The 144,179-nt window shown below is 43.0% G+C and overlaps 3 protein-coding genes across 8 annotated transcripts; 1 reads left to right on the top strand and 2 right to left on the bottom strand.

Annotated features, from left to right (window-relative positions):
* Window positions 1-2,468: 2,468 nt before the first annotated feature.
* Window positions 2,469-21,177, bottom strand: LOC146352787 (uncharacterized). The gene is made up of 6 exons (XM_084829684.1): window positions 21,109-21,177; window positions 20,928-20,992; window positions 13,588-13,799; window positions 10,298-10,479; window positions 8,184-8,385; window positions 2,469-3,054 (listed from the first exon to the last, which is right to left on the bottom strand). The coding sequence occupies exons 1-6, from the start codon at window positions 21,175-21,177 to the stop codon at window positions 2,873-2,875; spliced, it is 912 nt and encodes a 303-aa protein (XP_084685810.1). The 3' UTR covers window positions 2,469-2,872.
* Window positions 21,178-21,412: 235 nt separating this feature from the next.
* On the top strand, window positions 21,413-111,775 carry DGKQ (diacylglycerol kinase theta). Of its 4 annotated transcripts, XR_014787849.1 has the most exons (24): window positions 21,416-21,918; window positions 39,859-39,938; window positions 57,545-57,644; window positions 58,486-58,571; window positions 58,813-58,938; window positions 64,498-64,651; window positions 69,165-69,233; window positions 74,721-74,821; window positions 75,933-76,156; window positions 77,927-78,017; window positions 79,754-79,808; window positions 80,091-80,152; window positions 82,015-82,165; window positions 83,231-83,269; window positions 84,624-84,739; window positions 95,330-95,481; window positions 99,889-100,037; window positions 100,337-100,518; window positions 102,220-102,320; window positions 102,467-102,562; window positions 104,576-104,722; window positions 108,578-108,689; window positions 109,140-109,292; window positions 110,510-110,975. XR_014787849.1 is itself a non-coding variant. In XM_084834850.1 (23 exons), the coding sequence occupies exons 1-23, from the start codon at window positions 21,627-21,629 to the stop codon at window positions 110,606-110,608; spliced, it is 2,841 nt and encodes a 946-aa protein (XP_084690976.1). In that variant the 5' UTR covers window positions 21,413-21,626; the 3' UTR covers window positions 110,609-111,775. The 4 variants fall into 4 exon arrangements, 2 of the variants coding, with proteins under 2 accessions (XP_084690976.1, XP_084690975.1); XM_084834850.1 differs by lacking the exon at window positions 102,467-102,562 and having other exon boundaries at window positions 21,413-21,918; window positions 110,510-111,775; XM_084834849.1 differs by lacking the exon at window positions 102,467-102,562 and having other exon boundaries at window positions 82,015-82,174; window positions 110,510-111,775.
* Window positions 111,776-119,394: 7,619 nt separating this feature from the next.
* On the bottom strand, window positions 119,395-143,026 carry SLC49A3 (solute carrier family 49 member 3). 3 transcript variants are annotated; one of them, XR_014787850.1, is made up of 11 exons: window positions 142,594-143,026; window positions 135,347-135,505; window positions 132,564-132,783; window positions 129,680-129,756; window positions 129,431-129,568; window positions 128,432-128,548; window positions 127,880-128,032; window positions 126,011-126,168; window positions 124,645-124,757; window positions 121,497-122,193; window positions 120,216-121,304 (listed from the first exon to the last, which is right to left on the bottom strand). XR_014787850.1 is itself a non-coding variant. In XM_084834862.1 (10 exons), exons 1-10 carry the CDS (start codon window positions 142,909-142,911, stop codon window positions 122,042-122,044), a joined length of 1,605 nt encoding a protein of 534 aa, XP_084690988.1. In that variant the 5' UTR covers window positions 142,912-143,026; the 3' UTR covers window positions 119,395-122,041. The 3 variants fall into 3 exon arrangements, 1 of the variants encoding a protein (XP_084690988.1); XR_014787851.1 differs by having other exon boundaries at window positions 120,258-121,304; window positions 121,448-122,193; XM_084834862.1 differs by having other exon boundaries at window positions 119,395-122,193.
* Between the last annotated feature and the right edge of the window lie 1,153 nt (window positions 143,027-144,179).

Consider the following 144,179-nt stretch of genomic DNA (forward strand, 5'->3'; position numbering starts at 1 on the left):
GCGCAATGGAGATTTAGGGCTTCCGGAGGCAACCCAAAATGAGCAGAAACACTAGCCTCTGGAATGGGGAAGGTCAGCAGAGTTCCCATACGGGAGCTCCACCAACCTGCCCCATTCCAGAAACAAGCGTTTCTGCTCACTTTGGGACTTGCCTCCAGAAACGCTAAAACTCCATTGTGCAAGCAGTGCGTGCCACTTGCCCCTGGAAACACTAAATCTCTGTTGCGCAACTGGCGGGTGCTGCTTGCACAATGGAATTGGTGGGGCTGGCTGCTCATGAGACAGAAGCAATGGTGGGCCCTACTTGCGGATGGGCAGTGTTGGATACTGCCCAAGTAGTGCTGAGAAGCTGCCAAAATGGGTGACTTGGTGTTGATATTTCGGGGTGGGGGTAGGTGGGAAGTGCATGAAAACTGAGCAGCTTTAGCTCAGAAATTATCTTCTACCTATAATGCATCCAAACGAAAAGACATAGACAAATTACTTTAATATGGTTTGGAACAGCTGTCAACCCAAATGCTTGCACTGATGTCGACTTCATGGACGCACTTTGAGAAGGCTCATGCCCTTTTCCAACGGCTCCCATCAGGCACGCTCACATAAGGGATGTCCACACGAATGGCCTCGTCGTCCCTGTTTTCAGAGAATCCCTGGTACTTACTCCCCAAGTCTTTCCAAACGAGAACTTGTGCCCTGGTTTTGAATAAGTACAAGAATTAACTGGTATTTGTCTTTTCTGGAACCTCTGACTGATATTCCGGCATGGACGGGTGCATTAATGAACTACCAGCTTGTTTGTATGTATGTACTAACTAACTGCATTTCTATACTGCCTTTCTGTGAAAGCTCTCAAGGTGGTTTAAGGTCTTACAATATTGGTTTACAACAACCTTCACCAACCTGGTGCTCTCCCGGTGTGTTGGACTACATTCCCAACATCCCCAGCCAGCATGGTGGCCATGCTGGCTGAGGAAGGTGCGAGTTGTAGTCCAACACATCTGGAGGGCACCAGGTTGGTGGAGGATGGTTTGCAACCTAAGAGACATGATGCACTAGGAAAAAAGGAGAAGAGGGAGATTTTGTCTCGTGGTGTTCTTGTTCCAGGCCCCCTGACTGCGGCACTCACTCTCCCCCTCGTTTGCCATCAGTGCTAAGCCTTACAAGCTTTCAGCACCAACTAAAGACCAATTTATTCACTCAGGTTTTTGAATGAACTTGTTTTCCTGCATTGTGCAAACTATGATTCATCTGTGTTAATGTTCTCTCCTGTTTGGTTGGTTTTTTGGTCAATGTTGTATGTTTTAGGGTGCAATCCTATGCATGTTTAGACAGGAAAAATGGCCTACTACAACTCCCAGCATGCCCCAGCTAGCATGCCTGGCTACAGAATGCTGGGAAGTGTAGGACTTTTCCCTGTATAAACATGCATAGGATTGTTCCCTTATTTTGTTTTATTAGCTGCACCTTGCTTTGTGATTATTTTATAAGGAAAGGCAGGCAATACATTTCAAAAACACATAAATCAATGTTCCAGATAGAGGCCCTATGCTGGCGGCATTTGATTTGCAATCCACCTACAGCACTGGAGCTTCACCAGGGTGTGACTTTTGTTTTTGCTGTTTCTGCACTGGATCGGACAAACATTCTGAACCTTGTGTTCTAGCAGATGTGCTACTACAAGTCGATCTGAAGAGATCAGAATTTTACAGCCCAACCCTATGCATCTTCACTCAGAGCTAAGTCCTGCCATGCAGAGCCGGCTCCGGCGTTTGGAGGGCCCTTGGGCAAAGCACCCGCAGTGGGACCCTCTCCCTCAGCGAGCCTGCCTGCTCCCCAGCATTGCTGCCAGCTGCTGCTGCTCCTCTTCCTCATTATTGCTACCATTGTGTGCCTGCCAAGCAGAGAAGCAATGCGCAAGCAGGCAGTGGCGTCCACGGCTCCTCCTTTACACTCCCACCATTGTCTGGGCCAGAGCGAGGGCACGTGAATATGCAGGTTGCAAGGGTGGAAGAAGAGGAGGAGCAGCTCTAGCGGGGCTCTTGTCATTGGGCCCCTTGCTGGGGCATGGGCCCTTGGCAGGTGCCCAGCTATGCCTATCCTTGACGCCAGCCCCACTGGTATGTTCAACAGGGCTTACTCCTATGTCACAGTGCACAGGACTGTAGTCTCAGTCAGTTTTATTTGGTTCTACCCCATCTACTCCTTTGACATGTTCTGCTAAAAAGATGCGCTTAGAGTGCTGGGAAAAGGTAACAAGGCTTCAAGAGTGCACTTGTGCTCCTCTAGTGGTGGAAGGTTGCCATGACTGCTTGTGTTTGAAAGCTGCTTCCCTTAGCCCAGAAATGGAGGGGTGCCAGCGCAGGATTTTTTAAAAAAACTTCACCTTGTGGGTTGGATTAGAAGCAGAGCCAGGACAGGTGGAAGAAGCTGGATTGTCAAAGGTGGAGCTTTGAGGAATCTGGAGGGTAAGGGTCCATCTTGATTTATTATTTATTTAAAATATTTATATGGCAGCCTTCGTTCTCAGATCACAGGGTGGTGTACAAAATGCATGAAAACAACAATTAAAATTAAATACAACAATAAGAACAGCCACAAAGAAAATCTACCAGCGAGGTATTAAAATCAGCAAATGCCTCGGTATACAGATAAGTTTCCAACAGGTGCCGAAACACCATCAATGGTGGCACCTGCAAGGGGAGAAAATTCCAAAGGTGCCACAACAGAAAAGGCCCTACCCCCAGTAACTATCAGATGTGCCTGTGCAGGCAAAGGAACAACCAGGAAGCCTTCATCTGTGAATCTCAGTGAAGGTTGATATGGGAGAAGATGCTCCCTCAGCCTGGGTCCAAGTTGTTTAGGGTCTTACATGTCAATAACATCGTATGACTTTGAAAAACAGCCTAGGTAGGAATGGGTGACTCATATGGCTGTATAGAAACTGACAGGATCTGACACGCTGTGGCCAACGCTTGGCAGAATCTGCAGTGGCTGATTTTCTAGACCCCAATACAGGTAACCAGAAGGAACACCGTTTCACTGGCTGGTTGATACCTAGAAGTGCAATATCAATGTAACCAGGTAATTTTCCTGCCTTTTTAAACTATCCAAAGTGTTTACTACTTGGTGGCAAATTTTGACTGTGTTTTAACTTGGGCTTCTACCTCTTGGAGCTCTTAAGATGCAGCAGTTTGAGGCAAAGCTGGTCCCAGGCCTCACAGAGCATCCTCTGTGGTTGTGAGATGGGCCCCTTACTTCCTTTCCTTTGAAATGTCAGCCACTGAGTTGAGATTGCAATCCTTGCCCTGGTATGAGTTTTGTACATAGAGAGCTAAATCTCTAACAGCACAGCTAACAATTTTAGAATGCAAACCAAACCATGCTGTGGTGCTGCTTTACAACAGAGCCTCCCTTTCGTAACTCCTCCTTTTCCCTCTGCATGTGTGAGATTCTTTCTTTCTTTCTTTCTTTCTTTCTTTCTTTCTTTCTTTCTTTCTTATATAAGTCTACCGGCAGGGAACTGTGATTTTAATTACTATTACTGCACCATGTCATTTTGGTTCTTGTTAAAGTATGAAGATATGGCTACATCTGAATCAATGTATTCAATATCAGTTTGGACAAGCTGCCTTAACAAATCAGTGCCTCAGTTCAAAGATCCTAGTTTTTTCTTTCCATTTAAGGGGGGCAGTTTGAGATGTTATCTTGACTAACATTTGCCAAAATGCTGAGTGATTTTGCTATGGTTCTTCGATTTGTTTAAAAAAAGAGGGGGTAGAATATCACTTTGTCACATAGGTTCAGTTCAGACTTGATCCCAGATCATGGTTTGGTGTTGCAAGGATACGAATGGACTGAACCTCAAGCTTAAATTTGGTTTACAATCCTGGTTAACAAGGCAAGTGCAGCTCTTAGATTGCCAATTCAGATACAAACCAGGAAGGGAAGGAATTTGAATGCATGATGAGAGGAGGAGGACTGGGGTGGGTGGGCATGCAAACTCAAGGCTTGTTCCATTCATGCCACACCATGATTTAGAATGTATGTCTGAACCGAGCGTAGGTCAAAAAGTAAAATCTTACGCTTTTTGTAAACCATGGCAAAAATGTACTTGGCTTTTTGGCAAAATATAGCCAAGATAGCTATCACGTTAAGAATCTTACATGGGAAAAGTCTAAGGGGCTTAATTAACCCATGATGTGTCATGCACATTCTGCAGCCATTTTGAATATTCAACCCTCAATCGTAGGTTGCTATGTGACATCTGAACCCAGATACTATGGATTAATTGTGGGTTAAACAACCCACACTTAACCTAACTACTAATAGTAGATTGACTGTAGGTTGTTTAACCCACGATTAACCTATAGTGTCCAAGTTTGGTCATCATGTAAGTTTGCTGTCTGTGAAATGGGCATTTTGTTGTGTTTTGTGGGGGCAAATATATGATTCGGCATTTGGGGCTCAGATTTCACCTCTGCCTTGTACTCAGTTTCTTGGTCAAGTTACTTGTCTTTGAGCCTCAGTTTGCCTTGTGTCAATATGTGTTGGAGAACAAAACTGTGGGTTTGAAATAATGGTTTTGTGTTTTGGAAGTTAGACTCCACCTCTGCCTTGTACTTAGGTTCTTTGGCAAGTTAGTTTTTCTTTTAGCCTTACCAGTTTGCCTTCTGGGAAATGGGTGTTTTGTGTCTGGCCACACCCACCATGGTAGCCATTTTGTGAATAGGAAGCCCCCCTTATGGCAGCCTTTTTTGTGAGTACCCATGACACATTTTCAAAATTCCAAATGTGCTCACCAGACCCAAAAGATTGGTGACACCTGCTCTAGTCTAAGCAACACAACTTTTGTGAACTGCCCAGAGAGCTTAGGCTATTAGGCGGTATAGAAATGAAATGAAAGAAATGTAGCAGTCCCCAACTGGGGGTTGAATATTCAAAATGGCCACAGAACGTATCAGGTACATGCTGTGGCAAACTGTGGATTAATTAACTCATGATTTGGTAGCGTTACACACAAACCGGGTCCTGAGAGCAATCAAGTCTAAATGTCAGGGCTGTAGTCAAGAGTGGGGAGCAGGGGGGCTGACTCCATCAGGAGTATTCCAAGCCCTTTCCCTAATTTTTTTTATCAGCGTAAAGCAGGGGTGGGCAACACATGGCTTGCAGGCTGTATATGCCCTCCTGGTCCTTTTATGCAGTCTTGCTGTCTTGCAATTGCCACTGCCACACTGCTGAATTGCTGCCGAATTTTGGCAGTGTGGCAAAAAAGCCACATTTTCTGTTTAAAATAAGTTGTGCAGAGACTGCACGCCTTGTTTGAGGCAAAAGCGTGCTCCCCAGGCCTTTGGAAAATGTTGGGGGTTTTTTGCTGCTGCCACTGAAAAATTCAGTGGCAGTTCAGCAGTGCAACAATTTCAGCAGCAGGGGGGCTGAGATTCGCCCCCCGTCCTCAGAAATCCCCTCCTTGCTGTAAAGGCTCTGAGATAACCGACAATTGTATTTTATTAATTTTTAATATACAGTTAACCTTCAGCCTATTTTTAGGGTCTGGCTGGGTGGCATTTTTCACAGACACTCTACCCTGTGTATCCTTAGGCTCCGTCCTTCACTGCAACATTTCTGGCTATGGGTCTGCAAATAGTATAACTAGTGCAGATGTGGCTTAAAGCAAAGTATTCCCCCCACCCACCGCCCTAAAATGAAACAGTTGCTTAAGAACACCTAAGAGTCACTGAGGGAAACTTTTATAAAGTCTGTTGCCTAACAAATATTATGAGATCTCTCTTGTCAGCATCTGTGCCTACCATTAGGCAGAGTGAGGCAGCTGCCTCAGGTAGTTGATTTTGGGTGTCATGGAAGGGCAGCAGGAGGTTAGTTACTGAATTTCTTATTGTTGTGTTTTTACTGCCAGGAAAGGGGAGAGGCACTTGTGGGATTTTCTGCCCGAAGTGCCAAAATAATGTGCCCAGCCTTGGATATGATACACCTTGTGTTTGCTGTTCTGCCTCAGGTACAAAAATGTTTTGGGCTGGTCCTGAGTGATGGTGTTTTGAAGGAATGACTGTTTCTGGGGATGCTTGTTGTTGCTGTTACATTTCTATCCCGCACAATAGCTAAAGCTCTCTGCATGCTTTGCAAAAATTAAAAACCTAAAGTACAACATGATAAAAAATATAAAACCTTTAAAAGTTTAAAAGAGAATAAAACCAAAGTAAAAACATTGGGTAAAAACCAGCAGCAGGGCAAAAATCTAAAAACACAGTAACACATCAAAAAACAAAAGGAAAGTTGTATCCTTGGGTTTATTCGCACAAGAGGTCTTACTCTGTCGTTACCCTCTCCCCATCATGAGTAGGCTGACCATATTTCCTTGAGACAAAAACGGGATATTGGGATGACAAAAACGGGACGGGGTTATGTAATATTTAGGCTGTAATTAAAAAAAATAGCTAACAGCCTGTTGAACTGAAATATGAGTCTGAAAAGTCCAAATCAAACTGAATGTAGGGCAGAAAGAATCTCTATGGGCGGAATGATGGTAGAAATAACAGTAAGACTCACCCTCCTGGTTCCCACATGCCAAATGGAGCTTAACGACTGCCTCTTGAATTCCCCACCACTGCAGACAAGCCAGGGGGCTGCGTCTGTTCGTAGCTAGCTCAAGAAGCCTGGCCCTGGCTGGATAAAGTAAATGGAACTTCCTCTTTCGTCACATTAGTAGTTTTACTGCATGCATTGATTAGCATAGAGCCTTATGAGAAACGTGTTCAGTTTTTTACAAAAAATTAAAAATGGGACAAAATTGACGTTTATATTAAAACAACGGGACAGTCAGGAAATATTAAAAAAAACGGTACTGTCCCATTTAAAATGGTACGTATAGACAGCCTATGAGAGAGGTAAAAGGCAGCATGAGAGCCCGGGCCCACTACTGATCTCTCCTTCAGGGGCTGTATGTGTGTGTGTGGGGGGGAAATAACATCTAGGAGCTGATGCAGATCCTTATGATCCCTGCACTAGATTTTAAAAACACGAAGCGCCCCCGTTCCTCTAAATGAATTCCCCTCACTCCTGCTGACCTTAACCATGGTTAAGGATTGGACTGGCATAGTCGTCTACCATGACGCTAACCAGGACACCTTTTAACCAGGATTTGAAACCTGGTTTAGCTTCAAACCCGGTTTTCTGCTTATTTTGTGGATAGGTTTGACATTTATCTTTTTTTTGTCCATCTCCATTTTAAGCTATGAGGCATGTTGTTGACGCTTCTCTTTAGGTGAATGTTTAAAAGATCTGTATAAATAAAAAGTTTTAAAAAGCAAATCCTGGTTAGACTTAATTCTGATGGGGTTAGACCTGGTTAGACTTAATTCTGATCATCACAGCTGATGGGGTGGAGGACATGTAATCCTGTGGATGGCTCTCCTAGTGGTGGTTGTCAGCATGGCGTCTAGGTTGTGAGGCCATATAGAATTCCTTCTGTTTCTGATGCTCAGGCTGTGAGTGCCATGACCTAGGCAGCCAAAACGGTGCCACCCACGAAGCATCAGCAGTCTTGGGGGAACCTCAAGGGTTGCACATTTGCAAGAAATCTTTAGAAAAAAACTCACAGCCTCAGGAGAACTGAGCATGCCCAGCTGCCGTGCTCTGTGACTGACTGTTGTGGGGCGGGGTAACAGAATGGAGTGGAATGGCTGGAATCTTGAACAGGAGCACTCCACTGTTGCAACATTTTGTTGCGGGCCCCACTTGCCTCTAATTTTAGAAGCTGCAGTACTAGGCTACATCTCTCCCTTATAGCTTTGGAGTCTTGTCAGGAAAATTCTTCTGTACAGAAATCATTTGCTTCTGCGTGTGACCCAGCACACAGAAAGGGTAAAGAACGGATTTCTAGAGATTGTGTATCTCCATTTCATTTGTGAACTTACCCTTTATCCTCTTTCCGAAGCACAATTCACTAAGGATTGCATCCCCATATGTACAAGCAACAATTTCACCTTATCTAATAGCTTATAACTGGCATATTAAAGGGGCAAGTGAATTGACTTGAACTAAAAATAGACCTTATTTCCTGTTTTGCTTTTAAGCTTCTCAAGCAAAATAGATTAAGGTTTTTAATGTGGGTGGATTAAAGCAAATGGAATCACAAATTTAGACAGGGGAAGGAAAAAAACACATACCCGGGATGTAGCCAGTGTAATTTGGAAGGAGTCCGCAATCGGTTCTGTATATCAGCTTGTCTTGTCTTTTCTGAACAGCCTCTCTCTTTTGGGGGGCCAAGGTCAAAGTTTGCTCTGGGTTCTGTACTTTGTCTGTCTTGGGGATAATGATATCCGAGATCTTCTTATCAGAGGGCAAACTATGAGTTGCCAGGGAAGAAATCTATCATGACAGAAATAATGCAGAATTAATCCATTACTTACATTTATTTATTTGTTTATATTTGTATTGATAAACCTCTTATATCTACAGTTTTCAAATTGGTATTCACAAATCATAAAAATATAAACATATAAAACCAATACATAGAATATCTTGTATCAACATATTCATAAGACGGCAGGCTAAATTACACAGGGAAAGCTTGCGTAAACAGATGTGTCTTCAACATGAGCCTAAAAATAAAAAGTTTTGGTGCATGTCTAATCTCCAGGGAATGATTATTCCACACAGTGAGCGCTACTTCATTAAATGCCCTGCTCCAAAAAACCACAAAGCAGATCTCAGGAATACGTGGCACCGTATTATATTATCACCAGATAACCTCAAAGATCAAACAGGTCTATAACGGAGAAGGTGGTGCAAATAGCTATTACCACACTGGAATAGCTGTTTGCAACCTGCAAAATGGCCCAGGGAATATTCCATGCAGCCTTACTTTCACATGTTCATAATCAGAGCCAGTGTGGTGTTTGGACAGTTGGAGTCACGAGAGCTGGGTTCTAGTTCCTACTCAGCCATGAAGCTCAGTGGGAGACTTTGGGCCAGTCACTGACTCTCAGCCTAAGCTACCTCACAAGGTTGTTGTGAGGATAAAATGGACAAGAGAAGGGCCATGTAAGCTACCCTGGGTTCCCTGCAAGAGGAAAAAAGATGGGCTATAAATGTAATAATAGAATAACAGCAATTATATTACTTTTGTGAGTTTGATGCTACATTTGAACTGGTGAACTATGGTTTGTTCTTGCCCTATAAACTAAGAATGGAAACCAGGATCAAACACTGGTTTCTAATCCTGCTTTGCTGGGCTCATGAAAACCATTGTTTGCCAGGTCAGATGTAACATCAAACTATGGTTTGCCAAAACCCAGGAAGTCACTAATCAAAAGTGGACAGAGCATGTGAGCGGAAGAGGGAGAGGGAGCTTGCAAGCACAGAATTCGGTCATGTAATGCCAAAGCATGGTTTGGCGTTATATCTGGACTGACCCACTGACTTAAATCAGAGGACTCCTGAAGTTCAATCTGTGCAAAATCAACGGCATATGGCTGTAAAATAGCAATGCTTTCTGGAGTATATGAAAGCCATAATACCAATGGTGCTGCAAACTGTCATGCCCAGACTGGAGGAGTCCTCCTCAGAGGAGGAGCTAGAGGCCCCAAAAGCCCAGGATACCCCAGACCAGGGACTGCCCCCAGACCCACAGGAGCCTGAACCCTCAGGGGAAGTGGCTGCAGGGCCATCCTTGTCAGGAGAGAGGGACTCTGCCTCTGAGGCAGAGGCTGAGCCACCCCCTGATCTTTGGGAGCGTCGTTGCCTCAAGCGACAGGCTAGCAGGGCTCCTCTGCGAAGGAGTGCTCGCCTCCAGAAAGGGACTCCTCAGGAGTAGGGTCTCAAAAGGGGGCTCTGATTGCTACAGCTGAGCTCTGAGTGGGGTCAGGCTGGCTTTGGGCTTAAAAGCCTGCACTGGAAACCCAGCCAGTATTGGCCCATCCAGCCTCTGCCATGTATCTTTCCTCCTGAATGGTGCCCTGTCTGATGCTGTTTTTGACCTTCTGAACTGCTCAAAGACCCTGCTTCTGGACTGCGTAACGTATCTGACTGATTTACTGTGTTTGACCTCTGGCTTGTTATCTTGACCACGACCGCTGCTGCCTGATCCTTGTTGCCTGCCTGCCTGCGTTCTGACCTCTGCCTGGATTTTGACTACTCCTGCCTTAACTTAAACCGCCTTCGATTGAAACCTGTGTGCTTGACCCTTTGCTTGCCAACTTGACTACTCTATTGCCTCGTTCCCTGTACGTGCTTGCAAACAGCCAAGACTTGCTCCAGAGCAGGACAGAAACTGACATACCACAACTGACTCATCTTCTGGCTTGGTTAGGAGGCGCTGTCTTGTCTGGCTCGATTTTGGTGGCGGTTTTAAGTCTGCCTTGAGCTTTTCTATTGACTGAATGGCAGAAGTGGTTGCAGGATCGCAGTCACAGATGAGACTTCGTGCAAAGCGATGTGGATTGGTATTTGACGGTAGGTATTCTGGAAAAAGGAGGAAAGACTGTGCTCACTACAGTTAACGGAGATAAAAACTGAGCATTTGAAAGCAGGAAGGCATTGCTTTAATCCTGGATCGTAAGGCTTAATGTTGGAATGTCATGCTTGGTGGTAGTCTTAAGAGGCTGACAACTCAGAGTATTGACATCTTCTTACTTCCACTTTTATTATGCTCATTAAGATTTTAATTATATATGTGTTTTCCAAGCTGCTTTGCATTGACATTAGAAATGCACTTTGCACTTGATTTGCTCAGTACTGGGGATATGATGATGCATACATTTTCATAGTCTCTCTTTGTTCCAAGGGAAAGTGGAATTGAGCCACTGTACAATTATCTTGATGAGGGTTGGGAGGGAAGAATCTATTTCAACTGCTTTGGAGGAGGTTTTGGCGGGGTAGGTGGCATTGGTCCCTAATGGATTTCTTGCTCGTGAATTCAGGATGGGAAGCAGCCCTTTGCTTTTCCTAAATGCATGCCACAAAGATATAGGAATTTATCATATGGGTGGCTGTGACTAACACAGGCTGACTACTCTCGGTTAGGAACAAGCTGGTATTTACTTTGACCTGCTACTGCTAGCTAAAAGGTGGGGAGAGGGGATAGAAAGCTTTGAAGCCAATTCTCATGCCTTCTTTCAACTCCCCATCCATCTATTTGTGCGCACAAGGCATATCTGGATTGCACAATGGGTTGACTTGACAGGGCACAAGAAGACGGTAGTCAGAAAGCAAGATGGATTCTGTGAATCCTTCTTCAGAATACTTTGGAGAATCCAGAGACATTGCTAGGTCCAGTCCAAATATCATGATCTTGGTCTAATAAACCATGGTTTATCGCAGAAGGTAGATCTGGATCTGTCAGTAGATCTCTGAGTGATTTGCAGTCCATAGGCAGGGATTTCCAACTCCCGACTGTTTGGCAATAGCAACAACAAAATGACTCCTTTGCCCTCCTCCTGAATTATACTGTGAAATGAAGAAAGCTTGGAGTACCCAGAGGTGGATTTTTGTTTGGAAGGACTGTGAAGTACTGTGTTAAGGTCCATGAGAGAAAGGAGGAAGGAAGAGGAGGAAGGCTGCAGGCACAAATCAGACCAAGCTACACCAGTGTGGTGTAGTTGTTGGAGTGCTGGACTGGGACTTGGGATATCCGGGTTTTAGTCTCCTCTTGGCCATGAAGCTCACTGGGTGCCTTTGGGCCAGTCACTGACTCTCAGCCTAACCTGCCTCACAAGGTCGTTGTGAGGATAAAATGGAGAGGAGGAGGAGCATCATGTAAACCACCTTGGGTTCTTTGCAGGAGGAAAAAAGGCGGGATATAAATGTAATAATCATAGTATCTGAACTGGGCCCTAGTTTTCACTCTCACCCCCTTCCTGTCCTTATCCTTGGTTTAATACCTTTCTCAAAGATACATAGCACTTTCAAGGTAGTATAACCTGTGCAGAAATCTAGCTGATTACCAAAACAGACAATATATCTGGATACTGATTTATTTATTTTTTTAGAAGGTCAACCATGAGGGAGATGGAACGGAAGAGAAGCAGCAAGGATTGATTTCAATATTTTACAGTGTTTGATAGTTGATGCATAATGTGAGTTTATATTTTACAGTATCTGATTGTCAAATATTACTTTTCTTGCATGCTATTTTCAAATGCAGTGGTATTTGGTATCTCACAGTATTTGTTAACTGACATAAAATGGCACTTAGCTTGACAGGTTACAGTTTGGGATTTCACAGACACCTACCAACAAACAACCTAACAGATGCCAAGTCTAAAGCACCAAGAGTAGTATCCAATGTTAGTCCTACTTAGAGTAGACCCACTGAAGTGAACTAACTTGAACTTGTCCCATTAATTTCAATGGGCCTGCTATCGCAAGTTCTCCTCTTCAGCTCTTGTAACATGTAGGCTTACTTACCCTATGTTGGGACATCATCACATGGTATGCTTTCCTGCCTGCCAGTGGCAGCCAGTTAAATGGAAAAGGGGTGGAGAAATTCACAACATGCCACACCCATGCTGACTGGGAATTATGGGAGTTGTACTGTAACACATCTAGAGGGCACCAGGTTGGGGAAGACTTAAGTACAGCATAAATGATCCGACACACTGTGACGGAAAACTCAACACAGGAAATACATTTTTTTGGTGGCATCCCTCACTGCATACAATGTGCAATTCCACCCTAAAAAGGCAATATTTGTTTTTTCTTGGGGAAGGAGCATTCTTCATTATTATTTGAAGAGGGTAGAGGCATTCAACCTATTCTGGATGGGGTTGCACTCCCCCTGTAGGAGCAGGTTTGTAGCTTGGGGGTTCTTCTACTGTCATCTTTGTCACTTGAGGCTCTAGTGTCCCCAAAGGCACAGAGTGTCTTCCACCAGCTTTGATTGGTTATCCGTTTACTCTCTGGACAGGGATAATGTGGCCTCAGGTAACCAAGTTAGATTACTGCAATGCACTCTATGGGGGCTGCCCTTGAAGACTGTTCGGAAACTTTTGCTTGTGCAATATGCGGCAGCCCAATTGATTATGGGGACCAGAAGGTCTGAACACATAACACCAATTCTGGCACACTTGTGCTGCCTGCCTGTATTTTTCCAAGCCCAATTCAAGGTGCTGGTTTTGACCTATAAAGTTTTACACAGCTCGGGACCAAAATACCTGATGAAGTGCCACTCCCAGTATGAACCTACCCGTATGTTACGATTGTCATCTGATGCCCTCCTTTAGGTTCCTCTTCTGAAGGAGGTTCGGAGGGTGGCAACAAGGGAGAGGGCCTTCTTAGTGGTATCTCCCCCATTGTGGAACGCTCTCCGCACTGAGGTCTGCCTTATGCCAACATTGTCATCCATTCTACTCCCAGACATTTGACAGCTTATGATAAGGTTTTTAACTGGTCTGGGATATTTGCTGAATGTTTTAAATTGTTTTGTATGTAAATGGTTTTTATATTATATTTTATATGTATTTTAATCTTTTGTAAACCACTCAGAAAGCTTTGGCAGTTGCATGACACAGAAATGTAATAATAATAATTTGAATTCTGAAATGTGCCGAATCACATGAGTGGCAGTCTTACCATGAGCAGTATTTCTGTCGTCTAACAGCTGAGTGTAGTGGTGCCCATATGGCTGTCTAAATGTCTTGTTGAGAAGATACCTGTGCCCAGGTATGCCGACTGCAGTATGGCTTAATTGTAGCAACTTTGCTCGATGGGCAAGCAGTTTTCGCGTAGCATTACCATAAGTTTCTCCAACTACGCTTTCAAAATTTGGAATGAAACCTGTATATCTGGGAGGAAAACAACCAAGCCATAACCGTGAATTTTTGTATGTTATGTGAGCTCTGCACAAACAGACTACTACACACATCAGGGTGGGGGTGGGGGTGATAAAATCCAAATGTTTTTCAGACTCAGATCCTTTCGCTCTCATTACAAATCAATCTTCTTACTAAAGAAAAACTCTAACAGTATGATCAAAAATACATCGTACACATTTAGATGCAGGCCTGTAGTGGGGGGGGGGGGCTTGTCCCCCTACATTTTCTCTGCCCCAAGTATTTTTACAAACAAATAATCAAAAAACGCTTTACAATTTTGCCTTTCAAAGGCCTACCAACCAGATGAACTGCCCCCCTACTTTTTTGGCACCCCCCCAAACTTTTAGGCTGGCTATGGGTGTAGACGCCAGGTTAAGACCTTCCTTTAAAAGCAGGCATTTAATCTTTAATCTGTTGCTTTATATTTTATATTGTATTTTCTGTTGTATTTTTGTGGTTTTAATTTTGTGAACCACCCAGACAGCTTCAGCTGTTGGGTAGTATAAAAATGAAATAAATACATAAATAAATTTACTGGGGCAGTCTGCAAATCTGGTAAGTAAATAAATGAATAGCTATTTCCTTGAGCTCTTTTGCTTTGTCTTGATGCAGGGGTGCAGAGCCTCTTTCGGTCCTATAGCCAAATTCCATTTTGGAAAAGCTCTTGGGGGCCACATTCCAGTGGGGGACGGGGTCAAAGGGACAGGGCCAAAATTGCATATTTTACCTTAAAGTTCTTACTGCCGGTAACTAAGCCTTAGGAGAGGCATTTCAACCTTTCAGGATGAAAGGAAAACTGCACAAAAGCTGGGAAACCACCAAACGGTTGGTGGTCGGAGAGGATACGGGTGGACCCTGTAGGGCTGGACTGGAAACCCAGCAGGGCCAGTTTTGGCCCTCGGGCCTGAGATTTTGTACCTCTCTCTTCATGCCTTGGCTACAAATAAGAGAGTCATGTGTTATTTTCCCAGCACTGCACAGTTAATGCTACCTCTCCTGTTAATATTTGAAAACGTAACATTTATTCTTATTTTAATTCTTAAGGGAAAAGAAAGTGTTATGGAGCTTAGCCCACTTCATACAAGGCTCAGCCCTGGAACCTATTCTGAGATAACATCCTGGTCTATTTCTTACAATCAAGGTCAGTGGTAAATGTTGAAGTGCTTATCACAATAGTCCCAAAGGCGAGCCCAAAATTATAGGCAGCTGCATTGATCCATATCAACAAACCAGTTCTAGCAGTTTTCATCTTTATCAAGAGCAGGTCTTTTGTAAAGCTAAGGGGTTTTAATTGACCCTTCAGGACCAGGAAAGGAAAGGTTCCTCCTGTGCAAGCACTGAGTCATTGCTGACTCCTAGAGGGACACCGCTTGCGCTGGCGTTTTCATGGCAGACTATAGCAGGGTGGTTTGCCATTGCCTTCCCCAGTTGTGACTACCTTTCCCCCAGCAAGCTGGGTACTCATTTTACCGACCTTGGAAGGATGGAAGGCTGAGCCGACCGGAGCCGGCTACCTGGGACCCAGCTTCCGCTGGGATCGAACTCAGGTCATGGGGAGAGTTTCGGTTGCAATACTGCTGCCTACCACTCCGCGCCACACCCCTAAATACTTTGCATTACAAAAGGGATAGCATAAGCAATATATTGTTGCTGGGAAAACCCATTCCCCCTCCCCACAACTACTGTAAGAATTGTAGCTAAGTTCAGAGGGACCAGGGAAGTCTGAGGGGGGTGGCAGATGATGCTGAGTCCCTGCTAATCAAAAAGTGCTGGCACTGTGTCCCTTTGAGCCCTGACTCCAGCACACCACTGATCAAGGTGGCTAAAAGCAGGGTAAAGGAGGAACCTTGCTGTTCTTTTTAGTGCCAGAAAACACCATTATAACTTTCATTCCCATCTTGTCATTGTGGGAGTTCCAATGTGAATGAACATGAACATCAGCCCTCATTCAAGGCCATTGTTTTGAATAAGAAGTTCATGTGTAGCATATTGGAACTAGTAACTTACAAGCAAAGAAGGAAGGTTAACCAACAGGAAACACTATTCTGCCCTTAGGTCCAGGAAAGGAAACGCCCAGCTGCGATGTGAGACCCGTGTGCCCCCTCTCAAGGAGAGTGCATGGGTGCCACAGAAAAGATGGCCGTGAAATCCTCCAGTCCCCCCCACCCCAGCTTTTTATGCAGGTCAGAATGCAAAAAAGAAAGAAAAAGAAATCGGAGGGCTATTTTGAATGTGATGTGCTTCTTAACATTTAACTTGTTTAGCACTTGCTATTTGTTTGTTTCTAAAGCGTATTTTAGTGTTCAGGTCCTTTTTATGTGCACAGCTGATTTTTCTACCGATGAAACAAATGTGTGAATATGAGGTTTTAAATCAGTTTGGCAAATAAGCCCACAGAAGTTACTTTAGCATGTCTGCCCATGGTGTTGCGTGCTCCCCACCTCCCCAAGCAGTGGCGAGTTTTGCCGCCAATTCTAGTATGTATAGTTTTCTTTGATGAGGAGTGCTGTTAGACTGACAGCAGCTTTATAATAACTGCTTTTACTTACAGGTATAGAAGCAGGCAGCAAACAGCTGCTTCTACGAGGCAGAAGATTCCCCCTTCCTCACCCCACCCCACAGCTGCACTGCCAGTTTCAGCTAACTCCAGCTAGGAAATCTAGAACTATCAACCGACCATTCCGAGCTATTAGCCAGGGGTGCCTCCAGACAAGACTTCTATTTTGCCATTGCCCTGCCTCATTCACAGAATTTTCTGGGGGGTGGAGACATCAGATGATTTCATCTTATATTTGTAATCCTCCTTTGTTTTCCCACTGCTTCTTCTGACATTTTTTTTTAATCACAGAAAAACCATTAAGGAAAAAAAAGAGGGAATTGCTGCACAATGACTAGTGATTGATAGTGCTAGGAGCCTTCTGCCTGGAAGCACCAGAGTGGTCTACCTAATACAAGGATGACTTGTCAGCAGCTGTTAAAATATCCATGTTAGTCATCTGTGGCACACTGATGGTATGTGGTGGTGGTGATAGCAATCTACAAAAGCCCCCAGGCCTAGTTGCCTATAGAGCTGATTCTTCCATTGCCGCAGGCAACAAGGCGAATCCTGGTTTAAATGTCAGAAGGGTGGCTGTGACGTTATTCTGCAGGAGCAAAACCAACATGACCTAAGGCACGGTAAAGCCCAAGGCTATGCAGTTTGACACCCCTAAGCTCATTGCAATGTCTGATGAATTAGGTTTGTCTTCTGCAGCAGTTTTAGGTGCTACTTTTGTAAACCTTTGTTCTGTGTGCAAACCTGCAAGAGGAGATATGGTTGTCTATGCATGTGATTTTCAAACATTCACAGTGCTGTCCCATGCATGTCTACTCAGAAGCAAGAACTACCGAGTTCAATGGAACTTACTCCCAGGTAAGTTTGTACAGGATTGCAGCCTCAGTCTGGTTATATTTGGTAGACTCATTTGTATCTATTGATGAGTCGATGTTTGCTCATATTTTTATATCTGTATGATAAATCCCAGGCCACAGCTCTACATCATGCTCTCAGCACATGAACCAATCTTGTACCCTTGTGTAATTTTCACTTTTCAGGAAATAATTCCTGATTTATGCTGGAAGTAGTGGGGCAAGTGAAGGCTATATGATTTTTAAAAAAGGGAATAAAGTGAGCTTGAAAACCAGCATTAAATAAACAGCTGTGCTAAGAACATTTGAGGGTGACATGTCCCTTTGTCTTCTGGCCATCTGGGCCTCTTCTCCCATTAAGTTTATGTGTGGGAGTTACTGTAGCACAACTACCTTGCCAACTTTTAAGGTTCCTTGAGAAGCCCCGGGCCACATGGGAGGAGGCTACGCTGAAGCTCCGTCCTCCATACCAGCATTGACTGTCCCGAAAATTGGTGTACGAAGGAACTGGTGTGTGCTTTTCAAGCTACTCAAGCAGTGCAGGAAGAAGCCATACCGCAGTAGACTCCCCCTCTTCCCATTCAGCAGTGTAATGTGGGAAGGTGCCCTGGTGTCACCGGTCTCACAAATTCTCTAACCAAAGGGTGAATACAGAATACCATTGCCATGGCATGCCTGTACCCACTACGCAAGCAAGCCCTTCTGTAATATCCTGCCAAGTGGCAAGGAGAATTTTACTACACTTCTGCTCCTGGTCAGAAATTTGGGGAAGAAGGGAAGAAGTTAACTTATCACCAACACCGGGCAAAACAATACAATCATCAGCTGACCAACCTCTCATGCACACACCATTTGATTAAATGAGATTATTATTTATTTAACAATATTTATGAATCGCTTACATTAAATAAATTTCTAAGTGATGTACGAAGCTCAAGTCTTTATACAGAGGACAAGAGATTACTTTCCTGGAGATGCCTACTGGAAAAGGTGTTGAAAGGTGTTTCAGTAGGTGTCGAAAATTGAAAAGGGTCGGTAGCTGCCTAATTTGTAGAGGTAGGGAGTTCCAGAAAGCGGGAGCATATTCTGCCTTCCCTTGAAGTCTGGTTTAAAAATAAGGACAACTGGAAAAGATCTGCGGTTAATTGTCCTATTTTCTGACCCACTTGCATGTGTTATTCCTCCAGATTTATCTTCACTCAAGAATTAGACTGCTTTTAGAAGGAACTGACATTTTCAGGCTACAAATAGTAGTGAGTTCAGAGGCTCTATGCTGTCTACGTTGTTTAACTACAGAAGTATTTTCTTTGTAACTGCTGGTGTTTTAAAAGTTCAATTTTAAGCTCTTACCCTGGTATGTAGATAGAACTGTAAGAAAGCATTTTGTCGACTGATTCAGGGAGCTTTGTAAGTATCTCAGAGGTCTGACAGCAATGATTGTTCTCTCACTTCAAGCTCAGTCCAGAAATAAGAAATGTCAAGTGTGTCTTAGACTGACTTTGCTTGTGTAATAGCAACCCTTGGGTACCTAAGTTTGGTCACCATAGGTACTCAAGTCAGGTGGGGGTAGAGTAAATAAAATATGGAAAATGTAACACTACCAATTTATACAATAGATGGTCAACAAAACAATTTATCAGAATGAAAGAGGACTCTTTTTTAAACTAGCATTTGAATGTTCTTATTCAAACCATGGTTACTTTAAGTATATATAAACATATTCATTACTAACAGTGCATGATTTATATCCCTTATAAAGCCTAGTATGCATAATCTGGATGGTTGAGGATTATGTTACTTGAATAATCTCATGGTCACTTTGGGGAGGAAAGGCCAGACCTTGCTGAAAAGAAGCTTGTTTGTGAGTTCTGTGACAAAATATTATCCATTCCAATTTGGTAGGATGCTGAATTTAAAATCTAAATATGACAGGAGACAGGCAGAATTCTCTTTCAGGCAGAAAGAGATGCACTGTTGTCAGTACTTTAAGATTGTCTCTTACATTGCTGCTATGATTACTTACCAGCAGCACTTTGTAACTAGTAATACATACTACAACTTGCTGAGGGGGTAAAAAAGCATATTTTCTCAGTGTTTAGGAGGCCCACAAAACAAGTGTCAGTACCTCTCCAGGCTATGAAATGAGATTAGTGTGAATCAGGCGCCTACATTACATGTGGATGTTCAGCCCTTGCTGCGTGGTGTGAATGATTGTCTCTTCACACACTACGTACATTCATGCATATGTCTGAAGATTTATTTTGAAGTGTATGCCTAAAAATGTGAAGTGTGCCTGTGATAAATACACACTCAAAACATGCACACATATATCATACCCAGGAACACTTATCAGAGCTAGGATTGGCTGTGACCCTCCTGGCTGCATGTCCACACTATGACAAAATCTAGGTTTGTTGTTATATAATGTCTGAAATGTTTCTGAGCTGTCACAGGTAGAACGTTTATATCATGCAATGTCAGCTCAACTGTAATACTTTTCAACAGTCAGTTCACATATTCTGCTATAAGTAACCAAGTGATGTGAAAAACAAGCTGTGTGTGTGTGTGTGTGAGAGAGAGAGAGAACTGCAACAAGTTTCTCTTAAGGAAGGAAGGGTTGGATACATCCAGGACAAGGACTCCATGGGTGCAGTTTCTTGAGCAAGATTTCAGCAGGCACTGCCCTCCTGCTTTCAAACACATTTTCCTCAATCTTAAAAGCTAGAAACTAGAAACACCTATGCCGGACCACCTAAAATGAAAGCTGAGATGCTCAGGAAGTTGAATGATTTTGTGCCCAGATCCCAGAGAACCATAGCATATGGACAGCTGCTTCTAGAAATACCACCATCCATCTTTATATTAACATCATGGGTTTATATTCTCCTCCAATTTATGCAATATATGCAGCTAAGTAAATATATAGACGTTTGACTTTTTTCACCTCCAAATCTATAGGAGATGGGACAACAGTACTTGCAAGAATTATTTTGAAGTTGTGTTATCCCTTTAGTTCCCAGGCAGGGAAGACACCAAATCAGACCTGGGTAGATCTTTTGCCTGCTTCCCCCATTACCCAGTTTACCTAGGGTGACATCAAATCTGTTTTAAACAAGTAAGGGAAAAGTGTTGCAATTTTTACAGAAAAAGAGTAGCAAACAATTGCTAAATGACAATTAAAAATAATTGTTGTACACACTCACCCCTGATCATTTCTGTTGCAATAACATTCTTAAACTATGAAAACTAGGAGCTTGTGAGGATTTTGAACAGGAAATTTCTGTTTCCATGCAGTCCTACATCTGGGGAGTTCCCATGCAGTCCTACATCTGGGGAGTTAACACTATTGCAGTGTCATGAGTTGGTTCCAAGTTCCTATACCTTAATTACTTTTCAGGTTACAATCTTAGCCAGCTGGAGTAAATCTATCATTACAATTAGCCGCGTTAGAGTTCAAAAATTGTGGCAGATCAGCCTGCGTTGTTTGGAGCATGGGCAGACTGCAAGGTACAGCAAAGTAGGCAAGGAGTCCCTGAGCGTACGTGGACTGCCTCCCTGCCCGCCCCCCCCCCCCGCGTCTGTTTCTAAGATGGGAGTCGAGGGTCCAGTGTCACTGAACATGGGTTTAAGTGCCTTCCGTGGCACCAAAGTTTTGGTTCTGAACACATCTATGAGAAAGCAAAGGTCTACCTTAAGTCCTGCTTTATCAGGCTACCACCTGGACGGGGCCCGGGATGAATGGATGGTCTGACTGGCTACCGCACAGTTCGCGCCATTGCCCCCTTTACGCGCGAGTCCCAGGGCATTCGGCGGGGCTTCTTCCAGCGCTTAGGGTTGTTTCCAGTGTTAGAGTAGACCCATCGAAGCGAACGGGACGCGTCCCCCGGGCACAAGGCTTCCCTGGGCGCGAACGGTGCGCGACTGACTTCCGACCAAACATGCCGAAGTCGGTGGGGCTGTTGCGCGGCCCTTCCGCGCCCCCCCCCCGCTTGCGTGAGGGAGTCCTCGTCGCGGGCCCCCAGCCGCGGTCTTCTAGGCCGCCGGAGCCCGACAGGAGGCGGCCTTGAGGCGGCCCGGGCAGGTTGCGGCGCTGCGGCGGTGGCGCCGCTGCTAAGCGCCGCCCTCTGCGTCCCTCCCCCCCATTCCCTGTCTGGTTCCTCCTCCCCGCCGAGGCCGCCGCCGCCGCCTCTGGCTTCCCTGGCAGCGCGGCGGAAGTCTTGCGAGAGGCGCTGCCGTCGTTTGGCTCCTCGCGACGCGCCCCTCGAGGCGGCCCGGAGCGGGAGGGCGAGGGAGAGCCGCCCGCCTGCCGCTCGCTGAGGCGGGAGCGCCGAGCCCGCTGGCGCCGGGGCGGAGAAGCGGCGCTTTCTGAGCCCCGGTCACGCCGGCGGCATGGCAGACGGAGCCCGCTCGCTGCTCGGCGGGAGCCGCGGCTCTAGCCCCGCTTCCAGCCCCCTGATGGGGAGAGGCAGCAAGAGCCGCTCGCTGCCCACGCCGTCGTCTTCCTCGCCTTCGCTGCGGCAGCGGCAGACGCCGCCCGCGTCTCCCAAACAGCCGCCGCCGCAGCCAGCGGCTCGTGGGAACGCGCCCGGGCACGGCTTCAAGAGGGTGACCCTCACCAAGCCCACCTTCTGCCACTACTGCACCGACTTCATCTGGGGGTTGGCGGGATACCTGTGCGAAGGTAATGCCGAGTGGGTGCGTGAGCCTGAATCTCCTCACGACCCGGGGGGGGGGGGGAGATGTCGGTGTGGGAGACGTCAGCATGGGAAGCCTCAAAGGGGGGGGGGCATTTAATTCTTCTCCCTCCTCTGCTTATTTTCGGTGAGTAGTAGCCCGCTCTCATGGTAGTGTTGCCAGTCCCCCTCCCCCATATTTTGCGAGGGTCCTGAAAGTTGCCTACCGACAGAGATAAAATCCGTAGGTAACGTTTCTTTCATCTCTCCGGGTAGTATTCAATGTTAGTCCTACTTAGAGTAGACCCTACTTAGAGTAGAAGTGAATTAAGCTAGGCAGTTTAATTCCCATTAATTTAAATGGGTATGCTCTAAGTAGGACTGTCATTGGATATTACCCAATATTTCTATACCAGGAAAAGCTAGCTGATGCAAACTACTTCCTTTTGCAGGTTTGCCAGCGTTTTCTTCTTGCTGGGATTCCTTTTTGTCCTTTAACAGCTGCCTGTCCCACAGGCAGAAATTCATTGGGGAAACTTTCCTCATTACTTTACCTCTGATTTGGGGAAAGTGCTTCCCGTTGCAGTGGCAGATGCAAACAACTTTGCCTTGTAAGGATGCCAAGGCAGGACTCCTGTTTGTTAAATGACTGCCTGATAGGCTGATATCAATCTGGTGAAGCATTTTACATCACTTATATATAGGAAAAGCATCTTGTGTTGCAATAGAGAGAGGTGCAGAGTCTTTTCCTTGAAGAGTTAGCAGTACTTTTTTTCCCCTGATAAGGCTCCTGTATTTTAACAGTAGCCTGTGTGAAAGGTTGATATTTATCAGGTAAAGCTTTCCTCATAGCTTCATTTCTACCCTGGGAAAAAACCTCCCCTTTGCATTACAGATGTAAAGGACTTTCTCTTGCAGGGTTGCCAGTATTTGTCTCCTGATGAGCTGCTCAGAAACTTAGCAGGCAAAGCTTTTCTTATTGTTGCCTGCCCGTGGCCAGGAAGAAACCACATCTGATTTTTGTTTAGTAGTCATCTAGCTATTAAAGATAGAGAAGCCCTGCCAGAAAAAAAGTTGGCAACTTTATAATGTGAGGAGTTGAACCTGGGCTCCTGGAAATGGATAGGCTTTGGGGACAAATAATTGAATATACCATCCATGCTCTTAATGCTTTCGACTATTGGTGGGCTGTGAGGCAGAAAGAAGGTTTATCTCCGTCCTTTTTCATATATTTGAGGATAGGCCAGTTATGGAAGGAGGGCAGTTTTTTAAAGTCAGCCTTCTGCCTAATCCCATCACCCCAGAGCAAGTAACAGTTCTTTCCAAGAGAACTGGTTATATTAGCCTAGATAACTCATGACTTTGTGTCACCCATAGGTAGATGTGGATGACCAGATCGGTGAGTTGGCTCTATCTCCCCTTAGCTGCCATCAGAATGCTATCACTAGAGGGGAATGAGTGGGACCTTACCTTTTTGGGTTACCTTGGAAGTTGGGGGCAAGGTGACCACATGCCTTTACAGTACAGGGTGTGTTTGTGTGTGTACATTAAAGCCCTTGTTCATGTGAATGTATGGTTTTGGGACTGGCAAGTTATCAGTCCCATTCTTGGATACTTTCACATGGATAGATCACTACTGATGTGAGGATCCTTAATGCCTCTTTTTAACTGTGGCTTTCTGTGGTGAAGGTACCTTGTGTCCTTTCTTTTCCTTGGTCTGCTACTCTCCAACTTTTGTAGGTTGGTAGGTCACTAATGCAAAGGTGTTGGTTTGCTCTGTTTCCCTGAAGGAGAAAAGAGATGGGGTGTTCAAATGAACTGCACTCATGCATTGGGGGATTGTGCCTGCTGTCCATGCACATGCTGATGCACATGCTGCTCATGCTAAGCATTTGACATGCATGCATAGGGGCCCTCCATTTGTACCAAAGTGTGCTCATTGAGCTCCTACACATGAGTGGGATACTGTGCCTGTCAGGATCCCATTTTTTCCTTGCGAGGAAGATCTCATTTTGGTATGCACATAGGGCCCCTTCTCATACGCAGACGGTGAGGGCCACGACTAGCCCACACGGCCCCATGACCCTCTCTCACATTGTTTGAGCAGGTGATAGGGTTCATCCGAACCCCCCTGGTGAAGCAATCTGCCAATGCAAGGGTATGATTGAGACTTGGCCCCCTTTTGAGGCACTTCTGTGTGAAGATCCAGTTTTCTCAAGTAGATCCCATCTCTGCTCTGAATTCTAATGATCATCAGGTGCTATAGTTGAAGAACAGTTTTTCTCATATGAGAGAGACCTACACCTCTCACACAGTACTGGGAAGGTTGGTTGAGTGAGAGTAAGACTGTTTCACTGTACTTTTACCCAAGCTTGTGAAGCAAACTTTGATAACTTGTAAGCAAGATCTGTTAGGTAGGTTTTGAAATGAAATGCATGGCTCCACTGGCCAGTTGTGATGCTTCTGTTGCTTGCCTTCGTCTTGCTTGCCTTCCACTAGGAACTCACATTTTATAGTTGCAATAAATATTGAATTACTTAAGGATCATTCTGAACAAATACTTTAATTCTTCTTTATTCAGAACTTGGATTACTTTCATCATGGCATGCATTCAGTACTGTCTGAAGCATTCTTCCTTTCTGATACATGGATTTGGCATCCTTGTCAGTATAGTTTTCAGGTTAAACTTCTTTTCCTTTATCCAGCTGCTTATGCACACATTGGGCCTATTCAGATGATACTTTGCCACTACGTCTGCTAGGTGGTGGTGTTATTGGGAATTCCCTGGTTTGTTTGATACTTTATGCTTACAGTAAGGGAAGCATCATGGGGCCAAGAGAGGGATTGTTTTGATCTTGAGACTTGCTTTTCTCACTCTCCCTGTTAGAATCCTGGGGGCAAAGTATCTTCTGAACTATTTTGTTATTGGGCACATTGAGCCTTTCTGAAGTTGGATGCTGTGCTTCATTTCTGTATCTTCTTCCATCCCTATTCATATTGCCATTGGAGGAAATAGCTTTCCTCCCTGTTTGTTCTTCATTCATGTATATTAGGGGTATATTAATGTATGTTAGGTATAAGTATATACTCTAATACACCACATTGATCTGTTGTAATTTGCTAAGATACAGACATCTTAAAATGGCCTTGAACAGGAAGGTCAGAAAAAGAAGAACAAGTTACGCTGTTTAAAGATGCATAGTCCTGGCACCATGATTAAGCATTGCTCATATCCATGTTACGTAAAAACTCAAGAGGGCGTGAGCCAGGTATGGAACTTGGGAATATGAGTAACTTGCTATATAGCTGGATGTAGTTGAGCAATAATGTAGCTGCACTGAGGAGTTTTTTTGCATCAACTGCTTTTGAAGAAGTGTTCCCAAGTATTCTCTCTCTCTCTCTCTCTCTCTCTCTCAGTTAAGAAACAGAAGATGACACAAAAATGCTTTAGCATAAATAATGGAGGAACGTCTTAGTGACAGATGGAGATATGCTATTGTTTGCATCAAAGCAAAACAAAATTGTAATGCATGTATTAAAATTTTCAATTAGATCTTGAATAGGTATTTTGCTGCTTTATTCTTCACCTTGTTTTTAGCTGATAACTATTGGAATAGTGCCCCATAGATTAGTAAAGAGATGTTAATATCAGTCTGTTCCATAAAGCATGTCTTACTTCTTGAGACCTTTTACAGTGCAATCCTATGCATGTCTACTCAGACATAAGCCTCATTGAATTCAATGGGACTACTCCCAGGTAAATGTGTTTGCAGCTACAGATCTCTCTCTTCCCTTCACATTCTGTCCCATTTTAACCAATATCCTAGCCTCTCTTCTCATAACTTTGCTACCCTTTTCCTTCACATTCTCAGAGAGCTTCAGCTATTGGGCGGTATAGAAATAAATAAATAAATAAATAAATACTCCTTGATATATCACATACTTTAGGAACTGGTCCCTTGGCTAGAGAAAAAGTCAATGTAGAATTGTTGTTAAATGTGGTTATGCTTTATGCTTTAAACAATGGATACTGGAGATGAACCTTTTGCTGATGAGAATAGGTGATTTGGACTGCATGGTTGAGAGTTCTAGACTGCAATTCTGAGTTCCTTTACTTAGCTTTACTTAGCTTGGTAAAATTTTTGACTTGGAGCAAATTAAAACAAAATGTGAGGTATATTAGAATAGAATACCCCAAATTTTAGAATACCCTAATAAAATATTCAAAAACACTGTTTTAACCGCGAGGTATGTTATATTTAAGAGTGTAATGGCTTACATTTTAACCTAATTTTAGTCCTTTGTACCTCTTTGAAAATTTTACCTATAAACTAGAAAATATTCTTATTATTTATTATTATCCAATGCATGTGTATGGTAATCTGGAGCTTGCTGCTGATGGTTTCCAATCCTACATGCTGTGGGAGCCTCTGTGTGCAGCCTCACTGTGTCCCTGTCACTCTCCTCATTAGCTTCCAAGTTTCTATTTGTTACTTCTAAAGCTCTCCACCTCTGTCCCTTGTTGGCTCCCTTATCTTCCCTTGTATCATCTGTGTCTTCTGCCATGCTCTGCACATAGATTAGCCTCCTTCTTGACTTGTATTCCTTTACCTCTTTAGGTTTTCTAAGACTAACTTCTTCAGTAATGTTTTTTTAGCCTTGCTTTATCTCAGTTACCTGTCACTTTACCCTGACCTAACCCTTCTTTGCTGTTCATTTATCGATGTTTGACCTTGCTCCCATGTCCATCTAAGGTAGATTCATCTAAGGCTTCTTTAGTGAAAGGCTGTGTCCTGTACAATATCAAGCTCACTAGCAGTAAAGAAAGTGGTATTTAAACCATGAAATCATAAGCAGTATTCAATGTGATATTTAAAATTCAGTATCCTTATGTGTGAAAACAGTTCAAAGTTCCTTTGTTATCAGATAATTAGGTTTAAGCATAATTTTATTATTTGAAGAATGCATGCTTTGTGTTCTGGAAAAGCCTTTTCTGGTAAAGGGTTCTCTCTTGCTCTGGTCCTCAGCCCCAACATGACTTTTGAGGAGTTCAAAAGTTTTTGGTCAATATGAAGTTGGCCTATTCCAGGAAATGATGACCTTATTATTTCTTTTTGATAAAAAAAATCCCCCAAACTTTGTCTGCATATGCTTTTGCAAGCTGCATGTTGAAATGTGTTGTGATGAGCTGACAGTTTCTGTAGAAACCAGGGAGCTGAATTCGGAAAAAAGAGCCAATGAGGTGTCCATATTTTATATGTGGATACTGGTCCCTACCTCTGGGGTTAATACATATATCCTGTACATAGTGCTAGGATTGTTTGGTATACTTTCTAAAATGCTTCTGTTTAGATATCATCACTTGCTCTATGGGGCAAACATCTTTTCTCCTTGGTGTCTAACTGAAGATGCAGAACTGGATGCTGGGTTAAGTTAATTCACTAGACTGTTTTCCATGGAAATTCCCCCACCCCTCCACAGACACTGTTGCCTTTTTGGAAAGAAGGGGGAAATTGATGGACTTCATAAAAGCTAATGGTCATTAGAGTGAATCTAGGTTTCCCAAAAAATTGTTAATGTACATTTCTGCTAAATAATATTCCAGACAGAAATTGAAGGGAAAAATGACATCACTAAAACATCTTTGGCTGCAACTTCGTTCTTATTTTAATTGCAGTGCTGCCACAGTGACTTTAAGCAAAAGCATTGCTGCTTCTATTAGTCACTTGTTTCAGGGCTTCTTGGATGTTGGTCTGGTCCAGCTTCTCCTCAGAAACATGTAAGCCTGAGGCTCTGGTGTTGGCTCCACTGAGGTAGAATCTTACTTACTTTTCTTGTCTAGACCATTGTGATTTCAGTTCTGCACTGCCTCCTCTTGATGGCCTGTTTGTCCTTTTGCAGGACTAGCCCCCATTTTTAATTGGGTTTCTCTGACTAGGAGTATGGGCTCCCCCTGTGCCAGAGGTCCTATGGCAGGTCTTTATGGTGTTACATAATTCCTGCACAACATGCTGGGGGACAACTATACATGAGTGATTGGAGCAGTACATTTTCTGACCAGGGGCCAAATTCACTTAAAAGGGAAGATTGGCTACAACCACTGTTCAGAGGTGAAAGCTGGAAACCTGTCTGTTCTGTCACTGCCACTGCATCCTGCAGCAATTATTACTTTCTGGCCTGGCTAAATACCCTCCACCTGCCCGAACATATGCCCAACATTGACTGAAGTAATATTAGTTAAGGAAAAGCTATGTTTACTTCCACTTTCCTAAGAAATTTATAGAAGGACTTTGCTGCATAATCATCCCACAACCTCAACGCCAATATAATACTGTTTTTGATGTCTCTATCCCTATGGTTATTAGAGATGCAGATTCTAGGTATATATATATTTGTTGAACTCTAGCTGCTTCTGAATGACACCAAAAAGGGGTATTTTCCCTCTGTTATATTGTGATGACCTAGTGTTATAAGCAGTAATGGTGAACTCAAAGTGAATGGTGGTTTGGTTTTGCCTTCTGTATTATTTTATAAGATGTTCTCCTCCGTTTGTCTAATGGTGAAAATGGAGGGAAAAAACTGATCTGAGTCTTAATCTTGGTAATAATTTTTTAGGCATTGGTTGCCCACAATCTGCTGCATTCATTACAGCTACTCTCTTTCCCTGTGTTGTGTCTCCCATTCACTCTGCTGTTGCTTCTCTTCCTCCCCATGTGGTTGTCATGATGATGAGCACAGCCTCCTCTAATTTTAAGTCAAAGAGGGAAGGAGACCATGACCCAGTTTGCATGATCACCATGACTTGTTTAAGTGTGCCAGGTGCCATTTGCCATTGGCGGCATGGCTTGATGGAGGGGGAAACAACCCTCAAATAACCCATGGGCTGTTCATTAGGCAATTAATTAGTCAATTACTGGGTGTGTAATTAGGCAAAATGGCGGCATGTGTTGTAGCTTGTTTAAGCCATGGTGATCGTGCCAGCTGGGCCCATGGGTGACCCACATAGGAATGTGCAGGCTGCAACTTGCATGGTTGCCTGGAGGTAGTCATGTCTTATTTTAAGAGAATAGGTGGGTGGCAAATTACAAGGTTTTGTATGGGGCAAACAGTGAAAATTCTCCCCAGCCAGGACACACATATTAGCTGGAAGGAAGGTGCAAAGAAAAGCACACAAAAAGGAAGCTTCAGAGTTTATAAAAGATTGGGGTTTTACCCTGTTGAGTTTGTAAGTATTGTTTAATTAAATGTTGTTAGTGAGTGAAAACAATATTGGAATAATAGTTCTTTGAACTACGTGTTCCCGCCCAAGAGGCAGTTTGGGTATACCAGGCACACTTTTTTCATACCCACTCAATCTGAAAAACTAGAACAAAGTATTAGGTTCTGGAAATTTGCCTCTTAGAAGCAATTCCAGCCTTGATTCAAAAGACAGAAGAGGTTGTGATAACAAGGAGAGGAGAATACACCCACAAGTTGTAATCAGAAGGAGAGAAACAATATCTAGTGGCAGGCACAAATATTTATGATGTAGAACTTGTAAATATTGATTAAAATGCTTTGTGTTAATTGACAATTCCTCTGGAAGTTACATGAATTTCTTGGATTTATTTTAAATTATATGCGAATCAGGCCTCTCAACCTGAGGCCCACCAACCATGTATGATAGCTTACCAGGAGCACAATAAACCTTCTCTTTTGGCTGCATACCTGAGTCTGCAGACACCTGCCAAGCTGTGATACATAGCTGGTGTGGGCTGCATTGAGCTTGTTGCATGCATCAGGTTTGTGCAGGTCTCCTTCAGATCTCTTCCTAAATACCTGAATGTGTGTATGCCTTTTCCTGCAAGCAGCATATCAAATTGTTTTCTCTGATGTATTATCTATTCTAACCATTTTTGGAATGGCACAGTCTGAAAGGTTAATGGTCTTGGAAGTTATGTAAATTGGTGTTCATTTCCATCTTACCTCTAAATGGAGCAAATTCAGTGACATGAAGGAAAGCTCTGTATTAAACAGAGTTTGCTAGCTGCTGCATCTCACTTCTGAATTCCCTAAAGAGCAGAGTTTCTTTTTGAGAGTTATTTAGTGGAGGGCCCATAGTTCAGTGGCAGAACATGAATGCAAAAGGCCCGTAGTTCAGTTCCTGGCATCTCCAGTTTTAAAAGGCCTGGCAGGGCTGGAAAGACCTCGGTCTGAGACTTTGGAGAGCTACTGCCAGTGAGAGTACGCAGTACTCAGCCAGATGGACCAGTGGTCTGTTTCAGAATAAGACAGGTCCTTCTATAGGGTTACTTCTCAGCTCAGAATATCTCTGCTATTTCTGCATGTTCTTGTTTGCAGAAAGTTACACATCAGTTCTTTTCCTTTTGTTGACCATTCCTCAGCAACTGGCCCAGAAATTATATATCATGTTCAAGAATGCTAAATGCATGCTTTTTGTTTTCCCTCTCAATTAAATTTTTTTGATGGACTCTTCATTTTCCCCCTGGTGTATTTCTGGGTAATTTTTTCTCCACCATATGCTCTTCTGTTCTCACTTTTCTTTCCATGAATTTTTCTTTACTGGTTTCCCTCCTTTATTCTTCTGTAGCACACACCTCCAATATGAATTTAAGATGAACATTTCCCTTAAATATCTGGAAGCATGTATTAAAATGCAGTTTGTCATCATTTAAAACTGATTAGTGTGATCCTAACTATGTTTATTCAGAAGTAAGTTTTGTTGTGTTCAATGGAACTTACTCGCAAGTAATTTTGCATGAGATTGCATCTTCTGTCCCATTAAACCGTTTGGGCAGAAGCAATAATCCTATGGAAAACTATTTGGGAATAAGCTCCACTGAACACAACAGTACTTCTGAGTAAACCGGCTTACGATCACTGTGACTTACCTGGGTTGCAGATCTGCGTACCTATGTTGCCTTTATCTTCCACTGTGTTGTGTTTTTCCATAATAAAGCTGTGTTCTGCTCTAACTAGCTGTATGCTCAAATTTCTTTCCTGTTTAGTAGGAGGAAATAAAGGCTGTCAATTAGGCCTTCAGAAATCTGAGATGCTTAATATTTTGCATTTGGCTTATTCTGGGCAGTTTAGGATTAGGAGGAAACATTCCTGTGAGATATGGAGGTATTCATACTAGGCAGGCAGAAGATCTTGTTTTATAATAGGCTAAAAGGTACATAGGATTTAGCTGTAGGTCAATTTGCACAGTTAGAACTGTTTTCATGTCTTTTTCTGTACTGTGACAGGTTTTATTCTAGTTACACTTCTGTATTTTGTGGCTTTACATTTTGTAGTATCCTTTACAATTTATGTTTTAAGCTTTCTTGAGTGCTCATTGCAGAAAGGTAGCATACTTGTTTAAAAATAAACAAATAAGCTCTGTAGCAGTACTGACAGCCTGAAAGAAAAGAGAAACCATTTTTGTAATTTTAAAATGCTTCCCTTCATGGTCGCATGGAACAGATTCATACTCTCCACAGGCAAGTGGCTTTTTTACAAGCTTGGGCTATTGCCTTTGTTTCTGAAGAATACAAACTTGAGCTTCTATGTGTGTGGTATTTAAGTTATGATTTCAAACAAGTTTGCATACAAGACCAGAAGGGAATTACTTGTTTACACTGGGCAGTCTGGAAATGTCACTTCCTTCACTTCAACGTGGTGACTTCTTGGAATGAAACTTGCAAGTAGCTGAAACTTTCAAAAGAACTAAAAGTGGTTTAAAATGCCTAGTTTTATCACTTATCTTATATGGATATTTGCATTTTGGCTGTATCATCTGTCTGCCTGAGTCTGGAGGAGATGGTGTTGTTTCAGGCACTTAGCTGTGGGGCATTTCTTTCCCAGCAGCAGCAGGCGGCTGTAGCAACGTGAGCAGGGAAAGAAAAGCTCTCTTGGGGTGCTTCATTCCCCAATGGGTGGGAATAGCGTTGACAAGGCAGATAACCAATAGTTGTAGGTTATAGTTTTGGGCCAGGACAGGGATACAGTGGAGAGAGGCTTGTAACTCTGTGTCAGCTGCTCTGAAAGTCTTTCGCCTGAAGAACAGGCTGTTAATGTAATAAACATAGTTACATGCTCCCCACTTCTCTCCTCACTTCCTCAAGCGATGAGAGGTTACAGGAGCAACACTTCCCTGGATTTGCTTCCCTTTGGATGAAGGGATGATTGGAGACTTAAGTTGTTTATCTAACATTTGAATTTATTCACAAATAGCTGAGCATTAGCGGAGGCATAGCTTAATCCCAACAGCAGCAAAGCCAACTGGTCCTATATCAGATCCCCAGAGAGAGGTACCTACATCTCAGACTGCTTCCTGAGCCCAAAGCTAGCTCTGTCTGTGCTCTATTAATTACTCTCAAAAAATCTGCAGCTTCTGTTATGGTGTTCCTTTGTACACACACACACCTAACTTGCTCCCCTCCTAACTCCTGCTGGACGGGGAAGGATGAGTCATTCTCTCGAACCATCTCAAAGCCTTTCTGGGCCATTTACCTATAATTTCCATAACAGTAGATGTGGCTGGCTTACTTCTCCACTGACTATTAAGCAGTTCTTCTGGCCCCCTTAACCTTCTCACATCCAAGCCCCCATACTTAAAACAATACATGCAAAACAAATATGCCAGTTTTCAATTTGCTGATATGGTATGGTCATGCCCACATACTTTCAAATGAGAACTTAATTACATTCATATCACTGTGGACCACTTTGTGATGTATCCATGTCTTGGCCCTAGTGCTATCAAATTCTGTTAAAGAGCCATGCACTGAGCCATGCATATAACTTCTGTCAAAGTTGGCTACTTGCACTGTTTCTTATTGTACTGTACTGTATTGTCTCTGTTCAGCCTGCATCATGAGCGTTGTACATTGTACCCTTGTTTGCAGTATATATAGGCTTTCTTCTCCCAGGATAATGGAGCTGTTCTCTGTATTTTGTGCATAGGATTAGGTTGTGTGTGTGAGTGTGTGCGTGTGTGTGAAACACTATACCAAATCTGTACCTGACCAGATGGATTTCTAGTTAATGCACTAAGTTAGGGTGTGCAGAATCTGAAAAGGAGTGTGGGGGAGAGAATTTTAAAAATATGTTGGTATAACGGGTTACAAAATCCAGAGGGGAAAATCTACGATCGATGGGAAAATTGACAAGAAGCCAGTGTGGTGTGGCTAGAGTGCTGGACTGGGACTCTGGAGATCCAGGTTCTAGTCCCCACTCGCCATGAAGCTTAATGGGTGACTTAAGGCCAGTCAACCTAACCTACCTAAGAGGGTCATTGTGAGGATAAAATACAGTTGTTGATCTTGTACTCTGCCTTGGGTGCCTTGGACGAAAAAAGGAGGGATATAAATGTAACGAATGAATGGATTAGTGGGTGTGTGGACACACAAGAAGTAATTAATGTTTGTTTTTTTTTAAGGTGAAGGAAGAGCAATGTTGGGGATAGAATAGACTGTCAAATGCTTATCTAAATAAACATGCATTGCACTAAGGGATGTCCCAGAGAGGATAATACCTCTTCTGTGGTGCTTGAATGTTGATTCTAAAGTCATGGCAAGTGGTAATGTGTGCAGAAAAAGCCCTGTATTCCAAAACAAGAAAACCAAAATACCAAATTGTAACAAAAGTAATGCTGATAATATAAATACATTCTGCTAATTATATGGAAAACCAATATGTTTCATTTGTGCAAATTTTAATGCAACATTTGGCTTTTTAAAAACAAATGGCAGAAGCTATGAGTCTGGTGTTCAAGCCCCGCCTAAATAAGTCTTATTTTTCCTCCATCCCTCCAACCATTAATCTATAGTCCTATATGTCTAAAGTTCCACAGAGAATGACAAGAGAAGAGGGAAGAGGAAGACATAAAGGGAAGTAAGACGAGTCCCCTTTCTCATTTTACCCCCTTTCATCTATCCAGCATGTGCACCCCTCTTTTTATGTTCCCACGCCTTTATGATACAATACTATTGGGTAGGGTTTCCTGGGTGATTATAGAAATAGCATGAAGGCTGAGTAAGAATAATCCTTAAGGACAATCTGGTAGTTATTGTGAAGTATAAAGTAGCATAGATTCATAAATATTTTAATGCTGGATTGCAGTATTTAGTGCTGTGATGTTTAACTTTTATGAACAAAAGTCTAGAGGAATTTTTTTACCATACCTAAAACATTTTCTTTTCTAATTACCTTAAACTGGAGAAGGTGAGTAAAGTAGGAAAGAGGATGCTTCCTTATCCATGAAGAACACTAAAATTGTGGAAGTTAAGGCAATATACTTAAGCACCCTTACTTGAAAGTAGCTTCCATTGTAATCAGTGAGACCTATTTCCATTGAAATGTATACATGGATTGATATTAGGGCTAAAACAGTTAGGGCGCAATCCTATGAATGTTCAGACAGAATAAAGCCCTACAACTCCCAGCATGCCCCAGCCAGCCATACTAGCTGAGGAATCCTGGGAGTTGTAGGACTTTTTTCAGTCTAAATGTGCATAGGATCATGCCCTTAGTATATTAATCAGTTATATTTGTTCATTAAAAATCAATTTAAAAAGTTCCCATGACTAACATAAGAAGACACCATCTTAGATGTGACATTTTTCCTTCTCTTGGAATGACTCTTCCAAAATGGTACCTGCAACATACATTGTTTCATCCATCTAAAAATAGCGGTTATTCAAAGGGCCATGCATGGCGTTTGGTATGCACGCCAACGCTTTAACAACCTCCTTTGTTCCACCCGAAAAGCTGCTTTTTGAGGATTAGGGCTGCTTCTGAGCTATGTGCCATGCTGCATGGGGGAGGCAGCTGGGGCTGGGTGGGCAAACTTGCCATGCCATGTGTGTGTGTGTTGTGTGTAAATGCTTTCTGGTAGCAGGTGGAGCTTTGCAGAGCCTAGCAAAAGAGTGTGTGCTTTTTTCAGTTGTTTATATGTACCTGCAGGTTTAATCAATTAAGGGCACAATCCTATGCATGTTTAGACAGAAAAAGCTCTTACAATTCCTGTCATTTTGGTTGGGAAATGCTGGGAGCTGTAGGAATTTTTTTCTGTCTAAACATGCATAGGATTTCACCCTAAAGTTCATGTGATTAAGTTTTCTTTAATTACGTGACAGCCATAGTTAGTACTTGTTGAATTTTTACTTGTACTTTCCTGAAACTAGATTATGTGTAACTAGCAAAAATTACCAATCACCTCATCTTAGATTAATGGCATAGAAGTTGTGGCTGGATGTGGCACCACGTGAGTTTGTATAGTAAATGATTAGCTCAGGAAACTAATAGGAAAGTCCTATATTTAATTTGAGCGCAGGGTAATATTCAGTTTTTAACAGCAAACTTTCCCCCACTGTTATTCTGGAATTGCTGTTGATTGTTATTCTTCCTCCTTCACCCTTTCCTCCACCCAGTGTGGGTTCCAGTTGTAACTGTGAAAATAGATGTCAAATATGCATAACTTGTAGTCTTCTATTTTAAAAAGTTACATTTAAAATTTATTTTTTAAAAATAGTGTACTTCCCTCAATGTTCTGTCCTCTTTCACTTATTCAAGAAAAATAATTGAAATGTGTCATTTTTTGTGTGTGAGGTATTTTGCCTCTTTTATGATTGGCCACCACAGAAAACAGCCCTATTACAGATAGTCCTTGAATGTGGATCCACCCAGTGCAGAGCCTGGGCTAGTGATCTCAACAGTCATGCTCATATGGAAGAAATCACTTCTTTAGATAAAGCTTTTATATGGCATTGCAAAGCAAATATACCTCCTTGATGGCTCATCATCTTCCCTACAAAGGCTGTGTTTTGATAGGCATCACAGATTTCATAAGTTAGACAAAAATATTATTCTCTATTCTAATATTTATAAAAATCACTTTTTGTATAGCATATTAAATATGCAGATTTTAACCACAGAATTATGCTATCTCATTCCAATAAAAGCCCTTATTATAAAGTTGTTTTTAATATAAATGGCAACAGTACAAAAAGGAGCAAAAATATTGACTTGTGTCTCATGACACAATAAGCCACGATGGGTTGTGACCCTTATTTGTGTCAGTGTGGCTTATCATGACATCTGAACCTGGTGTGGATGATTCAGTGTGGTTTGTTAACTATGCACAAGCCACCCTGAGAACATGGGAATGGGGGGGGGAATGAACCAGTTTTCTCAGTAATTACAGTTATACTCCAGCAGTAATTATACCCACCTGCCCCAACAGCTCCATCCCTTTCAGCTGCTGCTTTCAGGGTCTAGGGAACAACCAAAGTGGGTGAGGAAACTGACAAGTGTCATTTCAAGAGGTAATACAGTGAAAGGGTGAAACTGATGAGCGGGATTTCAACATGTACAGAGGGGATATTGATGTACTGCTGAAGAAAGTAAATAGCGGACAGGTGAATGTAGGCAATTGTGCACTTGCATACAACAGAGGGAAAAACAAAGCCATTTGCATACTTCCAAAGCACTGAAAGAACCCCCAAAGGTTGCAAATGGAAAAATTAGGCAGAAAAGGGGTAGCGACTGGAGGGGGGGTAGGAAGCCAAAAAAGTTTCCCTCTATATGGATGAGGATGCAAGAGGAGTTGTGCCGCAAAGGCCCATGGGATGCAAGCTGCAGAACGCCCAATCATATGTCAGGAGTAACATGGGTTAGCGAGCCAACAACCAACCCCCAATGGCTTATTTTTAGGGTGCGAACTTGTCCATAGTCGTAAGGTTTTAACTTGCTTTCCCCTCATGCTTTTCAGTATGTACACTCCAGCAAGCTCAGGTTATCAGGTTAACATGAAACTTGTAGCACTTAACAGAACTTAATAGGATTCATTCTTTGCATATTAATTTAATATGCTGACAGAGAAGTCAAATCAGGATGACTAAAAACAAATTGGAAGGATAAAGCAACTGCTAAGATGCTTCATCTTAAATGCTGCAAACAATGAAGGCTTATTCTTCTGTATCTAATAGCTGATAGCTTCAAGGTCATCTGTGTTCAGCTTCAGCATGCTGAGGAGGACAATGAAAAGAAATGGGAGCAATTACACTTCAAGCAGAATTAGCCACACATAATGAAAAGATAGCAAGTCCTACAGTGCCCATTTAAAACAGCTGCTTTTTATCATCAGAAAAACAGCCATTTCCTCCTTTAAAATTGGTATTGCCTATTGAAGTATGATTAAGACTAAAAACCTAAGCATACTTACAAGGAAGTTGAGCCTTACTAAGTTCAGTTGGACTTAAGTAAACATGTTTTGGATTTGAGCTACAAGACAACATGGAAAACTTGGGACATCTCTTACTTTGACAGTGTTGATGCCACTTAAGAAAATGTCTAAGCTAAAGAGAAATAGGTTCAAAGTACTGAATGTGATCTTAGGTTTTACATACATGACAATAAAAGTGTTAGAACACCAGCACTGATGCGGCATAGGGACTATGCGACCTGGTTCACTCGACACGACACCCCACAGTTGGTTGTCACCCTTGTTTGTTTCAGATGGCTTGTTGTGTTGTCTGAACCCAGCATGATGTCTTAAGCGTGTCAGGATTGATTCTGAGTGCAGGGAGCTAGTCAGTGGCTCATATTCAGAAGAGGCGCAGCCAGAACTGGGGGAGGCATTTTCACGAGCCAGTTCAGATATGGGTAGGCGTGCTTCTCAGGTGACTAACTCCCAGATGGCCAGGCATGGAGCTTCCTCCTTAACCCCCTCTGTGAGAAGCAGCGAGCAGGAGGAGGAGGGGCTTGAGGACTGTGACCTAAGAGATGCGAGGTGGCAGCACAGAGCTAAGAGGGAAAGTCAGGGGCAGAGCTCAGATGGTTGAACTGGTTAGCGATGCATGAGAGGCTATGCAGGGAAGCATTATGCAAGGGGCGGGGCCTCCCTCCCTAAGTTAGCCTAGCCAGATAGCCTCCCTTTCCAACTGCGGGCAACTTTTGGTGATCCCATTTGAATCCCCTGGAGGTATTCCTTTGTAGCCAGAGAGTCTTCGAAGATTTACATCTGTAATGAACCTGTGAATAATGAATTAAAGGCGTGAGACTGAAGCCTCTCATTTTGTGTGTGTGTGTGTGTGTGTGTGAGAGAGTGCTTAAGGAAAGAGGGGCCCAAGGGATTTGTGACAAGCATGGGTTGTTAACCACGCACAAGCTACCCTGAGAACCCATGCATTGCTGTTAGATTGTTCAAGGTGCCATGTTTTCAGAGTGGCTTGTGGTGATGTGCGAACCTGGCATGATGTCTTTGTGTATGGCTTGTTTGAAAGGGCTACAGAGATGTCTGGCAAAAGCAGTGAAAAACCTGGCTGCTCCTCACAGTGCCTGCATCCCTCCTCCAGCTTGGTGCTTCTTTTGACAGCAACCGGCTTTATTCCCTTGTGAGCTGAGTTAGCCCAGCTATGCATGTATGCATGACTGTTACCTCTGAGTAACCGCACGCAGAGGCCCAATTTGGGTTCATGGCAATTCAGGATAAGGGCAGGTTAAAAAATGAAACCTCATTTTTTTAAACCCACACCCATCCCAGGAATGAATTTCAGCTTGAAAACAGGAGGCAGGGAAGTTAAATCCTCCCTCCCAGATTGCCATGGTCCTGAATTGGGCCTCCGCATGCTCACTCACAGGTAGGTCAATCACACATACTCACATCGCTGTACTAGGAAAGGAAAGCTGAGCAGCAAAGGGGGCTGTTTTTTAGGTGTTAAAGAAAGAAAATAAAACCCTCTGCCACCTTGTCCTAAAAAGTAAACTAAGCCCCCCCACCCCCACTCCAAGGGTATGGCATATATATGTCAATGCAGCTGCTTCGCCAGGCAAGAATTGTGTGTGTGTGTGGGGGGGGAATCTCAAAACAGCAAGAGTGTAGATGAGTTGTGCCCCATGGGATACATGCTGGGAGCGAGCGGGAGGACAAAGGGAGAACAATCCATGGCAAACGTGATCATTTGAGCGCCTGATCATCTGTCAGCAACAGCATGGCTTAGCGAGTGATTAACCAACCCACCATGGCTTGTTTCAGCATGGCTTATCATGATGTGCAAACGGGCCCTGTGAGTAAGGAAGTCCCTCTTTCACAGCTGCCTTGCAATGGGTTAATGTTTTCTTTGAGCTATCTTCCACAACCCCAAGATGTCTTTCATAGTTAGTCACTGCCAGTTCAGACCCCATCAGTGTATATGTGGTGACAGGATGTTTTGTCCCATCCTTTACACTTAAGTTGAATGGTGTTTGCTATTTTGCTTTCCGTTCACTCAGTTTGGAGAGAGTCTTTTGAAGCTGTGTATAATCTGGGTTTTCACCATCCTTAATAACCTTTATTTATATAGCATGGTTCAACATTTCAAACTGCTTCATATACATTATCTCTATATGGTAGGCAATTATTATCTCCATCTTGCAGATGAGAGAGAGGCAAAAGGTAAATGTGAAAATAGGTGAGAAAGGCAAATTCCACACTAGGGATTATTAAGAGAATTGAAAATAAAACTGCCAGTATCATTATGCCCTTATAAAATCTGTGGCATAGTCTTATTTGGAATACTGTATACAATTCTGTTTGCTACGTCACAAAAAGGATTTTGAAGAGCTAGAAAAGGTCCAGAAAGGGCAACCAAAGCTATCATGGGCCTGGGGTATTTTCCCTATGAGGAAATGCTGCAACTTTGGGGCTTTTTAGTTTAGAAAAAAAGCAATAAAGGGGGGACATGTTAGAGATTTATTTCATAATGTATGGTGTGGAAAAAGTGGATAGAGAGAAGCTTTTCTCCCTCTCATATACAAGAATTCATGGCCATGCAATAAAACCGATTGGCAGTAGATTTAGTACAGGGAAAAGTAAGTATTACTTCACACAATGCATAATTGAATCCAGGATAAATTGTGTAATTTGGATTTTAGGAGTGTCTTTTTAAAAAGATAAATTAACACATATACTTTATTTTTCACAGTTTGCAATTTTATGTCTCATGAGAAGTGCCTGAAACATGTGAAGATACCATGCTCATGTGTTGCTCCAAGTCTTGTAAGGGTAAGTGGTCTATGATAAGCTGACTTGCATATACAATTCCTATCAGCCTTGCTCAACCTGGTGCCCCCCAGATGTTCTGAACTACAAGTCCCATCAACCGTGCCCAACTTAGCCAATGATAAGGAAGCTTGGGAGTTGTAGTCCAAAAGATCTGGAAGACACCAGGTTGGGGAAGGCTGCCTTATATGTACACTTCTCATTCTCCAGCATAACCTTGTGTTTCCATCGCTTTCGTCTGGCTGTCTTTTTACTGAAAACAGGATGGTGTAAAATGCTGTTTTAAATGCCATGAAATGTTTATTTAGGAGAAAAGTAGAAATAGACCAAATGACATTTGCTTCTAAACTTGGATGTTAGTAGATCATGCTGAAATGTTAACTAATTCAAATATTGGCTACAAGAAGCGGCATTGAAATGCATAGTAAAATGGATCATGTCCTAAACATCTGAAATACTTCCAGTCTGCTGAAAATGCTACACAGAATGTCGGAAGACCCTACTGAATAGGTTGAGCTGTGATGCAGGTGGGAGGGGGGCAACCCTAAAAATCATGGAGGCACCTTCTGTGAGTGAAGCCCTTCTTTCCACAGAAGACAAATCCTGGATCCAACCCATGGTCAATATTATGCAAGGATGATCAGTAAATAGCTCATATTCTGCAAGAGTTTGAATGTCTTAAAATAAATCTTTAAAAGTATATTTAATTTTCCTGTTATTTTTTGAGATAAAAACTGTTGCTACACAGTATTTACTAGGACACTAATTGGTGGTATGAGAAGCCTTGATATTGGTTCATATAAATATAATCAAAGGGAAGGTGGTTATGGGGGTTCTGTATGTAGGTAACTGAATAAGGTGCAGTTGCTACTGCACATCTTGTGAGGAATAGGTCTTGGTAGTTCTGGGATTTTTATAAATCCCTCCAGATGGAAGTCTTGGGCTGCTTCCACGCAAAAGGCTCCTAGCACCAGCAGTCAAAAGGCATTGTGCCACTATTCTGTTTTCCTTAACGGATTGTTTTCTGGTTAAAAAAAAAATAACTGGGATTATTTATTTATATATTGATTTAAAATATTTATGGGCTGCCTTTCAGGGCAGGAGCCCTCCCAAGATGATGTACAACAACAAAATGTGTGTAATAAAATTCATAATAGAAAAACTGATGTGGTAATAAAAGCAGCAAAAGTTCCACAAAACAACAAACACCAGCAAAAGACAGAGCTTACAACACAATTGCAGCTATAACCCAGTCTAATAAAACATAATCAGGGGAAGGCCAGAGTAAAGAAGTAAGTCTTCTGAGCCTTTTTAAAAGCTTGCAGTGAGGGAGCCTGGCAGATCCCTGATGGCAACTTATTCCAGAGGTGTGGGGCCAATGCGGAAAAGGCTCTCTCTTGTGTATGCATCCACCTAACTGCCCTCACAGGGGGGCAAGTGAGAAGGGCCTCTCTTGCTGATCTTAAAGTGCGGGCAGGCAGATAAGGGTGAAAGCAGTCCTTCAAGTAATTTGGTCCTAAACCGTTTAAGTTTTAAGTTTAAAGGTCAAAACCAGCACTTTAATTTGGGCTCAGAAACACACTGGTAACCAGTGCAGCTGGTGCAGTAGTCGTTATATGATCTAATTGCCTCGCCCCACCAACACTCAGGTGGCCACATTCTGCACTCATTGAAGACTGTCTTCAAAGGCAGCCCCACATACAGCACATTACAGTAATCCAGCCTGGATGTCACTAGAGCATAGGCAACTGAGGCAAGGTTCATCCTCTCCACATAGGGCTGCAGCTAGTGTACCAGTTGAAGCTGGTAAAACACTGCAGCCATCTGGGAAGAAGCAGTGGGAAATCACGAGAGGGCAACAGATGGAAGATGTTGATGTCTGGATTCCCTGTCAGACTTGGTGAATGAACTAGTGCAGTTACATAATAAAAGCCACATCTGGAAGCACCCTCGGTGATCATAGGCTGTGTAAAATATTTGGTGTTCAGAGCCAAATGACAGTCACCATTTGGTGTATATGGGGTCTCAGCAAAGCATTCAGTCTAAATTAGGTATCCATACCAGGGAAGCCAGTACCTGTGAGGCAAGCCAGATTTGGAAGTCACATGCAGAGAAGGAGGAGGCACAAGAGTGGAACAGGCTTAGGTGGGCCAGTGGATCCTCAGTTAGGAATATAAATCATTCGTTCAAAATTAGTTGGTGCTATGTAGACTTGGATTTGTTGGGATTGTTCATATTGAATTGTTATGGCTGGTTGTTCTGCCTCTGCTATAGCCTGCAGCAGGGGTGGACAACTTGTGACCCTCCAAATGTTTTAGCCTACAACTCCCATCAGCCCTAACCAGCATAACCAATGGTGAGGGATCATAGGAGTTGTGGGCGAAAACATCTATAGGGTATCAAGACTACTTCCTGCCAGGATTTGAAACAGACTTCAAAGTGGGTTTGGACACCCTGGTTAAGAGGAAATCTGATAGTAACCATTATTAATGCTAACCAGATATAACACTTAACTTATGGTTAAGGAAAGGGAGAGAGTACTTTGTGAAGGGTAGAGTGTGAGTTTCAGGGGCTGGGTCCTGATCAGCAAACCATAGTTTTCAGGTAGCCAGCATTATATCTGCACTGTTACTGTGTTGCCTCTGTCAAAAGTGTCATGAAAATGAACTGAGGGAAAGGAGGTAAGGAAGGGAGGCTAGTGAAGAGTGGGGTTGTGTTTGGCTCGAGACCCTGAGGCTCCCACCAAATGAATTGACCACTAGGCTTAGAGTAAGGAACTCATAAGCAAGTGGTGCTGCTTTTGCTCTCACTGTATAGGCACAGTGCTCTAGGATTCTGAGGGGCTGGCAGAAGATCATTGACTCCAAGCTTGTGGTCACGTACCCAAAACAGGGAGGCCCATGTTTGTCAACAACAACCACTAAAATAGGAATAAAACCCCAGCTGTAAAAGGTAAAACAAAGACAAAAGGCAGCTGCACCAATGTTTATGGTTCCTGATGCCTTTCGAGAATGTGTTTTTATCAAGGGCAACTGAAAAACATATAATACAAAAGAATATTTAAAAAACAATTTACATGTCTTAAGAAATTAACAGTTTAAATATATACTACAACTTAAAACTTACCAGCAATGATAAAGTAACTCTCACAAATGCATAAAACACCAATCTTTCAAATACCACAAAACAATGTAAAACTCAAAAATGTACTTATTTCATCCAGTACTTCTAAATAACACTTAAAACTCCTTACTTTTATCTTGCACATGGAAGACTAAATACAAGCATCTTCCCAAAGTATATATAAAGGTTTTCCCTTAGCCAGCTGTTTTCTACTAAGTGAATTGTTTGTCTCAGTCTCAGCTGTTAAAGAGACAGATTTTTTTAAACAATCCCATTGTCATTTACTACTTTAGCAGGTAACAATCCAATAATAATATATTTTTGTAGGACCAAAACACCCCCTACACCAAACTATAACCAATATATTCCTAGAATTCAAATTCTAAAACAGTACTGATGTCCCATCACAACCTCCCTAAAGGTTGGGGTAAGTACATATCAGTTAGAATCTAACTTTAAAAAGGAATATAATCAATACCATCATTTAACCCAGAGCTTTCCAAACTTTTCATGTTGGTGACACACTTTTTAGACATGCATCATTTCATGACAGGGTAATTCAGTTTTACTAGCAAACCGGAGGTTAAACTAACCCATTATAAGAGATACAGACACATACATAAATTGTAATAATTAAATGTATGGGGATAGAACATATCTCATGAAAACCTTTCATTTATATTTTTTAAAATATATGATTTGTAAGATAATAACATACCTTGCTGTCACTTATGAGTAACGGTATGTAAATAAGTGCAAGAAAATGTGAAAAATAAACAAAATTAACTAAAGTATTTACAATACATATTAGGACACATAGGCCCGGGTAAGAGCTCAGCTGCAAAAACACATGAAGTAGAGAAGCAAAAGTCCAACAAAAATGGTCTAAATATATATGTCTCACTACGAGGCTATATTGCTGTAAATATTTGCAATGCCTATGTCCAGAGTCCAGTTCCAGCACTCTCCGGTGGTACACTGCCGGTGGGTGGTTAATCCACAATTACAGCAGAGTAAAAATAAAAATAAATGGCAGAAATCAAATTATAAGTGCCACATGGTGGGTGGCTTGCTGTTTGCCACATTGGGTTTGGGAGGGTGGCCTCCCTTCAGCCAGCAGCAGGTGGGTTGACTGGGTGACAGCCGGCAGCTGCGCTCGCCCGGGTGATTGGGAGCACGCTGATTCTGAGGCTTCTGGCCTCCACTGAGCTCCGTTCCAACTGGACAAGATGGCGGACGGCCCGCTTGGTGCAGTCCCAGTCCCAGGTGGCATTTCCACCCACTCGCTACTCTGGCCTGGCCACGCAGGAGCGCGGTGCAGAAGTCCGCGAAGGGCACACTCGAAATCTCGCAGGGCCGGGGGCCGCTGCCACTTCGTGCCGGCGTCGGCCAAGCTCTGCTCCCAGGGCAGCGCCTCCCCTCCCCTCTCCTCTCTTCGCCCTGCGCCTCTACCTTGCCGTACTGCTCCAACACCGCCAATCACGTGCGCCCTATGTCAAGACGCCACATGATCCTAAAGCAGCTAATGTTAAAGCAGCTAAGCCTTAGCTGCTTTAACATTAGCTGCTTTAGGAAGTTCCGGGGGAAGGGCCAAGGGAAGCAAATGCGAGTAAGGGAGCTCCGCGGTGCCCTTCCGCACAATTTTCTGTATTTCGCGCGACGCACCTACACACTGCTGCCGACACACTAATGTGTCACGGCACACAGTTTGGAAAGCTCTGATTTAACCATTTGGGGGTCACAGCATTCAACTGGTCTTCTGATTCTTGCATGCATTCCGAAATGGAGATATGTATTACTTGAAAGTTATGTTTTTCAGTTGCCCTTGACAAAGAGATATTCCCAAGACATGTTGTGAACCTGGCCTGCGAGCTCACAGTGTAATTGGGCTACACCACAAATGGAAGCTGGCTGAGAAGATGCGATGGTGCTTCACCAGGCAGTGAGGCTCTGCCTGGGTATTCAAAGTAATGGGTCTGTCTTTGCATTCAAGGCAGCAAAGTGGTTCAAGCAAAAGGGGCAAGCGGATCTCTAGCCCTGGAACCATGGGCTAGGAACCAAGAGTAGGAGAGGGAGATTGCTAGAAAAGATTACATTACAAGTAATAGGTTAGGAGCCAAGCAAACCCTGGGTGATAGTTGGAGCTGTGCAACAGAGAGTCTGTTCAAACTGAGTCCCACAAATGAGGAGTGTCCTGGGTACTCAAAATCAAGGGCAGTTACCAACTTCAAAGGGGCCAAGATTTTGGATGGAGTCAGGATGGGATGGAACAAAGGGATCAGTTGTTTGACTCTGGGGGGATAATAGGGACCCTCACAGTTGCTAGTCACTTGACTGAATTAAAGCAAGCTAATTATTACAAAAGCCATGCTTCCAAGAGACATTTGGGTAGAGATATATAGAACAAAAGGAGTACCACAATGGGTGCCCAGCTGGTGCTTTAATCTGCTGATCTGTCTTGGGGTGAGGATGCTCCAGGATTGGACCGTGCTTCTCACTAAGCTCTAGATTGGCCAGTGTAAAGATTTCCTTATGGGTTGTCTGGCTGGGGTGGCGACTTGCTAGTTCGGGGCATTTGCAGTTATCCAGAGTTCCATGCTGCAGTAAGGCAGGTCCTTTGATTAAGTTACAGGTCAATAATGACACAAGTAGGCACTAGAGTCAGGACCTTCTTGTCCCTAGCTGCCATGAGTCTCTTGCCCATGCAGCCTTTGTCAGGGCACCAGTACATATTGGGCAAGGTGCTAGGATGATGCCAACAAGAATGCAAACTACATGTGTCTAAACCATCATAGCTGAGCTTCTCACTAACAGCACTGACCCCAACATTCTGAGACACAACATGAAGAGGAGAAGAAATAAGTTCCTTATGGCAAGGTATACTGACAACAGCTGCTCCAGGCAGAAGGACTGGAAGAGGAGAGGAACATAGGAAAACAGGAAGCTGCCTTATACTGAGTCAGACCATTGGTGACCATTGGTTCATCTAGCCCAGTATTACTTACGCTGACTGCCAGTGGCTCTGTGGGGTTTCAGGCAGGAGTTTTTCCAGTCCTACCTGGAGATGCTGGGGATTGAACCTGGGACCTTCTGAATGCAAAGCAGATGCTCTGCCACTGAGCCACAGCCCCTCCCAAGAGGATGTAGACTTGTATGTTTCTGCCTCCCACTTATACTAAAAATACAAATGGCTGTCCTTAGATTTAGTACATCATCCATAATGTCATGCCTGAGCATGGTTGTGATTATGATGTTTGTCGATGTTTGAACAGGTTGAAGTCAGAGGGAAAACCTTTGTATTGATGTTACGTTTGTGGTTTGATACTACCTATTAATCTTAAACTATAGCCATAAACAACATAGTTGCAATAGAGTTTCTTTCACTTGATGCTGTAGGGAATGCTTTTAATTTTTGTGCTTCATCCTTGGAAACGCTTTAGTTTTAGACTAGCATAAGCAACGCCCTCTAGTACATGACTTTGGGGTCTTTGACATTACAAGGTGTCATTAAATGTTTAGTTCCTGCTGTTAATTACAGACTGCCTGATGGGTGTCCAAGTTAATCTTCTGCTGTTCAAAAGCAGCCACATGAGATATTGGTTTTTGTGTGTTGGCTATACAAAATATTCAACTTGGCTCTTAGCTTAAAACATAACAGAAGGCTTAATTGTAGTTTATTTTATGTATGGAAAGCTTTTATTTTTGTCTCCTACCCTCCTTACTGATTATACAAAGTGGCTATTTATGGGATGCTCTAATACAGGGTACTAAAGATTTTTTCCTGCTGGATTCTTAGAGCATAGTAATATTGTAAACCATTAATTACATTTTTTTGGAGAATTGCATTTTGAACGCTGGCGGTGGGGATCTGGCAAAGGGTCAGCTTTGTCTGAATGTTTCTTTTGACGTTACATGAAACTGGATTATCCCCCTGTCTTTCTGAAAATGTAAGTCTTAAACAGGACATGGAATTCAAGGTCACATTAAGGCTCATGAACTCAGAAGGATGGCATGAGTCAGATAAGTTCTGCATCGACAACTTTCAAAGAAGAATTATGGAGTTTGTGTACTATGACTAATCTTTGTTGCTTGGACTTGGTTACAGGCTGTCTATAGTTGACAGTATTTCAGAACCTTTTTGTTGTGTGTGTGAATAGTCTGCATTGTCTAGTTACGGTACCTATTTTTGTTTAAACAAACTTGTGTGTACAGTTTTCCCAGTATTCTGCTGACCTCAAAAGCTTGCTCACTACTTTGTGACATTTTCAGTTGTTCCTCATAAAACTATTGTGGTACTGTTGCTTTTGAGGTTTTTTCTCATGGTCCAACATGGTTATCTGCCATTTTTGTCTGTCGTTCTCCTGCATACCATATTTTTAGGGACTGTCTTTCATCTTTTCCATGATCCTGCCACTAAAGTTTTTTCTCTTGAGGATTCAAGGTTAAGATGGGACTGATTGTGCTCAGAGTACTGTGAAGCCAAAAAGTAACAATAGTTTAAAATAGTCTATTAAAACACAACAGTGAAATTAAATACTAAAAACCTTTGAACTTAAAATGACACAGAGTTGGCTGGGGTGAAGGCACAATTGAATAAGCTCTGCTCTGCTCAGGGGAGCATGATGACCAGAATTCTTCTGGGTGAGCACACTCACTTGTGAACATTGTTTAGTTGGTTATATCATGCTGATAAGGAGAATAGAAGCACGCATCATGCAGATGTGTGGTAGAATGCATGATAAAATGATCATCTGCCCAGGCTCTTAGAGAAAAAAGGCACTTAAAGCAAGTCCCCTCGAGCAGGTCTTAAAACTTGGAGGTGCTCATATGAGAGCACACTAGCAAGGATTCCTCTGGCATTTTGACCATATATTAAGATATGACAACTAAATTTCATAGTCATTTTAAAGCTTCTCGCTGATTGATTGAAATACTTTCTGCTTTTTTATTACTGCAAAAACGTTTCCTGAAAGTTGCGATTACCAGATTAATGGCAGATGTGATAGATCCTCTGTTTCAGAGGATGCTTTAAAATGATTCATATATTAGGGGATTCTTGTTCTTGGGATACCCATGTGCCAGTTTGTCATGCAAGTTTTTTAATTACCTTCAAACCCTAGTACCTCAGGTTTCTGTTTTAGATTCTCAAGTTCACTGAGCTGAAGGGTCACAATCTATGTGTGTGGCTATTTGTACATTGTTTCCGCACACATGAGTGCTCAGCAGAGTGGTGATGAGCAGTGTCTTCTGAAGACAGCCAGTTTTACATAACTGTATCAAAGCATTCCTATTAAAGTCCAAACCTTGGCTTTCTAAGTCAGATGTGTCTGTAAAAATAATGTGGCATTTTTCCAAATGAAAGGGCATTGTAGGAAAGTATAACCCAGTATTTGGCATACAGGGCTGCTGTAGTGATATTTCTTTTTATGTACCAATGGACAGCTTCAGTGGACAAATTTCTGGAAAAGGGATTGTTGATGAGGAAGATCGAAATCTCCCTTTTGAAATAACTACATGTATAGATGAGCAAGATAGGATTGTTTTTGTTTTTTTTAAGATGGATTATGTCTTGCAACTGAATTGGAAAATTTAACGGAATCTTTATAACAGCCAGTTGGTCCATTTCTTGTCACACCTGGAGGACCAAGTGAGATAGCAGTTGACCAAGGGTCTTTAGGGGAAGGTATTGTATCCCTCCCCTCCCACTAGCCCCAGCTGCTGGGAGTGAGGCTGAGGGCTCTCTCCCAGCTTCCTATAGCCCCCCCCATCATATTCTTGCACCATTTTCTCTGCTGTTGCCTTCTCCTTTCTTGCCAAGGAAACAGAGCAGTGGAGATTGGGGTGTGTGTGGTTAGAGTGGGCACTTTACCCTGGGGTGGTACCATCTTGAAAAATCATATGGGCCAGAAATACCAAACGGGCCACATAGGTATATCTGGCCCATTTCTATTGCTTTTTCCCCCTGCCATGTGAAGAGGCAGCAGCTATAGTGGCCTGGGGTTTGGTGATGGAACAAGGAGATGAGGAGGAAAAGGTGATTGGGATGCATTGCATGGAGAATGTTGAACAAAGCCAAAAAGATATGGGGAGAACAGAAAAGAGCAAAGAAAGGTGGAATGGAAGGACGGAAGATGAAAAGGGAATAGGTAAGAGTATTAGAGCTTTCCCTTTACCCACTGCTGCCTGTGAAATTTCATGGCCCTTTTGCTAGAAGTATGCTTACAAAGAACACCACCTGGTATTTCCCTTCCCACCTCTTTTTTCTTTTTCGTATTACAGGAAACTTTCATTCATTTTAGATATTATAATACATTTTGTAGCGGTAAATTGGATGGGATAGTGAGCAAGCTGATTTTCCTCAACTTCATATTTTAGCCCCTTCAAAGCTATAACAACCCCTGCAATATTTGGATTCAGATCATTAAGGTTATCTGGACAGAGTAATGTTTTTCTTTATTATTTGACTCTTCAGCTATGCCACACATAAAGCCATTATTTCTTTTGTTAACTTAACTGTGTGTGTATTAAAACCATGTCATTTAATTTGAGGAGGAATCCTCCCCTGCCAAGGATAATGACACAGTTCATAATAAACCAGAAGAATAGCGGCTAGTTTTCAATTATCATAGTGGTGAAATTATGCAATATTGTAGGTTGTATTTAGTCTCCCCCACCCCCCACCATAGGTTGCAGCTGGTTAGGGGGATGTTTATGTGAGGTGATAGTTTGTGTAAAAAATAGAATTAAATTGTATAAAGACAAGCCCTTATTTGGACATGTATTTTACCTCTTTTGTTTGCTGCTGCTTCTGATTACCTCCACTTTGGGTCTTGATGAACAAATTGTTTTCTGTGTAAACAGCCTGAATACAATCCCCTTTCAAGCCAGATTTGCATTGCTAATGATGCTGACCTCAATGGATTTACTTGTTTTTGTTGATAGTAGAGAAAAGTCCTCCCTTGAAAGTGCTTAATCTCTAAAATGAAGTATGCTAGTGTTCATTCTTTCCTGGAAATTGTGTTCTCTAACCAGGAAGTAGTTACCTAAAATCCCAGATTGTGGGGTGCTGGGTATGATTACTCAATAGTGACCAAAAAGTGCTCTGTATGTTCACAGGCATCTTGATTAATACATCACATGTTCCAGGATTGAGTTGCCAACGCAGAATAGTTTTTTGTGCTGGTGAGTCCTGGGTCAAATTAAGCTATGCATTCGACATTGCTATTCAAGGGTAACAATTTAACGCTTCTCTGGCGACTTCTGTCTCACAGGGAATGCTTTTTCAGCGGGCTTTGGCTAGATATATTGTTGTTGTTTTGCAATTATGCATGTCATTGTTCTAAGCCTATCAGTGCAAACAAGGCTTGCACCGCAGAGGGAAACCCCTACAAAACTTTAAACAGGAAGTGTAACTGCTAAAGATAGCTGAAAATAGAATGGCATCCTTGTGCCACAAATAGCTGTTAATGCTTCCATTCTCTAGAACCAAGCCATATTTTTGTTTTTGCTTTGTGCTTTTTTTTAATGAAGCAAATTCCCCGTCTGCAAAACCTGCTAATCTTAAAAAAAAAAAACCAAACAAACACTGGTGTGGGGTTTTCTTCAGTTCCACGTCTTCAATATTTCCCTGTTGCTCTTGTTAATTAATGTTATTAACCAAAGATGAGAATTCTGATTTTATTGTCCTGCAACGTTTGGCTTTGGGAAATACTGGAAAGCTCGATGGTATGAAATTATCTCCATGAGTAATTCACACTTTTAAGTAGTGAGCGCGTTTGCCTTGTGTGCATGCCATTTGCCATGGGGATAAACACCACGTAGTGTAAAGTGATCATAGGAAGCTGCCTCGTACTGAGTCAGACCTATCTAGTCCAGTATTGTTGACGCTGACTGGCAGTGTGTCTACAGGGTTTCAAGCAGGGTATTTTCCTTGACCTCTCTGGAGATGCTAGGGATTAAACCTGGAACCATCTGCATGCAAAGTATGCGCTCTACCACTAAGCTGTGGCCCCTCCTTCCAATAGCATTGGAGAACTGCAAACTTTTGAGACTCTGATAAGTATCCATCACAGGAGTCTGCTAACAAGAATCTCAGCATCACCCTTCATAGTGTTTAGCACTACAAATGCACTTGCTGAACAAATTTAACTGTGCTTAGTGGGAATAAGCCAGCTTTGTAAACCACAGGTTGAAGTTGACTTGTTCCACTAACCATAGTTAAGATCAACCACTTTTTGTTGCGTTTGAACAGTATGATAAAATGGAACATCAAAAATGGAAGCAGAAACTTCCAAACACCATACAGCTGCATCAGAGGAGGGAATGTGTGAGCCCAAGACTCACTTAGGCTCATTCTCATAATGCTAAACCAGTCTTCCCCAACCTGGTGCCCTCCAGACATTTTGGACTAACTTCCAGCACTCCTGACCATTGGTCATGCGGTTTTGGACCAATTCCCGTCAAACCCAAACATCTGGTGGGCACCAGTTTGGGGGAGGCTGAGCTAAACTGTGGTTTAACAGCCTTTAGAGATGCTTCTCAAAACCATAATAATGTATGCTAAATTCCTAACAGATATAATGGTTGATCCTCCAGAACTGATTGCTGGGATCAAGGCTGTGAAAGAAAGTAAGAAGTAGTTGTGGTTGGAAGTAAACTGATTATTTAAGGGCATTTAGGGAATAGAGGAAAACCCCAGTATTAAATGTTGCTTAGATATATGTCCAGTATATTAAAGGCACTTAGGTGGCTTTAAAAGCATTGCTACGATAAGACTTCTACATCCTCTTTTGCAAATTGATTTTAATGGTTCCCATTTAAAGGGCTTTCAATAATAAATGAGAGTCAAACAGCTTTGTCAGGGTGTCCTGTGACATCACAACACATAAGGCAGCTAGTTGGCCATGGTGACTATTAAGAACAAGAATAATTGAGGCTTTATGTGGTGATGGCAGTATGATCAGTTCCTGTTTCCTAAGTATCCTCTGTGGGGATATGGAGTGTGTGGGGGTGGGGTAGGAGGATGGGATTTGATAGGATCATTAAAACTGCATTCACCCAGTTTCTGAAGCAGAAAATGTATACACAAGCTAGTAATACATCTGCATCTTGACGTAGAGCCACTTTTGGCAATTCACTTAAAGGGAGGCAAGGGAAGTGACTCTTTTGGTTGATGTGTGTTTTTATGAAACCAATCACTAGAAATTGCGTCATTTGATAGTGTAAAGAAGGGAAAACATTCCTTTTGCAATGCTTGTGCAACAGAGAAACTTTTTATGGCTGGGTTACTAGGTCAGAAATGGCTGACACTACCTCATCCTTATCTCTAGTGGAGGAATTTTGCTGCTTGGAACTGGAACACTGACTTTCTTTCTCTGCTGTATTTTACCTTCTTTTCTTCTTGTTTTACTCCTACATAGAATGGGATTGTGTATAGGTATGTGTTTCCTTTCTTGGGTGCAGAGGTATATACTTTGATTGTGAGGGCACAGAAATGGCCTTTGTTCAGAATAAATCAATTTATTTTAAAATAAAGCTTTAAGAAGATATTGCTTTCTTTGCTTGGGTGTATAGGGAATCTTTTATTTCCTTTTGCATAGGGCACCGCTGTTACATTCACTGTTAAAAATAAAATCACCGTTTCACCTTTGCATGAGCAGTAAGGTTTCAGAACTGTTGCTGTGGGCCGATCTACACTTACGGGTTTTTTCGTTTCCAATGAGGTTTCACTGCCTGTCTTTCACACTATGCAGTAGCTGCCTTGAACTGGAACTGGAATTTCCCACTTCCGTGCTCCCGCTTTCAATACCCTGATATCCCGGTATTTCCCCTTAATGTGATCTGAGTTTCTGCCTTCGCTACCGTATCTGGTCGTAGTCCCCTCCCCTGCCTGTCCATATACAGCGGTGTTTGTATTTCCCTCCTGTCCAATCACAGCTCTCGATGGCCCCATGTCGTCTTCTGGCTACTGCTTGCATAGCTTCCTCAGCACTCAATGTTTTCTCAGCAACAAGCAAATCTTTGAATTTTTGAATCTTCGAAGATCATGCCTGAATTAGAAAAAAAAAAAGCATCGCGGAGAAGCCATGATTCTTTGAAGATAACGCCTTAATTAAAAAAAAAATCCGAAGCAGGGGATAGAGGGGGGTAAAACGTAGTCTCATTTGAAGGGACAGAACAACCCCCTGCTCAGTGCAGGAAGCCTGATTCCCAGGCAGTCGCCCATCCAACTACTGACCCGGGCCGACCCTGCTTAGCTTCCGAGATCAGACAAGCACGCACACATCCAGCCCTTTGCTTGTTGCTGAGGAAATTTAGAGTGCTGAGGAAGCTATGCGATCAGTAGCTGGAAGATGACATGGGGCTGTCGAGAGCTGTGAGCATGGTGGGCATGGAATCGGCAGAAACAGGTAGAGTTTCTGATCCTCCAATGAGAGTCTCCATCTTTAAGAGCAGGAAAACAGCACAGCGCTCGAGTGTGAACTGAGCTCGCGCATTTGATGAAGCACCGCAACAGGGAAAATGGTTGAGTATGGATAATCGCGTTTTAATGCGAGAGTGTTTAACCCGATAGGTCACCAAATTCATTGCGATGGCAGGCGCAATGTAGATTGGCCCTGTGTCTAGCAAGCACATCCCTTCTGCAATGTCCTAGCTGATGATACAAAGGAGGAAGGAGGGCTTAGCCCAGATGTTGGACTTCAGGTTCCATAAGACTCAGCCAGCATGCCCAGTGGTCAGGGATGATGGAGGTTGTAGTTCAACAATATCCAGAGAGCTGCAGCTTCCCCAGCCTTGACTGTGGGAAAAAGAGCAGTTGGGATGATCTGAACATCTCCTCCACCCCTCAAGATGGGCAGTTAAAGGCCAACTTATTTACACTGTTTTTGCCTTATTTATCAAAAGAAAAGAAAGTCCCTACTTCTGTCATTTGCATCTACTAGAACGGCTGCCTTTCTCTTACAGTGTCACGCCCAATTGTTACTACCGGTTTTGCTGCTGCCTTGTGCCTTACTGCAGTGGTCTTCAAACTGTTTTAATCATGCATCCCATCAGTAAAAGTTTTTTGGGCACGTGTGCCCAATATATGTATATTTCTAAATGATATACATGTACTACTGTACTAATATATTATGTACATTATAAGACATATACAAAAAATAGAAATTAAAAAGTGTGAGATAAAGATGAAATAAACAATATTTTTAAAATAAATTATTTTATTTATTAACAGTATAAAAACTTTTTGCCCTCACTAAAAAAATATTATTAATAATTTTGTTTTAGTGAGAGCAATGTGAATGAAGATGCTTCATTACTTTTGAAAATCTTGGTTTAACACTTTGTGATACAGTGATTCAAAGGTCTGGTTCTATGTTCAGTTTATTTCGATACTTGGTTTTAATGGCTGTCATAGCTGAAAAAGACACCTCGCAAAGATAGGTAGATTCAAATGGAAGAAGTGCACCATTGGCTGCACTTACTAAATCATGATACTCATTTTTCAGTCCCATCCACCAATTATGCAAAAGTTTTTGCTGAAATTCAGCTAGCAAACTTCCATCTTCCCTGATGTCAATCGGTTGTTCTTGCAAACTAATCGGAAGGTGTTGCATTTTTATATTTTAAACAAAGGGGTTCAAAACCCACTGAAACTCTTCGTTTGGAAGATTTTTAAACAGATTAGAAAATTCCATTTCCACTTTTTTTAAGTGTACAGATAAGAAAGTTTTTATAGGTGACACACTTACATTGTTTTCAGCAACAAATCACATACCGATGGAAAGATTTCCGAACATCCATTTTCAAAATGCTCTCTCCATAGCACGAGTTTTTTTCCGGAAAGGAGTTACTTTCTCACTCATTGTTAAAATGTCACCTTTACCTTGAAGGGACAGATTAAGTGTGTTTATTCTTTCAAAAATGTCGGCTAGGTAGCATACTGTATACTTGTCATCACAGAAAAGGTCAGCAAATTTGGAACAAATTTGCTCTCCTTCAGCAGGATGGCAGCTGCTCTGGTGCCATGGCTGAGCAAGCAACTGTGCCTTCCTCTGCTGTGCCTGGCAGAGACTGGCGCAGTTGCTGTTGGTGGCTGCGGCAGAGGCAGGATAGGACTGGAACTGAGAGAGAAATACCATGGAGCTTCCCTCTCGGCTACCATCCTATCCTGCTCCCTCTTCTGCCACCATCATTGCATGCAGTGGCAGCTTGCCGGGGCAGTGGGAGGCTGCTCAATTATCAGGTGGCTTGTGCACCCCAGTGGATCATCTTGCACATCCCCAGGGGTGTGTGCACCCCACTTTGGAGACCACTGCCCTACAGTGGGTGATTAGTGATGCATATCTGCAGCTGTTCCTAATGCCCCGCTACATGATTGGTGCATTAATGATGATGATGCACTTGTGCTCATTAAGGTCAGCCTACTATTCCTGTGTTATATGAGGTGTAACCGACCTGACTTTCTAAAACGATTAACTAACACAAGGAGAAAATATTTAATAGTGGACTTGGCAGCTGTCCTAACAGCAGAGCTTGGCATTTGTAGAGTAGTTCCAAATCTTCTTAATCACAGCGTACTCAAACGCTACACTAGCGTCTTGTAGTGCAGAGGTAGGCAATTTGTGTCCCTTCAGATGTTATGGCCTACAACTCCCATGAGACCTAACCAGCATAGCCAGTCATGGGGGATGATGAGAGGTGTAGGCCAAAACATCTGGAGGACCACAAGTTTCCCACCCCTGGTGTAGTGGTTAGTGTTGGACTAGGACTGCGGAGACCCAGGTTCAAATCCTGACTCAGCCATGTAACTCACTGGGCCTCACCTACCTCACAGGGTGCTGTGAAGATAAAAATGAGTGGGGGAATCATATAGACTGCTTTGTTCTCTTTGGAAGGAAAGACAGGATATAAATTGAATACGTAAGTAGATAAACAAATACACCATCCTCCCTTCCCTCAGTATAGATACCTATACTAGTAACTTCATCATTTAATCATTATAAAGCGCCTACAATATACTGACAAATGGTAGCTGCAATGTGCAATTTCATTCCACAGTGTTCTGGTTTAGAATGTCCTCTATCCATAAGGGCTCTTCATATGATCTGATGCTTTTCCAGGGTCATGTGTAGACGAAGCTCTCCTCTTCACAAAGTCACCTTCCATGGGTAGAGGACAAAGAGAGCGATGACGAAGGGGTTGGGGCTACCGCACTCCCCCTTCTTGCATGTTTAAGCAACACAGATAGGGAATGCCTGAATAGGGCTTCAGTTCTGAACACTTGTATGCCTGCACGATGCTCCATGCACAGACAAGAAAAGGGATACTTCACCAAGAAGTTAATATAGTCATTTAGGGCGCAATCCTTTGCATGTTTAGACATGCTGGCTGGGGAATGCTGGGAGTTGTAGAACTTTTTTTCCTGTCTAAATATGCATAGGATTGCACCCTTAGAGTGTTTGAAGGTGCATCATATTGTATACATTATCACAATAATCCCCTACTGCTTCTATTTCCTTTTTGAGTGTGTGTGTCTCTTGTGTCTATTGGAGTGTGAGTTTGTTGGCAGCAATTGTCTTGTCTTTTAATATCTGTACAATGGTTAGAAAAGTGTAGGTGCTTTTTAAGTATTAATAATAATAATCATTACAATAGGATAGGATAATATTTTTATCCCCTTATTGCCGATGAGGTCAAGGCTGAGAGAGTAGTGGTTTGTTTAAGAATGGTGTCCACTTTAGCTAAAAGCAGAGCAGAGATTTTGAAATGGGGATTTCCCACTGCTTATCCATTACTTTAGGCCAGCTCTCACTAAACTGTGTGTTTTGACACAGGAGAGAACTTCATGTGTATGAAGTAGGGATGGATAAACCTGTCAAGTCCAATTTCACTCAGTTTCAACTTTTTGAAATATTAAGTTAATTCTGCCCCTTTTGTGATTTCAGTTTGTGATTTTAAAAAAATCTGCACAGAAATTTGTGTACACATATATGTGTCTGCATTTCTCAAAACATACTCACTTTGGACATACTTTTCCAAATATGCACATTTTTTGCAAGTGATATCCCACCCACCCCAGTCATGTGTTTTTGTGCAGTTTTCTATGATATACACATGTTGTGTGCAGTTTTCTGTAATATACACATTTCTGCATGCATTTTGTATTTGTAAACTGCATCACAAAATTCTGAAAAGTGCAAATATTTAGTAAGCACATTAAAATGTGAAGAAGGGTCTTGCCCATCCCTAGTACTAAACAGTTATTTGTGGAAGAAAGTTGTCTTACTGGGATGGAGGCAGCTCATATGTTGGGTTTGTATACTTATGTGAGAATGAAGCCTTGGTTTCTGATTGTGTATTACCAAATACACAAACATTTAAACTCCCTCAAGCTGTTCATTCTTTTTAGCTGCCTATATAAGTCTATGCAATGCTGTAGATTTTCAGCGTGCAATATAAGTACATTTCTTCTTTTTTCTGTGTAGGTTCCAGTTGCACATTGTTTAGGACCTCCAGGACATTACAAGAGAAAATTCTGTGCTGTGTGCAGAAAGCAACTGGAGTCTCCAGCATTTCGGTGTGAAGGTAGGCTGGGTGATAATGGCTCATATTCCTAACAGTACAGCCTAATTCTGATCTTAAATGTCTGCCGTTCTAGTGATGGAGTGAACTTCAGAACAATTTCTAGTATTTCAGAAAAATGTATGATGACTCACTTGGCAGAAGGAAGTCTGTAAACTTGCAGGAAAAAAATGGTTTAAAAAGGAAACCTGTTGGAGAAGCTGCATTTTCCCTCCTTCCCAACAGAATAGACTATCAGTAAAACATTACTGAGGCCAGCTTTCAGAGCATTCATTGTTCTTTGGTGAGGGTATATTGATACTGTATGTGAAGCAGTTTAGAGTTTACTCTCAAGATAAAATTCAAATGTAATTTCATGTAGATAAGAAACAGCCTCATAGTGAGTTAGCTTGTTCCATCTAGCCTAGTATTGGGTGCTTCAACTGATGGTGGCTCTCCCAAGGTCTTGGGCAGAGGTCTTCCCTGGTACTGCCCCCTGAGATTAATCAGCTGGTAATGTTCTCTGCCACTGATGGCCTAACTAGACAGGACACACAAACATTCACACAGTCAGCAAATGAGTGAATATTTTCAAGTTTAAATAGCAGGCTTGCCCCCTCTCGATCTTGATCAGTCCCTCTCCCCTGCTATTTACACTTAAAAAACCATTCACTTAGTTGCTAATTGTGAGAATGGTGTTATGTCTAGTTTGGCTCAAGTTGGATCTTGTCTCGGTGTACTTTTGAACCTTGGTTCAATGACAATCTCTTTTAAGGGTGAAGCAGGAGAAAATAAAATGTAGAAATAAGGCAGTATAAAAGAGATGCAGCGGTGAGCTCTTTTTTCTTTTCCCTCTTATTTCCAGTGTGCGAGCTACATGTGCATACAGATTGTGCCCCATTTGCTTGCAGTGACTGTCGACAATGCCATCAAGATGGTCATCAGGACCACGTAAGCATAATTTCTGTTTAAAGAACATAGGAAGTAGATTTACCAGGAGGCATGCGAAACCTGACTTCTAAGGCTTAACACACAGGCTATTTTTTTGGTATTTGCTTCGAAACCTCTGTCATTAAACGTGTGTGTGTTCTATTTGAAATATTCATATTTCTAATGCAGCTAATGTAAATCCTTTATCTGTGTGCTGTATGGATTTGCAGAATAATTGATTTGTCTGGTGTACTTTTTACAGGATACATACCATCATCACTGGAGGGAGGGAAATCTTCCTTCAGGTGCACGTTGCAAAGTCTGCAAGAAAACATGTGGCTCTTCAGAGGTGCTCTCGGGTATGAGATGCGAATGGTGTGGAATTCTGGTATGTACATAAGGGACATTGTGGCCCACCCAGAATGCTCGCTGCAACTTATAATAAAAATTTATGATGAAAAGACTGTTGTTTAGCCAGAAAGCTGTAACAGTATATTTTATACTGAAATACACATGACGTAATACAACAATGCATATAGCTGGCTGGGGGATGCAGCAAGTTGTAGGACTTTTTTCTGTCTAAACATGCATAGGATTGTGCCCTCAATCACTCAGAAACTTAGAGTTACATTCCTTTAATCTTCAAATACTTTTTTTTGTTTCTAGATGACAGCATTAAACTAAAAATTGGCAGTTCTGTGGAGGGGTTTTTTTTTTTAATAATGTTTCATCCAGTACTCAGTTGTACACTATTCTTTGTCTTTGTTTGCTTAGTATTTCTGTGAAGCAGGTTTTTATATATTTTTTAAAATCATATGAACATATGAAGTCATCCCCTACGCAGTCAGACCATGTCCCTCTAGCCCATTACTTGCTCTGACTCACAGCAGATCTCTAAGGTTTCAGACGAAGGTCTTTTTCCAGTCTTGTTACCTGGACTCCTTTAACCAGAGATGCCACAGGTTGAATCTGGGACCTCCTGCATGGAAAGAATGTGCTCTGTCACACAGCTGTGGCTTCTCCCCATAATGACTAAGGCCTGGTTCACACATAATAACAACCCAGAGTATGGGTTGAGTATGGGTTGTCATTGAATTGTGGTTGTTGAATCATGGGTTGTCGTTACCCAGGAAGAGAGCCCTTGATTTGTTGTTGAGTTGTGAACTCTGGGTTGCTCGTGGTCAACAACCCATAGCTAAACCACAGTGTAGGGTTCACACATAATGAGAACCCACAATTCAACAACCCATGATTCGACGACAACCCATACTCAATGCGTACTCTTGGTTGTTGTTATATGCAAACCAGGTCTATATGTTTCCATCTAAACTGTTTGTGTTCAGCTAGCCTTAGGACTAAACTAGATACCACAGGTGCAGAACTGTCTCTTCAAATGTGGGTCTGTCCCAATCATGTAGCGTGGTGGGGTGTGAGTCCGATGTTAAAAGCAAAAGGGGTGTGTAGGTGGTGTATGGGTGTGTGTAGATCTAAACCCTCTCCGCATCTGTTATAGCCTCCCTCGTTCCTTTGCATTTTTCCCTCAGCTGGGCTGACTTCCAGTATTTGGGTCTAGCTAGGGGAAAATGTCATAGGGAGACAGATTGTGGAGAGGATTCAGCACCCCTCACCCACTTGTCTGATTTTAAAAGCAAAAGGGACCTCGGTGAGCATTTCACCTGAACTAGGTTTGTAAGTATTCTTTGCTTATTTTAGCAAAGTCAGAAATCATCAAGGGAAAAGGTTTTTGCACTGTAGGGACAGGAAGGTCTGAAGGCATCTTGGCTAGTATTATATTATACTTTGCAAAGCAAGAAATACCGAAGGTACTGGCAATCAGTAATAGTGCTTTCAAAATTCCAATACATTACATTTGCTACTTGTTAAATCATTAGTTGAAGAACTGTCTGCTTAGGCAGTTGTTAAAAAAGAGAATAAGGTTAATGAATTTCTAGAGGGAGGTGAAAGGCTGTGATACTTGTACTTTGTGTTTCATTTGAAATAGGGGGAAAAACAAATTAAGACATTTTTTAAAAAAATACCACACTAGGTTGTGATGTCATCAGACCTACGCTACATAGTAGGGGTTTAGATTAAAAGGTAACTGGAAAGCCTCAATCCTATATCTGTGCTACTCCAAACATAATATAATTGCTTATTTTATAAATGACTGGGAAAGTCTCCAGTTTTCTTTAAAGTGGACTGCACGCCCCACCGCTGGCCACTTGAAATGGCTTTCCGATCCATGTCAGAAAGCCATATCCATGTCAATGTGAATCACTGATCCACATGTGCATTTCTATGTGGGTGTGGGTGTCTTCCCTCTGTCAAAATAAATGTGAACTCCTGAGTACAAAGGAAGTCTGTATGAGCATCTGAGCTCACATGGGAGTCTGGATTTTGAGTAAATCTCTTTACTGATAGTGTTTGTCTTCTATGCCAAAGGGGATGCAAAATAACACTGAAATACAAGGGGCAGTATCCAACGTCGTCATTCTACAAACTCAAATAGTGCTAGCAGAGCTCCACCAAATCTTTCTGTTGCACAAGCACTTACGCGTTATGTTTGAGCTACCGCTTGCACAACTGTGCAAATGTAACTTCAGTTGGATTCCTCTCTTGTGCATAATCCAGAATCTAGTTTCTGCTAGCGCAACATCATTTGCTCTAGCAGAATGACACAGTTGGATACTGCCCAAAGTGTTCATAAGTATATGTGGTATGACAGGGCTTTGGAAAGAAGTATTCTTACCAGTCTGCCCTCAGGTCTGGTGGTGCTGCTGCTGAATGCCAGGTCGGCCCAAAATAAAATCTCCCTCATCCATGATTTGATTGTGGATGAGGGGGCTGACCTGGCATGTATTACTGAGACCTGGGTGGGGGAACTGGGAGGGGTCACTCTCTCCCAGCTGTGCCCTCCTCGGTACTCAGTGCAGCACCAGCACCGACTTGAGGGTCGGGGGGGGGGTTGCCGTGGTCTATAGGAATTCAATCTCCCTCTCCAGGCTTCCTGCTCATTCGAGTGCAGATCTTGAGTATTTGTACCTTGTGTTGGGTACCTGGGACAGATTAGGGATTCTGTTGGTGTACCGCCCACCCCGCTGCCCATCACACTCCCTGCCTGAGCTGACGGAGGTGGTCTCGGACTTGGTGTTGAGGACCCCTAGGATGATGGTCCTGGGGGATCTCAACTTCCATGCCGAGGCCGCTGTATCCGGGGCGGCTCACTTCATGGCCGCCATGACAACCATGGGGCTGTCCCAACATGTCATCGGCCCAACGCATATAAAAGGACACACGCTTGATCTGGTTTTCTCGACTGGGCAGGAGGATGGTGATCTGAAAGTGGAGGAATTAACATCTGTCCCTTTGTCATGGTCAGATCACTTCCTGCTGAGGTTTAGACTCCTGGCAGCCTTCCCCCTCTGCAAGGGTGGGGGACCTATTAAAATGGTCCGCCCCCGGAGATTAATGGATTCTGATGGATTCCAGAGGGCTCTGGGGGATTTTCCTGCTGGTATGGCTGGTGCTCCTGTCGAAGCCCAGGTTGCTCTGTGGAACGCAGAGATGACTCGGGCGGTTGACACGATCGCGCCCAAGCGCCCTCTCCCTCTGAGCAGAGCCCGGCCAGCTCCTTGGTATACACCTGAGCTGAGGGCAATGAAGCAAGAGGGGAAACGGCTAGAACGCAGGTGGAGGAAAACTCGTGCTGAGTCTGACCGAACACAGGTAAGAGCCCACTATCGAGCCTACTCTGTGGCGGTGAGGGTGGCAAAGAGACAGTTCTTTTCCACCAGCATCGCATCTTCTCAGTGTCGTCCAGCGGAGCTTTTCCGAGTGGTTCGCGGCCTGTTACATTCTGGGCCAGGGAAAGAGACGGTGGAACCCTCGGTAGCACGCTGTGACACGTTTGCACAGCACTTTGAGGATAAAGTCGCTCAGATTCGTCATGAATTGGACACCACCATTAATGCAGTTCCATTGGTAGAGGCGTTCAGAGCACCGTCTGGTCCAGTTTTATTGGATGAGTTTCAGTTACTGAGGCCTGAGGATGCGGACAAGGTGCGTGGCCAAGTCTGATCGACCACTTGTGTGCTTGACCCTTGCCCTTCATGGCTTATTAAATCAAACAAGGAGGGGATGTCTGGCTGGGTCCAGGAGGTTGTAAATTCCTCCTTGAGAGAGGGAGTGGTGCCTGCCGCTTTAAAAGAAGTGGTAATTAGACCATTCCTGAAAAAGCCTAGCCTGGACCCAGAGGATGTTAACAATTATAGGCCAGTGGCCAACATCAGTGCCTGTTCTGAACAGCAGTGGCTGTTCTGAATCAGTGCCTGGGCATGGTAATGGACTTGATGAGGGCCAATAAACTGAAACTCAATCCAGACAAGATGGAGGTGCTGTTAGTGGGTGGTTCATCTGCCCGGCTAGGTGATATTCAACCTGTTCTGGAGGGGGTTGCACTCCCCCTAAAGGATCAGGTTCGTAGTTTGGGGGTGCTCTTGGATCCAGAACTGTCACTTGAGGCACAGGTGAACTCAGTGGCACGGAGCACTTTTTATCAGCTTAGGCTGATATACCAACTACGCCCTTATCTGGACAGAGATAGCGTTGCTACAGTTATCCATGCTCTGATAACTTCTCGTCTGGATTACTGCAATGTGTTATATGTGGGGCTGCCTTTGAAAACGGTCCGGAAACTTCAGCTGTTCCAAAATAGGGCAGCAAGATTGTTAACAGGGACTGGCCTGCAAGCTCATATCACGCCAGTACTTTTCCAGCTGCACTGGCTGCCAGTCCATTTCCGGGCCCGATTCAAAGTGCTGGTGTTAACATTCAAAGCCCTTAACGGCTTGGGGCCAGGTTACCTGAAGGATCGCCTCCTCCCATATGTGCCTGCCCGGACCTTAAGATCATTGTCAGCGGCCCTTCTCTGTGAGCCCCTGCCAAAGGAAGTGAGGCGGGTTGCTACTAGGAGGAGGGCTTTTTCTGCTGCGGCACCCCGGCTCTGGAATGAGCTCCCTAGAGAGGTTCGCCTGGCATCTACATTGTATTCCTTTCGGCGCCAGGTGAAGACCTTTTTATTTTCCCAGGCATTTTACCATTTTAGCTTTCTAAATTTTTAGCTTTGTTGTTTTAAATCTGTATTTTAAACTCCTGCACTGCTGCTAGGTTTTATTGTGGTTGTATTGTTATATTGTGGTTTTAATGTTCTGTATATTTTAAATTGTTTTATTGTGTGTTGTTTGGTTTTAATTTTTGTGAACCGCCCAGAGAGCTTCGGCTATTGGGTGGTATAGAAATGAAATGAAATAAATAAATATTCACTTTGTCCCAGCTTTTCTCTTGCCTGTCTTTATCACTATCACTATTTTGTGACAGAATATATGGTGCAGAGATATTTACAGAAGATGTGTGTAGATTCATTAAGAGCGCAGTCCTGTGGGTTGCACCCTGGGTACTCATAAGTCCCTGAACTTGGAGGCTTATGAGAATGTACCTCCTGCGCTGCATTTTAGCTACACAGGTGATTTTGCCTGTCTAGCGGAGGCTTCAAGGAGAGGGAGGGAAGGATGCTGGGGCGGCCATAGGAAAGATTGTAGGAATACCACCCTGGTCTCCTCCCCAGGAAGCCCCTTCTTCCCGTCACCGCGCTCTGTTTTACAAGTGTGGAAAAGCAGCCAGCACGGTTCTCTCTGCACCAGCTATGAGTGGGAGGGGCGGAAAGTGCACTTTCCTGCCTCCAAGCTTGGAGCCCTGTCTACGAGCTTGGAGTCAAGAAACTGAGAAATCCTATGTCCCCCAGGTGCTGTCTAGGGGACATAGGATTGCTCCCTCCAATGCTGCAACATTGGGTAACCAGTTGCTGTCATAAATTAAAATTGCAATGCTAAAATATGTGAATGGAAATTAGACATAACTTTACTAGAACTTGATGCTGTGTTTTCCATAGGCTCATGCTGCTTGCTATGTGATTGTACCTCCAGAATGTACATTTGGAAGACTAAGAAATATGATTCTTCCCCCAAACTGTGTGCACTTATTTTCTCGCAACTTCAGTAAAATGCACTGTTTTCGGATAACGGAAAGCTTACAAACTGAACCAGGTAAAGTTCTGAATATATAAATGTTAAACTGTTTCATTAGCAGTGTAGTGGATGATAATGATGATGATGACGACATGATGATTTGAAATGCATTATTGTCAGAGGATTAGTCATTCTTAAAAGGAGAGACAATTGAGAGCAGAGGTATGCAACATATAGCCTGCAGGCCTCATTCAGTTCACTAATGTGTTTTCCCACAGTTCTGGCAACTTGCCAGCAGGCCTGAAGAAAAAGATTTTCTGAGGGCTAGAGGTACCTCTATTAAAGATTTTGTAGGTGAAGAGTTGAAAGGCCACGCCAGATTCAACGTGTCAAGAATCATTTTCATGTTTTGAAAATGTGTTTCCTATAGGGAATATATAGCAGGTAGATAACTTCAAGCTATGCACATTTTTTAAAACAAGAACAAAACATTGTACAAAGTAGGTAACTTTTAATTTAGTGGCTTAACTTGTGAGAGTTGGTTGGTTGCTTTTGCAGGCTGCTTTTACAAGCAGTGGGCAATGATTGCTTACTTTTATTTACTCCTTGCAAATGTATAACAATGGATCATGAGGAAAGAGGACATTTTAGGATGTATCCTTTCCTCAACTTCTTGTCTTTGCATTTACTTTTCAGCTCACCAAATACAAGTAAATGCTTTAATCCTGTATTGGAAAAATCTTTAGAATGATGGCAAACATTAAAGTAAAATAGTAAACTACTTCTTTGTTAATCTGAGGTCTAAACAAGATCCTTTTTTTTAACCTCTAGATATAAACCCTCCTACTTTCCTGTGGTGCACCTACACTAGAGTAAAAAAATATATTTTTGGATCACCTAGATGCTGCACATCTGGTTTAGCCCTGAGAAAACTGTATAGCATTGTAAAATTGAAGAGCTTCAATAGATGGGCAAAATTTGCAAACCCTGTGGTGTTTGGCTTTGCTGAACAGACTTTGTTCAATTTCTAGAGTAATATTTTACTGCCACCTAGAGTACATCATATATATCTCTATCTCTATATCTTCCTTCCTTCCTTCCTTCCTTCCTTCCTTCCTTCCTTCCTCTGGCTTTCAAGAAAGATATACGTGTGTGTGTGTGTGTGTGTGTGTAATCATCTAACTTTCCTGTGAGGATAAGTTCTTATCAGCGGGTATAAGCCATGTGGATAGGTTGTCAATGTCTACTTAAATATGATGGCTGTATAGAACTTTCAACTTCAGAGGCTCTGTTGAGGGCAAAGTGCTGGGGAAAAAGAACAGGAGGTGGCCATCGCTTCTTTGTCCTGCTTGTAAGCTTCCAGAGGTTTCTGCTTGGTCACTGTTGAAAGCAGAATGGTGGACAAGATGGATTTTGGTTTGCCCAGCAAGACAGTTCTTATGTTCTGGAGTTGTTTTGCTGCCTAAAATGTGGTGTGCATTAGATTCTTTACAACCCAATATAAATGTGCTGCTTTAGTAAAGTATGTTTTTATATCAACCCTTCACTAGTCCTGGGTATTGTTATGCTTCAGTGCCTTTGGAGAAGGCAGGTTCATCAGGTTTTCATTAAATGTGAATGTCAGTGGTCATGAAGATAAGCTTGCTCTTACTCCTAGCAACAGTTATTTTAAGCGGATACAGACGCATGAGCCTAGAGCCTCTGAAGACGTGCTTCTAGCTACCTCTTAGCCATGATTTAGGTTGCTGTCCTAAACACAAAAATATTAGGCCCGGGACGGTAGTATTTTTACAGGCACCAGTGAAGAAGCTTGTGACTGGAGTGCTGTGCATGATCCAAAGGTTGCTCCCCAGGTCAGTGAGGAATCACGGAGAACATTTTTCAGGTCATGCGGTAGAGTCGCTTGTGGCCAGAAAATGTCTTACTAGCCCCCCTGCTTCTCGCCCTCCCCTATCATTGTGTCTCATGGAAAACTGGCAAATGTTGCAGTTGCATGGCTGTGTTGTTGATACATGCTGCGGAAGGCAAGTTAACAAAGTAGTCTGTCATTCTGCCTGGTTTCACCTAGCATGCTGTATAGCTTGGAGTCTTTACTTCTGCTATCGGTGCGCGTAAGGGCTGTTTCACACGTTACACAGCAGCAAAGCCAGGTCTGTTAACAAGCGTGAACTCAACAGGGAGTGACAGCCTGGCCTGACTCTGAGTGTACCTGTATGATGCACGTGCCTCAAACACCTGCTTTCACATCCAACTTTTAGGTGTACATCTTAAAAATATAATGTGTGAACAGGCCATTTGGAGAAAGTAATAGCAGAATCATCTCAATGGACAAGTACGGACACTGGAAGAAATGGCAGTTTCATTCTCTTTTCCATTCCCTAGCTGTATGATAAACATAATTTTAGCAAAAGAAATCTCTCCAAACTGTACACAGAAAGCATATGCATTACTATGGCATGGCTGACCTACGAAGGCTTCTGACCAAGTACAGTCATTGTCACTTGAATGACAGAAATTAGGTAAAGTGACCTCTCCATCCATTCAGGATGGCAATTTGGCTTGTTACTACCACCACTCCCCTTTTTTTTTTCTGAGCTACAACCTCCCTTACCAGAATTTGAGGAAGAAGTGCCCAAGTATTTCACTTATCTTTGAAGCAATTGTTACTTGTGAAAAGTATGAAGGGGAAATTATGGGTTTTTTTAGACTTGTTCAATTTCCTTCTTGAATACTGCATATAGTTTGGCAGCCGTGCAGTCCCCCCCCCCCCTTTTGGAAATGTGGTGTGCTTATCACAACTGTTGTTGTTATTAATACAATAATATTAAAACAAATATTTTGTGTTCTTCCTATTTCCGGTGTGCTTATCACAAATATGGACCGCAATCTTCTGCCCACATGTGCCTTAGCTAAGAAACAAACCATTTTGCTCAGTACCATGTTCTATTTAAAGTTTGCTTGATTGCAAAAATTACTTAATAATAACAGCAGCAGCAAAACATCACAAGTACTTATAATGAAAATGTACTACTTTTGTTTCAAAGCCAGGGCAGATAATGGCACACCCCACAGAAATAAATGGATACTATGGGGGATATATATCTACTATGCTGAGAGAATTAAAAAATAGCCATATTTACTGAAAATGGTCCCATAAAATTAATGTTTACAATTAATGTAGTAAAGTACAATGTTCAAGTGGCCTAGATTCAGATATTGCATTACAGTGTGTATAGCATCTGTCCTTTCTCCCCAACTCTTCAAATAGGCACAGAGATTGAGCTGGTTCAACCAATTAGAGGATTATGTCATAAACATACAGACCAAAATTTCATTGTCACCTTTTGGTTCTCAAGGAAGATATTTCATTACATTTTACGTGAATCAAGCTGGGGTATGATGTTCAAATGGGGAAGGATGTCACACCCTAACATCCATTGAAAATGGATGCTGGAGTCTAAACTTGAAACGTATCTTTGTATCCTGAATGTGCATACTGAACTTCATTCTGGTATCTCAGTGTTCAACAGACATAGCCCAGTACCAACATACATAACACGTAGATTGCCAATGGGTGAGTTAAATCAAAGGCCTCACAATGACCATATTGTGGTTTTATTAAAATACCCCCTTTGCATCATTCATATTTGTGAAAGGCTCACCTGAAATATAAATAAAATAGTAAGCTATATTGGCCAGTCCTTCCTGGTTTTGCTCTGCCACCAGGTCAAATTGGAAGTCATCTTGATTTTCAGATTGCTTAATGATGCCAGCGTGGCAACATACAATGTTACTGGCCATTGGCCAAAGCAAATAAAGTGAATTGAACATAATGTTAGGATACAAAATTTATCAAAACGGTTGGGTGTGCGTGGACTGCATCCTAGTTAACTTAAAATATTACAGTTCTGCAACTGAATTAAAAATTGACTGGAAGAAAACCTGTGTATTGGATGGCATAGGATCTCATTGGTGTTACAGTATGACTTATCCTTTTATTTTGACCTTTAAAAATAAAGCTTACGTCCTAGAGCTTGGATATTTTTTATCTGTCTTGCATTAGGAAACAGAACCAAAACTGAAAATATTATGAACATCACATATTCACAGAAGCAAAATTATAAGCTAGTTTTTTTAAAGTGTTGGTAGATGCTATCATTTGAACACACAAGTTATGCTAATACATCACCTGCATAAAAATAAACAGGGAAAGATTTAAAAAAATTGGAACAGTGATATACTAAATGGCTTTTTGGTACAGGGTGTGAAGAATGTGCCATAAATATCATGGGTTTGTTTACATCCCTAACAGTTTCAATTATGTATCTGCTAGAAGAGGAATGTTTGAGAGAGCACCTTTTCCCTAATCAACCTGCCTGGTCAATGAGGTCATTGAATGAAACCTGGTAGTTCTGCATAGCTTGAGGTCTGTTTAGAGTCCATTCAGGGTAGAAAATCTTTCAGATGTAGAGCAGGTTTATAAATGTCGTAAATAAATAAAATATAGTGAATAACTTATTTCAGTGCAACATTTCTTTGAAATAATCATCTATTTTGTGCAGTATACATCTAAAGATTTTTCTTTTCATAGATGATGACGACGATGTTGATAGTTCAACACAATTATCACTGAAAGAATCCCAGTCTTCAACAGACTCAAGTAAGTAGTGTTTGTTACTAAACCGAGAATATCTGTTCAGAGCAGGATTTATGCTATCGACATATTCTGCTTTTTAAAAATTGTGCAAAACATTATACAGTCCAGTTTTTAAGAGCTGGCAGTAAATGTAATAAGGCACAGGCAGCAATATGCTGGCAAATCCTGTTAGCTGTCTCTTGCTATTGTAGCTGAGAAAAATCTCAATCTTCAAACTGGTGAACTGAAGCGAAGGATTTAGAGTGTTTGCAGTACAGCTGTTCTGAAGTATTAACTCTTCACTATTGAATACTTAGGTTCAAATATTACAGAGGGTGTAATATAAAGTGAAATCTCTGCTCCAATTGGACTCAGCAATATTAAGCATAATGGAATTTGTATCAAAACTGAAGCCCACTAGCATCTGTATGGAACAGGACACCTGTATCCAGTGCTAGCCTGTAACCTGCTTTGTGCGTTTCTTTTAATGGAAAGGTGATAAAAATAAATTTTAATTAAAAATCAATAAAAGAATAAATAGCATTGTTTTTGCACTGGCCACAATCCAAGGAGCTGCTTTTTTTTAAAGCATGTTTTATTTATTACATCACACCTTTTAGCCAGGATAGCTCCCAAAGTGGCTTACAATGACAATATAAATTGGGTTATTGTTGGTGTAGGAGGGTGGAAGTTTTTTTCTGGCTTCTCTCTCCAGAGGGAGGAGCACAAGATGTTTAGGCTCTGGCTCATGGCAAATACGTCAGCGCAGAGAAGCAGCCTGTCTGTTGATCTGCAGCAGCCTCCCCCAATGCTGAGAATTGTAGTCCCACACATCTGGAGGGTACCAGGTTGGGGGAGTCTGATCTACCAAGGCTTCTAGTGGAACGGGGCTTATGCACTAGCATTTTTTACTCTTTTCACTCTGAACAGCTGACCCTCCCCCTCAAATATACCATATTTAGAAATTCCCTGAGGTTTCAAAAGCAGTTTGCTCTGTGGCAAGGTGGGAGGACAAAAAGGGGCTGCTGTTCAAGGAAAAACCAGACTAGCAGTGCAATCCTATACATGTCTTCTCAGAGGTAAGTCCCATTGAACTCAGTGTGGCTTGCTCCAAGGTATGTGGATATAGGATTGCAGTCCTAAACACCCTTATTGCAGAGTAAACCTTGTTGGGCACAGTGGGGTTTACTTCTGAATAGACATGTGTAGGATTGCACTGTAAAGCCCCTTTCGGGTCATGGAACAACTTCAACAGTTCTCTGGAGTCTGGCCATTGTGTTTATTTTTATGAAGGTTAAAATTAACTGTAACCCTTCAAGCTGAAATGGAACTCTTTTAAAAAAAATCTTCAGTATGAAGAAAGTCATTGTATTCACCTACAAATCTGTATTCACTTTAACAAAACAAGCGTTTAGCCATCATCATGTTTATTTTTAGGACCTTGGTGATATTTTGTGAATGTAACCTGAAGGATTTAGAAGCAGAAGATAAATAAACAGAACATCACACATAATTGAGTCTTAAGACTTTTCTTTTTTTAAAGCCAGTATTCTAATATTAAGGCTTGGCTCAATTCTTTTATTGCAATTTCTATATTATGGTAACGTTTATATGAATGCTGTAACTCTTCTGGTGCATATGCTTTTGCTTTTAGTTGTTTAATTTGGCTAACTTTGCAATCATGTTTTCCCTTTTTTCAGAGAGTTCTCTAGTACCTAAAAATGTGAAATTGCTTTTTGGAGACTAATTTTGTTTGTACTCATAGTTCTGTTGCCCTGTAAACTCTTTGTTCTGTTCTGTGAGCTATAAAGTAGAGTTCAGAGTAAGGACTGTTGAGGGATCATCTTGGTTTTGTCAAATTTATAGGCACATTAAAAGCTTACAGTGACTTTTTAGCTGCATAAGACTAGGATTGTGCCCTGCATTTCACTAATGTAACAATTCTCTTACTTGCAAGAGGATGGAGGAAAGTTATCAGATAGTCTGCTGTCATTTCCTGCTTACCTAACCATGGATTGAGGGTCAAACTCTGCATTAAAGAAAAACGTGTAACTGGAAAACACATGATGTCGTTACATGAGTTTTTCCCCTCCTCCTCCTTTGTCTCAATGGCTGCCTTTTGCAGGGGCTAGGAATTGTGAATACAATGTCACAACATGACACCTTTTAAAATACACTTTAGAAGGGTGACATGGAGGGAGATGCGGGCCAGTTTTGCTGGCACGTGTCTTCTTGTAATGTGTAGCTTGGTCCTAAGGCAGTCAGGAAGGTATACTACTACAAGAACTGTAAGGTGGTGATTTCATAGGTTTTTCATCTGTTTGTTTTTTTAAATGCTTTATGATTTACTATAGATATTTTATGGAGCTAATGGGCAGGAGGACGGTGATCTGAAAGTGGAGGAATTAACATCTGTCCCTTTGTCATGGTCAGATCACTTCCTGCTGAGGTTTAGACTCCTGGCGGCCTTTCCCCTCTGCAAGGGTGGGGGACCTATTAAAATGGTCCGCCCCCGGAGATTAATGGATTCCGATGGATTCCAGAGGGCTCTGGGGGATTTTCCTGCTGGTATGGCTGGTGCTCCTGTAGAAGCCCAGGTCGCTCTGTGGAATGCAGAGATGACTCGGGCGGTTGACACGGTCGTGCCCAAGCGCCCTCTCCCTCTGAGCAGAGCCCGGCCAGCTCCTTGGTATACACCTGAGCTGAGGGCAATGAAGCAAGAGGGGAGACGGCTAGAATGCAGGTGGAGGAAAACTCGTGCTGAGTCTGACCGAACACAGGTAAGAGCCCACTATCGAGCCTACTCTGTGGCGGTGAGGGTGGCAAAGAGACAGTTCTTTTCCACCAGCATCGCATCTTCTCAGTGTCGTCCAGCGGAGCTTTTCCGAGTGGTTCGCGGCCTGTTACATTCTGGGCCAGGGAGAGAGATGGTGGAACCCTCGGTAGCACACTGTGACAAGTTTGCACGGCACTTTGAGGATAAAGTCGCTCAGATTCGTCATGAATTGGACACCACCATTAATGCAGTTCCATTGGTAGAGGCGTTCAGAGCACCGTCTGGTCCAGTTTTATTGGATGAGTTTCAGTTATTGAGGCCTGAGGATGTGGACAAGGTGCTTGGCCAAGTCCGATCGACCACTTGTGTGCTTGACCCTTGCCCTTCATGGCTTATTAAATCAAACAAGGAGGGGTTGTCCGGCTGGGTCCAGGAGGTTGTAAATTCCTCCTTGAGAGAGGGAGTGGTGCCTGCCGCTTTAAAAGAGGCAGTAATTAGACCACTCCTGAAAAAGCCTAACCTGGACCCAGAGGATGTTAACAATTATAGGCCAGTGGCCAACATTCCCTTCCTGGGGAAGGTGCTTGAGCGGGTGGTTGTAGGACAGCTCCAGGCACTCTTGAATGAAACGGATTATCTAGATCCATTTCAATCGGGCTTCAGGCCTGGTTTTGGAACGGAAACTGCCTTGGTCGCCCTGTGGGATGACCTCTGCCGGGAGAGGGACAGGGGGAGTGCGACCCTGTTGATTCTCCTGGACTTCTCAGCGGCTTTCGATACCATCGACCATGGTATCCTTCTGGATAGGTTGTCTGGGTTAGGAGTTGGAGGCACTGCACTACAGTGGTTCCGCTCCTACTTGGATGGCCGATTCCAGAAGGTGGTGCTGGGGGATTATTGCTCTGTGCCATGGCAATTATGCCATGGGGTTCCACAGGGCTCTGTTTTATCCCCCATGCTGTTTAACATCTACATGAAACCGCTGGGGGAGGTTATCCGGAGGTGTGGGCTGAGGTGCCGTCAATATGCAGATGACACCCAGCTCTACCTCTCTTTCTCATCAAAACCAGGTGAGGCAGTGGCTGTTCTGAATCAGTGCCTGGGCACGGTAATGGACTGGATGAGGGCTAATAAACTGAAACTCAATCCAGAAAAGACGGAGGTACTGTTAGTGGGTGGTTCGTCTGCCCGGCTAGGTGATATTCAACCTGTTCTGGAGGGGGTTGCACTCCCCCTAAAGGATCAGGTTCGTAGTTTGGGGGTGCTCTTGGATCCAGAACTGTCACTTGAGGCACAGGTGAACTCAGTGGCACGGAGCACTTTTTATCAGCTTAGGCTGGTATACCAACTACGCCCTTATCTGGACAGAGATAGCCTAGCTACAGTTATCCATGCTCTGATAACTTCTTGTCTGGATTACTGCAATGCGTTATACGTGGGGCTGCCTTTGAAAACGGTCATTACTTTGTAAATGCACTGGCTGCCAGTCCATTTCCGGGCCCGATTCAAAGTGCTGGTGTTAACATTCAAAGCCCTTAACGGCTTGGGGCCAGGTTACCTGAAGGATCACCTCCTCCCATATGTGCCTGCCCGGACCTTAAGATCATCCTCAGTGGCCCTTCTCCGTGAGCCCCTGCCAAAGGAAGTGAGGCAGGTGGCTACTAGGAGGAGGGCTTTTTCTGCTGTGGCACCCCGGCTCTGGAATGAGCTCCCTAGTGAGGTTCGCCTGGCGCCTACATTGTATTCCTTTCGGCGCCAGGTGAAGACCTTTTTATTTTCCCAGGCATTTTAGCATTTTAGCTTTCTAAATTTTTATCTTTGTTGTTTTAAATCTGTATTTTAAACTCTTGCACTGCTGCTAGGTTTTATTGTGTTTGTATTGTTATATTGTGGTTTTAATGTTCTATATATTTTAAATTGTTTTATTGTGTGTTGTTTGGTTTTAATTTTTGTGAACCGCCCAGAGAGCTTCGGCTATTGGGCGGTATAGAAATGAAATAAATAAATAAAATAAATAATGACCTTTCTAGGCCCTCTAGCTACCTGCTATCATCAGCTTCCTGTTGATAGTTCTACATCCTCAGCCCCAGAAGAAGGGAGCCACTTTGCCCATTCTGGGGAACAAGAAGCTCATATGCTTGCTTTGAGTGCAGAAGCAGCTTGTTCCCTTGTAGGGTACATTTCTTATGCATATCCAGATTTGGGGGAATTTTTTCTAGTATGGGTTTTCAGTAGTGTGGTATTTGTTTTGAAAGTAAAGTCTTATTTCTGATGAGGGTTGCCAAAATGTTGGTCTGAAATGTTGGTAAAGCTATGGTCTCTCAGGTAACCAGTGCTGGGGACTGAAAAACTGATCAACTCCAATACTTGCTCCTAGCCCCCCCAGGAGGCCAGCAGTTTTGGAATCAAAAGCTGACAACCATATTTCTGAGGATGTTGACCTGGTAACACTAAGGAAAAATAAATAAAATTGACAGTAGGGTGAAGGGGGAAATGGTTTTAAATTGCATCTCAGACTTCACTTTCATAGAAATAAAGCAAGGTATGGTTGGAACCTGAGAAACTTTGTTATGTTAAAGTTTCTCCACATCAGTGTAAGGAATGGAAATAGAATCGAGATCTAGAGAAGATGCAACTCAAAACTACCTTAAAATGTCTTCACAGTTTGGATGCACACAGTATTCTATTTTATTTTATTTCTTTTATTAGATGTAAAAACATAATTTTTCTTCTAGGCAAACAAATATTAAAAATATACGATGGGAATGATGCAGTAAAACGCAATCAGTATCGGCTTATTACAGTTCCGAGGATTGCAAAAAATGAAGAAGTTGTGGTAAGAATGTCCATGATCTATGCTGAATTCTATGTATCCCAAAATGGAAATACTGAAAACTGTTAACTGCCTCTGTATATGAGGCTGATCATTTGAACCTAGTTCTATTAATGTTTTATTCCAAAACAATAAGCATTAATGTAATTGAAATAGGACTTACTGTAGTAGCAGTTCGTGCGAACACAAGAATTGCCATGTTGGATCATAACTGTTCTTCTGGAGGACTCTGTCCTTTTTCTTGGACTGAGAGTGAAAGGCCAGGTTCGGACGAGCACAGTGGGCGATGAAGCCATCATGGCTGTTTCCCTCGCCCTGTGTGTGCCACATGCACGGCCACCATTTGCGTTATTCCCCATGCTGCAGCGCTGGTTGGTGTGTCAACTGAAGCCGGCGTGTGGGGATGGGGGGGCGTCGTACCCACCTTACAAGCCACAAGGTGCAATAGAGGTTGTAGGGTGGGTATGATCCCCCCGCTGCACCATGTGCTGGGTTCAGACGACACACCAATCTGTGCTGCAGTGTGAGGAATAATGGAAATGGTGGTCACATGCAGGGCACACACAGGGGTGGGTGGAGCAGCCACGACACCTTCTTCCTCTGCTGTGATCATCTGAACACAGTCAAAGAATGGAACTCATCGTTTCTGGGGCATCTGTGCTATCTTTTTTTCTTAGCTTTAAAGAAATAGTGACTTCTTTAATATCTATTGTTTTGCATAGTAGTACTATTTGTTGTTGTGGGCTTTGACTTGCCCCTGTTCAGGGGTCAGCAGCTGGAGGCCCCCCAGTGCTAAATTCTGAGGGGTTTTGTCTGACCCCCAGTTGCCAGCATAGAGACAAAGGTGATTAGATAAAGTGGTACATGCTAAGTAATATATGGTAACAATACTTGCCAGTAGGTCACGTTTAAGGAGTCGAAGTAGAGCTTTTGGTCTCTCACTCCTCCCTCTTGTCAAAATAGTCCTCCAGGCAAAGGTAATTGCTGACCAGCACCCTGATTGATTATACTGTCCATCGTGTACATCAGGGTCATATCTCCTTTCCAGTAAAGAATATCTATGTGGTCTTTTTAAAAGCAAGGTTACTTACTATTTTTTTATTTGCTCTTGTAGGAGGCTGCACTGAGGGCATACTACATCAATGATGATCAACAAGATTATGAACTTCAGACATTCACTCAACAGGCCTTGTTTTGTGATGACATCATTAATAGGAATGATACAACAGAAGAGACTCACTCTGGGTCTGTATTCCGAGAGGCTGTTCCCGAAGCTTGGATCATCAGAGCGAAATCTAGGGACAGTGAAATCATAAAAATTTATCCAGCTTGGCTGAAGTGAGTGGTGTTTTCTCACTAAATTCCAAATATGTGAAACCATGACATAAATAACAGGAGTAACGTGTACAGCCTTAGGCATATATTAAGAAAATAAGAGGTTATTTATTTTTAACAATCTACCCTGTTTTTCTTTATAAACAAACTCAAAGTAACTTACAAAAGTATTAAAACACATCCAAACTATCACCATGCTGCACCTATGGAGAATTGTGACTAATGGCAGCTTTCAGTTTTACCAGTTTAGGCCATATGAGACTTTAGTCTTTTTCTCAAAGCTTTTGACTCAAATGTTTGGATTTATATTAAATTTCTGAACTTCAGAATGAACTTACTGCAACTTTTATTTGTTGGACAGTTTTAAAGGATATAAAAGCATACAATTTTGGGGGACCACATCCATAACATGTAGTTTATTATGACGTTGGCATATGGTGTTCATCTATGAAGAACTATAACACTTTGGGAAATAGGGCTCCAACCTCGGAGCCAGGAAACCGCATTCCCCACCCCTCTCCCTCATAGCCAGTGTGGAAGGAACTGCGCTTGCTACCTCTCCGCACTTAGAAAACAGAGCGCAGAGATGGGGAAAAGAGGATGTTCCTGGGGGAGGGAAGGGAGGAGACCAGGGCCGCAGCCATACAAGAAATCCTGTGGCTGCCCCAGCCTCCTTCCCTCCCTGTCCTTGAAGCTTCCACTAGCTGGGCAAAAATGCCCGGCTAGCTTAAATGCAGAGCAGGAGGCACAAGGCACTTCCCTCTCTGCATAGGATACTCGTAAGCTGAGTTCAGGGGCTTGTGAGTATCCAAGGCACAACCCATAGGATTGCGCCCTTAAACCAGTGTTGATTCAATCCATTTTCAAATTTAAGTAAAATATTCAGAGTCATGTCTTGGTATTCCGAATCTGTTTGTTTACCAGCTCAGAGGTAGACCAGGGTGGGGTGGAGGTGGAGAATTGTTCTGGCCCCAGGGGCCAGTTTGCCCCCTGGTACCTCCCAGGGAATGGATGATGATAAAGAGTGGACCTCACCCCTGATGTCATCAAAGTCCCTTCATCCGTTATGATAGGCATGGAGGTGATTACTCCCTGCCCCTCCCTGCATGGAGAAAGGGAATGCCTTTCTGTTGTCAGAAAGCCTTTATCTAGGCTGACCACTAGGCGGGATGGGGAGTGAAGTTGGCAGGCTGGATGGGAAATGCCAATGGGCCAGAGGTTCCCCATCTCTGCAGTAGACAATGGAATTGGGACTTTTGTAAAAAGTGTTGTGCTCCTTTTTCCCTTTCATACATGATCAGACAGTGATTCTTACACATTTGACAGTGTCAAGGCAGAGTTTATTAAATGGGGTGTAACCTTAACCTTTAACTTTCTCCTAAATTATTATTATGGTCCAGCTAAAGAACAGGAATTGGCAGGCTAAACTACAGATGATGGTGGCAAATCCATGAGTTTAAACCCAGGTCTGTCCCAACTGCATAGAAAGTGGGAGGGTTGGTGGCTGGGGAGCTCTAATTTTAAGAGCAAAAGGGGTGAAATGGGCACTAAACTCCCTTTGCTCTTGGCTTATCTCCCTGTAGTCGGTCCCCTTGATGTCACTTCTCCTTCAGCTAGGATTTGACACAGGATGTGAGCCTGGTTGGAAGGAAAGTTCCTGTGAAGAAGTGAATGCTGGGTGCTGGAAGGTTCAAGGCCCTTCCTGCCCTGTAGATGTTCCTCTGACCCTACCCTCCTTGCATAAATGATTTATTTCCCCTTTCCCATTTCCAGGGTTGGAATGGCCTGTGTCTCAATAAGAATAAAGAAAGAAAGCACTACCCAGATGGTAATTAAAGAAGTTCTACCACTGCTTGGATGCCAGGTAAATGACATCAAATGGATGATTTTGTTTTCGGTTTTTCCCTGCTTTGGTTTGTATTTAACGATATTATTCAAATCAGAGTACCACAGGCATTCTGTGGTACAAAGGTTAAACAAATGACACAGAAAAGGGGCAAGGGAGTTCTATTGTGGGTCCAACTAGATTTTTCAAATAGGAGTTCATCTGCTTCAAGTACTCCAGTCAGCCCAGCCGGAATGGCTTTTTCCTCTATAGCTGTTGGCTTCTCCTGTTAGAGGAAGTGGAAGAATGGGGAGGAGGAATGGGAACAAGATAAGCAGTAGTCTTCTGGGGGGATTTAACAGGATCAGTGGTCAGTCCCCTACAGCTCCTGTCTCCCCCCCCCCCCAAAGGAAGCTGGGGATGTGCTGGGGATAGGCTCCTATCATGCAGGAGATCTCATAGGATTGGAGCTTGCTCAGTTTCTGCTTTTACATTCTCCTGATGGTTGGCAGGAGGTTGTAAGGGCTGAGCTCCCATTCTGAAAGAGATCAGAATTGGTATCTAGCCCTGCTTTCCTATCTAATTTCTAGCATGGGAGATCAGGATAAGGCACGTGAGGGTCCAGTTTAGGTGGCATATATCTTGAGTCAGCTGTCCTAGACTAAAATGAGGCTGAACTAAATGAGGTAGTGCTGTTCATGCTGTCTTCTTCCACCCACCCACAAATACACATGGAGGATGGGGAGAGTTTGTGCTGTACCGAAGAATCGGGCTAGCAGGAGGGAGTCTTGACACCAATATACACACGTATCCCTTCCTTTGCTGGGATTGACCAGGTTCGCATGATCACGGAGAGAGAATGAGCCATAGTGGCTTATTCTCCCTCACTGCGTGTGCCGGTCACAATCCACCTAATTAGTGTACTTACCCTCTCTGGGTGTGGGTTGCAAACCACCCTGAAACCATAGAACAAACAATGGTTTTCTGGGTGGTTTATAAGCCACTCCAGCCACCCACCCTCAACAGGTTTGGAAGTCATGGCAGCCCACGCCCAGCAAGGGTCATTATGCTAATTAGGTGACTGGCGGCCTGCACAGGGAGGGAGGGAAAGTAAGCCACTGTGGCTTATTTTCTCTCCATGATTGTGTGAACTCACCCATTGTGACATGTGCTGCTCTGAGGGCTCAAGCGAGGATAGCTTACTTAAGAGTAATCAATTCAAGCCTGAAGAAGAGCCTGAGTGGGAGACTGCTCATGCTTCCTCATTTTGCTTCTGGCTTGCTTCTGTATTGTGTTACCTAAATTCAGAATCACCTCTTAACAGATGACGCTTGTGAACTTGTAAATCCATCTTGTTGAAACTAGCCGGGCCAAGGAGATACATTCATGCAAACTAAAACCCACTCCTGTAGGGTAGCTCATTGGTGACTGAACTATGTGCACTGAGCCCCACCCCTTCCCCACAACATAAGCAATATCTTAATATTCCAGCAGTAGTGCAGTAAATGAGGAAACAAGTGCTTCAGCATCTAATTGAACCTCACCATTTGATGTTACTTTACGGGCTGTACAATGTAGGATGTTCAGTGTCTTAGGGTGGGAGAGCTGCAGTGCAACAGGAAGATCAGATATCAAAAGGAAGATCAGATATAAGCTATAGTCTTATTTCTGTTTATTAATACTTCTTTGATTTTTTTAAAAAGACATAAAAGCCTCAAAGTTAAAAAGGTTACAACTTACTAGAAACCTATTTGAATATGTCTATCTTTTGACAGTTGGAATGCTTCCAGAACTTCAGATTGGTGGAGGTACTCATGGGCTCCAAGCAAGGTGAGTCTTCGGTAGTTTCTTTTGCCGCTGGAAGTCACTGCAATTTAATGTTGTTGCTTGTTTTCAGAAGCCTGAATGTTAAGTTTCAGTTTGAAGACCTTGGAGGCTTTAGGCTTAATTCTTTTTAAAGTGTCATTTCTGTGATTTCACTTACTATTTAGTAGATTAAATTTAACTGGATAAAGTAATTATCCATACTGGAAATTCTGAATGTGTTAATAAATTCCATAATAGTTTTTAATTAAAAAAGAACCACGTAAGAATTGTTTTTATTTTCCATAGTTCAGCGGATGGTACTGGATGATCATGAATTGATTCTCAGTAGATTTCAAGACATAAGAAAGGTAAACAAATAAGGAAACACTACAATATACTTTTTCGTACTCCTGAACTTTTTACTGAACGTTGTTTCCACTCATGTCATCACTGGGCTTTTATTAAACTGAAGAGAAGAAATGTTTATACAGTGGCTGTGATTGCATGTAATGATAAGCCAGAATTGTGGAGAATTGGGGCTAATTGTTCACGGACAGCGCGCTAATGCATGTAGCCTGATTTCTCCCACTTGGCTCCTTCCACCAGCAGGAGTGGCTAAACTCACCAGGAAGCAAAAGCTTTGTGTTGCATCTGAACTGGGACTCCTGGCTTGTTGCTCCCTTAACAAGACAGAAATTGGAAACCAACTACAAACCCTGATTTCAAACTTTGACTTGTTAGTGGGGTGACAAACCAAGATCTCCCAGTTCAGATGTAATGCTAAGATTTTGCTTCCTGGTGAGTTTCTAGCTAGTCCAACTGCTCCTGCTAGGGGGATGAGCCAAGCAGGAGCAATTGGGTGGCATGCACCAGCCCACTACTCATGAACAATAAGCTAGAATTCTCTGCTAATTCTAGCTTATTGTTACCAGCAGCTGTAGCAGCCACAAATCCTAAAGCAGCCAAAGGCAGCTGTTTCTCAAGTTTCCTCAGTCCTCTCTTCACCCTATGCTTTGGGCAAGGATAGGGCCAGTGCTGCTCATGATGGCTCAGTACTTCACTTTTCTGTTTTTGTTTATTTATTCTGTTCCTGTCTTGCAAGAGGGGAGAAAAAAAACCTATATCCCAGCTGAATTTCTTTCATTTCTGCTAGCAAAAACTAAAAACAAGTGTTTGTATGTGTGTCTTGCTATGGCATATCCATTCTGGGATGTTGATGATGCTGTGCACCTTCCTATCACACATCCCTCAGCTTCTTTAATTTTTTGTGTTCTGGGGGCCGAGCAAAGCTTGATGTGGGCACATAAGGGGAACTTTCTGAATCCAACCTCTCCAGGAAGCTCATGCCTGGCTCCCATCTCAGCGAAGGTGGTCAGGAAGGATTAGACATGTCTGCTTTACAGGAAGGCTCTGTGGATGTGGGAAGGTGGGAGCCCTCAAGAAAGCAGAGGTGGTGATGGTGGGTGGTATTGTATTATGGACTTCCCATAAGCATCTGTTTGACCCCTGTGCAAACAGGATGCTGTACTATATCGGCCTCTGGTCTGATCCGCACAGCTCTTATGTCCTTAAATGTATGGATGAGGAGGGAGCTCTGGGAACTTTCTTTTTAAAGAATAGTTTCCCCCATGGTTAAAACCTCTCTGTGGACTTACTTTGTGAATGTTATTAGAAAATTCACCATCAGGAGAATGGTAAGTGGCGCATATCCTGGTGGCCATAGGCTTAGGTGGATCTCTATCCTTCCCCCTTGACTGGTAGGATCTTTCGCTCTGCTACAGCCACCCCAAACATCATTTCCCTCTTAACTTCTTCCACTGCACAATCATCCCCACATATTCCACATTATCTGGGGGACAGCATCTTTTAGGAAGCTGACTAAACTGTACAAAATAAAGATATGCATATGTACTTGAACAGTATATTCTTGGCATGGAGTTTGGAATTCCGTGACGCATAATCTAGAATTATTTGGGAGACTACTCATAACCATGGCACTTTGATAGCCCTTTATTTTTACCTCCTCGAGCTTTTGCTAGCATGCAGCACAGAATGAGAACAAATGAGCAATTTCCAAACAAAAGGAACACTCTCTGTATGAGAACTTTGCTTACGTAGGCAGGCTTAGTAACTGTTTCTGGTAGCTGGCAATCGTTTCTGCTTAACCTTCTCTTTGTATGCGGTGCATTTATAATGTGATTAATTTTCAGCTTTCTTTTCTCTTGCACAGACTTCACTACGTCAGATGAATCAAACAAGATTTTACATTGTCGAAAACAATATATCAACTGTACAGGTACATTTGTTTGTTGGTGGTCTGCCACCTCATCTCTCTACTGAAGAGTACACAAACATCCTCAAAGATGAATTAACCATCAAAAGTAAGTCAGGTACTCTCACAGCCTCTACTTGAATCTGTGTCACATGAAAAGCTATTTTATATTTTGAAATGCAGTAAGATGGTGATTGTCATTCTCAAACTAAGCTTTGTGAAGCTTTTATTTCTAAAATATATATATAGTCCATAATTTTTAATACCCTTCCATGTTTATCAAAAGATGGTGCTACTTCTAGGCTGTGTTACAGCAAGAGGTCATTATTTAATTAGAAGTGATGCCCCATACATGCACCTGTTCTGCCCTTCAATTATGTCTTTTACATTTCTTCTTCCTTTGTAATAATTGATAGTCATTATATATTTGGTTTTTAATATTATTTTATATGAAAATATCCTTTTAATAATGATAATTTTCAGGGGGAATTAATTAATAAAACAAAGCAAAAAAAATCCCATTGATGTGGGTTTAAATCTCTTGAAAGAGGTATATGCCTTTATAAATACAGGTTTGATTATCAGCTCAGTGGGGCTGTTTCTGTTTCCAGCAGTGAGGGGGAAGTGGAAATGCATGGGTCTGGTGAACTACCTATAGGGGATCATGTGGGGGGCTCATCATTATACAGAGGATTTGTGTGTCTTGTGTCCCTCCCCCCATTATCACTCTTTAAAAACTGGCCACAGTAGGGGGTGGTCCTCAGAAGCCCTGCTGCACACGTGGAGCTGTGCTTGCAGCCCTTTGGATTCCCACCCATGCAGTGTTTGCTTATAGCAACTTAAATTAAGATTAATAGGTAGCTTATCTGCAATTTGTGTTTATTGCTCTAGTTAATATATTCCATCAGCAGTATTTGGAACTGGCTTTGTTCTGCTATGAACAGTTGATCTTGTTTGCTGCCCTGAAGCGTTTAGTTTAAAATCCATGGGTAATTTGTGTATACTTTTCACACATCTTCAAATAAACAAGACTGTTCTCTTAAAATATGTGTAAAATGAGAACGGTATTAACTTGCTAAGCTTTATTTAGATAATGTACAATTTGTTTTCATTTAGAAAAAATAAACATTTTAAGGTTACATTTGGAAACATTTTGCTTTTTCAACTTTTACAGCAAATTTAGTTTCTGTGAGTCACGTATATTCATCTCAAGGTAAGAATATAATGTTTTAACTGGAGTTTGACTGGATAAACAGTGTTTGGTTATGAAGTACCATCCTTGGGGCTGTTTGGGTGTTATATGTCCTTCTACTCCATGTGTGGTGAGATTGGGGATGGGGTGGGGGGTCTTTTGGCATGTGTGCTTCCTCTAACTTTGTTCACTGTGTGTACAAAGTGAACTCTTAAGCTTGGAGGTTTTGCTTTTGTTTGCGTGCAGACTCTCCTAACTGCCATTATATCTCTAATGGGTTTTAGTATTCAGGGGTAGGGAACATGCCACTTCCAAATAATGGTGAGATCTTACCGTTCAAGTCATTACTCCTGGGGTCTCCAAACTGATGCCCGTGGACACCTCCCTTGATGCTCTCTGAGCTTCCTGTCCCTCCTGATTTTTATTTTATTTTAAAGTTTCTTTTAAATTAAAAAATATATTTAATGCTACAAAGTATCAGCCTCCAGCACCATCTCTAAGTCCAAGAATGCCTCTGGGCCCCACATCTCTGAGCCTCAATGGTTTGCCTTCTGTAAAATGAGTGTTGGAGCAGAAAACGGTGGGTTCAAAATAGTGGTTCTGTGTTTTGAAACTTTGGCCTTGTACCTAGGTTTTGGGGCAAGTTACTTTTTTTTTTTTGCCTTACCACTTGGCCTTCTGGGAAATGCGTGTGTTGTGACTAACCATGCTTATCATGGCAGGCATTTTGTATGATTATTTTACAAAATGAGGAAGTATGCCTACATATTATAGGGGGAGAACATAATATGGGGATGCTGTTTTTGATGGCAGCTCTACGTTGCTTCAGCTGTAAACTAATTGAAATTGCCCTAGTTGCCTCAATAATTTATATTACCACTGTCCTCTCTGGAGGAACATAAATGCTAAATGCATTGTTCAAGTTGCTAAGCACGTGCTCTCCCCTCTCACATTCAGCTTAGTTTGTGACGTTGTTTGAGCTCTCAGATCAGAACATGTTGGTGTGCAGGTCTTTTATCTTTTGCTCAGACAACAAATTGATCTGGAAGATGGTGTACACAAAAAGTGCCAAGTAGTCAAGAGCCTTCTATTTAGAATCTCCTATTAGGAAAGACAGAAGATACCATCAAAAGAGATTTAGCATGGTTGCATCCATGTTGCTGTCCAGATATAATTGTGGCCACCCAGAGACTGTAATGTTAACTTCGACCTATGGGAGAGAACCTTTTTAAACTTTATGAGTTGAGTTACATACAATACAGTTACATTGTATATAATCTTTGGTGTCAGGACAATGGTATCATATTATTATACTTATAAACCTGTGTGTTTCATGTTGAGCAACTGAAGATATTATTGAAACCATTTGTTATAGGTGCTGTCATACTAGAAATCTCATGTTTTTCTGAAGCTGAAAGGCTGTATATGCTAGCTAAAGACACCACTGTTAACGACAAGCCACTAAGTGCAGTTGTCATCCCTGAAGTTCTGGTAAGACCTATTGGCTACATGTTGCTATGTAAGAAATGAACATATCCTCTAATTGTAAATACAGCATGCTTCATATATAGTGTCCATGATAAAAGGGGAAAGTGGGACATATTGGTCAGACATTGAATTCAAACTTTGCAGTCACTAATCTTATAGCATCCTCTTACAATGGATGTAAGAGATCTTATATGCCATCCAGTTTCCAGCCAAAGCCTGCATCGTCTTTCTCAATACACATTTGTTACCATCTAACAAGCTCCAAGTGGTGGCTAAATCCATCCCTGCCCCTATGTTTTTTTTTAGCTCTTCCGTACTGCTGAACTGGACCACTTCTGAACTAGTAGGCACCACACCAAAAATAAAATAAGATGCTCCAGAGGCCTCTGTTGGTGTCCCAGAGCTGCGGGGAGCCTGCTGTGTTCTTCAGCCTGGGATGGAGGTTGCTTCTGGGCCAGGCAGTTTAAAGTTGCACTGATGCTATTGTGTTGTGGGGGAGGGAGAGGTGGTTCTATCCTTTGAGCAGTTTGCCTCCAGAGAATCTGCTACTTAGGGTGAAGACGTAAGTCATCAGCTGGTTTAAAACACACATCACTCCACAATAAAGTTGTAGTCCTCCAATCAACATGCCATTCATGTGCCATTTCACTTTAAAAGAAGTTATCTGTGTGCATTTCTCAGAAATGCAAAATGGTATTTCAAAAATGTTTTCCTAAATGTATTTAGAAAATGTTTTTAGCATGCCATGGGGATAGATATGAACCCAAGCTATGAGTAATTATGCCAAAATGCTGAGTGGCTACTTATAACACAGGGCTGATACACACAAGTGCTTTTTGGATTTCACTTCAATCACTAGTGACATTTTTCTTGGCTGGATTAAACATAGAGGTGGTAGTCATAGGAGAGCTCGAATGACACTTCCAGTCCCCAATGTGGCATGCTACCCCAGATACCTTTGAAACCTGTTTAATGTGGTACTAAATTAGCATCTGGGGAAGCCCATGGACATTTAAGGTAGCTGTAGAATCCAATTTGACTTAGGAAAACCCAGTTCATAACACCTGTAGCAGAGAGGGTGCCACATAAATGGCATAATGCAAAAATGCTTTTTGTGTTCGAGACAGCTTAAAATGTGCATGTCTTCAGCACATTCTCTGTATCTGTGACAGGGGAGGACAACTTCTGGCTCTCCAAATATTTTGGCCTTCGGCTCCCATTAGCCCTAGCCAGGGAGGGATTATGGGAATTATAGGCCAAAACATCTGGAAGGCCACAAGTTGCTGACCCTTGATCTATGAGAACCACAATGTTGTGTGCAGGGAGGGAATGAAGGGCAGTATCCAGGGGGACACAATCGGTATGGTACATTACATTGTGCTGGTGTAAACTACTCTAACACAACATCAATAGAGTTAGCTGGTGCACCAGTTTCCCTGGGAAATCGGCACGCCAGCTAATGCTGTTGGTATTGTGCTAGAATAATTTATGCTAGCGCACCATAATTTATGTTACCAGTTGCTCCCCATTGGATACTGCCCTTCATTCCTAAGAGTTCAATTTGAATTACTGTTGAACATATAGGTCTTGCTTAAAATCACTCTTTCCAGCTTTCTGACTTGCATTAATAATAACCATCTGCATTGTAGAATAAAAATTGATCCTGGTATCACTACTGAAAACATGTTTATACCTATTTCTCTGGACTTTTGAGTTTATTTTATGTTTGGTTCTTAAAATAAAGTAGTTGGCTGATATAAGAGAAAAGAATAAATTGAGTGTTGCTGTGTAAATATTGTACATACCAGATTTTTTGCTCTATGTACACCTGCTCTGACATCCGTTAACTAATGAATCTTCATCATCTTTTCCCAGTACAAATTGCATTAATTAAATTTGTGCCCACTGTTACGAAGGAGTTATACATTTACTCTAACATTCAAAGTAAAATAGCATTCTTTCAATGAGAGTAAGAAATGTAATATTCATAGTAACTCCAAATGAAAATAAGTTAAATTAAATCCAGTCATACTTTGCTTAGCTATTTCACTTTGGCTATGGAGAGGATGGGAGCAATTAACAAATAAGGGAATGGAGCAAAGTTTACTGCCAACAGAAGTATGTGTGGTTATAAACAAAGAACAGTCATGTTTGATTTTGGCCTTTAAAATAATGATCTATTTTTGTTCTACCTAAAAGAAAAACAACTTTAATGTTTATCATCTTGAAGGATACTTAAAATGTGGCCCAGATAACACAGTTGTCCACATGTTGAGAGCATAATATTGGATTATTTTACTCCACTTTAAGGTACCCTTTTAAAAATGAATCCATATCTACTTGCCTCCCTTGAAGTATGTAATGTGAGTTCATAACTAATTTCTGAACTACTTTGCCAAGTTTAAGGGCAGTATCCAATGCTGCCTAAGCGCCAGCGGGACACATCACTTGTGCAATGGGAATTTAACACTTTAGATAAGAACCAGAAACAAGCAGAAACACTCATTTCTGGAATCAGGCAGGGCAGCAGAGCTCACATAACAGAGTTCTGCTGACCTGTCCCAATCTGGAAACTAGTGTTTCTGGTTGTTTTGGAGCTTGCGTTATGAAGTGTTAACTCCCCATTGCGCAATGGAATTGGTGGGAGCACAGCAGCCCTGTTGGATACTACCCCCAGTCTCCTGAAAATATCAGACTGTTGCCTTATTTGCAAGTGCTTCCAGCAGTATGGGAACTGCTTTCCCATGATGCAATTCCCATGACACTCAGGGGAGTGTATGTGTGTGAATGACGCAGCTGTGTGAGTGAGGCCAATCGCAAGGATCTTTCTCACCTGATTGAATATTTAACCACCCACCCCTTAGTCGCCGTATTTGTACACATTTGCACTCCTGAACAGTGCGAGTTTGCACAATGGAGATGCAGCTCCCGTACTGTTGCTACAGTATGGGCTTGTTTATGGGGCCAGAGTGCATGTGTTTTTTCTTATGAAGGGTAAGACGAATAGTATTGTAGGTATAGATGTTGGAGATTGCATGCTGACTAACAGGTACACCTGCAAATAACAATTATTTATAGTGAAACCTTTGGAAAAACTCCACTGTCACTTGAAAATATACAGTGAGAGTGTACAAGACAGTTTACCTATATATCAGGGATGTCAAACCTCTTTCAGCCCAAGGGCTGAATTCAATTTTGGATTAGTTCTTAGGAGCCACGTTCCAGTGGTGGGTGGGGCCAAAGGCAAAAGGGGTAGGGCCAAAATGCCAAAAATCCCGGCATGTTTTAGCATAAAGCTCTCTCTGCCAGTAACTCAGCCTTAGGAGAGGCACTGCAACCTTTTAGAATGGGAAAATACTGCAAAAGCCAGGAAACCACCAAATGATCAGTGGTTGGGGGGAAATGATGGGGCCAAGGGGGCGTAGCCATTTGGGGAACCTGGAGGGCTGGATTGGCACTCAAGGTGTGGCGTATTTGGCCCTCGAACCTGAGGTTCAACACCCCTATATACAGTTAGATCTCTGTATTCTCTCTCCACTTGCAGAGGCTTCTGCAGATATTATTCAAATCCAGAAATGGGGTTAGCACAAATAAAAGACCATGTACACATTATGTTCATCATATGAGAGCAGCCTAGCTTTGCCTGTTGAGAAGTCTGAAGGTCTTCCCCACCTTCAGGCAAAGAAAGTTGGAGGGGATTGCAGTAACACACATGGGGAAGGAGGAGCCTTTTTCCATCTGCTGTTTATCTCTGCATATCTCTCTTCTTAGCAACTAATTTTCCCTAGGATTTGTGAGCGGGAGAAGCAGGGAAAACTAGCTGCTGAGGAGAGAGAGAAAGATTTAGAGACAAACCAACAGATGGAGTGAGTGTCTTCCTGTACTGAGCTTTTCCTTCATGGAGAGCATTTTCATTTAAGAAGAAGCGTGAAGGTCACACATGCAGCTCGTTCAAACCATACTTTTGCATTATAAAAATGAGCCACAGTGAGTCTCAGGTTTGCATGCTCTCACTGGTTGTGAGAAGGAGTTTGGAAACTTTCACTTCTGTTTTAGACTAGCTATAGTTTGCTGTGTTCATCTGAACCTGGACAAACTGTGATTAGCCTTAACTATGATTAGTGGAAACAAGCGAACTTCAAACTTGGCTTGTTTCAATTAGCCATAATTAACTAACCATCTAAAAATGGAAGTGGAGGTTTCTGGTCGCCTTGTGGCTATGTGGGAGGGGGAGTGCGTGATCCCAAAGCTCTCATAAAGCTAAACCATGGTTTATGCAGCGGTTAGTGTTTGCAGTTGGCCACAGCTTCTTTCTGAATGTATGTGGAACAAAATAGGTGTGCGTTATCATGCCAAGTATCTAAAAGAGTCAAAGGGAAGAACTATTCTAGAACATTCTGATGTGAGAAACATAGAATTAGAGGAGTAATATTCCTTGAACAAGATAGTTCAAAAAGTAGAATCATAGAATAGTAGGGTTGGAAAGGGCCTACAAGGCCATCGAGTCCAACCCCCTTCTCAAGGCTAAACATGCCCAGTTCTTTCAGTCTCTCTTCATAGGGCTTTGTTTCTAGTCCCCTGATCATCTTTGTTGCCCTCCTCTGAACCCTCTCCAGTTTGTCTGCATCCTTCTTAAAGTGTGGTGCCCAGAACTGGACACAGTACTCCAGATGAGGTCTAACCAGTGCTGAGTAGAGGGGAACTAGTACTTCCCGGAATTTGGAAGCTATGCTTCTATTAATGCAGCCCAAAATGGCATTTGCCTTTTTTGCAGCCACATCACATTGTTGGCTCATATTCAACTTGTGATTGACAACAATTCCAAGATCCTTCTTGCTTGTAGTGTTGTTGAGCCACGTATCCCCCATCTTGTAACTGTGCATTTGGTTTCTTTTTCCTAGGTGCAGAACTTGGCATTTATCCCTATTAAGTGTCATTCTGTTGTTTTTTTCTGCCCAGCGCTCCAGTCTATCCAGATCACTTTGAATTTTGTTTCTGTCTTCCAAAGTATTAGCTATCCTGCCCAATTTTGTGTCATCCGCAGATTTGATCAGCATTCCCCACACCTCCTCCTCCAAGTCATTAATAAAAATGTGGAAGAGCACTGGGCCCAGGACTGAGCCCTGCGGTACCCCACTCGTTACTTCTCCCCAGTTTGAGAAGATCCCATTGATAATCACTCTTTGAGTCCTATTCTGTAGCCAACTGTGGAACCACCGGATCGTTGTTTCATCTAGCCCACTTTGAGCTAGTTTGCTCATCAGGATATCATGGGGCACTTTGTCAAAAGCTTTGCTGAAGTCGAGATATATGATGTCTACAGCATTCCCATGGTCTACAAGGGAGGTTACTTGATCAAAAAATGAGATCAGATTCGTCTGGCAGGACTTGTTTTTGACAAATCCATGTTGGCTTCGAGTAATCACTGCATTGTTTTCAAGGTGCTTCCAGATGGATTACTTTATCAACTGCTCCAGATTTTTCCCAGGGATTGATGTCAGACTGACTGGTCTGTAGTTCCCAGGTTCCTCCTTTTTACCCTTTTTGAAGATAGGGACAACATTAGCCCTCCTCCAGTCATCTGGCACTTCCCCCGTCCTCCATGATTTCTCAAAGAGAATAGACAGCGGTTCTGAGAGTTCTTCTGCCAGTTCCTTTATGACTCTAGGATGCAGTTCATCTGGCCCTGGAGATTTGAACTCATTCAAAGTAATTAGGTGTTCCTTGACCATATGCCTATCGATCTCAAGCTACAATCCTGCCCCTTCAGCCTGTACTTCACCTTTGCCAGGGGGGTCATAGACTGAGCCAAAGTAGGAATTGGGAGAAGACTGAGCCAAAGTAGGAATTGAGCACCTCTGCCTTTTCTTTGTCATCTGTTATCGTTTTGCATTCCTTATTTAATAGCTGAACAACCATTTCTTTTCTCTGCCTTTTACTATGGACATAGCTGAAGAAAGCCTTTTGTTGTTTTTAGCATCCCTTGCTAACCTCAGTTCGTTCTCAGCTTTAGCCTTCCTGACACCATCCCTGCAATTCTGTGCTACCTGCCTGTACTCTTCCTTTGTTACTTGGCCTTCCTGCCACTTCCTATATGTGTCCTTTTTTGTTTTCAGGTCATCCCTAAGCTTTTTGTGAAGCCACATTGGCTTCTTCTGTTGTCTTCCACCTTTTCTTCTTGTTGAAATTGTTTGTAATTGTGCCTTGAGAATTTCGTTTTTTAAAAGCTCCCACCCATCTTGGACTCCTTTTCTTGTTAGCATCGTTTGCCATGGGGCCTTACTGATCACTGTTCTGAGTTTATTAAAATCAGCTTTCCTAAAATCCAGGGTATGCGTTTGACTACACTCGGCTTTTGCTTCCCTTAGAACCAAGAACTCAAGTACAACATGGTCGCTTTCCCCTAGAGTTCCTGTAACTCCTACTTTATCCACTAAGTCATCTCTGTTGGTTAGGATCAAGTCAGGGATAGCCGATCCTCTAGTTCCTTCCTCTGCTTTCTGTAGGAGGAAGTTATCTGCCACACAAGTCAGGAATTTCCTGGAGGGGCCATGTTTTGCAGAATTCATCTCCCAACAAATATCGGGGACATTGAAGTCCCCCATTACTACTACATCATGCCTCCTTAAAACATTGGCTATTTGCTTTTCAAAAGTTTCATCCTCATCTTCTCCTTGATTGGGTGGCCGGTAGTAGACTCTGACCATCAGGTTCCTTTTATTCTTTGCTCCATTTATTTTGATCCAGATGCTCTCGATGGGGCTACCAAGCTCATCCTCCTGTATTTCTGTGCAGAGATATGTATTTTTCACATACAGTGCAACCCCACCTCCCTTTCTGTTCCTCCTGTTCTTTTTGAACAAGTTATATCCTTCAATTGCTGTATTCCAGTCATGAGAGTCATCCCACCAAGTCTCAGTTATACCTATCAAGTCATAATTTCCCTCTTGTATTAAGAGTTCAAGTTCGTTCTGTTTGTTTCCCATACTCTGGGCATTAGTATATAGACATCAAAGACCATGTGCTTCATAGTCTGGCTTTCTTCCTACATGTGTCTGAAGACTATTATTGGGCGCTATCAGAGCTGTTCTCTCCGTTGCAGTGCATGCACCTACGTCCATTGTTACCCCCAACATTACATCTCCCTTCCCCATAGGATTCAGTTTAAAGCCCTCCTGATGAAGTTCTTCATGCTGTGGCCAAACACATTCTTCCCAGCCTTTGTGAGGTGCAACCCGTCCCTTGCCAACAGCCCATCTTTCAGGAAGTATAGGCCGTGGTCCCAGAATCCAAATCTCTCTCGTCAGCACCACCTACATAGCCAGTCATTCACCCAGAGTATTTTTCGTTCCCTTTCTATCTGTCTTCTAACTACTGGAAGGATGGATGAGAAAACTATCTGGGCCCCAAAGTTCTTCAGTTTCCTTCCCAAAGCTTCAAAGTCTGACGTGATCTCTTCGTAGCTCCGCTTGGCGGTATCATTTGTTCCCACATGGATGAGAAGAAAGGGATACCTGTCAGTGGGCTTTATGAGTGCAGGCAACCTTTCAGTCACGTCTCTAATCTGTCCTCCTGGGAGACAACATACCTGGCGAGTCCACGGGTCTTCGCGACATACTTGGGTCTCGATCCCACACAGCAAAGAGTCTCCCACTACTACCACTCTTCTCTTCTTGTTGTTGTAGGCCTGGGTTTCATCGCCTCTGTTTGACTGACCTTCAGCCTCTTGCTCACTCTCATGTAGGTTCCCCTGTGATTCTTCCTCTGCAGGCTGTCCTCCAGTCTCATCTGCAAGTACCTGGAATCGGTTCCACAGCTCCACTGCTTCCACTGGTGCAGAGTGGCGTCTAGTTCTTCTTCTCCTAACTGTCACCCTTTTCCAAGGAGTATCCTCTACTCCATTTTTCTTCACCTCAGCATTTCCCACTGCCTCATCTTGCTGTTGCTCTTCAAGCTTCTGGTCTTCCCTTTGCTGCTGTAGTTCCCCCATTCTGTCCAAGAACTCTTTGTGTTCTCTTATACCCCGGAGGGTCGACAGTCACCGCTCCAGTCCACTTACTTTTTCTTCCAGCAGCGTGACCAACTTGCACTTGTTGCAGGTGTAGGCCATGTTGTTCTCAGGCAAGAAAACAAACATTGCACACACCTTGCAGGTCACCACCACTGGAGAGTCTTGTCCTTCCATTGCCTCTTTTCCCTTTTTGTGTCTAGCTTTGTGATTGTTCTAGACTAGCCTGTGCCTGCTCCTCTACTTAGGAGAAGTTAAAAGCAGAGTCCCACTGGTGTGGAAGTGTGTGTTACAAGACAAATAAATGAAAAAAAAGTTAGTTAAAAAAAATGAAAATGAAAAAAAAATTAAAAAGGAAAGAAGGGGGGGGAAGGTTAAGGGCCTCCCCCTTGACCTCCCCTGCCGAACTCTCCTGTTTGCTCCCCCTGTCCGCTCACTCTGGTCGCTCGCTCTCTGGTCGCTTGCTTGCTTCTGTAGTCTCTGGACCAGCTGGAGCAGCTTGCTCTGCTCTGCTCTGCTCTGCTTAGCTGGGAGGTGAGAAACAGACTGAAGCTTCCCGCCTACTCAGCTGCTGGGAGTACTCAGGCCACACACACCCCCTATTCAGTTGGAGCTCTCAGAAGCACCTGGTGAGCTCACTGCCACTCAGAAGGATAAAGGGCAGCCCCCTGGGCTTCCTGCAGCCCACTTACCTCTTAGCCTCTGTCTCCTTTGTCTCTTCAACCGCTGCAACTCCCCTGGCCAACTCCTGTTTGCTCCCCCTGTTCGCTCGCTCTGGTCGCTCGCTCTCTGGGAGCCTGCTTGCTTCTGTAGTCTCTGGACCAGCTGGAGCGGCTTGCTCTGCTCTGCTCTGCTCTGCTCTGCTCAGCTGGGAGGCGGGAAACAGACTGAAGCTTCCCGCCCACTCAGCTGCTGGGAGTACTCAGGCCACACACCAAGTGTTGCAAGCTTCTGAGATACTTCTTAGGTATATGTATTTTGAGCAAAAGTAAAGTAAGGATGAAGTACCTATATGAATTGACAAACAATGGTTTATGATTGATTGTCAAACCAGAATTGGAAACCATAGCTTGATGTAAGTTAGCAAATCTTGGGTGTGATGTTTGAATTGAAAAAACAACATAGTTGGCACTGTTGCTCTATCTTTAAAGGCTACTGCACCTAAGACTGGAGTGTTGAGCCGATGGGTAATTAAAGGAGAGGACTTGCTCTAAATCATGGTTTGCCTGTATGCTTCTTGGAAGCTCAGACCATGCTTTCAGTTCTAAACTGTGGTTAGTACAAAACATGTTATCATGTCTGAATGGAGCCTCTGTTGTATCCAGGCATGGGTGGTGCTATAGGAGTCAATGGATGGTCTGGGCATGGTTCTGTCTGTCTGTCCATCTATAATTATTTCTAGGTCACCTTTAAGGGTGGAACGCTCTCATTGATTTGTTGCATCAAGCCATTCAGCCTATCTCTGCTGCTGCCATTTCTGATTTGCCTAAGCCAACAAAAGTTGCTTTCTTCAAGTCAACACTGGCGTAACTGCCTGTAGCCTTTTGAGATAGAGACAAGTTGTTCATCGCTTAAACAGCTGCCTAGAACAATCAATTCCTTATCCTCAATTCAGGTCTCAAAATGAGGATTGTGCAGTCTCGCCTCTGCCATTAACTCACGCTGGTTCCATGCTCTATGCAGTCAGCGTGATTGCTGTGGGTGCACCTGCTGTGGGAGCAAGCAAGAAACATATGAACAACATGTGTATGCCTTGAACCATCTTGTGTATATGTGTTGGATCTCCAGCCCTGTCATTGATCTCAGCACATGTACACAGTTGTTTAAAGAACAAATACGCTGATTATAGTCTAACTGTAGCAAACACATTTGCTGTGTGAATTATGGAGTTGCTCTCACAATGTGCACTGAGGTATACTGCTATGTCCCAGCCCCCATCTGATGATACCGATCTGTCCTGCAAGTTAATTGTAAGCACAATAATTGCTGGGATAGTGCTTGTGAAGACCATTTGAAATGAGCTGTATATATTAAGTTGATGGTTATTGTGTACTTATACACATTTAATAAATGTGTTATTAAATGTGTATAAGTACAAGAATATAGTTCATAACCTGAGTAAATCTTAATTCTAAAGCTAGTAGGGAAAAGTACAGGCTTTATAATGTTCTATATTACAGAATATGGTTTAATTCTTACTTTAGCAGTAAGTGCTAAGCATTCATAGTAATTACATGATGTAGCAGGACAGACAAAAACATATATTATGTTTATAATAGTGTGGAGGGGGGGCTGCTGCAGTGGACCATTGAGTGGAAATTTCTTCTGTGTGAGCTCTTAATTGATATGACTAAGTTGCACAAACACATGGTTCACTTTTGTGCATTTTGGACATAATGCAAAAAGGCTTATGCAGGAGAAATTCCCAGTAGATAGTGGCCTGAGTCTGCTGGGAGACCTTCACTTGTAAAATATGGGCTTCTTCCTTAAGCTTCATTGGATATTTTTGGAATAGTCTGTTGTTGATCACATATCCCATATTGTTTAATTGCTTCTCTTTGCCTTTTTTTTTGTTTTTTTTTTAGCAAACTAAGCTTCAGCAGAACTGCTATCCATTGCTTGTATTTGTGAATCCAAAAAGTGGAGGACTTAAAGGTCGGGATCTGCTGTACAGTTTTAGAAAGCTCTTGAATCCTCATCAAATCTTCGAACTAACAAATGGAGGCCCATTGCCTGGGTAACACTGCATTTCTGTTCAGTACAGATTTCCTGTTTCTTAATGTGTTTTTTCAAGTGGTCTTATTTTATTGCATTCTGTTGGGCTCCTTCCTTCCTTTCTTCTGTTGCCTGGTCTTGGAAGAACATGATGCAGTTCAGCTGCTGAAGCTAAGCAACTTGACCCTGAGCAATGCCTGGATGGGAGTCATATGTAAGCCATTTTGAGGTTCCTGGAGACAGAATGGGGATGTAATATACTAAATAAAATCAATAACCTCTTCCCCCCTTCAAACTGTTGTAGCCATTTCCCACCTCAACTCCTTTTTGTGGCTTGAATCCCTGTTTGTAATTTGGCATTACATACTATGCAGCTTACATTCCAATTCCAAAGAAGGGCAACACCAAAGAGTGTTCAAACTATCGTACAGTTGCGCTCATTTCACATGCCAGCAAGGTTATGCTCAAAATCCTACAAGCTAGGCTTCAGCAGTATGTGAACCGAGAACTACCGGAAGTACAAGCTGGGTTCCGAAGAGGCAGAGGAACTAGAGATCAAATCGCCAACATTAGCTGCATCATGGAGAAAGCAAGAGAATTCCAGAAAAACGTCTATTTCTGCTTCATTGACTACGCTAAAGCCTTTGATTGTGTGTATCACAACAAACTGTGGCAAATTCTTAAAGAGATGGGAGACACCTTACCTGTCTCCTGAGAAACCTGTACGAGGGTCAAGAAGCAACAGTAAGAACCGGACATGGAACAACCGATGGGTTCAAAATTGGGAAAGGAGTACGACAAGGCTGCATATTGTCACCCTGCTTATTTAACTTATATGCAGAGTACATCATGCGAAACGCCGGGTTGGATGAATCACAGGTCGGAATTAAGATTGCCAGGAGAATTATCAACAACCTCAGATACGCAGACGATACCACCCTAATGGCAGAAAGCGAAGAGGATCTCAAGAGCCTCTTGTTGAGGGTGAAAGTGGAGAGTGCAAAAGCTGGTTTGAAACTCAACATTAAAAAAACGAAGATCATGGCATCTGGCCCCATCACTTCCTGGCATATAGAAGGGGAAGAAATGGAAGCAGTGACAGGTTTTATTTTCTTGGGCTCCAAGATCACCGCAGACGGTGACTGTAGCCATGAAATTAAAAGACGCTTGCTCCTTGGGAGAAAAGCTATGGCAAACCTAGACAGCATAGTAAGAAGCAGAGACATCACCTTGCCAACAAAGGTCCATCTATTCAAAGCTATGGTTTTCCCAGTAGTAATGTATGGCTGTGAGAGCTGGACTATAAGGAAGGCTGAGCGCCGAAGAATTGATGCTTTCGAACTGTGGTGCTGGAGAAGACTCTTACGAGTGCCCTGGACTGCAAGGAGGTCCAATCAGTCAATCCTAAAGGAAATCAACCCTGAGTGCTCATTGGAAGGACAGAGACTGAAGCTGAAGCTCCAATATTTTGGCCACCTAATGCGAAGAGAAAACTCCCTGGAAAAGACCCTGATGCTGGGAAAGATTGAAGGCAAAAGGAGAAGGGGACGGCAGAGGATGAGATGGCTAGATAGCATCACTGATGCAATGAATATGAACTTGAGCACACTCGGGGAGAGAGCGGAGGACAGGAAGGCCTGGCGTGCTATGGTCCATGGGGTCACGAAGAGTCGGACACGACTTAACGACTGAACAACAATTATGCAGCTATTTTAAGAACTTCTAGCCACCATATAATTTTTACTTAAAATTGTATTGTCACAATATGCGCAGGAAGGCAACTTTGCTTTCAGTGTTCACCAGCAATAAATACAGTGGTTATCAGAAAAACTGTTGAGGTGCAACTGAGGTCTTAACAGCTACCTAGCGGGATTCATAGATTCATAGGGTTGGAAGGGGCCTACAAGGCCATTGAGTCCAACCCCCTGCTCAGTGCAGGAAGCCTGATTCCTAGGTGGTCGCCCATCCAAGTACTAACCAGGGCTGATCCTGCTTAGCTTCCGAATCAGACGAGATCAGGCACATCCAGCCGTTTGCTCATTGGGATTGTGAGTTTTTTTCTTTGAACAGCAGACTTCTATGCCATATCATAAATTTATTCTTGAAACTTAGCTGAGTTGGGTTAGGGAGTTGTTATTCGTGAAATGCCAATCCAAAGCCTCACTGATGTGCAGGACTAGTTGTCCATGAGGTCTTTGGATCATAGCCACTGGTTTCAAAAACCTTTAGCACAGTAATCGGGCACAACCACAGTGTGAGTAGTAGTGTAGCTGGGGACGAACAGTACTAATGCCAAAAGGCACAAGGGGGAAGGGATGTTTAACCCTACTGTCAAATAATACATCTTTCCGCTATTTTCAACAGCTTTTAATGTCAGCTAACAAAACTGTAGTTTAATAAACGGCATTTCTATTTTTAAATTTGGGATTTGGCAACAGTTAAACAAATGCTACAGTAGCTCATTTGTCAAAGACACAGTGATGTACTAAGTATGAAATGGGAGAGAGGATAGCAAAGTCTAATCGGCTTACTTGTCTTTTATTGAACAGTAGAGTGAACTTTTATTATGTGACTCCAAGAGTCAGTGGGCTTATTTTTTGCTATATCTGTAAATCTGGCTTGAGATGGATCACTGTAAGTTTTTGTTTTTAACTATATAAAGCACAACCACATGCACTGAGTTGTTGTTTTTTAAATAGAAGCATTGGATTTATTTCAGGCTGGTTCATATACTTATTTTTTCTCTTTAAAGTTTTCAGTGTGTCTTAGCTGAATTGTTTTTGGTACAACCAGCAAGTTACTTCCCTCTGTTTCTTATTGGTATATTCAGGGCTATATCTCCTCCATTTGGATGCAACTTGGCATTCTATAGCTGGAAAGTGATATTTAAAAAGTTCTCTCTGCCTTTAGCAGTAGGCCAGGCACAGACGATATACTTTCTGTAACTACTTGGAAAGTGCCATATCAGTGCAGAGGTAAAAGTTGTAGGCCTGGATCCAAAGAACAGCACAAGTTGTTCTCTGTGTCCAAGAGAGCTTTGGACTTGAGAACTCTCAAACTGCCATCTCTCATGCCACATGACAAACATATTTTGAAACTAAGGCTGCAATCCTATACATACCTATGGGAAAGTAAGTCCCATTGAACTCAGTGGGGTTTGCTTCTGAGTGCATAGGATTGCCCAATGCATAGGACTGCACTGTAAGGGGAGTTTCAAAAGCAGCTTGTGATGGGGCCTAGAGATCTGACATTCAAAGGAAAAAAGTGAAATTCCACACTGACATACCAAAGTATTATCTAAAACAGATCTGTGGATCCTGACTATATTGGCCCAGTTTGCATGTAACGACAACTTACGGGTTGTTTAAACCATAGGTTTTTGGGCTCAACAACAGCCCCATTCCTGGGTTGTTAATTGAAAGCAGAAGCAATGAGTGCACCGGAGGTAGCATGCTTTCTTGCTCCCTCTAGATATTGGCAATTCTTAAACAACCTAGGAATTGTGCGAAACAGGTCTGTTGTGTAAAAGTTAATGTCTAAGTACATGTATACATTTTAAACTCCTAATTTGAAATCGAAATGACAGAGTATTATGTGCAAACTAAAACAAGACCTATTCTAAACATTTCTTATAAATGTTCTCCAGTAACTTTCCTTTTCTGCCATTACCCGACAGTATATTTCTGCTTTCAAAAAGTTTGTAATGGTGGAGAATGATGGCAACTGAAAAGCCCAGATTTGAGAATTTAAGAAATGGACATATTGGGATGTATCTGTTACCATAATTGTTGTTCAAACTAAAGCACGAAGAAAAGAAAAACAAAACACTCAACTAGGAATGATGGCTGATGAATATCAAATGGTGTAAAGTTCGGCTGGAAGATTTAATTGATAGATTAATCAACTAAAGCCTATGTTGGGGGCAAACATGTTGAGAGTTAAGGTCTTGGCTTCTTAGTGCTATTTTGGTTCTAATACTTTATGGCATGAACAAGAAAGTATTAAATTCAGCCTTTTCTTCTAGCAAGAAGTAGTCAATCTTTTTATTAATTTGTGAGCAATTTTATACTTCCTTCAATATCTCAAAACTATCTATTCTGAGTAGCACCTAGGCTAGATCCAAAGAGCAACGTCTGGTACACTCATGGGTGTTGGGCATGCCCAGTGAGATTTTTGACTACTTTGGTTTTGACCAACAGACCCCAGTCACAAATCACAAGCTGCTCTTTGAATAACTGAAGCCCAAAGTCCCCTAGGATATGCAGAACTTGTCATACAATTTTTAGATCTTGGCCTCAGTCTGTTAAAAGGCAGATGGATCTATTAATATTTTTGTTTAAATGGCTGAGAGAATTAAAGAGGCCTGAATATATTTTTGGATTTACAGTATTTGTACAATAATGTTGTGTTTACTTTTTTAATATTGAAGATTCCATACCTTCTCTCAAATTCCATATTTCCGAATACTGGTATGTGGTGGTGATGGCACTGTTGGTTGGGTTCTCGGTGCATTGGAAGAGATCAGGCACAAGCTCGTCTGTTCAGAACCATCTGTGGCTATTTTACCCTTGGGAACAGGTGAGTTGACACTGGATTTCAGGAACAAAAATGGCAAATTGCTAAGTGTGCTCATGAATTCACAGATTTTCCCCACCCCTCTTGAAATAGTCTCATTTACTGTTGTAAGCAGAATATTTGCTGTAATGATGTTACCGCGAGGGCAAGTACTGCAAAATTTTTGAAGCATTTTAAATTTGCAAATGACTATTTAGGAGATAAATGGGGAATAGCAGCTGTATTGACTGTCTGATTAATTTGGGGGTAAGGCCTTTTGCTTTTGTAGAAGTTGTTAATGAAAACTTGTCCCATTTGACCAGGTAATGACCTGGGAAGGGTGCTGCGCTGGGGTGCTGGATATAGTGGCGAAGATCCATACTCCATCCTGATATCTGTAGATGAAGCTGACGATGTACTTATGGATCGCTGGACCCTTCTTTTGGATGCTCAAGAGGCTATTGAAAGCTCAGAAAATGGTGTGTTAGAGCCTGAGCCTCCTAAGGTATTTTTCTCAGTCTCCCGCCCCCCCCAAAGAAAGAGGCTAAAAACCTTAAACTCGTTAATGTAATAATTAAATAGTTCAGTAAAGTACTAGGAGCTAGTTTTGGCAAATCCCAGCATCTCTCTTGCATGTGTTCCTGCCCGTCCCGTCTCCCCCACCCCCCAGCTAACCAATCAGGAAACCATGGGAGAATCTTTTTTCTCCCCAGCTACCTGGTCCATTATTTATTTATTGCATTTATATCCCACCTTTTTTCCTCTTGCAAGGAACCCAAGGTGGCTTACATTATCCTCCTCCCCCTCTCCATTTTATCCGCACAACAACACCCCTGTGAGGTAGGTTGGGCTGAGAGTCTGTGACTGGCCCAGAGTCACCCAGTGAGCTTCCATGGTCGAGTGGGGACTAGAACCCAGATCTCCCAGCTCCCAGTCCAACACTCTAGCCACTACGCCACGCTGGCTCTCTCTCGCTATGATGCATATTTTCTCTTGCCATAGTCTCTCCCACTTCTCTTATGCTCATACCTGTCTCTTTTTCTCATGCTTATCAGTCTCTGTCTCACTCTCTGCTCTTCCTTTCTGATGAATATGCTGTTCATGGCGAAGCTTCTCAGCTTCAACAATAATACAGTATTGATAGATGATATAGCTTAAGTACAGCCCATGTATAAAACCTATTTTAAAATATAGAATGCTGAGTCCCTGTGAACATTTCTCCTTTTAAGATATATTCAAATGTGAATTTTTAGAGACATCTAATGTACATCAATTATATATTTTTTCCTTGTCAGAAAGTTTGTTGAGAAGCATTACATGTGCCAGATATTTAGTAAATTGTTATTAGGGTATATGTTTTATTAGGATTAATTGGATCAGTTAATTGTTAGTTTCTATTTTTCAAAATGTCTTGTAAAATCAATATAGTTTGCCTCTTGTTTCCTTTTGTAAATCAGCACCCTAGCATACTGTTCTGTTCTAGGGTAAATAGCGGTAGCAGGAAAATGTTATATCTTTTGCTGCATAAAATGAGACCACTGAAAACTCACCTACCTAGCCTCTTGAAATATATTATAAAAAGAACATACTGGATATATTTAACTTCAGTGTTTATTACAAAATTTATTCTATTTCTTCTTAAGCTCTCTTTTTGAACAAGGAAGTTCTAATTCAAATAATGACAATATTTTTATAGGTGTTTCATATCATTATAGCATATCAATTTTGCGGCTTATCAGTGGGAAACTCAGTTAAGACAAGTCAAGGACAATGTTTCAATTTATTTATTTTATTTATTTCCATCCTTATATCCTGCCCTTCCTCCAAGGAGCTCTGGGTGATATATATGGGGTTACCCCAATTTATCCTTTCAAAAATAGTGTGAGATGTGTTGTGTTGTGTTGTGTTATGTTAGAACTTCATGGCTGAGCAGGGACTGGAGTCCAGGTTTCTTTGCTCCAGGTCCAGCACTCTGTCAAGCATTTTATTTTGTAGCTCCTTTATATTTGAAGGGTAAATAGTGGTAGCAGGAAAATGTTATATCTTTTGCTGCATAAAATGAGACCACTGAAAACTCACCTACCTAGCCTCTTGAAATATATTATAACAAGAACATACTGGATATAATGCGAATATTCCAGTCTATTTGTTGAAAATTAGAAGAAATCAGGACTAAATTGTAGGACTTTAATTCTTTTTTTTCCAGATTGTACAGATGAACAATTACTGTGGTCTTGGAATTGATGCGGAGCTGAGTCTAGGTTTTCATCATGCTAGGGAAGAAGAACCAGACAAGTTCAATAGCAGGTATCTGGGTCTAACAAACACTCTTTCTCATTGGTATTCCTAGAGAACAAAAGTACATGTATTCTTATTGCATTGACACTGCTGGGGATGGATGAGTATTTTGTTCATGCTCTGATATTTTTGGTATATATGTTTACATCCTCCAGGGCATCAGATATGGCTGGAGAGTGGATGTGAGTTTAGAGCTGCCCCATAGGGCAAAAATGGTTTTATTCACACTTAGTTGCAGCAATATGGATCAGGTGGGTGTGGAAACTACTTCTGTGTGTCTTCTTGCCCTGCCATCTGTGAAAACCATGTGGCAGGACCAGTGGTATACTTGGTTTCTGTATGAACATCACTATAACTGATTACCAAAAAGTGTACACTGGCTAGTGGCTGTTCAGAGAAACTTGCTTTCACAATTGCCAACCATAATTAATTGGCCTCAGTTTAATCCGCCACCATAAAATCTGTTTAACAATTTGAGCAGTGTTATGAATTATAATGTTGTTGTGGGTTTGCCTTGAAGCAATGCTAGATCTCAGTTTGGGGTTTGAATAATAGAGTATTATGGGCCAGTTCTTACTGGTCAGCAGGCAAGTTGCCAGCCACATCTTTGGTTATGGAAATTACAGGTAAATAGCCCAGAAAAGCAAGGAAACTCAGAAGAATAGGTGGCACTCTTCCCCCAGCCCCAGCTAAGGATGATGTCATCTAGTTCTCGTTCCCTCTTTCTGTCTCTCTGTGTATGTAGAAACAAAGAAACTTCAGTTAGAGTCAGAGGGTGCTTCCAGATGGAGGGATCCTAGCTGCACAGTGCCTTTTGATTAGTAGTCCTATTCTGTCTTTTCCTCTAACAGATTGTTTTCTTGTAAGAAAAAAAGATGGAAGAAGTAGTGGGAGGATTACAAATGGAAGATGCCAACATCTCTGTCTCTCCTCTTGCCCCCCCAATAAAGCTCGGTATTTTAGGCAGGCTGACTGCATAATAAAAGCCTTGTCTGGAAGTACCCAGAATTAGAGGGAGACAGAGTGAGTTGAAGGAAATAGGCATCATCTGAAGGTGCTGGGTGTCTCTGGAGACAGGATAGGTGGCAGTAGAACTGCTGTTTCTAGGAGTGATAGGCTATGTATCTCCTCCCATGCTCAATTGTATATTTGTAAATAAATGCAAGTATTATATGTATATTAAATACGTATCTCTCCTCCAGAGGAAACCAAACATGGATAAGAGCTGCCCTTGAAACTTCTCACCATGTGGGGAAGAGGGGAGTGTGTAACAATATGTTGCTGAAAGATGCACAATTGTTTATTATCTGTCTTAGTTTAAGCCCCATTGAGAGACAATTGAGCCTTGTTGCTTTAAACAACTCTGTGCATGCTTACTGTGGGATAAGCCCCTTTCAGTGTAGCTTCTAAGTAAACAAACCGTTCTTTTCAGTTTGAATTCTATTTGCAGTTTAGAGCTCTCTGGCCACAGCATTGATATTGCCATTGAGAGATTTATTCTGCTGTTTTGTACTTTGAAACAGCAGCTAACAGACAAGGTCAGTAGGGTCTGGTTTAAGTTGCCCTATTCATGGGAGTCAAAGTATGAAGTTGGGCGTCAGATGGAAGCAAAGGGATTGTGTGAGGGCTCCCCAGTGGGTCCTAATTGTGGCTGATCATGTCAGTCAACCCTCTCTTTGGAAAATGTTCAGTTCATTGCAGTCTGGACCTCTAGCGTGCCTACTTAATTTAAAAAGGAGAAAGTGAAGCCCTCTGCAGGCAATCTTATGAATGTGTGAGGGCTCAAAGTGTGTCGGGGGCCAGGGTGACACGTACTGGCCCCACCCCTCCATTCCTGTGTGTGCCCCCCCCAGCAGCAAAGTCTGCCCCCTCAGCGGCAACGTCTGAAGAGGCATTCTGCCTGTGTTTGCTTGAATGCAAGTAGAACTTTCTGCATGACTGTGGAGCCTAATTTCACTTAGAGTTCTACTTGCCCTCAGGTGGATGAGAGTAGAACTATGCTTCAGACTTCGTTCCTTAGCGCAGCAAGGCCAGGGACTGAGTGGGCAGGGCCCAGCAAGTGCGGGGATGCAGGAGAGCAGGCCAGCACGCGAGGCCCTGCCCCCTTACACGCTTGGAGCCCTCGTGCACTCAGGAGAATGCCTGAAGAGGGCTTTTAAGCCTCCCTTAAAATTTGTCCTGGTGAGGAAAGCAAAACTAGTGATGCAACGTGAAGCTTGCAGTTTGTGTTGAATGAAAAATGAATGAAAAATCTCTCTCTCTAGGTTTCACAACAAAGGTGTCTATGTAAAAGTTGGACTGCAGAAAATGAGTCACACCAGAAATCTTCATAAAGAAATAAAACTTCAAGTGGACCAGCATGAAGTTGAGCTTCCAAATATAGAGGGCCTTATTTTCATTAATATTCCCAGGTAGAAACCATGCATCTGTCTCCACATGCGTGCAGTTTCATCAGAGTTTTTGTTTCTCGGTGCTCATGTTAAAGTTGCATCTTGTCCTGTATTTTAATAGCCAAAATTTGTTCATTAATAGGAGGTTCTTGGGGCTTGTTTGTATTAAGAGTTTGCTGTGAGCCAATATATTGGCCTGGTTTGAATGTAATAATGTATTTTTTTTATTGCTATGGGCATGGGGTTTGTGTGCTCCTCCTCTGGTGTAGCTGTCAGGAGGAGACTGGAAGCTTCTGCTTCAAGTTTAGCTTGCATCCAATCCTTACGCTATGCTTCATCTTAACCCTCATACACTGGATGTAAATCTGGGGCATCTTACTATCCCAATCCATTTTGCAGTGAGCCTGGGGTGATAAAATGCCCCCACAAAAAACGTGTCTGTGCTGTGAGAAGAAGTAACTTATAAGCTCTAAATATTAGAAAAAAATAATAAACTGTCAGGTAAAACTTTATGTAAAACATTTATTACTAAGAACTAACATTTTGGGGTGCTTTGGGGTATTTTTCTACCCCCATAACAAATCTGCCTCTGGCGAGGTAAATGTTCGCCCAATGAAATTTTATGGCTTGTGCCGCCTACTGACACCCGGAGTACTTAAGCCTGCTTCCTTAGACCTGTTTTCTTTGGACAAGCCCCAGGACATTTTTACACCCCAGTACATTGCTTGTGTTCAGGGCTTAAAGACACTGTAATGACGAAATCAGTAGATTATTGGGGTATTTTATGCCTGAGATGCGTTTTTTATTTCCAGAAAGAAAATGATAAATAGTAAGTGGCTGAAAATTGGAGACAGTATGTAGGTGGCAGAATTCAACAATATCACGGGAAGGGTGTGTTGTAGGCCTACATCTATGTAAATTGTGCGGTATAAAGTGCACTTGGGGTAGGTTTGCCACCCCACCCTAATTGATGAGGGTTTTAACTATAGTTAGTTGAAACAAGCACTTTCATATACTGTGATTTGAAATTGACTTCTTTCAACTAACCATAATTAAGACCAACTCTAGTTTGTCTGGGTTTGGACGTAATGCTTATCTCCAGTTAGTCTTAAATAGAAGCAAAAGCTTCCGGACCTCTCCCCTGCTGGAAAAGGAGAGGGGACGTGCCAAGTCCAAGGCTCACTGCATATTGTTCCTGTAATTATAAACCATGGTTTAATATTGTGTCCAAATGAATGAAGCTGATGTGTAGACTTTAGCTTAGCCAGCAGCTCACCTGCAGCACTAATGCACTGCTTTGAAGAGAGGCAACCTTTTTTTTTTTTGCCAAGGTATACAAAATACAAAAACATGTAAAGATACACTTAAGTTAGCTTACACACTCTGTTCTGGCTATTCTATTCATTCTCCCTCCTGCCTTTGTCCATTCAGCTTGGGATATGACCATATGAAGCTGCCTTATACTAGGTCATACCATTGTACTGGTATGACCTATCATTGTACATGATACCATCAGTACTGTTTGTTCCAACCGCAACAGCTTTTCATTGTCTCAGGCAGAGCTCGTTCCTGTCCCTGCTGTCCAAGAGGTTTTCAACTGGAGATGCTAGTGATAGATCCTCAGACTTCCTTAGTGCAAAATATGGCCTCACACCACTGAATGGTGACTCCTCTAATACAGAGTTGTGACATAAAATGATGAATCACATACCTGACAAAACCATCTTCCACATGGAGTTGGAGGGGTGACAAAAAAAAGAAACAAAAACCCTGGTACCAATGTATTGTGGGAAAAAATGGACAAACCTTGGGGACTCAATGCTGCTGCATATGCCCACTTCCGAATAAACTCTAGTTATTTATTTGTAATGGGTCACAAATGGATTTGTAATGGGTTATATTTTTTGAAAGTCACTCTTTGAGGGCCTCTGTGCATATACTGTAATAGTGAGTTTCTGTTTTAGCTAAGCAGTTCGATTAGCCAGTTGATACAGTATGCTTGCTGCTTTAGGCAGTGTTCAGGCGATATCTGTTTTGTTGTGATCTTCATTGTTGAGTGTTAGTAGATTAGTGTAGGGTTCAGCCTCGCCTCCACTTTGTGTAATGTTAATTTTTTTAAAGCCTTCTAAAGTATCCTAAAGTGCCCTCTTCAGGTCATTAAGTCAAAAGCAACGAGTCTACCAGAAAGTTAGCAACTTCCGGGATTATTAAAATAATAAGCTGCACATCTCTGCTCCTGATGCCATCGATGCCAGCATCTGAGTCTGTAGACTACCAATTCCTCCTTAAAGGGTTATGCTCACTCTGATTATGCTGCCTTTATAGCCCATGCTTCTTGGGCTAAATACTCCTATAATTTGGGCACAATTCCAGTCTACTGAGCTAGTGCTGAAAGTAAAATACCCCTGCAGTTGAGGGGGGTCTTTACGTTGGACACAGTCAAATTAATACAATGCCCATCACAATTTTTACTCCCTGTGGTCAGTGGTATCCATCCTGTTTCCAGTCTGATGCAGATTGTAATACTGAGGAAGTAGCATCACACGCATGTTTAATATTGTTGAATTAGGACTGGGGAGACCTGGGCCGTGAAGCTCACTGGGTGACCTGAGGCTGGTTACTATCTTCTGGCCTAACCTATCTCACAGGGTTGTTGTGAGGATAAAGATGGAGGGATATATACACTGCCTTGAGCTCATTAGAGGAAAGGCAAGGTATGAATGTAATAAATTGTTGCCAATGCTAAATTGTGAGGTTGGAAAAGCTCACCTTTAATAGTAGGTTTGAGGACATGGGTATGGCTTCTGAAAGGAAAGTAAGATTGGAGATTGCACTTAATCAGATGAGATGTCCTCTTTGAGCCCCTAAGGCAGACTTCCTCAACCTGGTGTCCTCCATATGTTTTCGATCAGAATTCCCATGAGCCCTGACCACTGGGCATGCTGGTGGGAGCTGTAGTTCAAAACGTATGAAGGGCACCAGGTCAGGGAAGGCTACTGTGAATGAATGGCGCAGGAGTTGCTACTCCTACCTATGTCTGCCTCAGTGCATCACCTTCACTACATCCTCTCCCTTTAATGTGTAGTCACTGTGGATCAGGGCAGTTCATAGGGCTACTTCATACACTGTGGCAACAGAGGAAGAACAAGTTACTCTCACTTCTTCTCCTGTCACATGGTGGATGGGGAGATGGGCATCACACTTCCGTCATTGTTTCTGTCAAACATTCGATGTCTAAGCGCAAAGATGTCTGTCTTCTGAACATTTGTATTAAAACAATATAATTCCTTTGTGTTAGGGATTGGTAACATCTGGCCTGCAGGATTTCCCCATCTGGCCTTCCAGCTCCATGGCCCCACCCAAGAGAATACCTTTCAAGCAAGCTTTCTCTACCGTTGACAAGGAAACCCCCCTATTTGATCAGTAATGTCAGCGAGGCATTCAGGGAAGGACATGGCTGGGGTTCGGAAGGGAGGGCCGCTTCCTGATGTCATCTGGGAGGTGTCCTTGGAGGCAATCTGGCCCCTTGGATCAGAACTGTTCCCCATCCTTCATTTATGGTGTAATCCATTTGGCATAGCATTTTCTTTAGGAGGTTCTTATGGTACACTGAATTTTTTTAAAAAGGCACTTTAAAAAAAAGTTTGTTGTTGTTCAGTCATGTCCGACTCTTCGTGACCCCATGGACCATAGCATGCCAGGCCTTCCTTTTCCTGCGCTCTCTCCTGGAGTGTGCTCAAGTCCATATTCATTGCATTGGTGATGCTATCTAGCCATCTCATCCCTTCTCCTTTTGCCTTCAATCTTTCCCAGCATCAGGGTCTTTTCCAGTGACTTTTAAAGTTACCTATGGTTATCTTGTTGTATTCTCTCCAGTTGGGGATCCGGTGCTGATCTTTGGGGATCTGATAATGATAATCGGTTCGAGAAACCAAGGATTGATGATGGCTTATTAGAAGTTGTTGGTGTCACTGGAGTTGTTCACATGGTAAGTCCAGTGTAACACCAGTTCATTTGACTAAATACATCGGAACCATTAGCACCTAATTTCTAAATATCTCTTGGATTTGATCCATTTGTAAACACAATGAGGTACCAACTTTAATAGTGCTTTTACCCCATTAGACGTGGCACAAAATGATTTAACTTGTAAATCAAATTAAATTGATATTTAAATCAAAAGTTGTAAGAATACACTATGTTGTTGGTCAGACTATTCTCTACACATTAAAAAAATGTTTTGAGGCTGTATTTTGAAATGTTTCATGAGTAAAACTTTTAAAAGATTTCTAAAAGTGTAAACATGCAGTACATGGATATTACGAGTTTTACTAATTCTTGAACTTGTAAAATGTGTTTTTAAATGCTTAGTGGTTTATCGTATCATTAATATTTGTTTTTTTGAAAAGGACTATTCTGACTAGATTGCTCTTAATAGGGTCAAGTGCAGGGTGGCCTACGTTCAGGCATCCGGATAGCTCAAGGCTCCTACTTCCGTGTAACACTTCTGAAGCCAATTCCTGTACAAGTAGATGGAGAGCCCTGGATTCAGCCACCAGGGCAGATAATTATTTCTGTAGCAGGACCAAAGGTATTCATACATGTGTTGTGTCAAATATGCTTTATTTATTAGGAAAAAAAGGAACATCCCATCTTTTAAGATCATTACTCTTAAAATACATGCACCTTATGCCCAATAGTCTGTAAATACTCAGAACAGTTTTCTTGCCAGGTTCAGACATTCAGATTTGCCAAGATACACATGAGCATTGTGCCTACTGCCCCTTCCCTTCTCTCTGCTTGGCATGCTACGCTTTGAAGACTTCCTATGTTAATTAACCAGAGTTTCCCATTATGCACAAACCGGCAAACTATGGAAACTTAAGATCGGTACAAACCAGGATCTCAAACCATCTTCAAATCATGGTTTCCAATAATAATTTATTCTGATCCTGGTAACCAGGATCAGATATAATGGGAATCTCTAGTTAGTTCACCCAGGAAGTCTTCAGTGATGATATGCTAGAAAGGGGAGTGCAGATACAAGGCTCATGTATATCTCAGCTTAATAAATGGGGATATGTTATATTGAAACTGGACTGTTGACTAGGGTCTCATTCTCACTGAAGTGGTAAATCTTTATCTCGGTTGTACCACTTCAGACTGCAGGTGGAGGCTCGCATGACTGAATATTCTTCCATGCAAAAACATTCCTATACATAGAAAACTGGCATATCGGGGGAAGGCTAAGCTAGAACTTTTCTCCCTGACACCCAGTTTTCTGTGTATAGAAATGTTTTTATGTATGGAGGAGCATTGACATGTGAGCCCCCACTAACCATCTAAAGTGATACAGCTTTTTAGGGGCTGCAGTGGGAAGGGGAGCCTGAAAACCCCTAGTATTCACACAGCCCTTTCGATTCTGAACACAGTTCTATAATCTTTAAAGCTGCTTGCTTCATATATTCATAGAAACAAGCACGCGTTAAAGACTGAGTAAATATCCACTTCTTTGCCATTCTGTGTGTGTGCGCGTGCATGCATGTGAGAGACATGTATTTTTTCCCCCCAAGTGTGTATGCTATGGAATGGTGGGGAACCCATGTCAATTATGCTGTCTCCTTTAAATATTAACCCATCTACTATAACATGAGAAACAGCCGTTTACTTTGCATTTTGCTACTACCTGTAGATATAAAAGAAGAAAATTGGATCTACAGCTGCTGTTGACATTTAAATTATTCTGTATTCTTTCAGGTTAAGGATGCTTTTGAATAAATGTTGTCTTTAACATTTTTTTTATTACAGGTTCATATGTTAAAGAAATCGAAACAGAAACAGAAAAAAACTGGAAATGTAAAGGACTCAAGAACTGAGAGCATGTCAATCAGTGAAGTGGGGCGCTGATGGAAGAAAATATCCACAGAGGCAATGCAGCACACCTACTATAGATGATCTATGATGTGGGGTCTTCCTGGTAAAACTGTACTGTACAGTTCAGGCTAAGAAGGGTTGCTTATGAGCCTGCTATTATATTCCATGTTCGCTGTACAGTGCCCATCCTATGGCTGACATGAGATATGTTTATACATCACCAATTGATCAGACATTTGCATTCGATAGCCCTTCTGCAAACCATTAACCAATTTTTGCTTTATGCAAAGAGTGAATAAAGCAGAGATCTCATTATACTGTGCTTTTTATACTATTTTTTTCAACATTTTTTCTCCCTGGGAACCACTTATTTTATAAAAAATAAGATTTTAGCCCTCTTAAAAAAATAAAAAACAATATTCCCTAATTTAAAGGTTTAAGCTAGCCCAGCATTCTCCAGAGTAAAATAACTATAATGAAGACCTTACAAATCTGATCATTTTATGTTGCTGATTCTTTGTGCAATAATCCTTTAAGTAGGATAGGGACAAATGGATTTAACCCAGTGGCAACAATCTATCCTCTGCTCCATTGGGTGTGCTGCCACTGTGCCAGGTTCGCTACCAAGTTCCTGGGAGTTCCCAATTACGGAAGGCCTTTCCAAGCCACACATCGAGGGATCCAGCAGCCTGCTCCTCTCCAGGTTGCCATACACAGGTTACTTGTGTACATTCTCTTGATTGGTGATAGTTGGATGCATTGCAGTGCACTCAGTGGAGAGCTGGCAGAGGGAAATGCTCAGTTGAATGGTAGGGGGATCAATAGCTTCGCATGGAATGTGCCCCATTGTTTAGTTGGTTTTATTTGTGTGCCATGAACACTTCCTTATTCCACACTACTAAATGAAACCCTGGGGGGTGGGGGGAACCTCCTACCATAATTTTAGCTATTTTTATACTGCACAACTTTTTTATATACACTGCAAGCTTCTGGTTTTCTACAGTACTGCATGTGTATTTCTTTTTTCATAATTCTGGTTTGATGTTTCTAATTCATTCCTAAAATCCTTTCTTTAAACTCTGCGAGACAGTTACTGGCAACTCAAATGCCAAATCTAGAACGTGTAATTTATGGCACAATATAGTAAACTAATCTATTTCAGCATTCATTAATACATATAAAGTATTGATACACTAAGTTGAAATATGCATTAGTTTATTCTCTTTTGAAAAATGTTCTAGGTTTTTTTTCATTCACACCTTCTGATTTCTGGTTGTGTCCATAACGGGCATGAAACTTGATCTGGTGTTTCTGTACTGATTGTGCAGAAAAAAGTACTGCACAGAGGGATCCTTGCTGATAAGACTAGTTTTCAGTCTGAAGGTCAGTGATAGCGAGGTATTATTTGCTTACATGTTTTTCATGTTAGTTTCGCTATCGGCATTTCTTAGTGTTTTGAGTTCTAGATGATTTTTCCTAGTTCATGATAGCAATTGACCTTACAAGAAAATGTTACTGTAGGCTGTATTCAGCGGTTAAGAATAAACCATGGTTTATAGTTACGGAAACAAACCATAGTGAGCCTTGGGCTGTCTTGCTCCCCACTGTCTTCCTTCAGTGCATCTGCGAGGAGATCAGAGGCCTTTGCTTCTGCTTTTGATCAACTGCAACTTCCTGTTGCATCTGAACCTAGGCAAACTGTGGTGAATCTTAACTGTGGCTTGTCGAAACAATAGTTAAGGTTAACCATAGTTTAAGGTTTGGATGCAACATTTAACTGTAGTTAATCAAAATCAGAAGTGAACGCCGCAGAACTCCTCATGGTCATGCTGGAGGGGAGGCTGTAGCACATGAACCCAAGGCTCACTGCGGCTCGCACCTGTAATGATAAACCACGTTCAAATGTAGCCAATATTGTTCTGTTGCTGGAAACCACAGAAGGAAAGCCAGGCATGATAGTTGGCTTGAGTTCAGTATTATTTCTCATAGCTCTAATAGTAAAAATAGGGAAATATTTTTGTAGAATACTGTTCTTCAGGGTGGCTGACCTCCTGAATTGTACCACGTTATGGAGAGAATATAATTACTCCTGAATACCAAAGCAGTAGCAGCACTGAACACTGTCATAATCATCATACAGATGCATGATTACACGCTGCAGAGTTTTAAAACGCTCCCCATTACAAAAATGCTGAGGCTGCCTTTCTCCATCTGAAAGTAGCCTGAGAAGGTCCTCTCGGTGGCTATCCCAGAAGCCATTGCACTGTACTAGCCATCTACTGCAATAACCAATCCACGTGTGATTAATAAGAACAGGTCAGCCTTGCCACATGACGATTGCCTTAAAAAAAATGACTGGTGGTGCAAAGCAGTAAAAGGAAATTGGAGCTTGGTGGGAGTGGATACTTCTTCCCTACTGCCAAACATTCCATATGGATAAAGGTAGGCAGAGGAGGGAATTGTGGTGTGCTTCTCATTGGTATCGCATACACTAGCCAGGAAGCGACTAGGACATCTTGCAACCCACAGGATCTGCAATTGCATTGCGTATTCATTCGCAGGGTGGCCTAGTGTGTCATGCTGCCCTGACCAGTAGGTCTGGTTTACAGGAGGTATCTCTATTTGCAGCAAATCTCTCTGTGGATGTGTGACTGCTGCCTAAGCAACTATTCCTTCACAACTGAAGCATGTGCTAGAGTGTTGTTACTTTGCTGCTGCAGTCATCACTGCAAGATCCTCCTGGGAGAACCGAGCTGTCTGGAAAGGACCTTAAATAGACCCACTTAGCAAGACCTTACACAGATCAATGCTTCATGCCTACGTTTCTTCCATCGTCGGTTGTGGATCCATTTCTGATTTGTCCTATGTTTTCACAAAGTTTCCGTTCACCCGTTGCATGCCACGCAGCAAGAACTGCAAACAAAAATGCTGCAGCTTACAGTCAACTAGTTTGTATGCATCCGTCTTCCAGATTATTAGAACACATTGCAGTTTATGCATACTTCCACAGTATACAGAGTGAAACTGGGGAATGGTGCATATATTGTAGAAGATGTCCTTATAATAAAAATTGGAATTGCCTTCTTTTCTTGTAGACATTTTGGGCCTGTTCAGCTTGTTAGATCCTTATGGTTTGCATGCAGATATTTGTTTAAAATGTCTATGAACTAATCTTTTAGAATTAAACATTTTTTCCTCTTTAAGGCATTTATAAGCCACCAGAATCATACACGTATTTTTATTTTATCAAATCTTATTTGTCATGTTTAAAATAAATTAAATAAATAAATAAATAAAAATGTGGCTTGGCCAGGATCCAAAGAGGTACAAAAACTAGTTCCCTAAGCAAACAGGAGATTTAAATTTGTTTTTCTCAAATAGCAATATCCCCACGCCATACTATAGCCTTCCCCAGCCTGGTGCCCAACCATGGCATGCTGGCTGGGAATGATGGGAGTTGCAGTCCAACACGTCTGGAGGGCACTAGCTTGGGAAGGCTGCCATACTACTTTTGAAACTGGCCTACAGTAGCTGTTTGGTTCCCAGCTCTATATTCTTTGTTTCTGTAGTTAGTTATAAATCCACCTTGAAAGCATAACCACTTTTATCTTGGTTTATACAATTGGTAATTTTCACTGCTGATCAATGGAAAAGCACAGTGCAATTCCAGTACAATATATATGAAGTGTGAATGCTTCCCCAAATAGAACCCTTAAGGCTTACATTGATTATGATATAAACTGCAATAGTGTACTCTGTACATTTGTTGGCAGAGGTTTAAATACGCAGCAAGCAATTACTGTTTCTGGATTTGCATAAGTATTGTGCATTTACACAACTACTGGTTAAAGTAACTTTGTGCACTACTAAAAGGACATCTCTGGCAGAGTCTAAATAAAACTCCAGTGAGATTAATTTGCATTTAAGTGGCAGCCCATTTTCTCTGTGGTCCAATTCAATCCTTCATCTGTCAACTCTGCTCCCCAGAACAAACTACAACTGGCATACAAAGGTGTAATTGTGCACCTGTGTGTTTTTTTAATTGGGGAAATGGAACAGGGAAGCAATGCTCTTCCTCAAATGTTTTGCTCTCCATTGCTTTGTACTGTATTCTTCACATACACTTGATTTGTATCCAAGTGACATGTCAACAGAATATAATTGAGTGTGTACAATTTTAAACTCTAAATTAGTCTCTGGACTACTTCAACAACAGGTTAGAGAAATGCTTATGCTAAGACTATTTGTAGATTTCTTTTTTCAATGTGAAGATGTGAGCTGGGATCCAAAGAATAATGATGTAACTTGTTCTGTGCACCTGAGGTGGCTTCAGAGTTCTGTTTCTCTAATAGCAGCCTAGCACCCCCACCTAATCACATGGCAAACTACTTTTCATACTGAAATGATGAGCGTTTCAGTAGCAACTGTAATACAGCATGGATTACTTCCTCTGTTCAGAGGGGAAAAGTAGAAAAAAATCATGCTGTGTGTAATACAAGCCTTTAGAGCATGCCTATAGAGCGTGCTCTCTCACACCTATACACACCCCTGATCCAATCAAAGTTAAGCACTTTTAAGTCCTGTTAGGCTGCATGGATCATACCTATAGTTTTGATTGCATTAATATGTCATTCTGATTTCTCTGGGTAAATGTAAAAAAGAGACATCACTGAAATAATAATACAGAGCACATTTTCCTTAGTCCTTGAGGTTTCTGCTCCAAATCTCTTCAATATCTAAGGAATCTGCAATTATTAGTGAATGTCATTCACTTAAACAAAAAGCACAGCAGTAGACTTGAGCATCTAGTCTGTTCTTAGTCTTGTCTTTGATATTTGTAATGACAGACCTAAGTATATTTTACTACGTTCTTTAAAGATCCCCCATCCCATGCTTCCTAAAATTAAGTTTACATAGAACTGTACATGGAAATGTCTTTTTGATAAGGCTCAAGCTCAAAAATACTTTATAGCTTTTGAGTTTTTTAGATGTATGATATATACAGTATTCCAGATGTTTGTGATGATTATGGAAACATTTAGATTATTAGAGGAGAGTATTACTTTGTGTATTTTCATTTAAAATGTTTTAGTATATTTTCATTACACTATTGCTAATAGTGATTTGGACTGAATAGCAGGGATACTAAAAATTGAACTCCGTAGCTTGTACCTTATGTCCTTTATGTCATAATTGTTTTATCCTTAAACTGTGTGCTTTATTAAAGTACTGTGTTTATGTGCCTGGGCATTAAAGATGATATGTTCATTTGCACTACAAAAAGCTTCCCTCTGTGCAATGTGCCTCTTTAGGGTCTGTGTAGAGATGGAGTGGATTTCCTGCCAGTTTCTGTTTTTTCTCCTGAAACTAATTAAGCCTTTGGTTGTGCTATGCATTAGGACGTGAGTGTATAGACTGGCCTCCTAGTGTGTGAACTGGACACACAAAAATCACCACTAGTGCAGTTTTTCTCACTGTACAAAATACTTGTATCTTCATGTATAAGCCCGGATCAGCACTGATGAAAACGTAATGCTAGAATCAGCCTTCATACAGGGCTCTTTGGAATCTGCTCTCACTGATTTCAGACCATAATTTATTAATGTGATTTTTAATTATTTTTTTACGAAGATCTACATCCATTGTTTACATGCTTCCTTCATTTTGCACTTGAAAATATAAGAGAAATTGTGTTATATTTTGTATAGTTTATTGCAAACTCTTGTTTTGGCATTTTAAGCCCCTATACAAATTACAAGGCATGCATTTTGGGGTTGAGATCCTGTCTGTAATATACAACAGGACATCCTGTTTTGTAATTCTAGTGTATTTGTTAGTGCCTGTTCCCCCTGGTTGCCCATCTAGAGATTCAGGAGGGAAATCTAGTAAGTACATAGTAAGTACATACTATGTAAGTACATATTAATTAACTGAAAGTTCACTTCAAGCTTAAATATAAATTGGCTGTGAAGATGTGTAAAGTAAAACTATCCAACATCGTGGGAGATGAGGCTGACGTGGGCTGTTAATGCTTGCATTGGGCCTGTGCACGCAGAGCCCCATGTGTGTAGGTCTGAATCGCGTAGTCCAGCCTTCCCCAAACTAGTGCCCTCCAGGTGTGCAGCTCCCAGCATGGCCAGTGGAGGGCACCAGGTTGGAGAAGGCTGACATAGGCTGTGCACTCCAGCGTTGTGGTGTACAGCTCTCATGGTTTGGGTCTATGTGGGTTGAACTCCATGTATGTAGGCCTTTTGTAAATGTGATGTCCAATTTATGGACACCACAATGACCGTGTGCAGATAGAACATCAGTGCAAGGATACTGTCTACCATTGAACTGAATAATATTGATATTTTTCCAGATCATTCATGTAAATTCAGTTCCATGGGAATACATGTAATAATTCTGTCTGCTCCTTTAACAGGCTGATCTACATTAAGCTGAAGCACAAAGGGCCGAAGTACACGTTACACTGGAGATCTGTGTTCAGATCTCCTGGCAGTTGTTTTTAATGACTTAAAGCAGCTGCATTGGGTCTGGGTTGTGCTGAGGAGGGTGGAATTAATCTTTCCTCTGCACTGTTTGTTCACTTTGCCCCCAAAGCTACTATTTACCTCCAAGCTACTATTAGCTCACACCTAATATAAGCTTCGGGACGTGATTCAAAGTGTGGAAGCAGCACGGGGAAAAGTTTTTTTCTTAAAACCTTCCCCCGGCACCACAGCCTAGAGCCACTTGTGGACAACCTGCGGCTACTAAGTTTGTAAAATAAAAAAATTAAAAAGCTGAGGAGGTCCGATTACAGATCTCCAGCAGATTTTATATCCAGTGGGACTACATCATCTTGGAACTATTTACTTCAGACTGGCTAGGTTAGATTGTGAATCAGGTTATACTGGAACAGGTGCTGCATTCATTGTGGTTCTTGCCATCTATAGCTTTGCGCTGAATGTAAACCAATTATTTGCATTGCTTACAGTAGCACAACTTAATATGGTTTGACTAGCAATTTTGATGTTTACAAGGTAGTGACTGTTGATTGTAAACTTCCATATCAGTGCACTGTTTCCATTGGAAGGCTCTGCTATTTGCTTAAGACAATTAATGGAATAATTGCCTTTCTTGACCCTCCTAAGTACAACCCTTCAAATCCATAAGTGTGGCTTTTGACACTCTGGGAGATTCAGAAAGAGCAGAGTTTGTACTGACATAAATACTGAATAGAATATTTCTAACCAGAAGGTTTATATTTTCTGAAGATGATTTATAAGAAGGTTTTATATACAACTGTAGTGTTGATGTAAATGCGAATTCAAATATTCATTATTAATCAAAAGCGATAATTAAGAACCTATTTTCAAGGGTTCACCCCATCAGACTTAGTAAAAGGTGTGTTTATAGTTCCTATTACGTTGCATTTTTATTTCTTGCAATTTTTCAGAGCACAAGTGCTGCACATGCCAAATTTCGCACTCAGATATTGCTTCCATGCAGGAAATGTGCATCTCCCACATACATGCAATTGCATATGTTGAGCACACATGCATCTTTGTCTGTGTACACACACCTGGTTGGAAGCCCTGATTGGTTGAGGTTTGTTGTGGTGCATACCCATAGTGAAATACATATGTGTTGGCCACAGTGACTGTATGTTCTCAGTGCTTACACTATTTCCCACATGGAAGAGAAATTTGGCATGTGTAAAGTGGCCCTTTTCAGGAAGGATGAAAATGTGTTTGTGGAATATGTGGGTTTAATTGCATGTAATAATTTTATGTTAACCTTGCTTTGCCTTTTGAATGTCTCTACAAAATATGAACAGGTGCTTAGCTTTAAATTTCCATATATGTGTCTATTTAGCAAGGCTCATTCCTTTCAGTCAGCAATTTTCAAACTGACCAGGCCTGTTGAACTTCAATGTTGCTCTGGGTGAACAGAGAACGTGCCCTAGAACTCACCATACAGACAACTAAGCATTGCACAGTGATGCAATGTGGTGGGGAAAGCTGTTTTTCAGGGTTGTTTATCTGCCATCACATACCTCATTGAGGGGAACCCAAGGAATCTCAGGGTTTCCCAAAACACAGTTTGAAAACTACCGCTCTGAGTTACTGGGCCAATTCTTATTATTTGATCACGACATTCTGTCATTTTTTGTTGCAGTCTTTTAAAGATGCACTTGAACCAAATTGGTCTTAAATGGCCTTGCTGGAATTTATTCACTCCTTACAAATCCTGACTAATTCTATACACGTAAGGGACAAATACCTTTCAGTGTTCCGGAAACCAAGGATTGCTCCATTTCTGAAATTAGAAGGATTGTATAAACAAATGCTTAAGAAATGAGTGCGTATCCGAATTTGGTGTGTGAATTATTAGAAGAAAAATTTAAAATCAGTCATACAAGTGTTTTTGTTCTCTTTGTAACTAATAAAAGAACTCTAGAAGCATTCTAGCTTCTACTAGGTGAAGGGTAAATAGGAACCTTTACAAACTAGTGAAATTGCAGGCTGCAGGCCATTATCTACACTACAAATATGTTTTATGCCAATTTAACTGTTCTGGCTTCCCTTGGAACTGTGATTTGGTGAAGGTGCTGAGGATTCTCTGCCCTCTCACACACAACTGTAGTTCCCAGGGTTTCTTGAGAAGGGTGACTGTTAAGCCAGTTTGTCTATGAATATAGCTGACTTTGGGGAAAGGGAGAATGTGATACGAGATCTAATACTAAAAGTCCAATATATTCTGTACACAAATGTTCACTACCACAGCTAATCTTGATTTTAACCAGACTGTAAATCATTTACTCTTTTCTTTTTGTACCTCATGCAGTGGTTCTCATACTGGGGGGGAGGAGATGGGGGGGAGGCATGTGTGCAGGGGAAGAAGTTCCAGAGAGGGATTAGCTCTTGAAGCAAACAAAAGCCATGGGCGCTTCCCTCCTAGAAGCAGAGGTTGAGCTTTGCACCCATCAAAACTGCCCTGCTAACCCTGAAAGCTGGGGGAACATATGAGAGCTTCTGGCCGCAGCAGCTTCTCCCCTTCCTGCCTTCTCCCCTTCCTGCCTTCTCCCCTGGCTGGCCTATTGTAGGAGAGAGCCTGTGGTAGCCCTTTTCTAATACTGGTGTGGGATTAGTGGCCCAATCCATAGATCCTGCAGTGGTCTGCATACATACAGCTATAGGTGAGGAGTCTATGTGTTCACATACCAAAGAGATGACTTAGAAGGGGGCCTGTATTTGAAAAAAATCAGAAACACCCGGTTAATGCATTGCTTTGTACTAGACCTTTTCAATAAGCTGAGCAATCTTTGTTAGCAAATACCTTGAAAAGCATCCTTGATTATTCCACAATATAAGACAAAGCTGGCCATCTGGAATAGTTTGCCTCTTGTGTAGTACTTGCTGTTTGCAATATGTGTGCTAAACAATTCACTGAAGTCATTGCGATATTATAACCATTAGGTGAACACTGTTTCCACACTGTGTGCCTAAACAGAAGCTAGAAATGCACATACTTGTTTACTTGTTCTGTCTTAAACAGGGTTTTGTTGCGTATCGTTTTCCAGTTGTTTGCCTTGCAAGCCACTTTGTCTCTCTGAATGATCAGTCCTGAAATGCAATGTCAGTAAAAAGTATTTATATCGCATGCTTTCTTTTTTATTTAAATATGAGTTTTCCTTCAGAGTATATTCTTAGAAAGATTCTGTATATATTTTTGCTATGTATTTGTGTTTGGTTTCATTTTGATTGTATATTTTGCACTGATTTAAAATTCTGTATCAATTCTGTATCAAGTGCTTTGTGAGTATTGGACATCTTTGTGAGTATTTGACATAGAATTTGTCTGTGACAAATATAACAGCTAATTTTTGTTGTACCCTGGATACATTTGTCCATTGTGTTTTGTTGCGGCAGGAAGTCTTGTAAACAGGCATTCGCCTAGTCACCTGTAGCAAGTCTGCTCCAATTTTTAGGTCAAAAATAACCACCATGGGAATGTGTGAGCAGGAGAGTGAGTGGGTGTCAAATACTATATGGACTAATAACTATTTATTTATTTATTTAATTTCATTTCTATACCGCCCAATAGCCGAAGCTCTCTGGGTGGTTTTCAACTTTTCATGTGAATTTATTTGCAAGACTGTTTGTAGAGACTTCTTACATCTGCCTTGCCTATTCTATGCAACTTACTAATTGAAATTACTTAAGTAAGAAGTGGGACCTGCGACAAAATGTTGCAGTGTGGAGTGCACCTTGTTCAGGATTCTAGCCACTCCACTCCATTCCCCTTCCCTACAGTTTTCCATCCCCTTTAACAGTCAGTGAGCAAGCATTCCATGAGCTGTTTGGTGGGTTCCTTAGTTTTTTTCCTAAATATGTTTTTGTACTTCTGCAAACCTTGGGGTTCCTCCAAACCTGCTGCTACCTCCCTCTTGCCATGCTGTGTTTGTTGGTTACATAAGCAACGGCCCTCACAGCAGAATCATTTCCTCTAAAGTAGAAACTACTGAAAGCTAACTGTCACATTTGAATCCCCCTCATCCCCCATGCAACTTAGGGTAGTTATACATGGCCTCACCCCATTTAATAATCACAGTAGCCCTAGGGGATTCAAACTAGGCGTTCGCACAGCAAGATTCAGAGATGTTACTCTGTGTAGCTTACCAGGTAGGGGGAGTTGTTGGCTTGAACTCTGCTGCTCTTTAGCACTATCACTAAGTTTTAAACTAGAGGTGGGGAATACGAGGCCTTCAAGATGACAACTCCCATCAGCCTGAGCTAGCCAGCATAATCAGTGAGGGATTATTGGAATGGCAGTTGAACAATATCTGGAGGGCCACACATTCCCCACCTCTGGTTTAAATCTTACTTAATGGAGTGAACTCCTTGTATTCCAGCTCCAGAATACAGTCTCCGACTCTATGGGTGGAAAATGAAGCTGCCTATTAGGATGGTATATGTGGAACCTGTAAAAAAATGTTGCAGCATTGTATGCTCCTGTTCGGTACTTCAGCCAGCCAGCCGTGTCTTCCTCCAGGATACTCCATTCGATTCCCCGCTCCCACCCACTTTTCTGTTCCCCTCCTCCCACCAACTCTCAGCACTATGCAGCCACTGAGCATGCTGTGTCCCCGCTGGGCTGGGCTAGGGGTCTCCCCTTAAGAGGTCTTTCTAAATATTTTTTTTACTACTTCTGCAAACCTTAAGGTTTCTTTCTCCAAGTCTGCAACTACCACTGTTGTGTATGGGTGGTGCTGTTTTAGCGACATAATTAACTGCACTCACATCTGCACATCAGAAATAGAAGGAATCATACAGTTAAGCAGCAACTTTTGCTCCAGTCAGTTTCCACCAAGATACAATTTACTGTGCTATTTTATGCAGCTGTGGCACTTGAGGTCACTGAAGTGTCAACACTGTTTTTTGGGCACTTGGGTTAGTCCAGAAGTCAGCTGGAAATATTTCATCCTTGTGCTGTTACTGTGTCATCTTCTGTTTCGTTGACTGAACAGCCATGAGACGTCTCTGCGTAGATCCTCTTGTAATTCGTGTGAAAGGTAACAACAAAGAAACAGACTGCCATACTGATGAGTCCAGCCATCACCAGTGATGGCGCTGTGATATAAGAAAAAGGGGGTATTTCATCAATATTTTATTTCTAAATGTGTGGTATAGATCTGGAATGTCAGCTAGCTGCTCTTAAAATATATATATTAAAATAGCAATGTCAATTTACAGTGCAGTCTTAAACCCACTTACTTGGGAGTAAGCTCTACTGAATGTGGTGAGACTGACTTCTAAGTAGATACGTGTAGGATTACGTTACAGGTAACTGAACTACAGACAAGTTATCCAAACTTATTTAACTTTTTAATTAAGTTGAATATTAAATCTTAACCTGATAGAATGTATAACTAAAATCAGTCATTACACAACTCAAGCAAAGTGCATAACTGAGTAGCAAAACAGTACGATGCATGAGCTGTATCAAAGACCTGATTATCATCTTGCATTTTCAATCAAATTGCCCAACAGTACAAGGCAAAAACCCAACTTCCTATATTACCATATGAATGCAAACGGTATTCCCCTATTTCTACAGTACAGAGACACCAAAATAGATTATGCCGTCAAATAATACACAAAAATCTTCAGAGCAATCTTCATAAATCTGTAACACCGACTCTATCTAAACAGATAACCTACAGTAAAACTCTATTTTTTGTTAAATATATCTAAAGCTCTAAACCTAAGAAACTGAGGAACTCCTTGCTGGCTGAACTTCAGTACATGCCAAACCAGGAAAGACTCATTTCCCACACTTTTTTTAACCATTCCTTGGGGGGGGGGATTTTGGCATGAAAACAGGAGGGGGGAAGCTTAAATCCCCCCTCCTGAATTGCCATGGTCCTCAATTGGGGGGGGTGCTTACTCAGAGGTAAGTCAGTCATGCATACATGTCTTAAGAAGAGGAAGGGGCTGAAAGGAGTATCCCTGAAGGGTTTTTTTCCCCAAGTGTTAAAATAAATAAAACCCTCAGCCACCTCATCCTAAAACGTAAGGTATCCCCCCACCCCACCCCCCATCCAAAGATCTGGCATATATATATATATGTCAATGCAGGTGCTTCGTAAGGCAAGAATGATGTGTGTGTATCTCATCACATCAGGAGTATAGACAAGTTGTACCACAAAGGCCACTGGGATATGTGCTGGGAGCAGGCGGGAGGACTAAGGGAGAAAGACACCATGGCAAGCCAGTGAGTGCCTGATCGTCTGTTGGGAGTAATGTGGGTTAGTGAGCGAACAACTAACCCACCATGGCTTGTTTTCAGCATGGCTTTATTGTGATGTACGTACTGGTCCTTTCTGATGGACATGGTCCAGGAGGACTTGGGTTTAAAGCCCTGGTTAAGTCCGAATCCTGTATGGAGGCCTTAGCTTAATCACACATATACACAACCTGCCTCATTGGGTCGTTGTCACTAGAGTAACCCATGTATGCTGCCTTGAGATCTCGCTGCCAGAAGTGGTACAGTCCAGCAAGAGCCACTGGCCCAGTTCACATGTAACAAGAAGCCAGCATGGGTGAAGGTCCCACAGGGCTTCTTGTTGTGGCTGTGGCTGCCGTTTTGAATATTCGAACTGCAGTGGGGGTGTGGCTTAGCTTGTTACGTGTGAATCCGATAAGGGTGGGGGGTTGACAAGCCACCCCAGAACCCATGGGCTGTTTTAAGGTTGCAGGTGGCTTGTCAACCACCCCAACAACCCACCCTCTTCGGGTTTGCACGTAAGGTAAGCTATGGTGTCCCCCCCACCCCACCCATGGCTTGAATATTCAAAACGGTGATAGCTGCTTCTGCAACAAGAAGCCCCGCAAGGCAATTCACCCATGGTGGCTTCTCTAAATGTGAACCAGGTCATTTCATGCAATTCTGCTATGTGTAGCTTGGCTCTTGGCTGTTTGCTTAAATCAAGTATGGGGAGAAATATCATTCTGAGAACAACCTGGCCACAGATGCACCTGCCAGAACAGCACCAGGCGTCACCTTCAGGAACTGCTGGATGTTCTCTGAGGAAGTTGCTGCGAAGAAGGTTAGACAGCCTCTTTCCAACTAACGCATGAAGGGCAAGGAACGAGGGCTGCCACCGCTACGGAGTCTCAGAAGACTTCTGCCTCTCCTGATTATTTCCCCCAAAGGTGCTGTGTACAGTAACTGGCACCTTTGTGGGCAAATACCAGACAGGGGTGATTCTCAGCAGGAAACACACACAGGCTCTGATCCTAGAGCAGGAGAGTGTCCCAGCTCGCAAGCCCATGGCTGCTTTTCCTTGAAACTAAAAGCGGCTAGCTTAAGCCCAGTTCTTTTGAAAAAGTGTGAATAGCCTTACATGTAGTTTGGCATTAAGCCCTATTAGTATCTATTGCGTATCTTTCTAACAAGGGTCCTTGCACCTTCTTCAGACAGCCCCACCAACAGGCAGTGGAACAGTGAAGCTGCATGGAATCCAAAGGCCAAGCTGTACTGACCAAGTAGCATATAATAATATAGAAGGAAGTACTTACTTGTCCAGTCTTGTGCTTCACCTTGGGCTGCAGTACAAGTTGAGAATGGGGCCTCTTTCTTCTCCACAGCCAGGCTTTCGAACAAAAGCATGAACAGAACTCCTAGTAGCTGGCTGTTAAAAATAACACTGATCATTAGTCAGCCCCCCCTGTTACTTCATGTTTATTGGCATCCCAGCTGTTTTGCAGAAATATTTTTGTCCTTAACAATTAAGATTTGCTTCTGTGCCTAGACTAGACATCTCCCCCTTTGCTTTCAGTGGATGGCCCATCATGTCCCAGTTGAATCTGTACCATTCCAGACAAGTGTGACCGTGATGATTATCTTCTGCATTCAATGTCATCGCCTACCTAGTCATTAAGTGATAGTCCCGCTGGCAGCATGCCAGCGAGCTGGGTCTGACCCCAAAATGCTTGCTCACATCTCCTACCTTGACCTGGAACTTTCCCCTGCTTCATATCCTGTGCTTGGCATGTTGCTTCCCTTACCCAGATATGGGCAATTACATCACAAGCAGAGGTGGCACTACAAATGTTCTAACATAGCCCATGCAAAGGAGGAGGTGCTGAACACATGTCAGAATTCTCCCTGCCCTGGAAGGAGAAGCAGAAAGTCCTCATCCTTAACTTCTGGGCTGGGAAATTAAAGAGGAAGGCTGGTAGTTTGCCAGCCAATGAGACTATGGATCCACTTTGGAAGGGAGGAGGGAGGGAGAGTGTCTTTTTGGAGTTCTGTGAAAGCTTTTGAAAAACTGTTCTTCCTGCCGTTGAACAAAGGGTATGGTTGTGTTTGTGGATGCTACCACTACTGTCCCCTTTCTGCACAAAGTCCCTTCCATGGGATGCCCTTACAGCATGTCCAGAAGCAACTGGTTTAGCCTGAATCTGGAAGCAAGTACCATGTAATAATGGACAGTCCACTTCTCTTCCACCATGGCCTCTTCAGATTTTGGCAAGCCTACCTCCAACTTGGAGGAAACAATGCGTATACAGGGGTGGGGAACCTCTTTCAGACTTCCATTTCAAATAAGCTCTCTGGGGCTGCATTCCAGTGTGGGTGGAGCCAAAGGCAAAAGGGGTGGGGCCGAAATCCAAAACAAACCCTATATTGTAGCTTAAAGCTCTTCCTGCCAGTAGCTGAGCCTTAGGAGAGGCATTTCAACCTGTTAGAATGAGGGGGAAATGGCAAAAAAGCTGGGAAACCACCAGGGTGTGGCCCCAGGAGACCCGGATTGGGCACGCAGGCCACATGTTCCGCGCCCCTGCTATACGAGCACTAATGCCCACAACACAGCATATAGTACAGAAGAAAAGATCAAATGTCCCTTTCCTTGACTGAACCTGTTCATTCTGTTCTGCTACTTACCCAGTCACAAAAATCAGCCCCGATGTAGTTCCTTCTCCCACAGGATAAGAGCACTCAACAGCTAGTTCCATTCCAATAGGATAGGCAGCAAATCCAAAAAACCCTAAGAGGGAGCTGATAACTGCCAAAGCATAGGTCTGGTTTCTAAAGGGAGATATCTGTAGGAAGAGAGTCTATACTGAACACGGACAAAGCTGCAAAGTCTACTTAACAATGCTTCAGCTCCATATATGGGAAGTTCAGGATGCGTCCCGTTCCCCCCCCCCCCCAGTTTATAGCACAACTCTACTGGTTATCTGAATACAACACAATTAGACAATTCTGTTCTCCAGATTCCATATGGGTTATGCTCTCCAGCTCAGGATCAGGAGCAAACTTTTACAAAGGGTGAAAAGATCCTCGCTAGGAGAGCCTTGCCCCTTTCTGCTTTCTGCTTATTTGGGCAGGCTGAAGGATGAGCTGATAGCTCGTCTGACTCAGTTCTGAACCTTAAATGCCTTGGACCTGGACGGCATGGAGCCACACAGTTTTTCTCAGCCGCCATTTTAGACTGCCTCAGAGGCACATCGCCTGTTTTCTCTGTGGTTTCCAAACTATGTTCAGGGGAACTCTGGGTATTCCTTGGAAACAGATCCTGAATGAAAGAGAGCTTGCCCAGTTCTGTCAATATTCCCCTGCAATGGAGATACAGAAGAGTACTGGGCGTATTCTAAGACACACTCAATTTATATGACAGCATGGCAAGGCCTAAGAGGCCTGTCAAATCCTCCACACAACCACAGTGTCCTAAAACGTTCCAATATTCTCTGCAATATGCGATGCTGGGGTTCTGTGGCAGGTGTGCTGGGATGCTTTGGCAAGTGAACTGATGTGGAAAAGGAATTCTGAACTACTGGCTCATTTTAGATTTCCTTGGTGTTGTGTTGGCTAAAACAATAACAAAATAATTATTTAGATTTTGGCAACCAATGGAAACCATTGCTAGAATTTTGAGCAATGGCCATTTAATATAAGTATGGTTAGCCAGGCGAAGGATTGTTCAAAGGTAAAATCTGGAGGAACAACATATTTTAAGGACTGGTGTGCAGTACACTTGTCGACCTGGGCATCTGAGCGAGGAGTACCTTAGAGTTATGTCAACAACCAACATGATGCTAGGAGGTATTCCTATATGTAAGAACTGGAAATGATGCAGCATGAATGAACATGGTGACCACACTGGTGTGAAGAAGTATGCTGTCCTGCTCTTGCTGGGTCAGACTCTATGCAAAGCAAATGCAGGGATGAATCTAGCAGGCAATTCAAGTAAGCAGATCATTTGATCAAGCACAAAGGTTTCAGTCCCGTATGGGTTCAGACTCAATGGCACTTCCTTCGGAGGAGACATGTATAGGATAATAATGCACGGTTAGAAACATTATTTAGGGTGCAATCCTATGGGGATAGGTGGGCGCCTCCAAACTCGGAGGTGACTGCCTATCCAGTGCAGAGTGGGCAGAGCGCGGAGGGGATTTCTTTGTCCGTGCTCCGGCAACCCTGCATTTGCAGCTGGATGGCCGATTTCGGCTGTCTAGCCACAGAGCTTCGGGGGGGGGGGGGCGCGGCGGCTGGATGACACATAGGAAGTGTCATACCAGCCATTCCGAGGTCCCCACCCTGCCCCTAGGAATGCCCCCTTTCCTCCCACTCTGCACTGCTCTTACAAGCATGGAGCCAGCGACGATCCACGCCACCTACAAGGCGGCAGGGGCGGAGGTTTTCTGAGAACCGACCTCAGAGCACGGGCTCTGAGGTCACTTCCCCAAAACCGAATAATCCAGCTGCTGTCCAGTGGCCATAGGACTGCGCCCGTAGTCTTAAGCGACTTACCACTGCAAATGCAACGCAAGCCAGTGCAGCTAGACAAAGAGAGATCTTGGTAGCTTCTGTAAATGTCTTTGTCCTGTCAACATACAGTCCAAGGAAGAAGGCCCCAATTAATCCAAACACCGTGAACAAGGCACCGCACACACCTGCAAAGAACTGTCAAAGGAAATGGATTTAGGTGTTGTAGTTGCACAACTGAAGCATGAGGGATGGCACATTCTTCACAACAGGGCTTCTGACCAGAAAACAACCCAGAGGTTTTTTGTTTTGTTTTTTATATCTGGTTGTTCAATAACATTCTCCCATATAAGCCGGTGATTCCCAGTACCCCAGCCAATGGCAGGCCTCCAATGTAGAAACCTTACCCTGGGCTCCTGTGAGAATAGGTGCTCCCAGACTCTCCACACCTACTGCTTCCCGCTATGACTTGTGGTAGCCTCTGTCTTGAATTCCCATAATCCCCTCCCAGGTGTCTTTGGAGTCTCACCTGCTCACCCATAAGCCCTGTCCCCTCACCAGATGACACAGTCCTGTAACAAGTGTGGAGTGACTTACATTGGAATATCCGTTCACACAGAGGATCTGTTCCAACAGAGCACTGAAACAAGTGAATATCGCTAACCCTGCCCCAAAGCAGACAGCCAGGGTGATGTAAGCCTTATTTCGCAGAAGCTAAAAATGGAAAAGAAAGTTGGTTTGTTTGAAAACAGCACTATTTTCCCCAGCAAGCCCATACATGGTAACACTCCAAACAATTTGTCATTTTGTTTGAACCAGGAACTGTGGTTAGTTTAAACTATGGTGTATCCAAACAAGCCAGAATCAGAAACCATCAGAAACCATCAGGTGTCTTTCATGTATTTGACCCCAGCAACTGCCAATGCGACTTGGGTTTGTATGCACAGGTCATCACTAAGCTGGGTTACAAACATGGAAGCCAACTTCTATACATATATAATACCTAGTTCAGTGGGCACTTTTTGAGTGTTGTGGGTGCTCTCACAAAATGGCTGCCATGGCAGGCATGTCATCACAAAACACACATTTACCAGAAGGCAAAGTGGGAAGGAACTTGCCCAAGAACCTAACTGGGAGGCAAAGGTGGAGTCTGAGCTCCAAAACACAAAGTCACTCTTTTGAACCAAAAGCACTTGGCTTTGCAGCATACCAGCCTCCCAGTTAATGACATGTTTTTAGAAAAAAGAAATGAAATAATCAGGAGAGGCGGGGGGCTTGGAAGGCACCATGAGGGCTGCCCGCTGGCATCAGATTGGAAACCCCAGGCCTGGCTAGGTCAGACTCGTATATATAGGAGGGCCCACAGAGGAGGAGCAGAGCCCATGTTTTGTATGCAGATGACCGGTTTAATCCTTGGCACCTCCTGATCCAGGGTCTCGGGTAACAGGGCAGGGGAGGCAAACCACTGGCCTGGAGGGGCAACATGGAGGTAGATGGACCAATCATATGACCTGGCATAAAATGGCTTCTCGTACGTATACAGACCCGGGATTTGTTTCCCCCGAAGTTTAACATCTTGCTTCGCTTGCAACATACCATCTTCAAGCCTCCAGAGAACGACAGTGAATCAGAATGAGTGGCACTGGCTGATGGAGGTGTTGGAGGGACCTTGTGACGAATGCCAGCGGTTGCTAACACACAGGCAAATATAGCGGGACCTGCATACACTCCAAGCTGCAAAACACAAACCCAGCCAAAGATTTTAAAAGCAAATCAAATGGTTTAGTTTTTCCGTCAAATATATGGAAGTGGTACTGAATTCTAAATTGATGATCTTTCATTTACCATTAAAGCAATATCTTTTCCTTCCTGTACAAGTGCGGGTGACAGTAGATTAGCTATGAGAAGGCCCAATGGATTAGCTACATGGAAATAAAACAAAACAGATGATTTAGAGGTGACTCTTTTTCTAAAGCAACTGAAACACAATGTCAGACATTTCATCTACATGCCCACTGTTCAAAAACAACCAAGGCTATTGTGGCACTTTAACAACTAACAAATATATTATGGCATGCCCCAACCATTCCTACACATTGGCCATGCTGGCTGGGTCTGATGGGGGTTGTAGTCCAAAAACATCTGGAGGGCAGGTTGTTGTTGTTGTTCAGTTGTTGGGGGAGGCTAAACTCTTGTGGACTACAGCCCACATCATCAGATCCATGGAAGGTCATCCTGCATACATACACACACACACATGCACACGCGCACACACGTGAAGGAGAAAAGGAAAAAATGCGTGGGCGTGGCAAAAGAAATTAAAAAAACACAGACATGAGAATTACATTAAAGCATAGACAGACGTAAAATAATAACAATGACCATTCACAACGTAGTGTTGACAAACATCCTGGCATTGATCGTTACCACTGGTAGTGTCATGATAGGGACGTACGAGAATTTCATTTGTGTTTGCAACCCGAAAGTGAATGCGAGCAGGAGCACATGCTCTCTGAAAATGTTCGCAAATTCCCGAACAGACTCCCTCTCGCCCACCCTCCCAGACCCCGCTCGCCGACCTGCAGGGCACCCGTGGACCTGCTCAGCAAGCACCCCACGGCTCAGCGAGTGCCTGGCAGCTGCCCATCCTCCCTAGTGAGCCGCCATTGTGCACAACAATGATGACTCGGGCGCTTCTGGGTAGGTAATATTGTGTACTTGGCGGCCATAAAGGGGCCGTCTACACAACGTTACAGGCATGAATGGAGCATTCATGCCTCTTACGTTGTGTAAATGGGGTCTTTCCAGCCACCAGTTCTGCAACATTACCTACTCGGAAGCACCCAAGCCACCACTGCTGCACGCAATGGCGGCTCGCTAGGGAGGACGGGCAGCCCCGCAGCTTCATGGTGCACTCACCGGGCCGTGACAAAGCTCATGTGGTGCCGCCAGCAGGGGTGAGTGGCAGCAGCAGCTCGGCAAGCACTCGATGGAGCCGGGTGTGGGTGAGTCCGTCCATCCCTAATCTTAACCCATGATCTTGATTTAAGCCTCGAGCGATAAGACCGAACTTCTTGATAAGTGTAAATTCAGCAGTTTCAGGCTGAATTTTGCCTTTGCAGTTCATTCCCTCTAGAAACATCTTCTGTGTAAGGTCTACATTCCACTCTGGGACCAGGTCTGCATCACACCCTGTACAAAGGTTTGTAGCAAAAAAACCCAAACCCTTTACAGTCTGCTATTATGGATAGTCTCCTCCTATCATTACTGAATGTGGATTAATGACACTGTTGGTGGTTTCACATTTTAAAAAGGGAGAAAAGACCTAGGGCAATTGGAGACACGATGGGTCTCCAGTGATTCCAACAATTACGTTACTTGAATATATATCTAAAAGACTCCATTAAAAACAGAGACTTAGAATTAGTATTACATGTATTAATTGTGGAATTAACTGAATTAGCAGCTAGGCTGAGAACTCCTAAACTTTTGAGCAACAAAGCAGTCGTCGCTTAGTCAGATTTTTGCCAAGAAAAAATAGCTACTGATGACTTTCACACAAAATGGGAATTCTTCATCACGTATTAGAACGGCTTTGTTGTCTTCAAACCAATTTCGGTACCTAAACTTCAAATCTGTCAGAACTGCCAAGCTTTGAAACTCGGGGACTTCCCCTGTCTACAGCCAAAACGTCAAACCTGGGACATTCCTTTAATAAAGAGGTGCCCATCATGGCAGCATAACAGGGGCACAACCGATGAGCAGACTTAAAAAGCACACATGAGGTGGTCACGTGATCTGGACAACAGTAGTGACTGATGGTTTTATATATGATAGTTAGGGACCATGAAGAGAGAAGTTGTTTTACAGTGGCAGCCACACCACAAAAGTAACATGTAAATGATGCTTGTGCTAGTTCATAGAGTGCTGATGTAAACTATGTGAGTTAACCTGCAGGGGCCAGATGGGTAGAGGACCTTCAGGCCAGGGATATTGGGGCTAGATTCCTTCCTTCCTTTGGCCCCTTCCATTCTTAAGAGTCTCTCTAGTGCAGAGGTGCTGAACCTCAAGCCCGGGGGCCAAATCTGGGCCCCCTGGCCTCCCAACCTGGCCCTCCAGGGTTACCCAGATGGTCACAACCTGTTCCCCACTTCACCAGGTAGTTCCTGCTTCCCCCCATCCTCGCCTATCATTTGGTAGTTTCTTGGCTTTCGCACGATTTCTTCCCCATTTTTAAAGGCTGAAATGGCGTCTCCTAAGACTTAGTTCCTGGCAGGAAGAGCTTTCAGCTAAAATATGCTGGCATTTGGGGTCTTTTAGTCTTTGGCCCCGCCCACCACTGAGAGCTTCCCCAAAAGTGAATTTGGCCTTTGGGCTGAAAGTGGTTCGACATCCCTGCTCTAGTGGACAGATATTCAGTATTCCCTAAATAAATGCTAAGCGTAACTCCACAGGTAAAGTTATACTCAGCCTTCATAGAGCACTTTAAAGCATTCAAAAGCATTTCACATACATTACCACAGTAATCCTTAAAACGTCCCTGTAAGGCAGGCTACTACTGTTATTGCCAATGGGAGAGTGAAGTGGAGAGCATTGTGTGTTCACGGCAGGGGGAAGACTGGATGTGGTGGTGGCGGGGAGTTCTTGGCACATCGCTCAGCTTCTTAGCCACCATACTTCCCCAGCTCCTGAGTAACCAAGACTGGCACACCAGTGCCCAGTTACTTACACATTGAACCAATCATATTGGCTGTGGCTCTCTGGTGTTCTGGAAACCATAAGGCTGCTAGCTTGGTAGGCGAAAAAATGACGAGAGGCTGGGCCATAGCACAGAGGCACTGCCCTACGAGCAGATATACAAAGTTCAGGGAGCCTAGGCTCAGGAAGTCGAGAACACTGAAAATACGGATAACGCTTCCCATCATGTTCAGCCAGGCACAGAGGACCACCTGCAGCAGAAGAAACCACATGGCCAATGTTAACCTGAATGATCCACAAGATTGATCTGGATGACAATTGTGATACTAAAACGATTTCATTTTCCTGTATGCATTCTTCAAGTGCCCCCTCGTTTGGAGGGTGGAAACAAGAGAGGGGTTTTCTCGGTCCCTCCCCACAGCTGGCGAACTCTGGAGTGCTCTCCCAAGGGAAACTCACCTGGCGTCCACCCTGCTATCTTTTCAGCACCAGGCTAAGGCCTTCCTATTCTTCCAGCCTTTTACAGTCTTCTAAAATATTTTAAGATTTTCGTTTTGTTATTTTGGTTTTACCTCTCATACATGATGAAGAAATACATAAAAATAAATACTTTGTATTTTGTGCAAAGTTGGCACATTTATTAGTTTTATATTGTTGATTTTATTGTGACTTTGTGTTGTTGTTTTAAATTGCAAAATGTATTTTATGAGGAGTTTAATAAATATAATAAGTAAATTTGCAATCCGGTCTTGAATAGCAAGTACCCTTTTCTTCGTTTTCAATAAAATGTCTTTTTTATATAGCTATCGAACCAATTAGTTAGCAGATAGCTGTAAGACTGGCAGGACGTTGACAACCTAGTGGAGCAAGGAGGCTAGGAGGCTGATCCGTAAACCCAGGGAGTCCTGTGGTTCAAATGTCCTCCCCCATAAGCTCACTAGTTGGCCTCAGGCAAGCAAGTCACTAGGATTCTTCACCCTGCTCCCAGTGCATTCCATGAATGTATGAGGCTAAGAAGGATTGTGCCAGTTCTCCACAGGCCCCAAACATTGACGTAACGAGCGTCCGTCCCTGAGCCACTGCATGGCATTGATCCTTTGCTTGACTGGGGCCATGGTCGATCAGGATTCCTGCTCAGGTGAAGGAACCCAATGGATTAGATCCAGATTTGGTCAGACTTAAGAGTGGACCAACTGAAAACAACAGGATTTTTGTTAGTCATGACTAACACATCTCAGTGGTTCTACTCCAAGTATAACTAAACCTGGATCCAAATAATGATGCCTTTAGCTGTACGCATGCAGGGCCCCTTTCCCACTAATGGGGCACACGTGGCTGCCAAGGATGTGGACAGGAGGCGCAATCCCACTCTCCTCGGGGGAGGGGGGAGTTGTGTGAAGATCTCTACTGACTCTCAGCCTCAGCCCCAAATTTGCAACAGGGGGGTGGCTTTAATACTGAGCTGCTTTGCAGGGCAGTAGTCGAGACAGTGGATAACGTATGGAATGGGCTTTGAACTCTCACATAGTACCATATCAGTGCCGCAGAGCGGTACACCGTGTCTGAACAAGAAAAGGGAGTGAGTCAAGCAAGCAGGTTGAACAGCTGCCACGTGAAGTCGCTCAGCTTCAGGGATTCTTCTCACCCGGCCAATCTGGTGATGCAACTGGCTCCGTCTCCGATCTGTATCACTTTCCAGCCACCTACAAACTGGTCTGTGGCCAATCAAGCAGGTTGTTCCCAACTTCGCAATCCATCACAACCAATTAGGGTTGCCAGCTTTTGTTAACAAGCAAGCACATATGATCCTGTCTGTACATTAAGATGGATATGGAAAACGTCCCCTGAAGGTGGAAAGCTGTAATACTATTGCCCTACAGGGTTATTTTTAACATCCGAAAGGTACAAGGCCACAAAACCAGGGTTGAGTGAATTCAAGGCTGCTTTTATGCTCTCCTCCCCCTGCCGATAGCAGCTTTCCTCCTGAGGCAAATGGCAGTGTGGGAGGAGTGGGGGCTTTTCATCAGGAAAATGGTGTGTAGGAATGGGCTCAACCCCCTTCCTAGGGTTCCATGCTAAACTGGAGGCCTCCGTTCCTGCTACCTTTTCTTAAAAGCAAATACACCCGTGCATTTCTCGTAGAGGTGTTGAACCTATTTCAGCCTGAGGGTTGAACAGGATTTCGGAGACGCTCTCGGGGGCTTCAGTGAAGTGGCGGGGGGGGGGGGGGGCTGGAGACAAAGGGAGCAGGGCCAATGCAAAACCAGGTGGGCCAAAATACTAAAAATACCCCCCAATACTTCATATTTTAACTTAAAGCTCTGCCTGTCAGTAACTGAGCCTTGGGGGGTGGGCATTGCAACCTTTCAGGATGGGGAAAAAACATGCACAAGCCAGGAAAATACCGAATGATCAGCGGTTGAAGGAAAAGGGGTGGGGCGAGTGGAAAGGGGTGTAGTCACCTGGGGAATCCCAGAAGACCAGATTGGGACCACAGATGGGCTGGATTTGGCCCATGAGCCTAAATGTGAACGTTTGGCCTTTTGTTCATGCAAACCACTAGCCAGCCATCTTGGGATTCACTGCTGTCACTCCATATGACAGACTGCGCACCTTGGAGCTCACCCAATACCCCGCACTGGCTGCATATTGTGAGAGGTTAGCAAGTTTTCTGTCTGGGAGGCTGTTTGGCCATGACTGATCTTCTAGAGAAAACCCTGAGAAGTTTCAAAGGAACCCCAAGATTCCATGGAACACACTTCGAAAGCCTCCGCAGGAGCAACCCAGTTCATGTCACGCTCCGTTTCAGCTTACAGCACATTTAAGTCCAACGGTGTCCAGAATCCATATTGCTAGGAATCCAACTGGAACTGATATCACAAGGTACACAAGGGAGAGCCAGTTGACCATATCCATTGAGGTGTGGAATTGTTCAGCTGTTTTATCAGCCACTGGAGCAAACGTCAGCCATAGCTGCAGATGGAGGAGAAAAGAGGTATGTTTACAACGTAATAGAGGAAAACATTAACACAGCACGTTTGAGGCATAACGGTTAGGTATTAAATCATGCCACCATCCTATACCCACTTACCTGGGAGTAAGCCCTGTTGACTCAATGGGTCTTACTTTGGAGTAAACCTATATAGGATTGTGCTGTCATTCTCGAAAATAGCCACTCACCTGGGGCATGCAAGGATCACCTCCAACCTGGCAATGTAGCTTTACCAAAGTTGGTTATTTACATTTTGTTTAAGCCACAGATTACTGAAATAGGCATGAATAGATAGGAAGGCTAGTAAAAGTATTTGTGAACTTCGCAATGCTGGCCTAACAGGTTGGGTTGCTCATGTGCAGCAAGAATTTCTCCGGAAGATATTACAGAGTTTTGAGACTCCCATTCTGTGAAACAATGTAAAAAAACAACAACCTGAAGCTGATTGGAGCACTCTACCTGAGAACAAAATATAAATCCAGGTAAAACACTTAAAACGTTTAGGATGCAATCCTATGCATGTTTAGACAGAAAAGGTCCTGCAACTCTCAGCATGCCCCAGCCAGCCATTCTGAGGCATGCTGGGAATTATAGGACTTTCTTCTGTCTAAACAAGCATAGCATTGCACACTGAGCTGGTAAGAGATCCTCCTGCATCAGAGTTTGGGATCTGGGCAACTAATGCAAACACAAATTAGGGTTTGGTTGGGGCCCAGAAGACTGATGCATGACAGATCTCTAAGCAAAAAACAGATAAAATTAAGCATTTACACACACACACACACACACACACACACACAGTAATTAGGGTGTCTTGTCATACATACATGAATCTATGCGTGCATCTTTGCATGTATGACATATTTATTAATTACATTTCTATACCTCCCAACAGCTGAAGCTCTCTGGCCAGTTCACAAAAATTAAAACCACAAAGTACAGAATAAAAACAGTATAAAATATAAAAGCTTAAAAGTACAGTATAAAAATACAACCAGAACAAAACCTAGCAGCCATGCAGAGAATATACAGTAACAGATTTAAAAGACTATACCACTAACATGCAAAAATGCTGGGAAAATAAAAAAGGTCTTCACCCGGTGCTGGAAAGAGTACAACGTAGGCACCAGGAGAGCCCTCTAGGAAGCTCATTCCACAGCTGGGGTGCCACAGCAGAAAAGGCCCTCTTACTGGTAGCTACCTACCTCACTTCCTCTGGCAGGGGCTCCCGGACAAGGACCCCTGAAAATGATCTTAGGGTCCAGGCAGGAGCCCAGGAGGAGACAATCCTTCAGATAACCTGGCCCCAAGCCGTTTAGGGCTTTGAATGTTAATACCAGCACTTTGAATCAGGCCCCAACTATGGGTTGATCCAGATTTACGCTTGTGCAACTGGGCTGGTGAAAGCAGGTTTCACACACCCGCTCTTCTGCGTAGCAGCCCCTCCAGCTCCTTCCCCAAATGCTACACAAAGGGTCAGAGGACCCTGTTGAATGGGGCAGGCAGAGAGATGCGGGGGGGATCCCTGAAAATTGGGCTGAGGCACCCTCCAGGAGGGGATTACTAAATAATCTGAAAACAGGATATTAGCACATCCATACCAAACCAAATCAAAGCATACCCCATTAGGGCTAAGTCAGCCTTCCCCAACCTAGGACCCTCCAGATGTTTACAATTTCCCTCATCCCCAGTCTGGGCTATAGTTAGGCTGGCTGGGGATCATGGACCTTGCAGACCGATACATCTGGAACAGCACCAGGTTCAGGAAGGCTGGATTAAATTATTTCCGTATCACTAGTGAGGGCAAGATTTGGTACACTCCGATTACTAGACAGGTCTGAAAATGGGACATCTTCACCTCCAGCAGCCAAAAACTCAGGACACAACGCTTATCGCATAAGTGAGACCGGCATTCCCCCACAGACCATACAAAAGGGCACAGACAGGGAAGAATGTGTGACTGTGGGAGTTGGCTCTGGTGGGGGAGTGTCTCATAGCAGCCAGCGTGGAATGTGCACCTACGCTTGCGGGTTACATTTACTAGCAAAAATGTCAGAATTGCCTTGCTGGGTTGAATCAACACCCAGCTTTCTTGTTTCCAAAGAGGGTCAGTCGGCCAGATGTTGCTCCAAGTTCAAAAGAAGGGGCAGGAAGGTGAGGGCCAGTTTGTCCTCAATAAGGAGCTGCTTTATATTGTAAGAACAAAGGCCCTGAAGGCAGCATGTGATGCTGCCACACTCATTCTCCTAATTCCTCCCTGCTAGTAGCACAGGGAGTGATCTCTATGAGGATCTCGGGGTGCGGGGAGGAGAGTGCAGGCAGGGGAGGATTTGGTGGCGGTGGCAGTGGCAGGGTCAGGACACTCATCGGGGGCCACAGGAAAGATCATGGGGGGCTGCTGGTTGTGCAGTACATGTTCCAAAGCCCCTCATTCCTTGGACACACACACAAACACCCCAGCAAGGGAGAATAATTATGCCAGCCCTAGAGTTGGTGTCCTGATTTCCCTCCCATTGATGACAATGAGAAAGAATATTTCCAAAAAAGAGAACCTGGGTGTGTGGAGGAAAAACCTGGCTGGGGACTTCCACTCTAGCCAGCACAAGCAGAGCTTAGAAACAGCAGCTCCTCTTACATCGATTCCCCCACCCCCCAACATATAAGATTTCTCCGCCATCATCTTTTAAGATACTAACAGTTCAAATTGTTTGTGTTTACTGAACCACATGCTTCTTTGGGGTTTTTCCTTTCTATGTTGCATCCCGTAGAAAAATCTGCCCAAGCAGCACAGCTGACAAAGTTAAAGAACTCATTTGAAAAAATGAAGTATCTCTTATAAAAAATTAATTTATCTTAAAATTATTTATGAACCTTATGGGTTCATTGCAAGTCTGAGATGGTTACAGAATAGATTCTTCTTCATTTGTCAGTAGGCCAAGAGAGGAAGGAACCTACCATGCGTGGGATCATTCCATCTCAATCTCTCGAGGGGCAGAGTTCACTATTGTTGCTCGAAAGATGGTGGATACTTCCCCATGGAAAATCATGCCGTTTGGTAATTAAATAAGTAAATACACCATAGTTGAAATCAGGGTATCGCCTTTTTCTTCCAACAGGGGTAAGGGCATAACTTCAAACATGGTTGGAAATTTGCTCAGTGAGTGCTTCACACTTCCATAGGAACTTTTACAGACATGCATAAGTCAGTGAGTGGAGCACACTGTAAAATGATGAGTTGCAAAACTAGCAGCTGGACATCACCCTTCCACAATCTGTCTTTGATGCTGATGTACTCAATCTGGCATTTAAAATGGGGATCTTCTTCTGGCAGAAAAGGGATGATGCAGTGACTTCCTTGTTCCTTCCTTCCAGAAATAATCGGACGCTGCAGGAGAGCATTGGCAGCACTGAAAGATGCTACCACGGGTGCCTGTCAGGACCAATAACTATTACAGGGCACCCAAAAGCTTCCAAACACATAGACTTGCTGACTGACGTCTGTGTAAACCAGTCATGAACCATCACAGATTGCATGCCAGAGACAGACATTTCCTATCACTTCAGTGCTTTCTGCTTAACACAGTTGGTTCACACGTTCACCCAAGAGTCCTCAAGTGATGAATATGCATGTGTAAACTGGTTGGCCACCAGTCAACATTCATCCCAATGTTTCTTGCCCATTCCCCCCTCAAGGAATCACTGGTTGTTGACAATATAACAGAGACTCTCCTGAGGGCAGCATTTAAATCAAACTAGGAAGCACTTCTTTAGCTTACTGGAACTTAACTGCTTTTCTGTGTCACAATGAAAACAAAGGAGAGGTCAAGTTTGGCAAGCTGGTTAATTGCCTAATTAAGCAGTTAATCCATATGTAAAGTAGTCCAGAGCACAAGACCATTTCTTTTTTCTTTACCAGAGACTATATCACTGTAACTAATGAGCAGAAGTTATCTAATTATATGGATGAACTTAATAACTAGATTAAGCAGGCGGTAGAGACTGAGCACTCTCTTTGCTGAAGATAATAAACAAGTCTGCTGGTCCTCTCAGGGAAACATGAATGGTTATCTGGAATGATCCGGATTGTCCTTCTGAAAACAGCCCAGCATGGACCACTGTTAATCACTCTTTGGCATGTTGTGGGCCTGCTCTTACAGTCACTGGAATGGCAGCGGGTGCTGCTTCTGAGTTCAAATTATCTTGGCAGAGAAACTAACCAAACATTTCAAGGCTACCAAAGATCAACAGAAAACAGATAATTTCATGGAAATACAGTAAAGCTTTGTACACTTTATAAACTCCAGTACTGTAAGCAAACCACCAGAAACCCATGGTAAACTGTGGAGAGATAGCTTTAGATGAGCCCATATATATTTTACACATACTCTTTGTTGTATGGATTGTACTTAGTGTGTGCTGTGATGCTCTATCTACCCATGACTGTACCCTCAATGATTTTCCCTACAAAATATCTAGTCTCCCCCCCCCCTTTTTTTTAAATTATTGGACAGTTAATGAACTGCTGATGAATCATATTTTCAAAAATCAATTTAAACCCTCTGAGTTTAAACCAATACTCCAATTGTCATCAAACGCAAACCTAAACAAATACAGGCTGGACATTCTGGCTTGGGAGAATGTCTAAAGAGGGAAAATTGCTTTCTGTAGCGATCTGGGCCTCCCAGTTCTATTAAGCCCAATTTCCACAGTGTTAAATTTCACAGGGACAGCTTGGTTAAGGCCAAACTACATGCTATACTTCTTATAGGGTGTGTAGCTATGTCTTGTGGGGGAGCTTTTGGAGGTGGAGGGGTTATGGTTAATTAGTTGCATGGTAGGGGTGGATTTCTTACTTTGAATGCATCTTGCAGAGAGTGAAGGGTTATCTCTTTACTCCCCAGCCACGTTCTGTCAGAACTCACCCCCCCCCCCCATGCAGCTCGGAGCCTTAGGGGAAAAATATCCATTGATGCCAAAGTCCATCTAGCTTGGACTGCTTGTGTCCACACGGGCCTGCCCATATACTGAGATCTTAAAAGTTGGGTGGAGCACCCATAGAAGGCCTTTGTTGACAATCTTAGTGTATGGACAGGCACATACGGAGGTGTGGCACATGTGCAGTGGCCACAGGGGAAAGTACCTACTTGGTGGCAGTGCCTCAGCTGTGGAATGAACAGCTGAGGCACTGCCTCAGAATGAACGGCTGAACATCAGGAAAAACTTCCTGACTGTTAGAGCAATACGACAATGGGACCAATTACCTGGGGAGGCGGTGGGCTCTCCCAAATTGGAGGCATTCAAGATGAGGCTGGACAGCCAACTGTCAGGGATGCTCTGACTTGAATTCCTGCATTGAGCAGGGAATTAGACTCAGTGGTCTTATAGGCCCTTTCCAACCCCACTGTTCTATGATTCTATGAATGCTCCCCCCCACTGAAACTCACTTGCCACCTAACTTGATGTCATTCCTGAGCCAGGAAAATCTGCCTAATTTTCCTAGGCTTTTAAATCTGACTGGTTTTATCTCTGCAAATTGCTGTTATGCTGCGTTGTATTTGTTTTACTGTTGCCCGAGTTCATGGGGTGCCCGCATGCACATCACTGTACACATGTAGGTGGCCCCTTTGCGGATGGCCCGCTCACCATGCAGACGGCAGGGCTGGGGCCAGCAACTGCAGTCCCACCGTCCTCCACGTATGCATAGTCCTCATGGCCTAATCCTTTGAATAAGCCATTTAAACTAGTGGCCATCCACACATCTCGCGGCAATGGGTTCCATACTTTCTTTTCTGAATCCTGAACCTACTGCTGACCAGCTTTGTTAGGTGACCCAAAGTTCGAATATTATGAGAGGGAGAAATACTTGCTATGCTTCCTGTTGCCTCTATTGTCAAGAGGCTGGAGTGTCTCCCATATATGGGCAGGTTACAACAGTTGGTGCTTTTTAGCTTAGAAAAAGGACAAGTAAAGAGGGACCTGACGGAGGTGCATACAATTATACATGGTGTGGAGAAAGTGAAGAGGGGTAAAAACTCTTCCTCTCTGATAAGGCTAGACCCAGGAGTCATTCAATGAAGCTAAATGATGGGCGATCAGGACAGACAAAAGGAAGTATTTCTTCACAACGCACACAGTCAGAGGTACTCGCACACAGTCAGAGGTACTCGCTACCAGAAGATGTAGTAATGGCAACCAACTTGGACAGCTTTAAAAGGGGATTAAACAACTTCATGGAAGATAAGGCTGTCAGTGGCTACCTGTCATGCTGACTGTTACCTCCAGTACTGGAGGCAGCATGCCTCTGAATACCAGTTGCTGGGGAGCATGGGAAAGCCATTGCTGTTGGGCTCATGTCCTGTGTGTGGGCTTCGCATAGGCATCTGGTTTGGTCACTGCGGGAAGAGAACGCTGGACATTGTATTCAATGTTAATCCTACTTAGGATAGCCCTGCTGAAATGAATGGGACTTCATTGGATACCACCCATTGGATCCAACCCTATATATACACCTATATTTTTATTATCATGACATTTTATTTTATTTCTAAATAAGGTTAACAAAACAAAGGCAACGAAAAACCATACATAATAATGAATCAAAAGCACTAAAGATACAAAGGAATTCACTAATTATAAATCTTAAGTCTATAACTGATATGCTTACGGAACATGTATTATGAAACAGCCTAAACTGGAGCCACACCTATCCACAACCCTATGGACACACATTTACATGGAGAAAATCCCATAAATTCCGTGACACTTGCTTCTGCGTGCCGAAGTCCGAGCTGCATATTCCCGTCTGTCTAAGAACCTTGGATTATCTGGAATGCATTTTCGCTGCATTTGCCCCCGCCGGGACGTGCAGAGTTCCGGGACGTGCAGAGTTCTGAGACTCCGCGCCGCCCCCGCCCCGAAATCCGGCCGCTTCTTCTTGCTGGGCAGCCCCGGACAGTCGGTGCCCGTTCTGGGGGCTGGTTCGCATGGGGGAGCGGCACAACCCGAGCAAACCACCGAAGTCGCGCGCCCGGTCGGAGCCCGGGCCGGGAGCGCCCCCGGGATTACGTACCGTCGCATTGGAACAGCTGAGCAGGCAGACGACGGCCAGCAGGAACCAGCGGCGCTTGTAAACCTTGAACGAGCTCGGCGTTGCCGGGTCCGGCGCCGGGGCGACCTTGGCCGGAGGGCTCTCGGGGGCGCCGCCGCTGGCGATGTCCGCGTCCATCGCCGCTCCGCGCTCGGGCCCTGCGCAGCCCCTTTGGAGCGTTATCCCCCCTCCCGCCGTCCCGCTTGCGAGAAGTTGCTGCCGCGATGGGCGTCTTGCTCGCAAGCGGGGAGGTTCGTCTCTGCGTGCGGCTGAAACGCCCTCGGCGCCGGCGCCCCACATGCACCCATCCTGGGTCGCCCAGCGCCGGCGGGCGGGGGGAATTGCCACATCTCGCTGGCAGGGCCTGAAAAGCCAGTTCCCGCGCCGCGCCCGCCGGCTCTTGCCCGGCGTCCCCAGCCACCCCCGTGGGAGCCTGGCGGGTTTTCGCGTCGGCAGCCCGGCGAGGCGGTTCTCGGCCCGGGACGCGCCCAGGGCTTCTCCCTCCGTGGGCGCGGCTGGGTCCTAGCGCCTCTTGGGTTGCGCTCCGTGGGCCGGATCTCCGGTCCTGCCGCTGGATCTGCCTTCTGAACAACCCGCGCGCGATGCGGGGCCCCGGACGGGTTGCACTTTCAGCGCCAGGGCAGGACTTTGGGGCAGAAGCCCACGGCCCCACTCAGCGGAATGCACAGGAGGGCCCTGAAACGCCGTAGGGCAGGCTGACCGCTTTTTGAAATAACAATGCACATTATCGTCTGAACTGCCACCCTCTGAGTCCATTCAGCCCAGAATGATCTAACTGAACCGTTGTTCCACAGCGGTGGAACTGTGGCCCCCCCGTGTAGGATAACTCACAGTGCCCCCCCCCCCGTGTAGGATAACCATATTGCATTTCCATCCCAAGGGCTCCCATGCCCTCAATTCTACAGTACACTAACTGCAATCCTGTACATCTCTACTCAGAAGTAAGCCCCAATGAATTCAGTCAGATTTGCCCCCTGGTAAGTGTGAACTGTGGTGTTGGAGGAAAATTCTGTTGGAGGAAAATTCTGAGAGTGCCTTGGACTGCAAGAAGGTCAAACCAGCCCATACTCCAGGAAATAGAGCCGGACTGCTCACTTGAGGGAAGGATATGAAAGGCAAAACTGAAGTACTTTGGCCACATCATGAGAAGACAGGAGACCCTGGAGAAGATGCTGATGCTGGGGAAGTGGAAGGCAAAAGGGGCCGACCAAGGGCAAGGTGGATGGATGATATTCTGGAGGTGACGGGCTCGACCTTGGGGGAGCTGGGGGTGGCGACGGCCGACAGGAAGCTCTGGCGTGCGCTCGTCCATGAAGTCAGGAAGAGTCGGAAGCGACTGACCGAATAAACAGCAACAAAGTGTGTATAGGCTGGCAAGACCTCCCTGCTCAGCTTTGAAGCTCACTATAAGCCTCCTTGGACTCTCTCTCTCTCTCTCTCTCTCTCTCAGGCCCTCTCCAACTTCACAGGGTTATTGTGAGGATAAAATGGACTAGCTCCATTCATTGTGCCTTAGAAGAAGGGTGGGATACAAATAGGATAAATAA

The sequence above is a fragment of the Heloderma suspectum genome, chromosome 2, assembly GCF_057233095.1.
Source record: "Heloderma suspectum isolate Gila_16-S chromosome 2, 16-S_ref, whole genome shotgun sequence".
Classification (NCBI taxonomy): Eukaryota; Metazoa; Chordata; class Lepidosauria; order Squamata; family Helodermatidae; genus Heloderma; species Heloderma suspectum.

Excerpts from the sequence above, each read along its gene's own strand:
- LOC146352787 (XM_084829684.1), bottom strand. The coding sequence starts at position 21,177 with ATGTTTGGTCGGAAGTCAGTCGCGCACCGTTCGCGCCCAGGGAAGCCT. Across the intron at positions 8,386-10,297 it reads CAGAAGATGAGTCAGTTGTG|ATTTCTTCCCTGGCAACTCA; the intron begins GTATGTCAGTTT and ends CTGTCATGATAG. Across the intron at positions 3,055-8,183 it reads TTACACTGGCTACATCCCGG|GTATCAACCAGCCAGTGAAA; the intron begins GTATGTGTTTTT and ends TTGCACTTCTAG.
- DGKQ (XM_084834849.1), top strand. The coding sequence starts at position 21,627 with ATGGCAGACGGAGCCCGCTCGCTGCTCGGCGGGAGCCGCGGCTCTAGC. Across the intron at positions 39,939-57,544 it reads TTGCTCCAAGTCTTGTAAGG|GTTCCAGTTGCACATTGTTT; the intron begins GTAAGTGGTCTA and ends TTTTCTGTGTAG. Across the intron at positions 80,153-82,014 it reads GATTTCAAGACATAAGAAAG|ACTTCACTACGTCAGATGAA; the intron begins GTAAACAAATAA and ends TCTCTTGCACAG.
- SLC49A3 (XM_084834862.1), bottom strand. The coding sequence starts at position 142,911 with ATGTGGGGCGCCGGCGCCGAGGGCGTTTCAGCCGCACGCAGAGACGAA. Across the intron at positions 135,506-142,593 it reads TCAGCTGTTCCAATGCGACG|CTATGGCTGACGTTTGCTCC; the intron begins GTACGTAATCCC and ends CTCCATCTGCAG. Across the intron at positions 122,194-124,644 it reads TGAAGCACAAGACTGGACAA|CGCCATCACTGGTGATGGCT; the intron begins GTAAGTACTTCC and ends CTTATATCACAG.